General features: G+C 42.7%; 4 protein-coding genes and 1 long non-coding RNA gene across 17 annotated transcripts in view; all 5 read right to left on the bottom strand.

Annotated features, from left to right (window-relative positions):
* The window catches only part of LOC127945913 (uncharacterized), a 2039-nt gene extending 274 nt beyond the window's left edge, over nucleotides 1-1765 (bottom strand). The window contains exons 1-4 of one of the 4 annotated variants that reach the window (XR_008150978.1): nucleotides 1517-1765; nucleotides 1417-1466; nucleotides 1267-1366; nucleotides 1-1216 (exon numbers count right to left, since the gene is read on the bottom strand). The exon at nucleotides 1-1216 is cut by the window's left edge and continues 274 nt beyond it. This is a non-coding gene — a long non-coding RNA (uncharacterized LOC127945913). Of the gene's footprint in view, nucleotides 1217-1266 lie in introns of all 4 variants that reach the window. The other 3 variants (XR_008150975.1, XR_008150976.1, XR_008150977.1) reach the window with 3 other exon arrangements.
* Nucleotides 1766-9783: 8018 nt separating this feature from the next.
* LOC127946516 (uncharacterized) lies at nucleotides 9784-13003 on the bottom strand. The gene is made up of 8 exons (XM_052543137.1): nucleotides 12939-13003; nucleotides 11406-11703; nucleotides 10980-11313; nucleotides 10795-10883; nucleotides 10656-10720; nucleotides 10496-10570; nucleotides 10340-10414; nucleotides 9784-10236 (listed from the first exon to the last, which is right to left on the bottom strand). The coding sequence occupies exons 2-8, from the start codon at nucleotides 11452-11454 to the stop codon at nucleotides 10177-10179; spliced, it is 747 nt and encodes a 248-aa protein (XP_052399097.1). The 5' UTR covers nucleotides 11455-11703; nucleotides 12939-13003; the 3' UTR covers nucleotides 9784-10176.
* A 17019-nt stretch (nucleotides 13004-30022) lies between these two features.
* LOC127946140 (reversion-inducing cysteine-rich protein with Kazal motifs-like) lies at nucleotides 30023-62536 on the bottom strand. Its single transcript, XM_052542468.1, has 21 exons — nucleotides 62270-62536; nucleotides 50227-50288; nucleotides 46814-46888; nucleotides 45414-45450; nucleotides 45089-45174; nucleotides 44947-44994; nucleotides 43571-43604; nucleotides 43078-43275; nucleotides 41448-41712; nucleotides 41199-41372; nucleotides 39436-39648; nucleotides 37241-37377; nucleotides 37017-37157; nucleotides 35786-35974; nucleotides 35179-35301; nucleotides 34594-34765; nucleotides 33125-33320; nucleotides 32830-33040; nucleotides 32311-32384; nucleotides 31738-31893; nucleotides 30023-31370 (listed from the first exon to the last, which is right to left on the bottom strand). Exons 1-21 carry the CDS (start codon nucleotides 62337-62339, stop codon nucleotides 31155-31157), a joined length of 2877 nt encoding a protein of 958 aa, XP_052398428.1. The 5' UTR covers nucleotides 62340-62536; the 3' UTR covers nucleotides 30023-31154.
* A 3273-nt stretch (nucleotides 62537-65809) lies between these two features.
* LOC127946137 (collagen alpha-1(XV) chain) lies at nucleotides 65810-116574 on the bottom strand. Of its 5 annotated transcripts, none has more exons than XM_052542459.1 (42): nucleotides 116460-116574; nucleotides 116331-116380; nucleotides 99198-99745; nucleotides 93233-93307; nucleotides 92385-92477; nucleotides 90989-91118; nucleotides 90767-90804; nucleotides 90540-90689; nucleotides 88901-88927; nucleotides 87587-87649; nucleotides 86756-86824; nucleotides 86601-86663; nucleotides 86338-86469; nucleotides 84016-84069; nucleotides 83759-83794; nucleotides 83542-83649; nucleotides 83262-83327; nucleotides 83145-83180; nucleotides 82908-82949; nucleotides 82447-82509; nucleotides 82291-82326; nucleotides 82133-82207; nucleotides 81803-81868; nucleotides 80376-80438; nucleotides 80110-80175; nucleotides 79990-80025; nucleotides 79285-79338; nucleotides 78699-78755; nucleotides 77592-77651; nucleotides 77425-77466; nucleotides 76760-76781; nucleotides 75826-75897; nucleotides 75713-75738; nucleotides 75520-75600; nucleotides 73284-73431; nucleotides 72955-73022; nucleotides 70193-70321; nucleotides 70065-70112; nucleotides 69862-69924; nucleotides 68402-68599; nucleotides 68170-68279; nucleotides 65810-66541 (listed from the first exon to the last, which is right to left on the bottom strand). In XM_052542459.1, the coding sequence occupies exons 1-42, from the start codon at nucleotides 116489-116491 to the stop codon at nucleotides 66283-66285; spliced, it is 3654 nt and encodes a 1217-aa protein (XP_052398419.1). In that variant the 5' UTR covers nucleotides 116492-116574; the 3' UTR covers nucleotides 65810-66282. The 5 variants fall into 5 exon arrangements, with proteins under 5 accessions (XP_052398419.1, XP_052398417.1, XP_052398418.1 ...); XM_052542457.1 differs by having other exon boundaries at nucleotides 116331-116383; nucleotides 116460-116568; XM_052542458.1 differs by having other exon boundaries at nucleotides 73284-73428; nucleotides 116331-116383; nucleotides 116460-116568.
* Nucleotides 116575-134308: 17734 nt separating this feature from the next.
* Nucleotides 134309-144179, bottom strand: part of LOC127946136 (dnaJ homolog subfamily C member 13) — a 38452-nt gene continuing 28581 nt past the window's right edge. For 5 of the 6 annotated variants that reach the window (XM_052542450.1, XM_052542452.1, XM_052542453.1 and 2 more), the window contains 14 exons: nucleotides 141077-141193; nucleotides 140792-140969; nucleotides 140618-140709; nucleotides 140435-140534; nucleotides 139065-139139; nucleotides 138862-138974; nucleotides 138583-138752; nucleotides 138452-138494; nucleotides 137873-138046; nucleotides 137616-137795; nucleotides 137361-137501; nucleotides 136796-136939; nucleotides 136612-136711; nucleotides 134309-135194 (listed from right to left, as the gene is read on the bottom strand). In XM_052542450.1, the coding sequence (XP_052398410.1) occupies nucleotides 135100-135194; nucleotides 136612-136711; nucleotides 136796-136939; nucleotides 137361-137501; nucleotides 137616-137795; nucleotides 137873-138046; nucleotides 138452-138494; nucleotides 138583-138752; nucleotides 138862-138974; nucleotides 139065-139139; nucleotides 140435-140534; nucleotides 140618-140709; nucleotides 140792-140969; nucleotides 141077-141193 (1722 nt within the window). In that variant the 3' untranslated portion in view covers nucleotides 134309-135099. Of the gene's footprint in view, nucleotides 135195-135895; nucleotides 135997-136611; nucleotides 136712-136795; nucleotides 136940-137360; nucleotides 137502-137615; nucleotides 137796-137872; nucleotides 138047-138451; nucleotides 138495-138582; nucleotides 138753-138861; nucleotides 138975-139064; nucleotides 139140-140434; nucleotides 140535-140617; nucleotides 140710-140791; nucleotides 140970-141076; nucleotides 141194-144179 lie in introns of all 6 variants that reach the window. The other variant, XM_052542454.1, reaches the window with a different exon arrangement.

Below are 144179 nucleotides of genomic sequence, written 5' to 3'. Positions count from 1 at the left end.
CGATGACGATGCCACTTTTTAACCACGAAGCAAAGGCTTTTTGCAGAGTTGTCATCCACACCGAAATGTCTAAAGACATTACATTTGCTTTACTGTGCATGTTTAAACCTCACTGAGATGATACAGACATAAGTTTCATGCAATTATTCCGGCAGGATCAATTATTTAGGGACATATTTCACCATTTACTGGCATGATTATTCAGAATTTTTCACGCTACTGCCTCGTGTTTGGCTGCAGAACAACAAGTGTGAGTAAATTTTCTATCGTCTTTTTAGGACTGTTATATGAAAAGCATGCAAAGTAAATGTCTTTAGAAACGGCTTGAATTTGAATTACTGCAATTAACGTTACTGCTATAGACATGTCTATTGGTACAATGGTTTATAAAACTAAACATGCTACATCGTTTCAAAGCCTCTATTTTCACAGTCCATACTACAACAGGAAAACAGCATCCCAAATTTATCTGCTCCGGAGGCTGTTTAAAAGGGCCCGAAGGCCAAAACAAGAGGAAAAGATGCTTTTCCAACAGGACTGTATTAATTCAGACAAGGTTTGAGCAATTGTCAAATCAGCCAACAACTACAGCAGCCAAAGCAAGCATGAAGCTACTTTTACTTGCAACACGGGCCTGCACATCTCAGTATTTCCATCCTGTTACTTCTGCTAGCAGTGCAGGCTACACAGGTTCTTCAAGACATCACACACCCCAGCCCCTTCCCACGACCCACAGCTACAGCAGCTGAAGCAAACGTGAGGCCGCCTCCATTCGTAAACGCGCCCTCAACTCTTCCGCTCCCTCATGCTACTAACCATTTTTCTGTTCAGTGGCCTCCAGCTCCAGATTTGCCAGAAGGCAGAGGGTACCAAGACCTATTATTGGTCAGGCCGATTATTTTATTTATTTATATATCTATCTCGAACCCTCTTCAGCCAACCCCTCTAACGCCAGCTCATCCCCTTTCACTAAAACTCCTAATCTACCATAGCTAACTCTCCTAACATGCCCTATCTATCTGTAATGGTCAATCCTCACTTCAGCCATCCTTCCGCAGGAGCTTTCTCTGTATCTCCCCACCGCCGCAGCATTGTCCGCTCCCGCAGGAGCCTTCTCTATATCTCCCCACCGCCGCAGTATTGTCCGCTCCTGCAGGAGCCTTTTCTGTTTTTTCCTCACTGCCGCAGCAGTCTCCGCTTCCGCAGGAGCCTCTACCTATATTTCACCACTGCCGCAGCAGTGTCTGCTCCTGCAGGAGCCTCTACCTATATTTCACCACTGCCGCAGCAGTGTCTGCTCCCGCAGGAGCCTCTACCTATATTTCACCACTGCCGCAGCAGTGTCTGCTCCCGCAGGAGCCTCTACCTATATTTCACCACTGCCGCAGCAGTCTCCGCTTCCGCAGGAGCCTCTACCTATATTTCACCACTGCCGCAGCAGTGTCTGCTCCCGCAGGAGCCTCTACCTATATTTCACCACTGCCGCAGCAGTCTCCGCTTCCGCAGGAGCCTCTACCTATATTTCACCACTGCCGCAGCAGTGTCTGCTCCCGCAGGAGCCTCTACCTATATTTCACCACTGCCGCAGCAGTGTCTTCTCCCGCAGGAGCCTCTACCTATATTTCACCACTGCCGCAGCAGTGTCTGCTCCCGCAGGAGCCTCTACCTATATTTCACCACTGCCATAGCAGTGTCTGCTCCCGCAGGAGCCCTTTCCATCCTTCCCTACTGCCGCAATTCTCGCTGCCGCAAGAGCCTCAAAAAAAAAAAAAAATAAATAAATAAATAAATAAATAAATAAATAAATAAATAAATAAAAATATATATTTTATGTCCATTCTCCAATTCAACCTCATCAGGCTCGCTTTTGTCTAACTCCGGAACGCCCAATCTAAATTCACGATGGACCCTCCTTTCATCAACGACTCCGGTTTAAAAATATTAGTAATCAAGTATTCTTAAAAAAAAAAAAAAAAAAAAAAAAAAAAAAATCCATCGATTAATCGAGTAATAAAATAAAATGTGTTTTTGCTTAATTATACTGATGTGCGCATGCACAGTAAATCTGATGGGTAGGATAAAATGTCTGGAGATGTTGTTCAAGTCCTTATTTAGTGAGACCGCAGACGCAGAAATTACCGTGAGCGTAACGCGCGCTTCAGTGTGTGTGTGATAAAGGAAGTCGCGCTCCTGCTCCATTCATTAACAGAGACACACAGAACATGCAGGATTTACATTTAAATACTGTTCCGGCTTAATATTTAGAGATATTAATTCGTGAATTGGATGTAAGTGCAATTACCTATTTTGATTCATTCATTCAAAAAAAAAAAAAAAAAAAAAAAAAAAAATTAATAATAAAATAAATAATAATAATAATAATAATTGGCAAGTTCTTTGCCATTCCGCGTTCAACTGTAAATTCCGTTTTTGTGACTGGATTCCGCGATCCCCTCCACGTTTTCTGCATCGCGGAAATTGTAGGGCCCTAGTTGTGGTATGCTAGCTCTATCTTGCAATGGACACATGCCACAACGTTCTCTTTACGTCCTCAAATCAAAACACTGCTGACTCCTTGCAGTACGTGATTTTCGGACGCAGCGCTTGTCTCCTTCCGCCAACAACAAAAAAAAAAAAAAAAAAAAAAAAAAAAAAAAAAAAAAAATATTCCTCCTTAAATCATGTTGTGTACTTAAATAATAGAAGCCTCTCAGTTATCGTTTCTTCGGCCAAAGTAAGGGCCCTCCAGCCATCGTTACAATCTCCTTGCCTATTTCAGCATCGGACAGGGCTCTCCCTTCCGGTGCAGCTGGGCAGTGGCTCCCTTCGGTCGCAGTGTGAGCCTTTCATCTGTCATTGAGTTGCGCTGCGCGCTCAGCGGCAGATGGGGGTATCCCTCCCGGTGCAGCAGAGCCACAGGCCCCCTTCGGTCGTTGTGACAGCCCTCCATCCGATGCATCAAATTAAGCCGCTTATACAGTCGCAAGGGGGACTCTCCCTTCCGGTGCAGCAGAGCCGCAGCTCCCTTCGGACGCAGCGAGAGTCCCTCCATCAGTCGCGTTTTCTTGCCTACTCCGTATCGGACGGGGCTCCCCTACCGGTGCAGCAGACCCACGGCTCCCTTCGGTCGCAGGGTGAACCCCCCGTCTGAGTTATGTTGCATGCTCAAGGGCGGACCGGGATCTCCCTCCCGGGGGAACACAGCCGCTGGCTCCCTTCGGTCGCAGCAGGAGCCCTCCATCCGATGCATCAAACCGTTCCTCGAATCTTCTTGCCTATTCTGCATCTGATGGGGCTCTCCCTTCCGGTGCAGCAGACCCACGGCTCCCTTCAGTCGCAGGGTGAACCCCCCGTCTGAGTTATGTTGCATGCTCAAGGGCGGATAGGGTTCTCCCTCCCGGAGGAATAGAGCTGCTGGCTCCCTTCGGTCGCAGTGAGAGCCCTCCATCAGACGCATCAAGCCTTGCCTCGCATCGCAAGGGGGACTCGCCTTTCCGGTGCAGCAGAGCCGCAGCTCCCTTCGGACGCAGCAAAAGTCCCTCCAACAGTCGTATTCTAGTTAGCGTCAATCAGGGCTCTCCCCTCCGGGGCAGCACTCCTGCTGCAGAGTTGCGAACCCCCTACGGAGGCTGGGAGAACCCTCAGAGGCAAAAAACCGTGCCTCCATAAACCCGCAATGGGGGACTCCCCCTTCCGGTGCAGCAGAGCCGCAGCTCCCTTCGGAGGCAGCGGGAGTCCCTCCAACAGTCGCGTCTCTTTGCCTTCTCAGCATCGGACTAGGGCTCCTCTTCCGGTGCAGCAGACCCACAGCTCCCTTCGGTCGCAGTGTGAACCCCCCATCTGAGTTATGTTGCATGCTCCACGATGGCTAGGGATCTCCCTCCCGATGGGGTACAGCCGCTGGCTCCCTTCGGTTGCATTAGGAGCCCTTCATCCGACGCGCCAAACCGCGGCTCGAATCTCATTGCCTATTTAGCATCTGACGGGGCTCTCCCTTCTGGTGCAGCAGACCCACGTCTCCCTTCGGTCGCAGTGTGAACCCCCCGTCCGAGTTATGTTGCATACTCTATGGCGGCCAGGGATCTCCCTCCCGATGGGATACAGTCGCTGGCTCCCTTCAGTCGCAGTGAGAGCCCTCCATCAGATGCAACAAACCGCGCCTCGTACTCAGCCGCAAGAGGGACTCTCCCTTCCGGTGCAGCAGAGCCGCAGCTCCCTTCGGAGGCAGCAAGAGTCCCTCATTTCTTGATATCTGGCATCGTGCTCCTCCCATAAGCGGCACGGAGGGCTCGCTGGTAAGACGTTGCGAGCCGCAGCTCTCGTCGAACACTGCACGGGCTCTCCAGGTCGCTCTGCATTTTCTTCCCAACACGCATATTTTGGGGGGCAACTAAATTTTATCTCTCTGGCTGCTGTCCTATGGCTTTAAGCTTCTTTTGGGGAGTTATTTGGGTTCGGGCTATGCTCCGGGCCCGGACCCCTCCCCCAGGACAGCACGCCAAAATATGCCTACTATTTGCCTTCAGATTAGATGTAAGGGTGAACTCGTGAAATGTGGTTTTATTAACAAAGTTCGGGAGAAGCACGATCAGATAATCATCCAATTTGGTACAGGTGCATCTCGTTTAGCTAATCATAGCACGCACGCGTATATATATCCAGTCTTCCTACCTCCTGTCCCACGACAGTTTTTCGGCAACCCTCCTCCACCCCAACTCCTCACTTCTAATCTATTTATCCCAAATTGGGATAGGGGGAGTTATTTGGGTTCGGGCTATGCTCCGGGCCCGGACCCCTCCCCCAGGACAGCACGCCAAAATATGCCTACTATTTGCCTTCAGATTAGATGTAAGGGTGAACTCGTGAAGTGTGTTATCTCGGCGAGGGTTGTGTGTGGTGTTTTTGCTCTCGGTGTGTTCCGAGTGACGGTGTGTGTTATCTCGGCGAGGGTTGGTGGGGTGTTTTTCCTCTCTGTGTGTTCTGAGTGACGGTGTGTGTTATCTCTGTGAGGGTTGGTGGGGTGTTTTTCCTCTCGTGTGTTCTGAGTGACGGTGTGTGTTATCTCGGCGAGGGTTGTGTGTAGTGTTTTTCCTCTCCGTGTGTTCCGAGTGACGGTGTGTGTTATCTCGGCGAGGGTTGTGTGTAGTGTTTTTCCTCTCGATTTTTTCCGAGTGACGGTGTGTGTTATCTCGGCGAGGGTTGTGTGTGTTTTTTTTTCTCTCGGTGTGTTCCGAGTGACGGTGTGTGTTATCTCGGCGAGGGTTGTGTGTGGTGTTTTTGCTCTCTGTGTGTTCCGAGTGACGGTGTGTGTTATCTCAGTGAGGGTTGTGTGTAGTGTTTTTCTTCTCGGTGTGTTCCGAGTGACGGTGTGTGTTATCTCGGTGAAGGTTGTCTGTAGTGTTTTTCCTCTCTGTGTGTTCCGAGTAACGGCGTGTGTTATCTCAGTGAGGGTTGTGTGTAGTTTCTACTCTCAGTGTGTTCCGAGTGATGGTGTGTGTTATCTCGGTGAGGGTTGTGTGTAGTGTTTTTCTTCTCGGTGTGTTCCGAGTGACGGTGTGTGTTATCTCGGCGAGGGTTGTGTGTAGTGTTTTTGCTCTCGGTGTGTTCCGAGTGACGGTGTGTGTTATCTCAGTGAGGGTTGTGTGTAGTGTTTTTCCTCTCGATTTGTTCCGAGTGACAGTGTGTGTTATCTCGGCGAGGGTTGTGTGTAGTTTTTTTTCTTTCGGTGTGTTCCGAGTGATGGTGTGTGTTATCTCGGCGAGGGTTGTGTGTGGTGTTTCTCCTCTCGGTGTGTTCCGGGTGACGGTGTGTGTTATCTCGGCGAGGGTTGTGTGTGGTGTTTCTCCTCTCTGTGTGTTCCGAGTGACGGTGTGTGTTATCTCAATGAGGGTTGTGTGTAGTGTTTTTCCTTTCGATTTGTTCTAAGTGACAGTGTTTGTTATCTCGGCAAGGGTTGTGTGTGGTGTTTCTCCTCTCGGTGTGTTCCGGGTGACGGTGTGTGTTATCTCGGCGAGGGTTGTGTGTGGTGTTTTTCCTCTCTGTGTGTTCCGAGTGACGGTGTGTGTTATCTCGGCGAGGGTTGTGTGTGGTGTTTTTCCTCTCTGTGTGTTCCGAGTGACGGTGTGTTTTATTTCGGCGAGGGTTGTGTGTAGTGTTTCTCCTCTCTGTGTGTTCAGAGTGACGGTGTGTGTCTCGGTGAGGGTTGTGTGTAGTGTTTCTCCTCTCGGTGTGTTCCGAGTGACGGTGTGTGTTATCTCGGCGAGGGTTGTGTGTGGTGTTTCTCCTCTCGGTGTGTTCTGAGTGACGGTGTGTGTTATCTCGGCGAGGGTTGTGTGTAGTGTTTCTCCTCTCGGTGTGTTCCGAGTGACTGTGTGTGTTATCTCAGTGAGGGTTGTGTGTAGTGTTTCTCCTCTCGGTGTGTTCCGAGTGACGGTGTGTGTTATCTCGGCGAGGGTCTTGTGTGGTGTTTCTCCTCTCGGTGTGTTCTGAGTGACGGTGTGTGTTATCTCGGCGAGGGTTGTGTGTAGTGTTTCTCCTCTCTGTGTGTTCCGAGTGACGGTGTGTGTTATCTCGGTGAGGGTTGTGTGTAGTGTTTCTCCTCTCGGTGTGTTCCGAGTGACGGTGTGTGTTATCTCGGCGAGGGTTGTGTGTAGTGTTTCTCCTCTCGGTGTGTTCCGAGTGACGGTGTGTGTTATCTCAGTGAGGGTTGTGTGTAGTGTTTCTCCTCTCGGTGTGTTCTGAGTGACGGTGTGTGTTATCTCCGCGAGGGTTGTGTGTGGTGTTTTTCCTCTCGGTATGTTCCGAGTGACGGTGTGTGTTATCTCCGCGAGGGTTGTGTGTAGTGTTTTTGCTCTCTGTGTGTTCCGAATGACGGTGTGTGTTATCTCGGCGAGGGTTGTGTGTAGTTTTTTTTCTCTCAGTGTGTTCCGAGTGACGGTGTGTTTTATCTCGGCGAGGGTTGTGTGTAGTGTTTTTCCTCTCTGTGTGTTCCGAGTGACGGTGTGTGTTATCTCGGCGAGGGTTGTGTGTAGTGTTTTTCCTCTCGGTGTGTTCTGAGTGACGGTGTGTGTTATCTCTGTTAGGGTTGTGTGTGGTGTTTCTCCTCTCGGTGTGTTCCGAGTGACGGTGTGTGTTATTTCGGCGAGGGTTGTGTGTAGTGTTTCTCCTCTTGGTGTGTTCCGAGTGACGGTGTGTGTTATCTCTGTGAGGGTTGTGTGTGGTGTTTCTCCTCTCGTCTGTTCTGAGTGACAGTGTGTGTTATCTCTGTGAGGGTTGTGTGTGGTGTTTCTCCTCTCGTGTGTTCTGAGTGACGGTGTGTGTTATCTCAGTGAGGGTTGTGTGTGGTGTTTTTCCTCTCTGTGTGTTCCGAGTGATGGTGTGTTTTATCTCGGCGAGGGTTGTGTGTAGTGTTTTTCCTCTCTGTGTGTTCCGAGTGACGGTGTGTGTTATTTCGGCGAGGGTTGTGTGTAGTGTTTCTCCTCTTGGTGTGTTCCGAGTGACGGTGTGTGTTATCTCTGTGAGGGTTGTGTGTGGTGTTTCTCCTCTCGTCTGTTCTGAGTGACAGTGTGTTTTATCTCGGCGAGGGTTGTGTGTAGTGTTTTTCCTCTCTGTGTGTTCTGAGTGACGGTGTGTGTTATCTCGGCGAGGGTTGTGTGTAGTGTTTCTCCTCTTGGTGTGTTCCGAGTGACGGTGTGTGTTATCTCTGTGAGGGTTGTGTGTGGTGTTTCTCCTCTCGTGTGTTCTGAGTGACGGTGTGTGTTATCTCGGCGAGGGTTGTGTGTAGTGTTTCTCCTCTTGGTGTGTTCCGAGTGACGGTGTGTGTTATTTCGGCGAGGGTTGTGTGTAGTGTTTCTCCTCTTGGTGTGTTCCGAGTGACGGTGTGTGTTATTTCGGCGAGGGTTGTGTGTAGTGTTTCTCCTCTTGGTGTGTTCCGAGTGACGGTGTGTGTTATTTCGGCGAGGGTTGTGTGTGGTGTTTTTCCTCTCGGTGTGTTCTGAGTGACGGTGTGTGTTATCTCTTTGAGGGTTGTGTGTAGTGTTTCTCATCTCTGTTTGTTCCGAGTGACGGTGTGTTTTATTTCGGCGAGGGTTGTGTGTAGTGTTTCTCCTCTTGGTGTGTTCTGAGTGACGGTGTGTGTTATCTCGGTGAGGGTTGGTGGGGTGTTTTTCCTCTCGGTGTGTTCTGAGTGACGGTGTGTGTTATCTCTTTGAGGGTTGTGTGTAGTGTTTCTCCTCTCTGTGTGTTCCGGGTGACGGTGTGTGTTATCTCGGTGAGGGTTGTGTGTAGTGTTTCTCCTCTCGGTGTGTTCTGAGTGACGGTGTGTGTTATCTCGGCGAGGGTTGTGTGTAGTGTTTTTCTTCTCGGTGTGTTCCGAGTGATGGTGTGTGTTATCCTTTGCGAGGGTTGTGTGTAGTGTTTTTGCTCTTTGTGTGTTCCGAATTACGGTGTGTGTTATCTCGGTGAGGGTTGTGTGTAGTGTTTTTCCTCTCGATTTGTTCCGAGTGACAGTGTGTGTTATCTCGGCGAGGGTTGTGTGTGGTGTTTTTCCTCTCTGTGTGTTCCGAGTGACGGTGTGTGTTATCTCGGCGAGGGTTGTGTGTAGTGTTTTTGCTCTCGGTGTGTTCCGAGTGACGGTGTGTGTTATCTCAGTGAGGGTTGTGTGTAGTGTTTCTCCTCTCGGTGTGTTCCGAGTGACGGTGTGTGTTATCTCGGCAAGGTTTGTGTGTAGTGTTTTTCCTCTCGGTGTGTTCTGAGTGACGGTGTGTGTTATCTCGGCAAGGTTTGTGTGTAGTGTTTCTCCTCTCAGTGTGTTCTGAGTGACGGTGTGTGTTTATTTTAGTGACGGTTTTGTGTGGTGTTTCTCCTCTTGGTGTGTTTTGAGTGACGGTGTGTGTTCTCTCAGTGAGGGTTGTGTGTAGTGTTTGGCTGCACTGAGCCTGTTTTGAGCCATGTGTTAAGAGTTGTGTTGCTTGGAATGAGTTTTGCAGGTGATGTGAACTGTTTAGCTCAGGTGACTGTTGCTAGTGCAGACTGTGGTTAGAGTTTTGCACATGTAGCTCCAGTTGTGCTCACTGTCGTTTAGCAATTGAAAAAAACTGTAATAATAATAATAAATAGACGAGAAATAAGCACTATGTTTCCACCCACAGTTTTCCACTTGATGAAAGCAGAGCCTCAGAGCTTGAGACACACACAGATGGGGTTACACCTCAAAGACACGCTTCGCCTAAAAATAAACTTCTGTCACTATTTGTACAAGACTGTATGCATGCTATCTTTTTTTGTATGCAGAAACACAATACATTTCATGTTAAAGTTCCAGGTACAATAATTATTTTCCAGATCTGTCATTGGATTTGATTTAAAAAATAATAATAATAATTAAAGAAAAAAAATTCAGGTATAACATTAAACCTTTAACACAGCTTTTCAGATATTACAAAAAAGTTTTTTTAACACTGTATTTAACAACTTTTGTTTTCACAAAATATGACTATTATAAACATTTTTTTTTAATGCTTTTGTGTATGTGTATGTGTGTGTGAGAGAGAGAGAGAGTGAGTAAGTATTTGTGTCTCTGTGTGTGTGTGTGTGTGTGTGTGCGTGTGTGTTTTCCTGAAGCTGAAATAATGGAGCATGGCACTAGCAACGCCACACTTAAAAATAAATGTTCTTTACTGGCATCGAAGGGTCCATGAAGAAACTTTAACATCTACAGAATATTTCCGTTCCACAAAAAGTTCTGACTGAAGACTACTAAAAAATGGAATGAAATTAACATCAGAATCAGAATTAGCTTTATTTGCCAGGTGTTTTTTTTTTTACATGATTTATATCATAATACATAAACTCTGTACACACAGCTCGGATGTTGAACCTTTGTGGGCATGTTCATATCCCTAAATGAAAACAATTACACAACTTCAAGAAAAACATCCGAGGTTAACCAGTAGTTCCCACAACTCAAGAAAAAAAAAGTGTTGGGGGTTAAAATGACCTACAACATTATATTAGGGTTTAAAAAAAAGATCCTTCATATTAGTTATTTTTCTAATCACATATTCAAATTGAATAAAACTAATGCTATTGGTTTACATGAGTTACACACATCTGATTTGATTAAACTCTGATTATCACAAACAAATATTATAAGAACCATAAGCCTGTTTATCGAGTTCACTTTTTAACTTTTCTGACCATAGATGCATATATGTTTTTATTATCTATTGCAGTCAGCTACCACAAGAACATAAAAAACAAGACTAAACAAAAGAAAAATACAGTTAGACTGACATATCATATTAGCATAAAATCCCTATAAATGAAAAACTAAGAGTACCTGATTGTTTTGTTTAATTCCAGTCATGGTTTCATAGAGATTTTCACATGCAACCTCGTTGTTTTTCCTATTTCCCTATGAAAATACATGTTTAAATTAATAATAAAAAAAAGTTGTTTACAGTTTTGTGAATTCTATAAATGCAATAAAAAGTACCTGAGTGTTCTGTTTAATTCCAGTCATGATTTCATAGAGATTTTCACACGCAGCCTCGCTGTTTTTCCCAGTTTCCTATAAAAATACAGTTTATAATATTAATACTCACACTAGTGATGAATAGTGATTAAAAGCTGGCAGTATTGTGAATGTAACCTACTGTGGGCAGCTGTTGTTTGTCCATGCCTTCGTGTAGATTTGAGCTTACTGCAGATGCTGATTGTTCTGCGGATACACACACATGTAATACTGCACATACTTTGTCATTGCCTTATTAATCAAATGATGAACTCACTCACTTCTCGTGTTCCTCGCTCTGATCAGCATCACAGCTGCACAGACTGTAATCAGCAGCATCGCTCCCAGCAGCAGCAGCCACAGGAACTGCCTGAAGTCAAGGGTTGCAATGAGAACGAATGAAAGCTTAAACAGAGGTCAGTCCACCTCTGACGAGTGCTGTGATTAAACCAGCACGATCTCTTACCTGTCTGCACTGGGTGGAGTGCTGCTATAAGAGGGGTTAGTTGTACACTGTGTAATATTTAGGGCCTCCATCACAGTAAGATGAACAGGCATCTGTGAATCCTCATTAGCGCAGTAATACCATCCACTGTCCTCCTTCTGCAGCTGATACAGAGTCACTCTCAGAACAGAACCATCATCATCACGCACCGCAGTCCTCTCTAGAGATCCTCCATCTCTCCCCGCACAAGATCCTCTGATCCTACACCAGTGTGAAGCGCCGTGACAGAGGATCGTGACGTTACCTCCCTCATAACCTGACACAGTCTGACTGGAGACACGGAGCCCTGGTTGTGCTACACATGAGAGAGAAGAGATCAGAGTCATTTACACCTTCTGGAATATACAGTATGCTTTAGTTAATGATGCTGCACAGAAACAGTGATACCTTCAGTAACCTGCAGATACAGATATTTGTGAGGATCAGATCCAGACATGCTCACAGCACACCAGTACCAGCCGGAGTCACTCACTTCAGCTTCTCTGTGTCGCCTTAAACACTTTTACTGCTGGATCATCCTCAACAGACATCCTGCTGTGTGTCACAGAACGACTGAAGATCCACACACCTCCACAACTCATGTATTTTGGGTGATTAGCATATTTCTGATCATATAAACATGGCACTGTGATCGTTTGTTGTTTCTGAACACATATTTTACTGACTGTCTGGATATATTGAGTTCCTGAAAAATAAAAAAAATATATATATTAAAAACAGCAGTACAATTGTTTTACTGAAGATCTTATTAAAGCATACAATTGGGTGGATGTTGATGTGAGAGACAACAGGAGATGCACTTTTTCACTGGAGGAAGTGTTATTCTGGATTATAGACTCTATGTGTTTGAGTTAAAATCATCTTAATGCTGGATGTGTTTCATCTTGTGTCTTCTCCAGATGTTCACTGATGGACTGGAGTGCTGTGGATTATTGTGGTGTTTTTATCAGCTGTTTGGACTCTCATTCTGACGGCACCCATTCACATCCATGAGACACTGATACAATGCTACATTTCTACAAGCCTGATGAAGACACAAACTCAATCTAATCTCAGATGAACTGTGAACTAAACTGTCAGCAAATTTCCATTTTTGGACAAACTATTCCTTTAAAAACACGACAAATAAATGGAAACTCAAACACAATGACAGTTTAGACAGTGTTACAGACACACAGTGTTTACACTTTTCAGAGAAATTAATCTGCATGAAACATAAGCATCAATAAGAATTTCATTTTGAGATTAATTATTGTATTATCAAAAGCTCCCACAGAATTTCCTCTGAAACCTGACCTGATAATTCAGTTGATTATAGATCCTATGCTGTTCGTTCTGTTAAAAACATTCTGATACTGTTTTACTAAGAAACCACTCCAACTGATTCACCATGAATGAATTAAACTCTGATTCAGATGGCTTTGTGAACGCATTTGCCCAATTCACAGAACAGAACCGACTCAAGAGACAAACAAACAGAGACAGACTGTTGTTGCTTAAATGTTTCCAAAGAAATTCACGTCTGTGGTCTGTCAGGCTGCACACACCATTACACAGAATATATGTGCAGATGAATCATGATGAAATACCCATAAAACATCTCATTCTTGACCTCTTAGTTATGATGCATCAGTTTTAGCAGAAAACTCAGTCGTCTGGATAAAAAGAGATGTGGAAACGTGACCGTGAAAATATTACAACTGCTTGCTCTTGGCAAAGTTGATGGTGATGAACATGAAAAACATTTTAAAAAAAATGTATGTGCATTTAATCTAGGCAACAGTTACATTACAGGACAATTATGCTCAATATTTGAGTTACTATTGTACAAACACACATGCAACACACTAAACCAGTACTGACTTTAACACTAACATGTTACCAAAATTGACTCAAACAGCCCGATCGAGTGTGTCGTACCTGAAGCGTGTGTGAGGATGAACATCAGCAGCAGACGCTCCATCATCACTGTGCACAGCAAGACTGAGCTCATCTATGACTGTACACACATATAAATGTTTCACCACATTTGAGGGAACAGTATTTGTGTCACTGCATTTCATATCATGCACTTTACATCATCTCCATCATGCACATTTTAATATTAAATTGCACAGTTAATATTTTATTATGCAAGACTATATGCTTGTATTTGAGTCATATTTGTACGTGCTTCCTGCTGTATAACAGTAAGACGCCCTTGTGAAGATGCTGCTGATAAAAGCTGTGTCTGAGACCTTCTACAGACTTTTATCAGCAGCAAAGTTCACCTCACACAGTTTAGAGATCAAACAGATCTCTAGATTAAACTGCCTTTCAATGGGCTTGAAACAATTAGTTACAACACTAAAGGGAGAAATCTCTTTTTTAATACATAAATAAATATTTATATATGAACCAGTGATATAAAACGTATTGTGATGTATAGCCATAAACAGCAGTTTCCCGTCCCATCTTTGTTCCTCATGATACTCTGAATCCAGCATCAGGTCTGTTCAGACAGAAAACAGCTGCTCTTTCACACCATTCATCTGAACACTTGTCCTCATGTTTTCTTCTTTCAGAACTAACTCAGAATCTTCAGAACTGGCCCTCCACCTCGGGTGACTGGATGCCTGTCTCTGTTGTATTCTCTAGACTCAATTATCTTGGTTTCATCTCGAAGGCCCAGTGTTCAGACAGTAAATCTACTGGTTGCTCTATTGCTGTCTGTGGTGGAATTTTCTCGACAACTAACGTTTACTTCCTGTTTTTAACATTGCATCTTTCTAAAGTTAACCCACTTACAGCGTTTTCATGAAGCGAGCGTAGAATGATCTATAAAACACCTGTTCTTAGACCAGAGGTTAAACCCCCACTGAAAACAGCATACACACACACACACACATATATGATATACGGAGTAGAAATACATCTGAAGTGAGTCAAAGATGTACCTACACCCTGCAGTATAATAATACCAAAATAAGAGGGAACATATAAATGCACTGAGGAGGTCTGAGGAAATCAAACACAACTATTACTGAAGGTTCAGACGCTCGCTGATGCTGCAGAAGATAAAAATACACATTAAGAGCCGGGTGAAAACTGCTCGAATCTGAAGATCATTGTCAACTCAAAGAATTAACATCATTAACAATTAACATTTTCTTACCAGTTTATTACCAGTTTATTTATTTCATAGTATTTCAGTCCAGTGATGAGTCAGTCTAGAAAAGGAGAGACAACAGTATGTTGATATGATGGTGTGGTTCTTTAATCAGGGTTATATTTCGCTTAATGTGAAAAGGAGGTTGTGAGGGACCTGTAAGGTTCTTACCTGACTAGGTTTACTGATTACAATTTTAAATACTGAAGAGAACTGCATTTGACAGTCAATAAGATCCTAATCAACTCACTAGAGATGTTGAAGAGCATGTTAAAGGGTAAGTTCACCCAAAAAGATAAATAATGTTATTAATAACTCAATAATAATTAATCATAATAAATTAATAAATCTTCAGTTCTCTCTTCACAGCAGTTCAGTCAGTGTACTGTTTGAGTGCATGCATTACTCCGGGATATTGGTTTGTTTGAACTCAGAGGGAGTGTCAGCCACATTAAAAAAGTTAACAGCTTAAGTCATTTGTGTTTTAATGCGTATTGGATACGAGAAATTACTCAAATACTCATAAATAAAAATAACACATTAAACAAGAACTTTTGAACTAGAAAAAAATGAATATTTTCTTGAAATGCACTTCATTTTTTGTCTTATTTACAGGTCTCAAAAAAACTACTTTTCTTTCTTTTTACAGTAATGGACCAGGAAACCACAAAACCTTTCTTTTTTCTCTTTAAATTCACAAAACATTGTGAAACTGTTGAGTTCACAGTCAGACTGAACAACGCATTACTGAATTTGACTCTGTCTGGCACTCTAAGCTATAAACAACTTCAGAAGAATTATTGGAATATTATCAGGGAAATGTATGATATAATGTTATGGGTTCCTTTAATGTTCCAGTATGAACAGAAAAATAAACAGCAAACAGGTTTGGAACAAAAAGAGGGCATATATTGACAGAATTGTCCTTTTTGGAGACAGGTATTCATGGCACCTTGTTTTCATTAATAAATGTCGGGCGTTTCTGTCCCAATGTGCGTTGGTGTTCGCGATGCAACCGCGCCTTTACGCTACAGAGCGTTTGAAGATCACTTATGTCATCACACTGCTGACAGGAAAAGCTCGCGAGTGGGGAACGGCCGTTTGGGACGCGAGGGCCCATTTTTGCTCGAACTTTGAGGATTTTCGCTGTGAAATGATGAAGTTGTTTGATCGCTCTGTAAAGGGGGATGAGGCTGCTTCTAAATTTGCACGGCTCCGTCAAGGTGGACGTTCTGTTACTGAGTATTCCATTCAGTTTAAGACTCTAGCGGCCTCTTGTGATTGGCGACTGCATTTGTCTGCCCAGGAGAGACAACATAGACTGGTGAAGGGCCTCTGTTTGTATTGTGGAGGGTCAGGTCATTTTGTTCAGTCATGCCCATTAAAAGCCAGAGCCCACTAGTCAACCGGGGAGTCCTAGTGGGCGTTTCTCCTCTTATCTCCCCCCAGTCACGTACCCAGCTCTCTGCCACCATCAAGTACCAGGGCTCAGATCACTCCTGCAAGGCACTTATTGATTCTGGAGCTGAGGCCAGCTTCCTGGATTACTGCACGGCTAAGAATTGGGGCATTCCAGCCATTTCTCTTCCTTCTCCTGTCACGGTCTGGGGTCTTTCTGGTCAGCCGGTAGCCACCATCACCCACACCACTCCTCGTGTAAGTCTTGTTGTTTCGGACAATCACCATGAGTCAGTTGTGCTGTACCTTTTGAAGTCCCCTCATGCCAGACTTGTTCTGGGGCATCCTTGGTTGGCTCAGCACAGCCCTCACGTGGACTGATCCTGCAGTCGTATTGTTGCATGGAGTCAGTCGTGTCATGCATGTTGCCTTGGCCCTGCCTCTTCTCCTGTGTCTGTGTCTCCTGTGTTGCAGGTGGAGGCTGCTGACCTCACTGGGGTACTGGCAGAGTACTTCGATCTGCGACTGGTATTCAGCAAGTCCCGGGCCACCTCGCTGCCTCCTCACCGGCCATTTGATTGTGCCATCGATCTCCTCCCAGGCACTTCTCCGCCCCGGGGTCGCCTTTTTTCCCTGTCAGGTCCTGAATGAGAGGCCATGGATGCATACATTCAGGAATCCTTAAAGGCCGGACTCATCCGCCACTCATCTTCCCCAGCTGGTGCTGGGTTCTTCTTCGTTAAGAAGAAGGATGTCTCTCTGCGTCCTTGCATTGATTATCGAGGGTTAAATGACATAACTATAAAGAACATGTACCCCTTGCCATTAATGTCATCTGTCTTTGAACTTTTGCAGGGAGCCAAGGTCTTCACTAAATTAGACCTCCGCAACGCCTATCATCTCATCCGTTTTCTTGAGGGCGATGAGTGGAAGACCCTTCAATACCCCCACGGGACACTATGAATACCTGGTCCTTCCGTTTGGGCTAACTAATGCTCCGGCTGTCTTCCAGGGCATGGTCAATAGCGTGTTGGGAGACATGATTAATAGGTTTGTCTTTGTGTACCTTGATGATATTATCATCTTTTCTCCATCCCCTCAGGTACACACTCAGCATGTGCGCCAGGTTGTCCAACAGCTTCTGGAGAACTAGCTTTATGTCAAAGCGGAGAAATGTGCTTGCCAAGTCTGTTTCGTTCCTGGGGTTTATAGTCTCAGCAGGGGAGATCAAGCCTGATCAGGCCAAGGTCAAGGCTGTCGCCAAGTAGCCAGTCCCCAACTCCAGAAGGGCTCTGCAGCGTTTCTTGGGCTTTGCCAATTTTTATCGCCGATTCATCAGGAATTTTGGCCAGGTAGCTGCACCCCTAACGGTGCTCACCTCCATTAAGGTACCGTTCACCTGGAGTACTCAGGCTCAGGAGGCCTTTGATAATTTAAAGTCCCGGTTTATGTTTGCTCCTGTTCTCTCTGTTCTCTCTCTCAATTGATTGTCGAGGTGGATGCGTCGGAAGTTGGGGTAGGAGCGGTCTTGTCCCAGCGCTCCAGTAAGGATGGGAAGGTGCACCCTTGTGCATATTTTTCCCATCGCCTTAACCCAGCTGAACGAAGCTACGACATAGGTAATCGTGAGCTGCTGGCGGTGAGGTTGGCCTTGGGTGAGTGGCGCCACTGGTTGGAGGGGTCGGCGCTCCCCTTCTTGGTCTGGACGGATCATAAGAACTTGGAATATATCCGTTCTGCCAAGAGGCTGAGCCCGGGCCAGGCCCGCTGGGCACTCTTCTTTGCCCGTTTTAATTTCACTCTTTTGTACTGGCCTGGGGCTAAGAACGTCAAACATGGTACTCTATCCCGTCAGTTCGAGTGGCCAGGAGAGGAGGTGCCTACTGAGACTATACTCCCGGATGGAGTAGTGGTGGGGGTTCTTCCCGGGGACGACAAGCGGCGGGTGGAGGAGGCCGGACGAGGGGTGGAGGTACCAGTTGAATGTCCGGCGGGTCAGTTGTTCGTGCCGGCAGTGTTACGCTCTGAGGTCCTTCAGTGGGGTCATGAATCTAAGTTCACCTGCCATCCAGGAATCAGGAGATCTCTGGCTGCCATCCGTCAGCGAATTTGGTGGCCCTCAATGGGCCAGGATGTCAGGCAGTTTGTATTGGCTTGTTCTGTTTGTGCCCAGAACAAGGTCTCTAACCGTCCCTACATTGGCCAACCTCAACCCCTTGTCTAGTGGATGGTTCTCCTGTCTATTCTGTAAGGAGATTACTAGATGTTTGTCGTCCTGGCAGGGGTTTTCAATACCTGGTGGACTGGGAGGGTTATGGTCTGGAGGAGAGGAGTTGGGTCCCGGCTCGGGATATTCTGGATCGGTCGCTGATCGATGACTTCCGCCGTAAACATGGTAAGCCCCACCCTTAAGTCGCCTGGTGGCGTCCTTGGAGAAGGGGGTACTGCCATGATCTCAGTGGGGGCTGAGGCTTTTTCTGTCTTGGAGCACATGATTTGGGTTTTGCTGGCTCGCCAGGTGTTTCACTATCCCCGCTATGTTTTTCTCCTCCCCTCTCGTTATCCCTGTTAACTTTTTCTCTCACACCTGCACCCTGTCTAACGCTGATTATCTTCCCTTTATCATGCCCTTGTGTTTGCTGTCTTGTGTCAGTCTCTAAGCATTGTTGAAGTAGCTTTCTCGTTGCTAGCCATAGTCTGCTGACTCCGTTTTTGTATCTTTCTCTCTGTCTAGTCGATCAGCTGTTCCTGTTTTTTTTCTGCCTTGCCTCTCATTACTCAGTAGCCCACATCTACCAGGCGGCTGTCTCTACTAACCTGTGCATTGCCTCCGGACTCCGGTTACGGCTTTCGAGCGCTGATCCTCCACCTGTTCCCCGCTGCTGTGCGGTTGTCGCCGTAGGGATCACCAAGCTGGCCGTTCTTGGAGAGTGCTGACTGTCTCGTGCTCCAGCTGATTAAGTCCTCTGAGTTTTATCAATAAAACGTCTTATTCATTCAACCGCAGTTGGATCCTGTTCCTTTCCCTGACAGTATTAGTCACACTCCAAAGATTAAAAACACAACTTTTACTGTACCTGCAAAATGTGCTGCTGAAGAACTTGTTCAGTTCTTTTTCTTTTTTTTTAAGAACAAATGTTCTTAAATCAAGATACATTTACAAACCCAATTCCAATAAAGTTGGGACACTTTACAAATTGTGAGTAAAACAGAAAAGGAATGGAATAATTTACAAATCTCATAAACTACAACTAGAATGTAGATAAATATCAAATGTTGAAAGTGAGACATTTTGAAATGTCATGAAAAATGTTAAATGTGTGTTAAAAATAGTGGAGCAATATCAGAAAGGAGTTTCTCAGAGAAAAATTGCAAAGAGTTTGAAGTTATGATCATCTACAGTTCATAATATCATCCAAAGATTCAGAGAATCTGGAACAATCTCTGTGCGTAAGGGTCAAGGCCAGAAAACCATACTGGATGCGCATGATCTTCAGCCCTTAGACAGCACTGCATCACATACAGGAATGCTAATTATATTCCTTTTTAGAGAAAAATGGTATCTGTGAGGATTTCCAGTCAGGATTTAGAGCGTATCATAGTACTGAGACTGCTCTCCTTAGAGTTACAAATGACCTGCTCTTATCATCTGATCGTGGGTGTATCTCTCTATTAGTTTTATTAGTGCTGCATTTGACACAACTGACCACAACATTCTTTTGCAACACTAGAACACTTTGTTGGCATTAATGGAAATGCATTAGCATGGTTTAAATCATACTTATATGACCGCATCAATTCATAGCAGTGAATGAAGAGGTATCATATATCGATCACAAGTGCAGTATGGAGTACCTCAAGGAATGAGGTATGCATAGTCTATATAAAAAACTGGATGACAAGTAATTTCTTACTGCTAAATTCTGAAAAAGAGAGTTGTTATTTATAGGACATAAAAACTCTGCATGTAATAACCTAGAACACTGTCTAAGACTTGATGGTTGCTCTGTCAATTCTTCGTCATCAGTTAGGAACCTAGGTGTGCTATTTGATAGCAATCTTTCCTTAGAAAGCCACGTTTCTAGCATTTGTAAAACTGCATTTTCCATCTCAAAAATGTCAAAATTATGACCTATGCTCTCAATGCCAAATGCAGAAATGTTAATCCACGCATCTATGATCTCAAGGTTAGATTAGTGTAATGCTTTATTGGGTGGTTGTTCTGCACGCTTGGCAAACAAACTACAGCTAGTCCAAAATGCAGCAGCAAGAGTTCTTACTAGAACCAGGAAGTATGACCATATTTGCACTCTGGTTTGCATTTCGTGTAGCTCAGTTGGTAGATTATTGTGTTTTACCTTGATATGTAATCATGCTATCATGGGTTCAATCCCAGGGAACGGACATGCACGAAAATGTATATGCTCAATAAATCATAATTTAGCATGATTTCTGTGAGGGTTGGGTTTAGGGGTGGGGTTAGTTGTGGTCATTCGAACGAATAAGCAACCTAGTCAAATATGTAGGAAATACTGTGAGATCGGTGTAAAAAGCCCACACATTGCATTTAAATAAACGTAAGTTTTGATTGGTAATGACGTGATACGTCTGTCACGGTTTACGCTGCCGGAAGGAACACGGAGCCGAGGATAAACGAAATAAGGATTTTAATATATCCAACACAGGGGATATCCAACATGGAGCACAGAGGTAGACACACGTAAGTAGCAAGTGAGCACAAGTGAGAAGACCCGACAAAACAGAACTGTAGGACAAGGCTTATGTACAACAGATAATTGGGGAAACACAGGTGGATGGAATCATTAAATTAACAGGGACATGGAACACATGAGGAAGATAATAGACACCTGGGAACTAATCAAACTAAACACGGAAGACAGAAACTGGGTCACGGGCAAAAACAAGCTAAATGAGTCCAGGTGTGTGACAGTACTCCCCCCTCCCGGTAGGTGCGTCCTCGCACCGTAGAAACAACAGAGGGAGGCATGGGTGGGAACCTGGGAGGAGGTTCCGGTGGAGGACGGACTCCCAGGAGGGGGCCAGCAGACAGGGACCACAGAAGGAGGAGACGGAGGAAGGAGCCAGGGAGGAGACAGGAGCAGGAGGAGCCAGATGGTCCACCAGAGACCAGCCAGGACGGAGATCCAAGGTGGAGTCGACGGCGGGAGGAGCCATGGTGAAGGAAGGGTCGACGACACCAGGGGGCCGACAGGCGGAGACTGCACCGGTGGGTGAGGAGCCCAAGATGGAGCAGCACAGCCGCAGAGCCAGGGGGACGTCGAGGTTCCGGAGGGCCTAGGTGGAGCAGAAGGCTCAGGCGACCAAGGCGGAGGCAGGGTCCTGGCAGACCGCTGTGGAGCCGGAGCGACCGAGGATGGAGGTGGAACCGGAGGGAAGGAGGAGCCTGACAAAGCCGGAGGGATGGAGTGACGAGGTGGAACCAGAGGAGAGGAGTCCCGAGGCGGCGGATGGTCGACGACTGACCAAGGTGGAGCCGGAGGGACGAGGGAGCCCGGTGGAGCAGGTGGGATGACAGGCCACGGTGGAGACGAGGGAGCTAAGAGCCAAGGCGGAGCCGCTGGGTCGAAGGACCGAGGAGGAGTCCAGGGCTCGGAGGCTGGAGGCGGAGACAGGGCCTTAACCCGCCAAGGCGGAGCTGGAGACTGGCAGTCCAGCGGCGAACCACCGCGCCCCGATGGCGCGGTCTGAGGGTGAGCTGCGGGACTGGCTGGCACCAGCAGGGATGACGAGGAACTGGCTGGTCTAGGAGGAGGAGAGAGGAGAAGGATGGGAGGGAGGACAGGAGGATCAGGACTGGACGGAACCAGCGAAAGAGGAGTAGAGGGACCAGCAGGTTTGGGAGGAGGCGGGAGAGGGAGGCTGGGAGGGAATACAGGAGACACAGAAGATTCAGGGCTGGGTGGAACCAGCGGAGACACAGAAAATTCAGAGCTGGGCGGAACCAGCGGAGACACAGAAGATTCAGAGCTGGGCGGAACCAGCGGAGACACAGAAGATTCAGAGCTGGGTGGAACCAGCGGAGACACAGAAGATTCAGAGCTGGGCGGAACCAGCGGAGACACAGAAGATTCAGAGCTGGGTGGAACCAGCGGAGACACAGAAGATTCAGAGCTGGGCGGAACCAGCGGAGACACAGAAGATTCAGAGCTGGGCCGAACCAGCGGAGACACAGAAGATTCAGAGCTGGGCGGAACCAGCGGAGACACAGAAGATTCAGGGCTGGGTGGAACCAGTGGTGAAACAGAAAAATCATGGCTGGGCGGAACCAGTGGAGACACAGAAAATTCAGAGCTGGGCGGAACCAGCGGAGACACAGAAGATTTAGAGCTGGGCGGAACCAGCGGAGACACAGAAGATTCAGAGCTGGGCGGAACCAGCGGAGACACAGGAAACTCAGGGCTGGACGGAACCAGCGGAGAAACAGAAAACTCAGGGCTGGGCGGAACCAGCGGAGAAACAGGAAACTCAGGGCTGGGCGGAACCAGCGGAGACACAGGAAACTCAGGGCTGGGCGGAACCAGCGGAGAAACAGGAAACTCAGGGCTGGGCGGAACCAGCGGAAATGGAGCAGAGGAAATGACTGGAGGAGGTAGGAGTGGGAGACTGAGAGGGTATACAGGGGAATCAGGGCTGGACGGAACCAGCGGGGAAACAGGAATATTAGGGATTACCTCCGTAGACCAGTCCATCAGATCCAGAACTTGCTCCATATGACTTTCAGAGACTGCATATAGCTCACCCTCAGTCGCAGGAGTGTGGGCAGGGCTTTCCTCCACGCCCTCGATCTCCACGAGGACTCCCACGATGCACAGTGTTGCCGGCTCACACACCTGGTCAGTCGCGCTCTCGAGATCCGGCTCCCTGTCAGTGGATGGCTCGGACTCTGCGGCTGCGGTGGGCTCTGGCTCCGTGCGGCGTGATGGTGGCTGGCTGGCCTCTGGGTCGGGAGTGGGACTGGCGAGATCCTCTATGGGGCAGATGGTGAAAGATGAGCCATTTCTCGCCAGAGTCCACTCCACGAATGCGGCGAAATCCTCTCGAGGACCATCTTCGGACGACAACGCTCTGCATTTGGAGTTCAGGCTGGTGTTGTAGAAGGTGCAGAGCGCGCCGTCCGGGTAGCTGGTGGCATTAGCTAATAGGAAAAACTGTCTGGTATGGTCCTCGAGAGAACGTCCTTCCTGCTTCAGCAGGAGGATGAGGAATTCGGGACGATAGAGGGGATCCATAGAACACTACGAAAAAAAAGACTTTGAAAACACAAAAACAAAACGGAGGGAAAAAACACGCAGTTTTCTATTTTCTTTTTCTGGTCGGGTCTTCTGTCACGGTTTACGCTGCCGGAAGGAACACGGAGCCGAGGATAAACGAAATAAGGATTTTAATATATCCAACACAGGGGATATCCAACATGGAGCACAGAGGTAGACACACGTAAGTAGCAAGTGAGCACAAGTGAGAAGACCCGACAAAACAGAACTGAAGGACAAGGCTTATGTACAACAGATAATTGGGGAAACACAGGTGGATGGAATCATTAAATTAACAGGGACATGGAACACATGAGGAAGATAATAGACACCTGGGAACTAATCAAACTAAACACGGAAGACAGAAACTGGGTCACGGGCAAAAACAAGCTAAATGAGTCCAGGTGTGTGACAACGTCATTTCATGACGACGGACGCAACGCGATACTGTCATTATTTTTACGCCCGCTAGAGGGCGCTAAACTTTAAAACGAAAATATAGGTCATAATAAGGTGCTAGCACAAACGACCTATATGGTGGTTTTTTGTTGGAGGACAGGTTCCCATATTAGCCCGGTCCTGTCCACACTGCACTGGCTCCCTATCAAACATCGTATAGATGTTAAAATATTGCTTATTACTTATAAAGCCCTGAATGGTTTAGCACCTCAGTATTTGAATGAGCTCCTGTTACATTATACTCCTCTACGTCCGATACGTTCTCATAACTCAATTTGATAATACCTAGAATATCAAAATCAACTGCGGGCGGCAGATCCTTTTCCTATTTGGCGCCTAAACTCTGGAATAACCTACCTAACATTGTTCGGGAGGCAGACACACTCTTGCAGTTTAAATCTAGATTAAAGACCCATCTCTTTAACCTGGCATACACATAACATACTAATATGCTTTTAATATCCAAATCCGTTAAAGGATTTTTAGGCTGCATTAATTAGGTAAACCGGAACTGGAAACACTTCCCATAACACCCGATGTACTTGCTACATCATTAGAAGAATGGCATCTACGCCAATATTAGTCTGTTTCTCTCTTGTTCCGAGGTCACCGTGGCCACCAGATCCAGTCTGTGTCCAGATCAGAGGGTCACTGCAGTCACCCGGATCCAGTACGTATCCAGACCAGATGGTGGATCAGCACCTAGAAAGGACCTATACTGCCCTGAAAGACAGCGGAGACCAGGACAACTAGAGCCCCAGATACTAGGGGTGCTCCGATCACGATCTGTGTTACCACACAGAGCCGTTGTTAATAGAGAAGATGCGCAAATCCACTTCATTTTCAGCGTTTTTTGGTGCATCTTCTCAGTTAACAACGGCTCTGTGTAGTAGCAGCTGCTCTATGTAAAATCACGCACCTGATGGAATTAACCGCTGATTAGAGAACCGGCTTTACTGATGAGATTCGCATTAACGATCGGCCGATCGTGATCGGAGCACCCCTACCAGATACAGATCCCCTGTAAAGACCTTGTCTCAGAGGAGCACCAGGACAAGACCACAGGAAACAGATGATTCTTCCGCACAATCTGACTTTGCTGCAGTCTGGAATTGAACTACTGGTTTCGTCTGGTCAGAGGAGAACTGGCCCCCCAACTGAGCCTGGTTTCTCCCAAGGTTTTTTTCTCCATTCTGTCACCGATGGAGTTTCAGTTCCTTGCCGCTGTCGCCTCTGGCTTGCTTAGTTGGGGTCACTTCATCTACAGCGATATCATTGACTTGATTGCAAATAAATGCACAGACACTATTTAAACTGAACAGAGATGACATCACTGAATTCAATGATGAACTGCCTTTAACTATCATTTTGCATTATTGACACACTGTTTTCCTGATTAATGTTGTTCAGTTGCTTTGACGTAATTATTATTTTTTGTTTAAAGTGCTAATAAATACATAAAGGTGACTACTGTAATGGAAATCACAACATGGGCTCAGAAATACTTCCAGAAAACATTGTCGGTGAACACAATCCACCGTGCCATTCACCGTTGCCCGCTAAAACTATATAGGTCAAAAAAGAAGTCATATCTAAACATGATCCAGAAGCGCAGGTGTTTTCTCTGGACCAAGGCTCATTTAAAATGGACTGTAGCAAAGTGGAAAACTGTTTTGTGGTCAGATGAATCAAAATTTTAAATTCTTTTAGGAAAATACTTATAAGTTACTACTAAATATTGTAGAAACTTAATTTTCTGTAAAGTTGCTTTCTAATGATTTGTATTGTAAAAAGCGCTACACAAATAAACTTAATTTGAATTTAATTGAATGGTGAAAGGTATATGCAAGTTCTAGAACAACATATGCTCCCATCCAGACGTCGTCTCTTTCAGGGAAGACCTTGTATTTTCCAACATGACAATGCCACACCACATACTGCATCAATTACAACATCATGGCTGTGTAGAAGAAGGATCTGGGTCCTGAAATGACCAGCCTGCAGTCCAGATCTTTCACCCATAGAAAACATGTGGTGCATCATAAAGAGGAAGATGTGACAAAGAAGACCTAAGACAGTTGAGCAACTAGAAGCCTGTATTAGACAAGAATGGGACAACATTCCTATTCCTAAACTTGAGCAACTTGTCTCCTCAGTCCCCAGACGTTTGCAGACTGTTATAAAAAGAAGAGGGGATGACACACAGTGGTAAACATGGCCTTGTCCCAACTTTTTTAAGATGTGTTGATGCAATGAAATTAAATCAACTTTTTTTTTCTTTTTAAAAGATCATTTTTCTCAGTTTAAACATTTGATATGTCATCTATGTTGTATTCTGAATAAAATATAAAAATGTGAAACTTCCACATCATTGCATCTGTTTTTATCCACAATTTGTAGTGTCCCAACGTTTTTGGAATCAGGTTTGTACTTGAGAAGAAAAATAACAGAAGTCTTGTTTTGTGAGAAATTCAAAATGGACCTAAAAACTAAATAAATTAAAAGATAAAATGAGGTTTTGATTTCCTTCTGACAGATACTTATCTGTACGTAGATGTATCTTGATATAAGGACATTCAGATATTTGTTTTGGAAATAAAGACTGAGCAAAATATCAGCTATAAATTTAATGCTATGACTATGATTTAAGCCCTCTTTAGGCTTGAATGATGAAAGGTCTGTCTCAGTGTGAGTATCTGTCTCTGGGAAACTGGCTTTCTTCTGAAGAACTGACGTTCACACTTCCTGTTGTGGTCAGAGTGGCTCAAGCAAACTAGTGCCATGGTCGTGTCACTTACTGCAATCAGAGAAAACAGCAGGACTGTATAAAAATGTGTAGAAGTCAAGGCGGCAACAGAAGAGCAAAACAGTTTTATATCATCAAGATATGGATTCTGTCATCGTTCCTCGCCCTCGTGTCGTTCCAAACCACTATGACTTTTACTTCTGTGGAACATAACAGAAAATATGCTGAAGAACGTTTCACTAAAGATGTTCATTTTTTCTTTTGTAATATAACTGAAAGAAGTTTCATTTATGATGCTGATCTCCTGGAACTGTACAGAGAGAGAAAGAGAGAGGTCTGACAGATTGATCTGATCTCATTAAAGTCTGTGTGCAGTGTGGAATTATGGGTTCTCTAGTCTAGAAAACACAGGCTTCGATGAGTGATCACCGTGTTCTAGGTCAGCTAAAAGCGCTGGTCTCCTCGTTCTGTGCATCAGAACAATCTAAAGTGGGCAGCCACTGGGTTCAGACCCAATGAACTTATTCAGCTTCTGCACGACTTTCAGTGACTTCAGGAAAACAGAAACTTCATCGACATAAAGCTACCTAGAATTTCTCTGGTGTTTCTTAATTGATCTGTGCAATGCAGTTTAAACAGTATTAGATTGGATTACAATGAATTACCTATTGCTTTAGAAATATGCGAGTTAATGTAACGTAAATATCTCAAAACTTCCTCTCCGGACCTCAAATAGAGTTCACTGAAACATGCGGCAAAAGCAACTGTGAGGCACATTGGTTCTGTCCTGATTCTCTCGCTGCGGTCTCTGCGCTTGGCCACTTGTCTTCTGACGTGACGTATTTCCTGAACTTGGACCAGTGTTTCAAGTGGACGTGAAGACCGCAAGTGTGTATGAGTTTCAGTTATGCAATGCGGCACACTTGCAACATAGTGTTGTAAAAATCTAAGTAAGAGCTTTGTACATTTAATTAATTGCATTTTAAAATAAACTTCTAAACTTCTGTTCAGTTGTCTCTATCCATGACGCAATTTAATTGTGGTGCTTTTTAAACATTTCACAAAATTGCACATCATCTCAGTGCCAATAAAAAGCTCTAATTGATACAAATATCTAAATAAATTCCTTAACATCACTGGTGAAAAAGTTACAAAAATTATTTCATGATACGTATACTACAAATGCATTTACATATTTATGCACTTAATAAAAATCCCCTGCAATTGTACTTTTGGTTTACTTAGAATCTGCTCAATTATAACAACTGATTTTGTGCTATATGCACATTAATTGTGTGGAAGCAGTGCTGAAGCTAACTAAAGATACTGACGTATACTTGATTGTGTTAAAGTGGAACTATTGCTAGTACACTTCAGGTACACTTTACAGGTGCATCTAAAAAATTAGAATATTATGTAAAAAGTTTTTTTTTTGTGTAATTTAATGAAATTTCTTATATTCTAGTTTCACTGTACACAAACTGAAATATTTCAAGAGTTTTTTGTCTTAATAAATATTAATGATTCAAAAATATTAATGATTCCTTTTTGAGGTTGATTAGTTTTATTAATGCTGAGTATAAATACTGGGTACCTCCTGGGCTAGTTCAGAACATGCATCCACAATTATAGGAAAGACTACTGACTTAACAGTTGTCCAGAAGACCATCATCAACACCCTCCACAAGGAGGTTAAGACACAGAAGGTCATTGCTGAAAGAGCTGCTGTTCACAGAGTGCTGTATCAAAATATATTCATAGAACATTGACTGGAAGTAAAAAGTGTGGTAGGAAAAGGTGCGCAAGCAACAGGGATGACCACAGCCTTTGGAAGATTATCAGGAAAAGCAGATTCAAGAATTTGGGAGAGCTTCACAAGGATTGGACTGAAGCCAGAGTCAGCGCATCAAGAGTCTCCACACTCAGACATCTTCAGGAAAAGAGCTACAGTCACATTCCTACCAAGACACTCCTGAACCAGAAAAACATCAGAAGCATTTGACCTGGGGTAAGGAGAAGAAGAACTGAACTGTTGCTCAGTGGACCACAGTCCTCTTTTCAGATGAAAGTAAATTTAACATTTAATTTGGAAATCAAGGTCTGTAGTCTGGAGGAAGACTGGAGAGGCACAGAATCCAAAGTGTGAAGTTTCTGAAGTCAGAGATGATTTGGATGTCGTGCCGTCTGCTGGTGTTAGTCCCTTGTGTTTTATCAAGTTCAAAGTCAATCTGCAGCCATCTACCAGATAGCACCTGCCCTCAGTGACACAACCACTTCCAAGTGGTTTGATGACCATGATATCACTGTGCTTGATTGGCCAGCCAACTCACCTGACCTGAACCTCACAGAGGATGTATGGTGTATTGTGAAGAGGAAGATAAGTAACATCTGACAAACGATACAGAGGAGCTGAAGGCCGCTATCAAATCAACCTGGGCTTCAGTAACACCTCAGCAGTGCCACAGACTGATCACCTCCGGGCCAGGCCGCATTGAAACAGTAATTCATGCAAGAGGAGCCCTTAGCCAAGTATTGAGTGCATAACTAAACCTGCTTCGGAGATCTTGAACATTTCTGTTTTGTAGAGTTTTTTTTTTTGATTGATTCTTTGAGAAAATATTCTAATTTTGTGAGATCCTGAATTTAAAATTTCCCTAAGCTGTAAATCATAACCATTAGAATTAAAACAAAAAACCCTTGAAATATTTCAGTTTGAGTGCAATGTATCTAGAATATAAGAAAGTTAGCTTTTTTAAATTTACTTTTCCATGATATTCAAATTTTTTGAGATGCAACTGTAAATATCTTGCTGACCCATATTATCCAAAGATCATACAATTACCATCAACTATGAAATTTAAACACATTATAGGCTTAATATTGAGAAATGTGCATTCTGTACAAGCAGTAGCCTACTCCAAATAAAGTGTAATTATAATTTTGATATTAGTATGATAGGAGTGAGATGTCAATAAATAGATTAAAAGGTCTGAACTTAGGTTTGTTATATATTTAAAACACATTGCCTACTATGGCGGTGAGGTCCTGCAGGTGATGAATGAGGAATGATGGGATACTCTTAGACTCCAAGCAGATTAGAGAGTGTATGAAGCACACTGAGTTTGTCATGTTCAGTCTTGAGCTCTCACCCTCCTGGTTATTATCCCTTACTGAATTCAGCACGGATGAAACTTCACTTCAAACTTTCAGAACTGTTTCAGTGAGTTGTCGTCTACTGAAAGGGCTTTTCAGAAAGATGTTTGGTCAGCTGAACAGTATATTGTAAACTGAGCTTGACTTTTATTCATTCCCACCACTCACTAATGTCTGTAGAGTTACACAGAGGAGGAAGAAAAAGGTAATCTTCAGCCACCGAACACCAGATTGATTTACTATGCTAATTTAATATCGAGTAACTGATGTGCTGGACACAATATTCCAAGTTACTTTGTCTGGTTTGTCAATGAAAAGAGCTGCAAACGAAGTCCAGACAGCTGAAGCTCTCACTGTGGTGTTTAGTTTCTGAATGAACAGATGATTCGAACGAATCGGTTGAGTGAACGACTCAGTGACTCCATCGTAAAGACGGGCAGTTGTCGCCACCTACTGGTACCCAACCGAAAACACACACACACACACACACACACACACAATATGTATATATAGAGAAAGAAAACCTCCTGTGGTTTTCTAAATAAAAAGTCCCACAATGTTCACAACTTAAAACAAATAAACAAAAAATTACGTAATGGAAATGAAATTTCACAGAATAAGAATATGTGAATATACATTTATATTTATTTATATAGATTTCTATAAATTAATTCCCTTCTAATATGATGATTTACTGCTCGAGAAACATTTCTGATTATTATCAATGTTGAACACAGTTGTGCTGCTCGATATTTCTGTGGAAACTGTGATGCATTTTATTTTTCAGGATTCACAGATGAACAGAAAGTTCAGAAGAACAGATTTTATTTGAAATATAATTCTTTGGAACATTATACATGTCTTTACTGTCACTTTTGATCAATTTAAATCATGCTTGATGAATAAAAGTATTATTTTCTTTCAAAAATATCTTTGACCCAAAACCTTTGACTGAGAGTGTACGTGACTTTCTGATTATAGTCTCAGCCTCGATATCGACTAGAACATTCTGATGAAATCCTTCAGTAACATGATCACATTTATTATTATCATATAAAAATATACATGGAAGAGTTAGACACAGAAAGGCCGTCCCATCATGCTACACAGCTGCCAAAGCCAAATAATACTGTCTGGGACGGGCGGCCCGTAAACACACACACACACACACATACACTCACACATACACTCACACAGTTACTCACACACACTCACACACACACACACACACACACACATACACACACACACACACACACACACTCACACATACACTCACACATACACTCACACAGTTACTCACACACACTCACACACACACACACACACACACACACACATACACACACACACACACACACACTCACACATACACTCACACAGTCACTCACACAGTCACTCACGCACACTCACGCACACTCACGCACACACACACACACACACCCACACACACACACACACACACACACACTCACTCACTAACAGACAATCACACACGCACACACACACGCACGCACACATGCACGCACACCACACACACACACACACACACACTTAGTACAGAGCTGTCAATCATCTTCAAATGGCACCTGATCATCTCAAAATAGAACATTTTGCTCCTTTTATCAACATAAACGTTTGGTTTTGCAATACATCATAAAAAAAATCTATACACATATATATATATATATATTTATAAATTTATAAGCAAGGCATATTGTGTTTACCACTTTAAGGATAAGCAGTGTGATTGTCATATTTGTTTACATGGCTGGGCTCCTCTTTTGTGTTTTTTATAAAACTGATTGACATTACAGGAACAATAAAATATAATATATCTGTCTCTGGGTGAGACCCCAGCTCCGATTCCTTCAGGAAGTCCTTAACACTGAGAGACAGTCAGCAGCGGTGACCCCGGAGGTCAGAGGTCAAGCGGGCGGCTAGGAGCAGAGCAGGGTCGCTGCGACAGACAGCAGGAGCGAGGAGCTGAAGACACAGAGGGAGAGGGAGAGCGAGGGCCGTGCGGTCGAGCTGATGGTGGACAGCTGGAGCTCGGAGTGAAGGAAGGCCGCCAGAGGCACGTGTGAGCTCAGCGTTGGGCTGGCCGAGTTAATGAGAGAGTCGATCTTCTCTGCCTCTTTACTGCAGGCTTCGATCTGCACAGGAGAGAAACAACACACCAGACAGGCCTTTCACACACCGCCCATATTTATAGGTACACGTGAGGAACATCTGCAGTGTGTGATGCAAGCGCAGGAAAGAACGCAGAAGAGATGAGCCAGTGCTGCACGCTCTCACTACAGCTCTGTCATACACTTCTACTGTACACATCTATTTAGAACTTAAAGATTTATTACATTTACAGTTATTAAACATGTAATTGTTCATGCTTGCTTCCAGCTATTTTGTCAGCATCTAATATTCAGAGTAAACGCAGCAGGTCCAGATGGGCATCAGAGAGTATGCTAAATCTGCATTTGAGGTGTTTAACAGTATGTGTAATCAGTCTTAATGAACACACACCTGCAGCGGCGTGGGCTGCTGATCCACAGGCACGACGAGGACCACCAGCTCAGAGTCCATGCTCAGATAGCCGAAGATATCACACTGAGGGACAGAGATGTGCAGCCGCAAGATCTTCAGGATGTCATGGACCGTCACCGGCTGATTCCGGTTCAGCTGAACACACACACACACACACACACACACAGTGTGAATATGAATGCTGCCTCACACTATATGCATTCATCTCACAGCACATAAACACCTTTTCTTACCAAGCTGCATAATTTAAAGCATGGTTCATTCGTTCAAATCACTAACTCTGTTATTAGAATAGTAACAGTGGAGATTCATTAGCACAGCATTGGCAGTGTTATAGTGAATAACTGCTGCATTTATGCAACATCTGTGACATTAGATTAAATGTGATGTTTTTGGAGCGAGGCCAGACACAGATAATAGTTGCTAAAGCGCTGGACTAATGTGCTCAGGAGTGTGGAGCGGCTGATGTGAAGAATGCTCCAGTTACTGAATGATCCACACTGCCTCCTGCTGGCCGCCTGATCTCACGCAGAACCTGGAGATGAAGCTTACCTTGGCGAAGGTGTTCATCTGCGCTTCGTTCCAGAGGATCTGCAGCAGACCTGCACACACCGGACAGCACGCACCTGCACACATTTACAACACAGTTACACACATGACCTCACAAAGATACAGGTGTCTCTCAATAACACTTCAGTTCTCTTAATAGTTCATTCTCCAGCAAAAAGCATTTAAGATATTACTATTTTTTTTTCTCAATATCACTTATAATCACTTGTGAGCCAGTGCTTCTCCAGCAGCGGGCCCAGGGTGACAAAGTGTTTAAGATATTAATATTTATTTAAATAATAAAATCAAGATACATTACCCCCTAATATCAACACTGCTAATTTTTGTCAATAAAGACGTCTGAAAACAAGCATCTGTCATAATTACAACAGAACAGAGGCCATTTACTCAAACAGTTTGAAAACAATTGTGAAGAAACTGTCGTGATGTGTTTTCTTACTCTTCAGATTTTCTCCTCACACATGGAGGGATATAAAGAGAAAGGTTAGCGTGTTCTCTCACCGGGCGGCGTGACGGGGTTACAGACGCGGCTGGAGAGCGGAGGACAGGAAACAGCGCTGCAGCCCCAGTCTGACGTGAACTCTGACCCCACACCGACCGCATGACAGCGACCCTGATAGTCCACCGCCACGCGGTCCGAGAACGCTTCACACACCGTCCTGTAGGTCTCCCCGTTATGACCACACACCTCTCTAGGCCTCCTGCAGGCGTCCTGAACACACACACACACACACACGTCAGGAATCAGACTCATACACACATCACCCCATCACAAGTCAAGTGTGTGTTGTTGCACCTGACAGTGTCCCATGTAGGCCAGGCTCTTGCTCCGCTGGAACAGCAGACACAGATTGGCGTGTTCAGTGCTGTCTGTGTCACACACCGGATCCAGCTGGTTCTGATCACAGCCGGCCGGACGGGAAACACACTCGTACTGAGGACAGGGGTATTCTGACAGCTCTGTCAAACACACCTGACGCCTGGGGACACACCTGTCAACACACACACACACACACACACACACACATAAGGTAAATTAGTAAGTTAGTCTGAAATGAGAGTAAGGACCAATAACTGATCTCAGAGAGGTGTCTTTAGGGTTATTAATCTGCTCCTCTGCTGCACCACTGACTAATGAAGAGATGCTAGGACTGGAGACATGCTTCCTCTCCTGTCAGAAACCTCACAGATGCATTCTGGACCAGCTGTGAGCGATTCAGCGATGAATGATGGAGACCCATTTAAAGATCAGTGCTCATTCAAGTCTAAAAGTGATGAAGGCATGGGTAACTATCTCTAAATCCTTAAACGAGAGCATAGATTTTAATTTGGCTAGTTGAAAAAATCTGCTCTGCACCACAGCACTTATCTGTTTTTCAAAATTGAAATCAGTGTCAAAAATCACAACTTATGTTTTAGCAAAATAATGAATGTTTGATGACATAGAATCTAGATTAATAGTGATAGAGACAGCATATGGGGGTCCAAAGACACACATCTCAGTTCTGCTCTCATTCAGTCCAGCCCTTAATATCTTTAAATCAATTAAAAAGCTCAGAATAAGAGTGATCAAAGTTGTCAGCATAACAATGATATGAAAGATTATATTTCCTCATGATTGAACCTAAGGGGAGCATATACAAACAAAATAAGATAGGCCCCAGGATAGAGCCCTGAGGTACTCCATAAGTGAGCGTTGCTGAAGGAGAGGACGAGTGTCCAATCATCACCAGAGCTGATCTTTCGGAGAGATATGATGAGTGCCGTGCCCCTAATGCAGACTTCATCCCTTAGATGATTGAGAACGGTAGCATGATCAACTGAATCAGATGCAGAACTGAGATCAGTCAGCATTAAAACAGCAGATTTACCAGAGTCCAAAACAAGGAGTAGAACGTAAGAAATCTCTGCTCTGCTTCATAAACACACCTCAGACAGATGTTTGAGACTTTATCATCTTGTTTACAAAGGAACAAACATTTGCTTTGAAGCGCGGGCCAAGCAGATGTTACACAACACATACGACAGATGCGGAAAGGTGCAGCTCTCGTCATTGTGCTTCTGATTCACTGACAACTGAGCAAACACACCTCCACACAAACAGATCCTTCACACTCTGGAGTCTGATTGGAGGAGTGATAGCAGCTGTACAAGGTGAAGAAACACACAGCAGTGTCTCCGTAACCCAGCCCTCATTACTACAGGACCTCAGATGTGTTTGAGAGACAGAAGAGTGTGTGTGTGTGTGTGTGTGTGTGTGTGTACCTCTGGCTCCTCTGGCAGGGGTTCGGGGAGCAGGGGTCGATGCTCCTGCAGGAGCCGAACACAAACTGGTTGTCCCTGAAGCCGACGCAGCGGGCCACACAGGCGCTGGGATACGTGCGTCCGTTACGAGCACACACCGGCACGAAATGATCGGCACAGCCGCAGGGGAGCCCTGCGAGACAAGAGCACACTCAACCAAACACTCCTCACTACACACACTTAATCTGTGCAAGCCCGTTTCTGCCCAGGAATAAAAGTATAAATTATTAAATTATTATCTCTCAAGTCTTTTTTAAGAGTCAAAAAGAACTGCAAGATATAAACTCATAATTCTGACTATTTTCTTGCAATTCAGGGTTTATATCTCATAACATAATTTTTTTTTTTTTTTTTTTTTAAACAGGTTTTTCTGCCGGACTAAAAAAAAGTCTGAATTCTGTTATAAAAGTAGCGATTACCTATAAAGCCAGAACTGTGAGATATAAACTCAACTAAGAGAGAAAGTCACACTCAGACTGAAATGTTTAGTTGCGTGTGGTAATGGTCTTTGATGAAGATCAGTAGAGATGCTGGTGAAGCACAGACCTGTGAAGAGCCGTCTGTCCTGGTCGGAGCCGTCGGAGTGCACACACGGACGAGACGAGCAGATGCTTTCACCGGCGAAGCAGGAGCAGTGCTGACAGTACACCCGGAACGACACGCCGTGACCTGCACGGGATCACACACCAACACTGAAGTGAGCAAGAACACACAAGATGAGCGAGTGCAAACTCATTCAGGTTCAAAACGATATGAAAATGAGCTGTTTACAAAAAACACTAATAAAAGGTAGAACAAAAGAAACAAAAACAAACCTTTAGTAATTTTTCTTTTTGATAATTATTCTATAATTTGATATATTAACTGTTAGATTGTTTGTGTTGTTTAAAAGGTATTGGAGACAATTCTAAATATCTTATATAGAGAATTCAGATTTAATTTGTTATCAGTGCAACACTCCACCAATAGATGGCAGTGTCCTCATGAAAAACATCACATACCCATTGCCTTGATTGTTCTTATGCGAAGCTGGTAGATAATTAAATAAAAAAGTATCTGTAGTTATGCACCATTAATATGTGAAATACACCTCGTTCAAGCAGGAAGTGCTGAACATGTTCTGAGCTGTGTGTGAATAACAAGCACATCTCACTCTTGTGCTGTCCTGCTATGATGCAGGTCATGCTGGTGTCGAAGCAGGGCATTTCAGCGCAGTTCTCCAGTCGGCCGCTCTGACCGCAGGTGCACACCTCGTAACAGCCCACCTGACCGCTCCTGGTGGGCACCTGGATCCGGCTGTCCACTGGCACCAGGAACTCAGACGCCTCCCCCAGCTTACAGCCTTACAGACATGATGAGACAGAGTCTGAGAAGATATCTCATCACAACACTGTCCTAAAGCCCTGTGTGTCACTGTCCTGAACGCAGAGAACACAACACTGGGTATCCCACAATGCACTTCACTCGACTTCACCTTCAGTTTCTGGTGTGATTAATCTGTATCTCAGTATTTGAATGGACTTTCAAAAGTTAAGAAGATAAAAGAATTATAAATAAATATAAAAAAACTATTTCTAGAATATTTGATTGGAAACTATCAAAAGTTTTAAAACAAAATAACAAAAGATGTTTAAAAACCAAACCAAACATAAAAACAAACAAAAAAACAAAAAACCCAACAAAACAAAAACAAAAAAACAAAAAAATAAATAAACCGTAACAAAAAGAACAAAAATAAAAAAATAAAACAAAAACAAAAAAATAAATAAATAAAAAAATACAATATTTTATATATATATATATATATATATATATATATATATATATATATATATATATATATATATATATATATATATATATAATCTACTTGTTGATCATCAAACCAAAAAAATCAATTTCAGCTACACTGGACCATTCAATGTCAAAGTGAGGCCCAACTGGCTTGAATTTACCATACCTTAAGGAGTATTCAGTATGCAGTATGTAGTATGCAGAATGCATTATGTAGTATTTTGTACGTAGTATTCAGTATGCAGAATGAAGTATGTAATATGCAGTATTCAGTATGTAGTATGCAAAATGCAGTGTGCAGAATGCAGTATTCAGTATGTAGTATGCAGTATGAAGTATAAAGTATGCAGTATGAAGTATGCGGTATGTAGTATTCAGTATGCAGAATGAAGTATGCAGTATGCGGTATGTAGTATGCAGTATGTAGTATTCAGTATGCTGAATGAAACATGAAGTATGCAGTATGAAGTATGTTGTATGCTGTATGCAGTATGTAGTATTCAGTATGCAGTACTCTATTACTCCATTCTGAATAAAGGTGCATGTTTTATCACACTCTGGGCTGACGAGTGAAGCGTCGGAGTGTGTACCGGGGACACAGAAGAAGGGCAGGCAGTCGTGTCCGGGGGGGCAGCCCTTCCTGTTGACTTCACAGAGATGGTTGCTGGGACAGGGGCTGGGGTTGCAGGGGTGGATGACTTCTTCTATGATGTTCTGGAAGGGGCTGGGGGCTGTGAGGAGCGTAATGAGATGAGAGTATGTCCTCTGTGAGTACTGAGCACAGCGCTGAGCGCAGCGAGGAGCACACACTCACTCAGGTATCTGTGCAGAGGGATGCAGCGCTCCGGCTCGTCCGTGGCTGACAGCAGGTCACAGATGCGCTCGGGCGTCTGTCCCTCCAGGAAACGCTTGCCATCGCCACACTGGGTCAGGATATCCACACAGTCCGACCTGAGGAGACACATTCAGAAGGGCTTCAGTCGATCTCTCTTCATCAGTCATCACACTCCTCTGATTCTACTGGAATCTTCACCTGAAGGTGATGTAGTGTTCATTTATCTATTGTTGTGTCAATGGTAATAAACCGGGGCTTTTGTGTGCTTGCTGTGAAACTGTAACGCAAACCTGATGGTCATTTAGTGTTCATTTGAGGGTTATCTCAGAATTGTGAGAATGACCTTTTTTGTTACCATTCTTGTGATATACTGTATAAACTCAGAATGGCAAGATATGAAATCAGACTTACGAGAAAACAAGTAATCCAAATAATGCAAATTATGAGAAAACTGACAAATACTTTATAAATATTTTAAATCTTTTCATCCTGTGAGAGATACAGGCTTCCACAGTTATCTATTACTCTGACAGAGTTAATAAACATGTTAACGTGTGTTCACGAAATGTCTCAATTCTAAAACATCAAAACAAGTTTTAAACCATTCATGCATACCTTAAAATATCATATCAAATATCAAAATATATGACTTATTCAGTCTCTTGAGAGATAACATAAATGCTCTGCAATAACTGACCCAAAGCATCAATAATAAATGTGATGACATATTTAATTCATTTTTGTTTTATAAAATACATCTAACAAACCTCATGATGTGCATTTGATTCACTCGAAAGAGAGTCATTCGTTTGGAAATCAAAGTACACTCACTAGTAGAGTTTTGTTCACTAGCTGTAGATTCAGTAGTGCACAAATGAATAAATATATTGTATTTTAGTACAATATTCCCTCTCTATTGGTGGAAGAATGCATTTAGTTGTGTGATCTGTTTTTGATTCACTAAAAAGAATCCCGATCACTGCGTGAGGACGTGTAATCCCAGCAGACCAGCGTCACGTCTCGTCCCATTCAAACACTCAATGTGAACAAAGCAGTGCACAGTGGGAGATTTCTGACAATACCAGACTGTTGACTACAAGCTGCCAGGGTTTTGATCTGATCTGCTCTCTGAATGATCATTATATAAACACAGAACTGAATGCAACACTGAAAGACCCAACAGATACTTCGATTTCAAAAGATCAGTGTTAAAGCAACATCCTGTTTAGAACTCAAAGCCATCCCATGACACCCTGCAATTACCTGCGTTATAGAGATCACACACACATCACTCGACAGAACACCATCCACGGCCAACAGCTCGTCTGAGGATTATGAGACTATTATACTGTAAACCAACAAACTGTTTTGTGGTCTAGTGCATGAAAAAAAGATTTGGATGTGAAGAACAAGCCTGGGTATATTCCTATTCATAAGCAAAACAAAAACATTTAGCTTTATATAAAAAAATAAAAAAAAAATGTAAAAAAAAGGATTGAGTGTATAAATAATAAAGTACATTTCCCCCAAAATATCAAAATTATAACACAAAGAATGTCTTCTTATTTGCAACAGATAAATAATGCTGAATTAATAAAGCTAAGTTTATTTATATAGTTAGAATAAGAATAATGAGAATAATGTAAATCACTGGGGGATATATTATTAATTGCCTTAAAACATTAAAAATGAAAAAAAAAACTATAACTTTTTACAGGTATTTTAGATGAAATTATTTAGCTTTTGTTGTGTGATGTGGACATGATCCTGGACATGTTCTCACAAGTCATATCCCTCAATACAGCAGCTGATGAGGATGAGGATGACGATGACTTATGAGGAAGAGAATGAGGATGACGAAGAGGATGAGGATGAAGATGATTTATGAGGAAGAGAATGAGGATGATGAAGAGGATGAGGATGAAGATGAGGATGAGGAAGAGGAGGAGAGTGAGGATGAATATGAGGATGAGGAGGAGGAGAATGAAGATGAGGATGAGGAAGAGGAGGAGAATGAAGATGAAGATGAAGATGAGGAGGAGAATGAGGATGAAGATGAGGATGAGCATGAGGATGAAGATGAGGAGGAGAATGAGGATGAGCATGAGGAGGAGAATGAGGATAAAGATGAGGATGAGGTTGAGCATGAGCATGAGGATGAGGATGAGGCTGACCTGCAGATGACGCTTCCTCTGGTCTTGCTGTAGCAGGGTTTGATCTGCAGCGCACAGGCCACGGCCTTCCACATGTCCGGCTGACACCGTCTGATGTCCAGCACTGGGATGTTCATGAAGGGCATCTTGATGCTTCCGTTGGACCAGAGTCTGAAGTCGTTCAAGGCGCCCTGGTCTGACTGAACATTACAGCTGCGGAACAGCTCTGTCGGCCTGAGAACACACACACAGAGAGCTGAGACCATGAGGAAAGAGTCTGATTCACACTATATCAGACTCCCAGAGCTGCTAAACCACACACACACACACACACTCTATTATACTCCACAGAAGCAGCGAGTGGTGCTCCAAACACTGCTGCCTTTAAAAAAGACGTTTCTAATTTACAGACAATCCAAGTTGCTTCGTGAAACTGCCTTCTTATTGCATCCCAGAAGGCCATTGTTCACTAGCAACCGCGTCCTGACAAAGCTTTGGGAAGAGGGACTTCCTCAGGAAACAGCTTTTATTCCTTCTGACGATCGGCTCTTTTTCTCCAGCTCAGTGTGAGACGAGATGATGGTAAAGTGTGTGTGTGTGTGTGTGTTTTAGCAGCTCTCCTCTGGTTTGATCATGTTGAGTACATTAGCAAACTCTGTGCTATGACAGAGGGTCAGTGTGAGTTTAAGTGTCTCGGGTCAACCAAACTCTGTTTATTCAGTATTACACAATTCTGTTTCTCCACACTCATCTGTCAGAATCTCAGCCACCAGCTGTAACTGGATTCAGAAGTCATGGAGGTCTGCACATCCACCGTGAGCCATTTCATCATCTGACCAGGCTTGTTACGACACAGTCCCAGTCTCTCTTCAGTCAGATCTCTGAGGAACACATGCGTAGAGCTCCATGCCTGTTTGACCTCAAAACAATGCTGGACTACTTCTGTCATCATAAATCATGCTGTCTACATCTGTAACCCACAGAGAAACACACAGGCCAGAGAAACCCAACAATATGCCTGCTGGATATTCATTTTTCCATTAACACAGTCCTCGTGTTCAGTTACATAACAGCATCCAAACATATGAACCTAGTGAGCCCCTGTTTTTATATATATATATATATTTATATAAAGAGCATAACAATACTGCAGCTGGTAGTTGAGGATGTATGTCAATTAATGATATGCTTATTCTACACTTCAGTGCAATAGACTAAAGTTAATGTTGAGTAACATTCATTTCAGACACAATGTCAGTTCCTCCAGAATGAAGAGAGCAATGGAAATAAAACATCTCTTACACAGCGTAGTGCTGTAAATGATTCAATGAGTCACTTTAGTGTTGGTACGGTCAGCTGTAACTGTAACTAAAATGATTTAAAATAATTTTCATTTAACTAAAATAAAGTTGAAAAACTAAACTTCAATAACTTCAATAAATAAATGTTACCTTGTCAACTAACTGAAATAAAATACGTTTAAGTTGAGCTACTCAAAAATAAAACAAAAAAAGTACTTAAACTTAACAAAATTACAAAAACTTAAAACAAAAAAAATAAATAAAAGCTTATTCAAAATGGCAATAAATACTCCAATAGTACATAAACAATACTAGAGTAAGTGACTCCCTTGAATGAATCAGTTGAATGAATGACAGTCACTTTACAGTGTAATCTAACGCACAGACTGACAGAGTCCTGGTGCTGGCAGACTGTGTTTCAGCACTCGAGGATGGGATCCAGCGCTTGTATGAGCAGACTGACAGTAGGGAAGTGTTTGTAACCTGTTGTTGAAGTTGGTGCAGTAGCTGAGCTCTTTGCAGCCTAACTGACACGGCTCCCTGACGTCAGCCAAGCAGGTGATGAGGTCCATCTCAGCCGGGTTGTATTCACAGTGCTGGTCGAACTCCTGCCACGTCTGAGTGCCCCAGTTAGTGCTGATCTCCAAGCACATGTTCCTGTCAAACAGAGAGGACACGCACACATTCAGTGTCAGAGCCGCACCGCTAGGCTTCAGACGGAGCGCTGCTGACCTGCACAGGGAGGTGTTGGCCTTGAAGCAGCAGTGCAGTTTGGCGTAGTCCATCTTGGCGATGGGGGGTGACTCGGGGTCACTGATGGTGGGCGGGTGTGCGCTGCCCAAGAAGCACTGCCACAGCGGGTCCTGAGGGAGCGGCTGACTGCCACACTCACTGATCAGACCCTCCATGATCTCCTGCTCCGTGCTCATGGTGCGCAGGATACGCTTACAGGCCGTCTGACAGTGAGCCTCCTCCGCCCGCTCACAGCAGTACAGACCTGGAGACACACACACACACACACACACACACACACACACACACACACGCACGCACGCACGCACGCACGCACACACACACACACACACACACACACACACACACAGACACACACACACACACACACACACACACACACACACACACACACACACGCACGCACGCACGCACGCACACACACACACACACACACACACACAGACACACACACACACACACACGCACACACACACACGCACACGCACGCACACACACACAGACACACGCACACACACACACACACACACGCACACACGCACACACACACACACACACACACGCACGCACACACACACACACACACACGCACATGTTCATCTTTTAAAGTCTGTGGAAAGCATGATGGCGGGTCCGTACAGCTGCTTCTGAATCGTTGAGTGACTCACTCTAGGGCTGGTATTGGTGACTAAGAAGATTTTTCCTCAATTGAGATTGAAAGTTAACATAATGGAATAAAAATGAAAAATGAAAAATAAAAATAAAATCTCTATGTAGGTTGTCTGATTTCAGAGCAGATAGATATATTTGAAAAATATATTGAATTTTGTGGTAACTTTATATTGTGTGAATGTTTTTAAGCTAATTCTTCTCAGGCCTAACTCTCGTGTTCCTTAAATGATTCCTTACTTTAGGATATAACAGAATCATTTTAATCATTTTTATGTTTTTGCATATGCATATTTGAACTGACAGTAAACATGCCTCAGATGATCACATGATCTGTCCTTGTTTTTTCACATATGTAGTCGCACAATTACAAACTAGGTTAAAAACATGAATTATTCATGAGGTCTCATCAGCTTGAAACAGAAATCTTGTGTCACATTATAAAAAAAAAAGTCTTTACTGTCACTTTTGATCAATTTAATGCATCCCTGATGAATCAAAGTATTATTTTCTTTAAAAAAAAACAACAACAATAAAATAAAACCCTTCTGGCATATATTAGCACTGACCTCATCAAACACTTGTATTTTTGTTTATATCAGGGTGTTTCCTCCGAGGAGGCGAGAGAGGCAGTGCCTCCTCAAAAAATTGGATGAGAAAAAAAATGTGTATTACAAAAATAATGACTAGCACCCCTCCTCGATTCAGAACAGCACGCACTCCACTGAGTTATACGTACATGCTGCCAAAAGCTATAAGCATTACCTGAAAAGTAGTACTGCTTACTGTGACAGTCATATATTTAATAACTTCTACTGCACATTTTTATTCCCAAAACTTTCCTTGAAAAGACAATACTGTTTCAGTCTGTTTACTGGTTTAATTTGAGTTAGTAGTTAAAATATTTTTTTGTAGTGAGGAGTGAAGTGTGTGCACGTACTGTCGAGGGGGCTCCGGATGGGGAAGGATTTGGTGTAGTTGGCCACACAGCCGATGAGCTGAGGACTGATGCTCTGGCAGTACTCTTTGACCGCGGTGATCTGGGAGACGGTCGGAGACGAGTCTGTGCGGAAGATGGCCTGACAGTATTCACGGCAGTTTGTGTGTCTCCCTGCATAACTGCAGCACACTGAGCCCACTGGACACACACACACACACACACACACACGTGAGGCATCACTTCTCCATCTGTTTAATAAAGGCTGTCTGGGAGTTTGTCTGCTCTACTAATGCACACAAATAAGCGCCGCCTTCGTTCGTGACCTCAGCGAGCGCAGGCTAAAGGTCGTGACCTGGCCTCCCAGGCACGGAATCAACTCCATCTAATTTCCTGTCCATGCAGGTCAGAGATCATCCAACAGGAAGTCAGTCTCTGAGGACTGAATCACAGAAACGAGGTACAGACGGACTGATAACCAAAGAGCTTTGCTTACTTTCATTCCTGGTGATGCAGCTGTAGAGTGGTTTCTGCAAGAGAGGAAGAATATCAATGAGAATATCGCATGATAGCTGATGAAAAATCCCCCCAAATGTGTTTGTTCGTATCACAGAGACACAACAAATACACTTCATGAATTATTACTTTTAATTCTTATGATTCAAAGCTTTTTATGTATTTGATTTGATTATTTCTCAAACAAAGCTGCTGTATAGTGTGCACTGTCCCTTTAAGACGAGCCAGTTTAACTTTAGCTGCTCTATTCTACTGCTACGCAAAGCCTTGGATCGTATTCACTGCATTAGAGTCGAGCCGCGCTGAAGTATGTGGACTTCTCAGGAAACCAAGGGCACAAGATGAAAGAGCTGAAGTAGTTGTGAGAGGCATCCAAAGCAAACACTGAGCTGATGATCAAGAGCTGCACGGACTCTGAGCGATGGAGAACCATCAGATCTACAGCAGCTCTATCGGGAATCATTACTCTTTTATAACAGTTAGTCAGCAGAACAACAGATTTACTGGGCTGTAATGTGGCGACAGCATGTCCAGTTAGAGGGAAATGATATTTTCCCATTGCTCAACACTAACCAAACGACCTCATAAAGAGGTTTGGGGCTGTGCTAGAAACCAGGCTTTAAATGAACAAACACAAATAAAGCTGGAGTCTCCTTTCAGACGGCAGAGCTGCCAGACAAACAAACAGAGAAGTGTCCGGTCATACTGGGCTCTGATGAACACGAGACCTCCCAGAGTCTGCTTTCATCTCAACATCTCCCCGGAGAGAGAAACCAGACTCACACGGTCGTCAGGGAACTGTTTTGGGGTTGCTAAGGTGTTTGAAGTGTATTTTCCACACTGGCTCAGCACCAGCTCTATGATGTTCTGCTTTAAATCTGACTCAGATCATCTGTCTAATCCAGTCTCATTACTGACAAGTTCAACTGCTCAAACTGAAAAACTGCAGAGTGCAGATATGATATATTATCCCAAACCATGGACAAAAACAATGTTTTTCCACATTGTGAGGTGCGTAAGCTCAGATCAGTGAGGCCTACAATCACCCAGAGGTTATTCATGATGTACTAAAATGTATTATTGGAAAGAACTTAACTTAATAATGTGTCATTTCTGAAAGCCTGTTTCTACCTGGAAGAAGGAAAATAAAAGTATTTGTGACTGTCACGATCTCACATCTTTGTAATTGCGACAATCTCTCACAATCTGCATTTCTCACAGTTGTGACTGTCTATTTCACAGAAACAGAGTAACGTTTATTATTTCAGAACTTCTCATAATTACCACAATGTCCTATTTTGATTCTTAGGTGGAAACAGGCTTTCGACATCGGTCAAATAAAGGTAAAACTCCCACCTCGGTGTCTTTCTTGCATACTTTAGTGATGTCATTTCTAGACGATGCCTGAACAGAACAGATAAAAACAGAGATATAAGAGTCACAGGTCATCTTCCTTCTCTTAAGTCTGATTCAGATGTGTTCAGATGTGTTGAGGGACCTGTTTGCAGTCCCTGCGGCACTCGGAGGAGATGGCCAGCTCACAGCAGCCCAAACCCACCCATCCGTCAGACTTCTTCGATGCCCCTGGAGAAGTACAGAATCACAGTGAGCTTCAGCAGATCTGAAGCAGAAGCATAAGCATACATGTGAGCTCAGAGCTCTGGACGGGTTTAATGGCCATGTAAGGTGTAGCTGGACTGATGTGGAGTGTGATATCTGTGCATCTGGAGGGCATTAGGTCTTCAGAGACTCTAAATCCTCTCTTGTTCTTATGAGGTTGGTACAGGTGTGTTCTGCAGACGGCTCCATCTGTGTTCACCTACCCGGCAATGTGTTGTTGATGCAGACCCAAAGATCACTCTGTGAAACCAAAAGGAGAAGTTTAGCATGACAACAGCTCAACATCCATCATCTGCTCGCTCTCATGTGCTTCCAGACCCGAGGAATCTTCTTTGAAGACAGAATGAGTTATACAGCAGGTCATTATTAATCATAAATCTCACTTCAAGCAACACGAGGGAGTTGATGATAATAAAATGTTCACGTTCAGAAGAACAGATTTAAAATGTGAGTCTCCAAATGAAATAGAAACTAATATAGAAACTAATAATTATATTATTATTTAATAATAATATATGTTTATTATATTTATGCATTAAATACATTAGTTTTAAAGGCACACCACCATTCAAAATGTTGGGGGCAGTAAGATTTTTTTACGTTTCTGAAAGAAGTCTCATCAATGCTGCATTTATTTGATCAAAAACACCGTAAAAACAGTGAAATATTATTGTAATTTCAAACAGCTGTTTTCTGTGTGAATCTGTGTTAAAGTGTAATTTACTTCTGTGATGCACAGCTGTATTTTCAGCATCATTCTGGTGTAATAGTTTATATTCTGTGCAACATAAAACACACGATGCAATAATTGAAGCTTCTCAAATGTAATGTCATGGATGGCAAACTGAAAGACTAAACCACTCTAATATAAGCTGTTAAAGTACAGGAGCCGTATGAAAAGATGTTCATGAGAACTACGCTGGTATCAGTGAAGCTCTTATGTGCTCTACGGCTCCAGAGAGCCTCCTAATATGACTCAACTTTAATTAAAAGTAGATGCAGATGAGAGCCACAGAGAGCTTCACTGAGCGTCTGCGGTGGGACGCTGCTGGATCAGATTCACGGCCGCTCCTTATCCACACGGCCTGTGCTTTCACTAGATAATGAACCCAATAAACTGGACATCGTCTGAGATTCACTTTCGACGTCAATGCTCTCTGGCGTATGGAAAACAAGCCCGTCAAAACCATTCAGCATCATTTGTGAGGAGCACAAAATACAATGTGGTTTTGAGGCATCAGACTCAAAAAACAGGCTTGATTCGGACTCTGAAATGCTTCCAAAATCCATTTGCATCCATTTTCTGTGAATTAGCGCAGGACACATGTCCAATTGAAGCAGGCCTGAGGCTTCCACTATGGCTAATTAGAGGCTGAGTGTAATTGCATTTTGCATTCCAGCTTTGAAACTCTGGGAAAGAGGGTGGAGGGCGTCCATCAGCCTTCATCTCGGCTTCCTTTACTGCCAAGCAGGTAAAACCGCAGCACCAGACCATGAGGGAGGAACAGGAAGCAGCAGCGCTCTCTCTGTTTAAGACTTCCTGTGTAGCCGGGGCAACAGTATAATGTAAACACAGATCTGGAGGACTGAGGAAAAGCCTTACCAGAGACTCGGGGCAGTAACTGGGCAAACGCAGGAGAAGGTGCTTCAGATGCGATTCACTTCTGATGGTCGCGAGCTGCAGAGAGAAGCATTCAATAAATGCACAGACAAATGTTTTGCATGTTCTAGATCAACAGCATCATGTGACCTCCTGAAAGCAGGACATATGAAGCACTGCAGTGGCCTTTGTCTTGGAGTCATCTTTGATTGGGCGTAATTTATTGCAGTTAATTTGATAGTAGCATACCATGAATGAATTTAAAAATGTTTTTGTTAAAATCATTAGCATTGCAATTCCATCTGCTGTGTGCAAAAAAAATATACATAGAATATGTTGTAATAAAAGTAAATACAGCCTATTATTAATTAGGAATTAATAAAAAAAAACAATGTAGTTATCTATTTAACCTGTTAATTTAATGTGATTATACACTCACACATAAATACAGGAAGCCTTTATTAACCCCCGGATCTGTGTGGAGCACTTTTTATGATGGATGGATGCACTTTATTGGGCTTCAAAATCTGGACACCCATTCACTGCCTCACTGTGGCTCAGTGATAGAGCATTGCATATAACACATGTTAGTCTAAAAAATGTATAGCCTGAAGGCACTATAAGTCGCTTTGGATAAAAACGTCTGCTAAATGCATAAATGAAGAAAGTCATACACACCTAGGATGACTCAAGAGTGAGTAAACCATGGGGTTGAACTATGCCTTTAACAGATGAAAGGACAGTACGACACAGATATCGCTTTCCTCAACAGATATTCAGACTCATGTTTTATTGTGAATATGAGATTGAGCTGAAGAATGAAGCAGCTGTGCATTATTTTTTTATATTTCCATTAGTGCTTACATTTATATAACCTCATAATTATCCCCCTTGATGGAAACAAAAATTCCATAAAAATGAGTTTTCCAGTTCCTGGCACCTGTGAAGCACTCTGTGACTCTTGTGGTGTGAGAACGCCTTGTTGTGATTGTATTTCTCAACCTCAGCCCAAACGCTCTGGATCTGGATGTACGAGGCTCTGTGAATGGCATGACGGTCAGACCCTGGAGCCGACCTGTCATTCTGTCTGCCGTAAACAAATCAGCGGCTGGACTCTGTCTCTGGGAGCGCGATCAAGAACGATCTGTTCATTTATGCAGAGCGCCTGCCAGCGAGCAGTCTGGAGAACAGAAGCCAAACTCAGTTCCAGTGAATTATAGATCTTCATCATTTCACTCAACAGCAGCATCTGAACGAGGCTGTGATGGCTTTCAGGCGGCTTGGCCAGCGTTTCTAGAAAGATTCCCTCTGTGATTAAGGATAATTAGCGACAAATGGGGACAGAAAATGGGAAAATATGAATTTACTGGAAGATGTTTCAAATAATTACTTCCTACACAAAACACACACACATCTGACTCGTTATGAAGAAACTGAGAGAGCTCCAGTAAAATATGGTTTAGATTTTATGATTCTCATTTTCCCTATTTTTCAGTGATATTTGGAATATATCATATAATATGATATCATATATCACCATATCACCCTGGAGCCCAAGACCGGTCACTCACTGAAGCTAAGCAGGGCTGAGCTGGTCAGTGACTGGATGGGAGACTCCTGGGAACACTAGGTGCTGCTGGAAGAGGTGCTAGTGAGGCCAGCAGGGGGCGCTCACCCTGTGGTCTGTGTGGGTCCTAGCGCCCCAGTGTAGTGATGGGGACACTATACTGTCAACAAGCACCGTCCTTCGGATGAGACGTTAAACCGAGGTCCTGACTCTCTGTGGTCAGTAAAAAAAATCTAAATTCACCATTGGCCTCTGACCTTCATGGCCTCCTAACAATCCCCATATCCGCTGATTGGCTTCATCACTCTGTCTCCTCTCCACCAGTAAGCTGGGGAGCTAAACTCTGCAGGACACAGGCCCTCCAGGATCAACGTTCCCCACCCCTGCTTCAGACGAAGAAGTGAATGACGTGTTCTCCCGGTGCCGGTTTATAGTCGCGCCGGTAGTGACGTCAGAGGCTGTAGCCTGCCAACAAGCTGGTGTTTTTCAATGTATGCTTCAGACACGGGTGACGACGAGGTGTTCCCCATAGTGCCCTCTAGAGGACGCAGTGTCTCGTTCCCTACTCAGGGTACCATGGTTACATTCGTATCCTGAGACGTTTTCACTATTCACAAGACAATTACTATTGATAAAATTTAGATTATATAAACAGATTTAATGAATTGATAAATTCATTTGATTTTACTATATATTTGTATTTAATTACAAATAATGTTAAATAAATGTATAATTCAACTGACTGACTACAAATCTAACATTTATAAGAAAAATGAGCATAGCTGAATCAGTGTGAAAGGATCTGAATTAGGCTTCTGTCTATTATCTGAGACGAGTGAAGCACATGAAGTGCAGCAATATAAATAACACAAGATCAGCGATCAAAGGAAAGCTGTGACTCCGCCCACAGCACCACAGAAATAAAGCGTCCAGTCCGTTTGGAAAGTTCTCCTTGTTTCTTTCTTCAGTTTTTTGTTTGGCGGGTGCCGGTGAGATCGTTTAAAGAGCTGAAGGCCTCGTCTCTTCATTAGGATGAAAGGATTACGTGGTGACAGCACACACACCACTGCAGCGCCGCTAACAAGCTGCCATTATCCCTCCTGCTAATCTCCTGTTTATATAGATCTGTCTCCATCTGATGGGCTCTCGGTCGCTCTCGGACACTCACCCGTCTCTAATGCTGGTTTCTGTATCTCTGATCATTCTGCGACTGGCAGGTGCTTCACTCAGACGCTCACTGTACTGAATGGGACAGTGTTCCTGTGCGGGTCAGCGGGTTAACGCACCGCTACTCACTGACCCGTCTGAACTTCAGAAAGAGGCCATTCAGAGCGCTTTTCATGTGCTTGGAGTTCCAGAGCTCAAGAGACACATGTGATTCAGAGAAAGTGTCCTCGGCTCAATGGCGTTCACTAATGAAGGGACGCAGGCCTCCACCTGCTCCACATGAACAACATCACTCCGCTTCAGAACACGCTCCATCAGTCCAGAGCAGCTCAATGATTCACGCTGGCTTAAAAGAATTTTAGCTTTTATTTCCTAGTTTTCCTTAGTTCTACTAGTTCTTTCCTTGTTAACTGATCGTGTAGTTCTCATATATACACAGAAGGGACTAGAATAAGTACAACTCAGGAAAAGAGGGAAACACAAATTTCAAGTCTTTGGAAACAGACACTGAAACGAAAGAGTTTTGATGCAGTACTGGATTAAATGATGATCTTTTATTGATTGTCAGTCCTGCAATCATTCTAAGACAGTCAGAGACTCTAAGTGTATTCCTTGGAGAAGCCGCTCTGAGGATGGATGTGTTCTGTGTTGTGTGTGTGTGTGTGTGTGTGTGTGTTGTTACCTGGTCACAGGCTTCTCTACACTGAGGAAAGAGCTCTGCAGCATGATGGCAGCAGGACGGATCTAGAAAACACACAGAGAGAGAGAGTTCAGTCCGGATCCAGTCTACTCCCTCCAGATTTCACTCTAAGCCCCGCTGACGGAGAGTACGCTCGCCGGTGTGTTGTGTTCGGCCATAAATAGTCCGACTAAGCATCTTGAAATGGGCAGCTGGCAGTTCTTCATCATGTTTCTATACAAGGCCTCACTGAAGCTCTGGTGCATGTCAGGGTTACATTTGATAAAAAACACAAAGGGACTTTTAAACAACATCAACACTCCAAGAAAAGAGTAAAAACACACTACGATGTATCGTCTTAATATGATGAATTTTCCATGTTGATTTTACACACCCATATTGTGAATCAAAAATGGCATTGTTATACGTTTTCACAGGAAATGGATAATGTTCTGACAGAAATCACCAGGACCTCTGTGTTTTTCATGCTAGTCTCGCGGGGACTGATGGCAGAAGGTCTGGAGCTGTGCCTGCTCTGATTCGCCAAGACCCAGCCGAGAGCACGAGAGACTGACAGGTACAGCGACCAATCACGATTCGTTTTGTGCCGCGTCATGTTTAGGGGCATGGAAATGTCTCCACAATAACTGACGTATTTTTAAAAAGCCCTTGCTGCAAACTTTACACATTCCACATAATTCTGGAATTGCAGAGTTTAGTTGACCCTGACAAGCACTCGTGGTCACAGCTGTAAACACCACACGAGGGGTTTACAGGCCTGTTCCTTCATCAGAGCGCTGCGATCTGTTTCTTCTGCACCTCTTCTCCTCGTCTCAGTGCTCTTCTTCTTCTTTCTGTCTCAGAGCGTCTGGTTTTTAATTGAGCAGACGCTGCTGAAGAGACACACCAGTCTTTGCTCTCATAGTTTCTGGAGACGCCGCTGCTGGTTTAATGTGTTGATGTGCAGTAAATCTCACACTTGTGCTGTTGTTGTTGTTCTGAGGCTGAGGAATTGACCTTCATTGTCTCTGAAGTAAAGCCACTAAATGAAAGCAGTCGCCTCTTTGATGGCTTCCACGGCATTCGTGACAAAGTTTTAAAGTGTGAGTGAAGCAAGGCCTGCTAAAGCTAACCACAGCCGAACAGAGCTGTATGTGCTGCTAGAGAACCAAAGCTGTGCAAAGGGTCATTTAGAAGTGCTTGGAAGTCCAATAGACAGGAGCATTTATACTATATATATATATATTAATGCATTAGGACAAAAATAAAAGTGTGTCACATTATTGAGCATTTAGCGTCGCTCGTGTCCCTCTGCAGCGTCAGCAGGAAGCATGTGCTAGTGTTCTGAGCTCCGCTGCTACTGTTTCCTTGTTTTCCTGAGGAATAGTAATAATGCCACCCACAAGCCACATCAAAGGAATTCCCCTCTCTTCCGCCCCGTCTCCCTCCTTCCCAAACGCTCCTGAACATCCCATTCAGCCCGAGACGATGTGTTCTCCGCAGGCTCCCCGGGGAGTGAGGGAGAACGGGTACAGGGTGTTTGTGCAAGAGCACATCTGATGTCCAGAGACGCCGGGATCTCTGGAGGGAACTGAAGACCACTTGAAAGGGAGGCACTTTGACGAAGGTGATCAAACAGCAATGAGAAGCAGACGAGAGCACGAGGTGGGGGTTAGATTATGAGACCCCGGACCCCAGACCGTTCCTAATACAGCCATGAGGATCCCATCAGAGTTCAAAGCCTGGGTTAGAGCGCCTACAGACACAACTGGAACAGATCAACCCTACACTAACGGCTGCTAACCAGGAACACAAGCCTGGACTGAAGCACTTCTGCCCATCGACTGGGTCACCAATCCTCTTCTGCTCTGTTAGCACATACAGTCATGCTGCTGAAGTCCGCTGTGTGACTTATGGGTTTCACAGAAGAGAAAAACAGATGCACCTTTGAACTTTCTAGTACAGAAAAGGATTTTTTAAGGAACGCTGGTGCTGTAACTCATTACAAGCATATGCAGGATCAGGTTACTTTTTCAAGTAACTAGTAAATTAAGACATTACTTTTACATTTACGACAAAATATCTGAGAGAGTTTTTAAAAGAAGTAATGCGAGAAACTTTGTTTTTCCTTTTATTCACTGACATCTCTCGTGTCCCTGTGTTGAGAGATTGAGAGAAATCACATCTGGTGTGTGCCAAAAACATTACTTATGGGTGTTATTAAACAACAAATAAGACAGCCCAGCCCAGAAGACTAAGAAAACACCATTCTGGAAGCAGTCTCATTATTTCCCGAAACATTGGCTAACCAGAATAAGATTGGTTTTGCATTATATGCTGAAATTTTAGCAAATGGTCAAAGAATATCACACCGCTTCACCACATTATGACAGTAATATCTATTACAATAATACAGTCTTGTGTGGAAACAGATTTTCTGTTGTGTTGTTCCTAAAGTTAGTTTAGGTGACTCACTGGGTAATGCTGGTTTTTGTATGACTTTTTGGAGAGAGAAAAAATTAGCATTAAGAAAAAAATCTGTTTATTGACTCTTTTTAGTTTATTTTACCTTACTTCTTCAATATGCATGTACACATCTTCATCAATATTCTCAAAACTATCACTATTAATTAATATCTCATTCAGTTTTTGATGAGTTTCATCATTTGACATTAAAGTGTATATGACTCAGTGTTGAGACAGTATTTCTTGACCTCCTCTTGACCAGCTGTTCTCAGAAGAACATAAAGGGCAACCATTGTCCATATGGTGTTTAAAGAGAAGGGAAGCAGAGCAATCTGTGGAGAACCCCATCTCAGACATTCAGTGCTGGAGTGTGTGTGTCGAGGAGGAGAACTAGAGGACAGCAGGACACACACATCATGTCTGGTGCTCATGGAGCCGAGCAGGAGGAGCTCAGAGAGGGAATGTCAGCTGGATGTGATGCAGATGTAGGGCTGACCGGAGCTGGACAGTGGACAGCTGAGAGTGAAACATGGAGGATCCTGAGACTCATCTCTCCACAGGAACACTTCCTAAAGGGACTGAGGACAATCATACCACAGAGGAACCATTTCAGGCTCTTCACACCTTCACTTTGAAAGTTATTACACTATATTTATTTATTGAAATGAATTATAATAATGGCCTGTATTTGAGTAACTCTAGAGAGTATTGCTGGTTCTAAAGGGTCATGGAAAATTAGGCTAAATTATTATTATTTTTTTATGGTGCTAAAATGAATTATATTAAATATATATATATATAAATGTGTTATAAATGGATTTCAAAAAATAAATACAATTATTAAATAAGCCCTTTAAAATAAAAAAGTTTTGAGGTGAAAGGTCAAAGGGGCATTACGGTGCTTGTCTACAATAAGCATCAGTGGAAGCCCAGCATACACTCAATGACTTCTTCACTTCAGATGAATCACACACACACACACACACACACACACTCTCTCTCTCTCTCACACACACACACGTTTGTTTTTGTGTAAAGTGTGTTCATAATTGTTTTTATACTGTACAAACTGTATATTCTATGGCCCTACACCAACCCTACCCCCCCTAACCGGAAACTTTTACTTTCTCAAAAAAACTCATTCTGTATGATTTATAAGCGTTTGGAAAAATGGGGACATGGGTTACACACACACACACACACACACACAAGCCCAGATCTGCTTCACACGGACTGAAAGCAGGAGCAGAAGGTCTGCTGGAGGAGAGTCCTGGACAAACTGGAAAAACCAACAGTGAAGCGGAGCAACAAAAGGCTGAGTGACAGAGGCGGAGCGCGGCGGATGCTAATGCTGTCACGCTGTAAAGAAGCATGCGCCGTCACACAGAGACACACAATAGAGCAGCACACAGCTGAAACAAGCAGACTGACTCACTCGCTGAGATACACAACCTCCAGCAGAGCCGCTCACAAACACACCAGACTTCTTCTGTGTGTCAGACTCAAGCAGGGGTTACTGGGATCATCCCCTAAATCTACAGAAGTGTGTTTCAGCTGACCACCATCTCAGAGAAACACTGCTCTTCTGAACTTTCTGTTCATCTGTGAATCCTGGAAAATAAAATCTATCACAGTTTCCACAGAAATATTGAGCAGCACAACTGTGTTCAACATTGATAATAATCTTCATGTTTCTTGAGCAGTAAATCATCATATTATTCTGATTTCTGAAGATCATGTGACACTGAAGACTGGAGGAATGATGCTGAAAATACAGCGGAGCATCACAGAAATACAGTACACTTTAACACAGATTCACACAGAAAACAGATGATTCACACTGGAATAATAATAATACATTTTACTGTATTTTTGGTCAAATAAATAACATCTCTGTGTAACATTAAAACAAATATTTTTAATGATAGTGTAGAACTACCTACAATATGTAAATGTTCTACTAATTGCTTATTAGATATGTTTTATCCAGTGCCACTGATATTATCCTGGAGGAAGTTGATCCAGATTGTATGAGTTGTGAATCAGTTCTGAAGTGAATCAGGAGAGTTGCTCGTGCTCAGGATCATGTGTTGAGACAGCATCTGTCCACGCTTCACATCTTCTGTAGTGACACCTGCAGCTCCACGAGGAACACAGGCTCTGCTGCAGATGGCCATTCATGATGAAGACGGCACACGTCAGGAGGACCTGATTGATAACCGCTCGCCATGTGGGCATCACAGCATGTGTGGTGTAGGGCTGACGGATCACACAGGGAGAGAGTGTGTGTGTGTGTTTGTGTGTGTGTGCACGTGGTGGGTGGCATCCGAAATCGCTGACTTCAGAAAAAGGAAGAATCTTTGTGGATATTTTCATTTTTGGCTCTGTCAGAAGAGTACCCAGGAAGATAAAAACATCTACAGCACATGTGCCAACAATCGGCTGTTTGTCATTTAAGTTAGTTTCATGCGGTTTTACAAAACTTTTTATATTTAATGTAGTGTAGCTTTAAAAAAAAAAAAAAAAAAAAAAGTTTTTAACTTGGCTTTAAAAAAGTAAAAGTAAAAAATTAATTGGGATAATAAAATATTATTCTAATGTAAATGATCTGTTTTCTGTGTGAATCTGTGTTAAAGTGTAATGTATTTCTGTGATGCTCCGCTGTATTTTCAGCATCATTCCTCCAGTCTTCAGTGTCACATGATCTTCAGAAATCAGAATAATATGATGATTTACTGCTCAAGAAACATTTCTGATTATTATCAATGTTGAGTATTAGTAGTGTTAGTTGGTTAAGTGCAGGCGAAAAAGATGAGTCTTTAGATGTTTCTTGAAAATGAGTAAAGACTCAGCTGTACGAATTGAGATTGGGAGGTCATTCCACCAGCTGGGCACAGTCCAGGAGAAGGTCCGTGAGAGTGATTTTGAACTTCTTTGGGATGGCACCACAAGGAGTCGTTCAGTTGCAGAGCGCAAACTTCTGGAGGGCACATAAGATTTAACCAGTGAGTTTAGGTATACTGGTGCCGTGACAGTGGTCCTCTTATAGGCTAGCATCAGTACCTTGAATTAGATGCGAGCAGCTACTGGTAGCCAGTGTAACCTGATGAGGAGAGGAGTAACATGAGCTTTTTTTTGGCTCATTGAAGACAACCCTCGCTGCTGCATTCTGGATCATTTGCAGAGGCTTGACAGTACACGCAGGAAGAGCCAGGAGAGCATTACAATAGTCCAGTCTGGAGAGAACAAGAGCTTGGACAAGAAGTTGGGTTGCTTGCTCTGACAGGAAGGGTCTAATCTTCCTAATGTTGTTTAAGGCAAACCTGCAGGACCGGGTTGTTGGATCACCAGCTTAACTGATGATCCATCACAACTCCTAGGTTTCTGGCTGTCCTCGAAGGAGTAATGGTTGATGAACCCAGCTGTATAGAGAAGTTGTTATGAAGCAATGGGTTAGCTGGAATCACCAGGAGTTCTGTCTTTGTAGGGTTAAGCTGAAGGTGATGGTCATTCATCCAGCTAGAAATGTCACTCAGACAGGCTGAAATGCGAGCAGCTACCGTCGGGTCATCAGGCTGGAATGAGAAGTAGAGTTGGGTGTCATCAGCGTAGCAGTGATAAGAAAAGCCATGCTTCTGAATGACAGATCCTAATGATGTCATGTAGATGGAGAAGAGAAGTGGTCCAAGTACTGAGCCTTGAGGAACCCCAGAAGCAAGGTGTTGTGACTTTGAAACATCACCCCTCCAAGACACACTGAAGGATCTGTCAGAGAGGTAGGACTTAACCCACAGGAGAGCAGTTCCAGAGATGCCCATCTTTCTGAGGGTGGACAGGAGAATCTGGTGATTAACAGTGTCAACAGCAGCAGACAGGTCCAGTAAGATGAGTACAGAGGATTTTGAAGCTGCTCTTGTCAGTCGCAGGGCTTCAGATTGGTTGCTGTCCAGGAGGTTGTTCTGTACAAGGAACATAGAGAACTGGTTGTACACAGCTCGCTCAAGTGTCTTTGCAATGAATGGAAGAAGGGATACAGGTCTGTAGTTTTCTAGAAGTGCTGGATATAAAGATGGTTTCTTAAGCAGTGGGCTTACCCGAGCCTGCTTGAATGCTGAGGGAAATGTTCCAGAGTGAAGAGAGGTGATGATAATGTGAGTAAGTGAAGGTATGACTGAAGAAGAGATTGCTTGAAGGAGGTGAGTGGGGATCAGATCAAGTGGACAAGTAGTCGGATGATTGGACAGGAGAAGTTTGGAAACGTCCATCTCTGAGAGTGGAGAGGAGGAGGAGAGAGAGTGTGCGTCGGTCATTGTGAAGTTGTCCTCAGTCTGCGGTGTGGAGAATTGGTCACTGATGGTTCTTCGATGTAGGAGGTGGAGGCGGATAAGGAAGAAAAGAGAAAGTCTTGAAGAGTGTCCGAGCTTCACAACAGCTGTTTATTTTGTTGTGGTAGTAGGATGTTTTAGTCGTGAAGACATTTGCAGAGAAGGAAGAGAGGAGAGATTGATACACACTGAGGTCCGTAGAGTTTCTTGATATCTGCCATTTCCTCTCTGCAGCCCTGAGTTTAGAGCGATGTTCACGGAGAACCTCGGACAGCCAGGGGGCAGATGGGGCGGTGCGTGCTGGTCTAGACAACAGTGGGCAAAAGTTGTCCAAGCAAGATGTTAAAGTGGAGCAAAGAGTGTCTGTAGCACTGTTCGTGTCCAGAGCAGAAAACTGAGAAAGTGAAGGAAGTGAGGATGAAACCACAGAAGATAGGCGAGGTTAGCAGTAATGAGGAAGTGGTCTGAGGTGTGTAGTGGAGCACCTGAAGAGGTGTCACAGAGGTACAGCGCGTGTAGATGAGGTCCAGTTGGTTGCCTGATTTGGGAGTCGCTGTAGTAGACACTCGCTTGAGATCAAATGTTGAAGTCATCAAGCAGTACCAGAGGATTACCATCTTCAGGAAAGTTTGATAGCAGCACATCCAACTCCTCCAAGAAGTTTCCCAATTGACCTGGGGGACGATAAATGACCACAAAGTGGATTTTAACAGGGTGGGTTACAGTAATGGCATGTGATTCAAATGAACCAGTACCTGTAGGTGATGGCTGAAGATCAAATTTTCCATTCTTTTGATATAAGGAGACCCGTTCCTCCACCCCTACCAGACAGACGAGGAGTGTGGGAACAAGTGAAATTAGTGGAGAGGGCTGCAGGGGTGGCAGTATCTTCAGGTTTGATCCAAGTCTCTGTCAGTGCCATGAGGTTGAGACCCGAATGAGCAGCAATAGAAGAAATGAAGTCTGCTTTATTAACTGCAGACTGGCAGCTCCAGAGACCAACTGGAACAGAGAGCATAGTAGTAGAGGTCAGAAGGACATGGCGTAGATTATTCTTCAGTGATAGTAGAGATCTGAAAGCACATAGTGACTACAAGTGTAAGAAATAAGTATTTGAGAACAAGCTATACAAAAAGTAAAGAAAGAGGAGAAAAGCAATACTCAAGTGGCCTGTCTGTGTCCTTGCTCGGTGGAGTAACGCAGGTAGAGTCGATTGTCTTTACACTCGTCTGTCTAAACACAAGGAGGATTCACACGAGGGCTGCTGCGACCGCTGCCGCGGTGAAACCTTGCGGTTTTGTATTTGCCCGATTACCTGTGATTGAAGTCAGCAGGCCACGCCTCACTATTTAGCAGATCGAAACTGGGCAGTCCCGCGATAGGCAAACGCAAAACCAAGTGCCACTTTCAGCACGTATTTACCAGGGTAAGACACACACAATTTAAACCAAAAGTTATGTTGCCTTCCATTTGTTACTATTGTTAATAACAGCATCAAAAAAAGTATATGTAAAGGCCAGAATACTGCATCCCTCTGTACAGATAACTGTAATGAAATAAAGTCCTTCACTGAAGCTTTTTAAGTAAAGAATTAAAATGATTCTTGTTGAAAATCTGTAATGTATGTGGTTGAGTGTGAATGATGAATTTCTCTTCCATCACTGAAGCGCTGGTGAACAGAGCCTCCCTTCACTCGTATAAACGGCACATTAGTGATGCCACGCGTGATGATGTTCAAGCACCATTAAAATCCCACTGGACAAATGTTATGAGCTTATATTAAATTATGTAACCACAAGGTTTGGGCTTCCATTGCATTCAACAGCTGATTTCTGACAGAAGCCTGATCAGATTCACAGGGACAGCACGAGAGGGCTCGTAAAGGATCATATGATGTGATTTCAACTCTCTTTGGCGTGTTACAAGCTGTTTGTGCAGAGATAAGATCCCTAGAGATATTCTTTATCAAAGTAAAGACTCTGTAACGCTCCTCTAAATGCCCCACATCTCTTAATGTTTGTCAATGCTTCATCACCGAACCGTAAATGAAAAGGACTCGGTCAGCTGCAGTTCTCCTCCTTGTGCAGCTCTTCTGTCCAGAAGAAGTGAAGAAGAAATGTGAAGGAGAGAGACAGCACTCTTCTCTTCCTGTGTCACTCTCGACTCGAGCTGAACAGAGGATGATTCTGCTGTGTTTCCTGCCAGCTCCTGCATTCCTGCGTGTCATAATGCCCTCGGGTCAAAGGTCACTTCCTGTGCAATTTGACATCAACAAGAACAGACTGACCGAGGGGGAAAACAGGAGGATGAATTGTGAAATATTCAACACTTTCATCATTTTGGCTGATACAAAGCCAGAGTTGGACAGCTTTTTGAGCAAGTATTTGTCAGGCGTGTGAGTTTCTCTCAGAACGCTACGCCAGCTGTGATTCGTCTGTCCAAGAACGTTCAGGATCACTCCCAGAAACCACTGCATTGTATACTGCACAAAACAACGCCAAGATGATCACGAGTTTGACAAGAAGGACGTTGGATGATGATTGAGCAGCTTGCAAATGTCCAGTTTGTGGTAAGTGTTGTTTACTGCATGCAATCGGTTCCAAAACTGGAGACAAGAAAAAATATATAACAATTCAAAAGAGCTCTGGAAGAGAAACCAAGCAAATACCAATTACTCATTTAACAAAAATTAATTGGAGTTCTTTCAAGATGCATTAAAAAAAAAACTCAAAAACAACGGCAGTAAAGATGATTTACTAAGCAGCACACTTCCAAAAACCTCCCCAATGTGTGAAAGTGATGATTTTAAACTCCGTTCTTCAAATGCTCAGATGTTGTTCGACTGAAGCAGAAGATGCTGTTTGGATCATCTCGCGTCACGCTGAAGAACATGATCGTCAGGTTTCATACAGACCAATACTCGGACATTCATGTTCAGTTTTGAGTTCCACTTCAACTCAAACTGTTCGGCTATTAACATCATTTGTAATAAAAACACTTGCATTCAGTTCAAAAAGAAAGAGAAAGAGAGAGAGAGAGAGAGAAAAGATTTTAGATGTAGCCAAACATCTGAAAAAAAGTTGTTTAAAGGGCAACAAATGTGCAAAATATTTTCCTCTGTTGAAATTGCATTTACAAATGAAAGGCCTCAAATCAAAGAGCTCTTGTTATAAATAAAGGTTTTTGATTCAAAGTTTAGTAGAGATCTCAAAAGGCTCGTTTTAAAACACCTGATAAGAAGAAACAGGCTTCATGAAGACATGTGGAAGCCATCAGCCACACCACGAACAGATGGATCTACTATAGCATGAAGATGTTTACTACGGACTATTTCAATCGTTCTCCATTAAGATGATGACATGAAAGTGCCAGATGAACGGCGTGTGGTCATAGCATGAGTCCAGCTGTACACGCGTGTCTGCAGTCAGAAGAACACACGGAAACACACCTTTTTATCATTTGAGTCACTTTAAAGAAGTTTCTAAAAGTTGCCTGAAAAACCTTTTAAAAACAGCTAAATTTGTTGCGAGGTGCTTTTTAAAAATAGAGAAGTTTCTATGGAAGTCTGAAAAGTTGCTAATTCTTGCAACAAAATTGCTAAGTAGGCAACAGTGTTTTAGTCTCAGCAGATCACGTAAAACTGTCCTGAAACACAAACCACAGCCTGCAATCACAAGATTCAGAGAAACTGAGTTAAAATGGTGTGTAGAAATGTGTGTGAACGAAAGAACAAGAAGCAAACTTCTGTAAATGCTCAAACACTGCAGACTGAACACATCCCTTATTTCATACTGTATGAGGCTGATCTTAAGCATGACTTTGATTTCCTGCGATGTCTGCCACCTCTGTTTTTCCGTTCTTGTCCTGAGCCACATTTGAAGGAGTCTAACTGGTTGCAGATGTTTGCGTAGAGAAAAAAAAATAAATGCTTCAAATAGTTACAACGTGAGCGGCTGCTTGATCTGCTGGACGTGATTCACTCAAGCAGCGTCTGGAGGAAACGGCTTCAGAACAGAGCTGTGAGAGAAGAACTGGACACTTCAGCACGCTCACCTTATACACACACATCTGTGTGTGTCAGAGGAACACCACTGCTGCGCACTGGAGAAGATCCGGAGTTCACACACACACAGTCACACATGTGCTACACACACACACACCACTACACATCACAAACACTCACACAAAACAAATAAATACTCACACAAACACACACCTGCCACACATACACTACGTCACACACGTGCTAGCACACACTCTTCGGCATCCAGATGTAAGCTCGGCTTTGTTTGACACAGATTATAACATGAAAGACTTTTATTTTCTTTCGCTGTAAAACACTGTGGAACAAGATTTGTTGTTTCTGACACCTACAACAAACGACAGCTGTGATCCGAATCCTGTTTCCAGCACACTTCATCATGATCTGACCTCATCTGAAGACTCTCAGTAACCTCTAATAATTACACAGCGGCTGAAGCACTTCAGTTCCCAGAATGCAGTGTGCTATAAAAAAAAAATTCTGCACTGCATGTATTCACTATTTGCTGGATTATTTATGAAAGTGTGTTATAATTCAACATCATAAAGTACAATATTGCAATTATAAGTTATGATCAGAATTAAGAATCAGTCAATGCAAAACTTTTTCTCATAAGTGCAAAATTAAATACAATGAAGTAAACGTAATCACCAAAACTGAGCCCTCAAACGAAACAGATATTTGAACTATTGTCCCTCAGTACACTCGCTGCTGCATAGGATTTTGTTCTTCTGAAATTACTCTTAGATGTAGTAATATCATGGTATTGTACACAGTGGCCCGTGCGCGTTCATGTGTTGCTCTGATCGCGCGCCTGACAGGATGTGACTCCATCAGGAGACGGCTATTAAACTATATTCAGCTCGTATTTACTGTTGTATTATATGAGATCTGAAGCTGCTCGTATGGCATGGATTCATAAACTACCCAACGAAGAACTACAGTCGAGCATATACAAATTTCACTACTCTATAGATTACCAATCATAACACAAATCAATTCAATAATTCTGAAGCAGCATGAGAATAACGGTGCAGAATCAACAAGTCCAAACTTGCGCTCGCGTTTTAATATGACGCAAAGTCATTTTTAATATCATCTCAGCTTTAACTGAGTCTCATCGGTGAGAGATGAGATTTAATCGGTTAAAAGTAGCCGATTATTGACGTTAAAACAACTAGAAACAGAAGCAGAGAAGTGAAAGCGGACTTACCCTGTGTGTAGACGAGCGCGCAGAAGTTGCAGGAGAGAAGCAAAAGGATTATCTCAAAACACACGTACATCTTATTAAAATCCTAAAGTGCATGGTGGAGACAAACGCAAACGAGACTCGAGCTCCATGAGATGATCTGTGCTGGCGGGAGCGCAGGAGAGCACAGGCCGCTCAGGAGACGCGCAGCGCGGCGTGGAGCTCTGAGCATGTGCGGGGATCCTGGAGGAGGAGCGGGGCTGGAACTAACGGAGACATCAGACACCGGAGCAGCGCTCTTATACCGTTATGTGTGTGTGTGTGTGTGTGTGTGTGTGTGTGTGTGTGTGTGCGCGCGCACGCCTACAGCACTTCAACAAAAGATCAGACTCAGCCATAACACAACAACAGTTAGATAGAAAACCCAAAACATCAGCTCAGACAGATGAAAATATAAATTAGAAATAAACGAGAGAGAGAGAGAGAGAGGTCAGTGAAGTAGTTGTGGTGTCCCCCTCACCTCACACTGAAGCCCGGTCTACCCCAGACACAGAGCATCATCTCAAACCTTCTACCTCAGACACAGACCACAACTGCAGTCCATCAAACTTCTTTTGGGAATTATGGAATAATTCAGATAAAACCAAAGACAAACACATTCCCATCCATGACTTAAACATCTAGACTGAACATTTTTTTAAAACTATTTCCAACCCTTACCCAAAAACACCTGACCTCCCAATTATATAACCTTGAATTCTCTACAAAAGAGCAGCTAAACCATTTCGACAAGTCCAGAGCATTAAATTAATTAACAGACTAGATGAAATGCCTAAAATATAAAAACTCCTGCGGCTCGGATGAAGTATCTAATGAGATGCTGAAACACAGCAGCCACAAACTAAAGACGCTATAATGAATTTATTTAATCTCATTAGAACCAGAACATTTTACTGAAACCTGGGGGGGTGGGTGGTCTTGTCCTGACCCTCGAGGGCAGAGGAACCGGACGCCTCCTGTGTGCTGACCATCTTCTGCTGTGGTCACTCTCCTCTCCATTCTGGAAAAGAACAGTAATAATTGGGCCTTACAGATACACATGGAGAAGTCAAAAATCATCTTGATGACAAAAAAAAAAAAAAGTAATTTTTTTTTAAAAACTCACTTTACAACTGGGGGAATGATTCTCAATTATGTCACCTGTTACAATTATCTGGGTCTGTTATACTATTCCTGGATCAACATTACTGTCCAAAAATATAGACCCAATCCCTACCCATAATTTATTCCTAAAATCAGTGGGAAATGATAGCTGGCTAACAAGAGTGTAGAAGCACCCAACTTGTTGTATTTGGTGAAATCAGTGTGTCCACATATGAGGGACAACTTTATGAGGTCATGTATTGTGTCAACATTGTGATATTTCACACAGCTCATTTAAAATAAATAGAGAGAGAGAGAGATCTCCACTGGAGCAAATATAAAGAGGTGAGAAATACTTCAAACTCTCAAACCTCATGTCACAGAGGACCGTTACCTGTCGAATATACACCCACAGAAACCAGCTACTGTCTTCACTGATATAATCATCTTCATACTGTACAGTATTTTGTTTTTATTCACTAGTTAGCAATTTCTTTACTGTTACAATATGTCACTTGTTTCATATGTAATGCTTTGGCATCGACAGATAGATAGATATGAAGATAGATATGCAAGGAAAGTGGATATGTGTGGAGGCGTCTGCAGCAGGGTTAGATGAAGCGGTCAGTTCAGCTGGACACACACTGAGGTCTTGTGTTTCTGGTGTGTGTGCTGAGAGTGTAACAGCTGTTTGTTCTGAGGGCAGGACACAGTACATTCAAATCAGTGTTTAGAAAGGAAATGACAGCCTATGAGGCCAGACATAACCGATATAACTTCAGATAATTACAGTAGGTGTTCCAAGCTAAGCTAAAACTGGAGACTGTAATAGCTTTTTCTGTCATGAAGAGCGTATTTAATGAGCTACTGCATGAGTTGAGGGCCGGAAGTGCCGCGCGCTGCTTCCGTCACGTCCGGCGTGACGCTGTAATTAATACTCACAATCGAAATGTTCGTCTCTGTTGTGGCATTGAGAGTGCAACCGATGAGAGAGCCTCAGGAAAGCGACCGCACATCAAACACACCGCCACCGTCATCACCCTAACGAGCCTAAACCAGCCAATCACAGAGCCGCGTCCGCACATCAAACACACCGCCACCGTCATCACCCTAACGAGCCTAAACCAGCCAATCACAGAGCAGCAACCGCACATCAAACACACCGCCACCGTCATCACCCTAACGAGCCTAAACCAGCCAATCACAGAGCAGCAACCGCACATCAAACACACCGCCACCGTCCTAAACCAGCCAATCACAGCGCAGGATTGATTGTTACATTCTACAGAACGATCATAGACGGACACTGCTACAGTGACACTGAAGTCCTCCAGACCCTGATGATAACTGATGATGCAGTCAGTGTGTGTGAGTGTGAGTGTGAGTGTGAGTGTGTGTGATGTATGAAAGTAGAGCCAGTTTAGATGCGGACTGATACACAGTGTTAAGTGTGTTGTTATTAATGACGGCTAATATTGGGAATGTCCACAGCTCTATATCTCATCTGACCACTTGGTTTGTTAAAGTTGCTCCAAATTTTGTGGCATTCAAAAATGATGTCAACTGCTGCTTGTGGCTGTATAAAAATATAATATATATGTCTGTTTGTTACTTGAAGAGCTTTAATAAAGTAATAATAATAATTTTAAAGGCATACAGTAGTTCATCCAAAAATGACCCCATGATTTACTCACCCTCGAGTCATCCTAGGTGTGTATGACACTCTTCTTTCAGATGAATAGAATCAGAGTTATATTAAAAATATCCTGGTTCTTCCAAGCTTTATAATGGCAGTGAATGGGTGTTGAGGTTTGAAGCCCAATAAAGTGTGTCCTTCCATCATTAAAAGTGCTCCACTTGGCTGCGGGGGTTAATTAAGGCCTTCTGAAGCAAATCAATGTGTTTGTGTAAGACAAATATCCATATTTACAACTTTATAAACAGTAATCTCTATCTTCTGCTGACTGTCGTTCACGAGAGAGAGAGAGAGAGAGAGATGTGCAGCAGATGTGAGCTCATTTAAAGTAGTAACTACAAGAACTATTTTAACAGGAAATCTTTCTAAAGTTAGAGCAATATGAGTGTAATAAAACTAAACCAAACTAAACTAAAATAATACAAAATAAAAACATAGAATACTGAGAGTTCGACTTTTGTTACAGTGAATTATGAGAAATGTACATTTTAAATTGAAAATCTAAAAAGACCCATGACAAACTAAAGTGAGCCTGGATATGTGCAATAAATTCATCTTTAAAGCGGTGACCTCTTAAAGTCAGTTTAGATGATTTTCCCCACAGTATGCCATTGTGAATAATGTGTGTTAAACAGGTGAAACTACTCTCACATTCAGGTTCACCGCAGGGCAGGCTTTATCAATAACAGAGCAATATGAAAATCATAGGCACTTTAAGATCAAGATTGGAAAAAAATGTTTTATTCAACAGACAAACACTGCTTCAATTTATGTGCTTTAAAAAATCAATGAAAAGGTGATTTGATGGTGATCTGATCTCTTCGTCAGATTGATTATATCAGTAAAACGGATGCAGTATCCAGAAACAACAAAAAAATACATATTTATCCATACTCATTTTTGAATGATGTCCGGTCGCTGTATAAATAAAACATTGAAATTAAAATAAATACAAAGAGTAAGAAACAAATAAATGACGTGATCAAAAAAAAAGACTTTTCTTTGGAAAATCGACACCAAAAATACAATATGAAAAGTACAGTGCATAGAAATGACGGCCATGTCCCAGTCCATCACTGGGAGTCAGCCAAAACACTTTACATTCTGGAGCCATGGCTTTGATTGTGTTAAAGTTCATGTGGCCAGAGCCTGAGCTCGATGGGTCACGGCTTCTCCTCCATCCGTGCGAGCGAACGCTTCAGTATCCGTGGAACCATCTCCTGTGGCGGTCCCGTGCCGTGTGGAGCTCCTCCATGGTCCTGTGGTCGTGGCTGGTCTCGATGCACAGGACGATGAAGCGGTTGGAGCAGCTGCGTGTCTGCTGGTTCAGTAACCCGCTGTAGAGGAACGACGCCTGACCGGTGATGGCCATGTCACTCGCTCTCCACGACTCACAGTTCAGAGAGGACAGACGCTCGCCTCTCTCTGAAGAACCGTGCCACAGCGCCTTCTGGGGCCTGAACACACACACACAGAGAGAGAGAGAGAGAGAGAGAGAGACACACACACACACAGAGAGAGAGAGAGAGAGAGAGAGAGAGACACACACACACACAGAGAGAGAGAGAGAGACACACACACACAGAGAGAGAGAGAGAGAGAGACACACACACACACAGAGAGAGAGAGAGAGACACACACACACACAGAGAGAGAGAGAGAGACACACACACACACAGAGAGAGAGAGAGAGAGAGAGAGAGAGACACACACACACACAGAGAGAGAGAGAGAGACACACACACACAGAGAGAGAGAGAGAGAGAGACACACACACACAGAGAGAGAGAGAGAGAGAGACACACACACACACAGAGAGAGAGAGAGAGACACACACAGAGAGAGAGAGAGACACACACGTTAAACAAGTAAATACTAAAATATTGAGCAGCACAACTGTGTTCAACATTGATAATAATCAGAAATGTTTCTTGAGCAGTAAATCATCATATCATTCTGATTTCTGAAGATCATGTGACACTGAAGACTGGAGGAATGATGCTGAAAATACAGCGGAGAATCACAGAAATACATTACACTTTAACAGAAGACAGATGATTTTAGAATAATACATTAGAATAATATTTCACTGTTTTTACTGTAGTTTTGAACAAATAAAAGCAGCTTTGGTGAGCAGAAGAGAAAATGCTAAATAAAAATGTATCCAATATTAAAATGTATAGAAAGACTGTAAATTCTGAGTGTGCACACTTTTTGTCTAATAAAATGCTCTTGAACACTGATTCTCAACCTTTTTGGCTTCTCTTGTCCAATAAATGATTCAAAGACTCCTGAAATAACAGACTGAAGCATTCCCTCGGATAACCCTGATATAATCTTACAACGATCAGAAATCTCAGTCAACCAAACGTTAAATAAACTCAAATAATTAATCATCATTCCAGATGTTTTCAATTTAAGCAACAGGGAATTTAATTTGCTCAGGGAACAAATTAAAGTTGGAAAGATGGCAACATGATTTTTAGCAGTTTTTAGCTATTTATAAAAAAAAAATTATCAAAAAAAAAAAAAGTCAAATAATAATTCACTCAAAGTATATAAGTGTAGTTTGCAAGAGTGAGAATTTTTCTTCTCCTAAAATCATCAGCTTCTAGAAACAGCAAAATGTTTTTCACTTTTCATAGCGTGACATAAACCGAAGTTAACTGGTTACTTAAAAACAAGCATAAAACACTGATAATAAATGAGACGAGCTGATGATCTGTAACTGGGACATGTGTCAGTGGGACTGTTCCAGCTGCTCCTGCTCTTCTGTTCATACACACACTCTCCTGAAACACCACAAACATCCACAGCCCACACAAACAAGCCCAAAACAGCTACTAGCTGACCACAATTACTGCTCCTCTGTCACGCTCCCATCCCAGGATATATTTACCGGCCTGGAGTATAAATACACATACACACAGAACCAGAAATAAAGCCAGGGCTGGAGAACTGTGAGCCGCTTCAGACACCGAATCATCTCCAGAGTCTGAGTCACTAATGAGCTGCAGTCACACAATGCTTAACACCTGTGTGAGTGGACCAGAAGCTGTGGAGGTGTTCCTGATGTAGTACTGACCAGAAGGGGTCGCTCAGCACGTCTCGCCCGTCGAAGGAGTACAGCGGGACGCCGGGGGGGAGCAGGTGATCGGAGAAGATGCTGTCCCAGTTCTTGAACAGGAGCTCACCCTACAGACACAGAGCACACATCAGACACACACTTCTCTCATCACAACATCCATACACACCACAGACCACTGAAAACACATCGAGCAGTGTCCACTGGAGTTAAAGCTTCACAGCGTCTTTACCCTCAGGTTGACGATCGGCATGTTTGTTCGGTACATGGGCTGCACGGTGTCAATCAGGTCCTGTAGGTGGTGTGAGAGGAAGGCCTTGTAGTCGTCTCTGATGCCCATGGCTTGAGCTTGAGTCCGGCACAGTTTATTGACCGAGTGGATGGAGCCCAGGTTTCCGGTCAGCGGTGTGTTGAGAGCCACCAACCTGAGCTGAGACACACACACACACACACACACACACACACACACACACGCGTGAGACAACACTCCTCCAGCGCACATCACTCATGCTAAACTCCCAGTCGTCTGGATTCCTGCTGAAATGACTGGCCAAACAACAGTACATGTGATTGATACTAAACATGACAATTCGCAAAAATGATAGAAAAGTGTAGTATATAGAAAAGAAGGACCGGTATATTGGACAATAATTGTAATCATCCAATGAAAGCAGTGATAGTCCGGCCATCATCCTGTCAATCAAAAGGGGGCGTGTCAAACTGAGCGTGTCATTCACACAAGGGTTGCCAGATCTGCAGTCGCTCCATTATTTCTAGTGCATCTGGCATCCAAAAACTGCAAAGAGTCTTGAGCTTTGTTCCTTCTGAAAAGAAGTCTCAGCTCTCAAATCATGTCCATCTGACCACAAAATGCCAACATTAAATGCTCCTGAGTGTGTCTCTTCCGCTTTGATAGTCACAGCACAAAACAGTTCAGCTTACAGAAGTCTCGGGGAAGTGTTTCAAGCCAAAGAAAGATGTCAGATATAACAGAGTGCGATTAATGTGTGACTTTATGTTGCATTTACCTCAGGAAAGTTATCTCTGCTCACAGCTGGAGCTTATTCAGGTATGTTTGAATAAATCTGTCATGAAAACTAGCTGGTGTGCATCTCAGTGTGATTATTAGATCTGAATATGAACCTCTAATACTGAGAGGCTTCCTGAATAGTTTGCAGCATTCGACCAGGCTATCATCCTGGACAGATGTTATTCTGAGTAATCTATCTGTGGAGGAACGAGTATAAGTGAAACACACTGAGCACAGACGGACTCGGACGCAGAGATCTAGTGTGTTTTGAGTGTGTGTTTCTGTCATCTCTTCAGAGACTCCGAGCGGCTGGATGATCTCCACCAACAGCAGATGGACAGCACCATCATTTGGTCTAAAACAGGAGCTCCAGACGCCGCAGGGACGCTTTAGAGGCCTGATGATCTTCAGAACCAAACCATGACTAATCTCACATCCGTCTCTGTGGACGACAGCCTGGGAATGTTTGTGAGGTGAGAGAGTGTTCAGCGCACTGCATCATGGGACAGAGACGCTGTGATGTGCAGGATGTGAGACGAGTGTTTAACCAGCAGCAGAGGCCACACACACACACACACACACACACACACACACACACATACACAAACACAGACACACACACACACACACACCTACACACAGACACGCGCACACACACTTACTGCATTCCCGGAGTGTGTTATGGGTGTGTTTCTGATGTGTGGGGTCAGAATCAGGGGTCCAGCCTGTAGAGGACACACACACACACACACACACAGTCACACTGTTAATGAGGGACACAAGACTTAAAACACTTTTCCAGATTAAAACAGGTTTCTTTGTCTAATAAACAGTGTTCAGTGAGAAGCAATACTGCGGTCCTTACATCATCCTGCGAGAGGACGGGGGAATGCGTCTCTATCAGTCCGCCGAGCTGTGGGAGAAACACGTGAACACTGACTTCTTCTGTCTGAGAGAAGCTGTGGAATATGAAGAGTATGATGAGCGTCTGACCTGCACCTCTCTCCAGCCTCCGGGAACCTTTATAAAGAGTTTACTAGAGTCCAGAACCAGAGCCAGCGTCCCGTCCTCCACCGCAGACGACTGCTGTCTCAGCGCCTGAAGACTCACACACGTCCTGACCTGCAGGAAACACACTTCATTACAGTCCAGTAAACACAAAACCAGATCGTTCACATATTCAAGTGTTGCTGATGCTCTTTCAGTGTGTGATCCACAGACAAGTGTGTTTGGTGATGGTCAAATGTTCATGGCTGGTGGAGATCGAGGGTAATGTGTTTGACACACAGGGGTCACACTGTGATAGATCTTTCTGCTTCTCTAAACACCGAACCCTAACCCAGCTGAACCTGTGTGAGGAAACCTTTCATCCTCATGACAATATCTGACTGGATTCATACAGTTGTTTTCCAGTTCAAAAAAATAAAAAAGTCATATCCCAGTCAATGTTCGCTCTAAGATGCATGCTGCTGCGCAGGATAAATAATGAGTTGGGGAAGCCACATGATTGTATTCTAGTAAAAACTAAAGAATTGCAATGCTCGGGTAAACCACTATAAAGAGTTAGAACCGGTGAAAGTGGTTTACAGGTTTCACAGGAAGAGAAAGATGTGCACCAAAGGAGTTCCTGTAGAGAACGAATACTACAACAACTCTAATCGAGAGTCAACGCAAACACAGTGATGTGTGACATAAAACCTCCTCCTGTTTTAAAGGGGGGGTGAAATGCTATTTGATGCATACTGAGTTTTTTACACTCTTAAAGAGTTGGATTCCCATGCTAAACATGGACAAAGTTTCACAAATTAAGTTGTACGTTTGAAGGAGTATTTCTGTTCCCAAAATACTACTTCCGGTTTGTCACAAGTTTGGGAAAGTTTTTTTCGAGTATGGCTCTGTGTGACGTTAGATGGAGCGGAATTTCCTTATATGTGTCCTGAGGCACTTCTGCCGGAAGAGCGCGCTCCCGTATAGCAGAGCACTGAGAGCACAACAGACTTCACTGATCAGAGCAAGAGCGTCACCAAATGTCACAAAAGAAGTGTGTTTTTGGTTGCCAGGGCAAGACAACCCTGCACAGATTACCAAAAGAGAAACAGCATTAAGGGACCAGTGGATGGAGTTTATTTTTACAGAGCATCAACGGAGTTGTGCAAGTGTTTGTGTTTGTTCCCCTGTATTTCGGATTTGCACATCGTTTATTTCTTAAGGATGATGCAATCCCAAGGAAAAAGAAGTTGGAACCGCAGGCGGTGAGTAAAACTGCTTCAAATATCTCTGTGTTGTTAACTTAGCTATCGGCGCGTAAGCACATCAAGTAAACAACATGCGATGTTGTCATCAAACTGCACTTTCCACATGTACAGCTTAAAAAAAAAAAAGACGACAAAGTGGAACTTAGTCATTTTCCAAAACCGCTAAGCAAATATATACAGTTTCAGTACATACCACATAGAGACTGATTGCTGATGCTGCTCTTGTTCAATTTCAGCCTCTGGATCTGATTCTGGATCATACGTTGAATCTGACTGTTAGCCATGGTTTGTTTTGGTTGGTTTTTTCCTCACGGTGTCACAGCTTCCAGACGCGCTCAACGCAAAAGCCTACTCGCGCTCGTGATTCTTTAGCTCCACCCACACGTCACACCTCCAGCCGCTCGTGTTTTTCCGAGAAAAATCGGTACAGACTATCTTTCTCTTATGAATATAATAAAAATAAAGACTTTTTGGAGTTATGAAGGATGCAGTACTACTCTATAGGTACTCCAGATTAACAGGATATTGAGTGAAAACCAGCATTTCACCCCCTCTTTAAAGAAGAGTGGCTTGATTAAAGGAACACTCCACTTTTAAAAAAAAATAGGCTCATTTTCCATCTCCCCTAGAGTTAAACAGTTGAGTTTGACTGTTTTCTAATCCATTCAGCCGAAGTGTGTAGTTGCAGCAGTAGCAATGGACCTAAGAAACTTCTTTAAAAAAATGTACTGATCCCAAACCTTTGAATGGCAAAAATGCAAAAATGTTTTCTCGGCCGAGTAACCTAAAATGTACATTATTTAGTTACATAAGAGGGAACAGTGATCCCTGGTCCACTGGGACCTGAACAATCACTATTTTATTTAATATTATCTTAATATTTTTATAAAATAAAAGCAAATGTTAAATAACTAACACCATCCAGTCATACCTGAATAGCAACGTTCCTATTAAAGAGCGAATGTGAAAAAGTTACTGCATTCATCACTTTGACATTAATAAAAAAAAAACTGAGAAATTATTTGAAATTTCAAAATATCATCAGTTGAAATGTATAGTAATATATATTATATATAATTAAGTAATCTGAGAATTACTAGTATTTACCATTGTAACGAATGCAATTTAATTACATTTAAAAACCTCATGACTGCTAAAAAACTGTCCAGATTTATAAAACCTAAACCTAAGGGTCTTCTGCAACGTTTCATGTTTAGAAACGATCTATCTATGCATGAAGAGAGTGAAGCTGGGCTACGTTTCCAAGCAGAGCATCTCTGTGAACGACAGTGAGCATGTTTGATAAAGCAGCACAGGTCAGGCTGGTCTCAGAGGCCAAAATCAACGCTGAGCGTCTTGAGATATCTGAAAACTGAGCTGATTCACCGCTGTGAACATCTCAGGTCGTGTTTGCGTAAGGACACTCGAGCAGAGTCACATTAAAGCGAAGGAGTGCTGCATTGACAGGTTTGATCAGACTGTGTGCTGTGTTTGACTCACGGCGCTGGAGGCGTCAGCGGCTCGTCCCGGGGGTCCGGGGGGTCCAGGAGGGCCAGGGATCATCACGCCTGAAACAACATCAACTCTGAGCATCTATGCATATCAAAGTGTGATAAGAGCAGAAGTGTCACGGTGAGATGGAGAGCTGTGGGGATCTCAGCAGGGAGGAGCGTCTCAGGACCCCTCGCTCTCTCATAACAACACATCTACTGCTGCGTCACAGCAGGACATCACACAAACACACCATCCTCCGGAGCGGCTGCTGGACTGGGCGCAAGAGAACCCTGGAGCTGGAAAATGAGAAAAAAATACTTCAGGGTTTTTGGTACCAGATGTGTGTTGTCCAGGAGGTCCGGGAGGTCCTGGCGGTCCAGGAGGTCCAGCCACACCGATTCTCCCCAAACCTGGTGCACCGGGGGGTCCTCGTGGTCCTGGATGACCAGGGGGTCCGATGATAGATTCTCCTTTAGCCCCCTGCTGACAAACCAACATTAGTGTTCCTGTACATGTGAAAACCATCCATCTGGACTCAGAAACACCAGACTTGGTCAAACTGAAGGAATAATTCATCCAGTAAAAAAACAACAAAAAAACAATTATTCAACATGTATTTTAAATAATAACAGCTTGTGGATGTAAATTAGCGAGCAAAAAATGTATAATTATAAATTACTTGTATAATATTATTATCATTGAGATGCTTCAATATTTTTATCAATATTTCTTTTTATTTTATATATTTTACATTTTATCTTTACTTTAATCTAAAGATTTAGTGTTTTTTATGTTTGTAATTTTTAGAAAACTCTGAAATAGTTGGAAAAAAGTTTATTTATTTATCACGTGTTACGTTCCAATTGGGATCTACAGTAGGTATAAATAATAATTTTCTTTTAAAATAATCACATTTTGCAGCCTGAAATTAACAGACACACTTTTTTAAATCCAACTGTTTAGTTATTTACTCAGCGAGACCAAGAGAAAGATGAGATGAGAAGTGAGAGAGTGAGAAGTGTGAGTAAATGGAGACAGGAATGAGAATGAGAGAGCGACAGCCGGAAAATAAGAACTCACAGCTGGATACGTGAAGAAACAATCATCAAAAACAGGATTTTTGGAAATGGAACAGTTTACAGAGCTATAAACATCTTTACACATTTAGGTCATAATAATCATGTCTGATCCTTCAGTCTTCTGTGGCTCATATAGTCAGATAGAGTGAGAATATGGAGAGAGACAAACATCTCAAACTGAGAGAGATATGCAACTTGGAGCAGATGCTGATATTTATATGATGAAATCAGTGAGATCGGTCTAACAGGACAGCAGATTCACTAGTGTTTCTGTGGCGCAGCGGTAGAGCGATGGGAGAGCAGCTCGAAAGGTTGTGGGTTTGAATCCCAGGGAACACACGTTAGGTAAAAAATGAAGAAGTTGCTTTGGATAACAGCGTCTGCTAAATGCATTAATTTAATTTAATTTGGAGTAAAAATTATCTAAAATATCAGTCGTCGCTCTATATCTCCAGTAATCCGTCTCATTAAAATGATCCAAAGCTGAAGAAATGAAGGCTCCTCAGAAGATGTGAGATGTTCTGGAGGCTTGTGAAGATCATTCCTCCGCTGAGGAACAGTGAAAGTAAAGCTCCAGATTTGAGACTCTAAAACATGATTGATGGAGAATCCAGTAAAGCTGAGCTTCTTCGGTCCAGGAAGAGTTCATCTGGAAATATTACTGACCTTATTCTGACCTTTACTTGATCACAATCAGACAAGATCTGAGTCGAGGAGCAGCAGCTGAAGCTGGACGTTTCTATTATTAGAGCTTCTACTTGATAATAAAGTCTTGGTTACGCATGTTAACCCTCGTTCTGAGGGGAGACTCAGATTGGGAAACACAATGGGCTAAAGGAGGAATCCTGTGAAGCAGCAGATGTGTCTCTGTGGGACCGACTCATTCCTCTCCTCTGAATCTGCTGTGTGACGGAGGTCTCCCCGAATGTGAGTGTTCAGCTGGCGTCAGCAGGAGAGGATGGTGTCTTGTGCCGAATGACAGAAGGGAGTACTATCTTGATGGCTCCTTGCATCAGTTTGATGGTTCCCTGTGGTTCTCACGACTGGGGGAGTGTGTACAACACCTACAGTACATGTTACTGGTCTTTTCCTGGCACGACGCGACCAAGGATGCCATACCCCAGGAGAGAGGTGAATCTCCAAAATAGACGCCACATTGGCTCCGAAGAACAGAACAAGTGAGAATTTCATTGGGCTTTCTCAATGATGTCAGAGGTGTCTGGGCTCCATAGTGTCTGAACATGGACACAACTCTGAAGTGACCGACTGAAGGGAAACTGAACTCTATTAATCAGTCGACAGAAGGCATGGAGTAGATTGCCTTCAGGGTTTGATCATGTTGATCATTTAGAGCCTTAGAAATTCCTGATCAAATATGATACAGTAGCTTTATAGGGTTGATATAAATGGAGACCTGACAGAATCAGTGGTCATGTGATGCTCTCAGCTGCAGTGATATGTGTGTGTGTGTAGATATATGTGAGTCACTCACTGCTGAACCGGATCTCCCCGGCAGCCCTGGCATCCCAGCTTCTCCTTTCTCTCCTCCGAAACCCTGGTCACCCTTTTCAGCCTGACACAGTCATGCATTCAACAACAACAGCTCAATCTCTGTGGAGTCAGTGTCTAAACGCTCTCAGGATCTGTGAGAGGATGTCTGATGAAGAATGTGTAGATAAACTCACCGTGACTCTGGTTCCCAGTGTGTTTCCTACGAGAGAACACGCATGAGATCAGAACCACGTCAAAGTCAAGCTGTTCGAGGACAGAAGGAGTGATGTGATTGTGAGGTACACACCGGAGGAGGACGACGAGGATGATGAAGATGAAGATGATGAGGATGATGATGGCAGGTCTCTGCTGGCGCCCTCTACAGGTCAGGACCACACAATCAACACAAACCCTCACAACACCACCAGCAAACACACAATACTCACAAAAACTATTCCAGATATGTAACATTACAATCTAACATATTAAAAATGAAATAGTTTGTTTTTTAATTACAGATTGTAGAAAGCACAGGAATAGTCATTAAGTAGACAAAACCATCATCAGATTCATTCTAAGTAAATTATAATTTTAATAATAATATATACAAAATAATGTGTTCTGATTCTAATGTGAATTTGCTTTAACACGAAAAGTGAGACAACAAGTGAATATTATTCTGTTCTGCTAAAAACACTATCATCCAGTAGTTTGAGGTTCATAGATTCAGTCTCTTCTGCTGAAGGCTGCATTTATTTGATCAAAACTACAGTAAAACAGTGTAATATTACTCCAGTGTGAATCCTCTGTTTTCTGTGTGAATCTGTGTTAAAGTGTAATGTATTTCTGTGATGCTCCGCTGTATTTTCAGCATCATTCCTCCAGTCTTCAGTGTCACATGATCTTCAGAAATCAGAATAATATGATGATTTACTGCTCAAGAAACATTTCTGATTATCATCAATGTTGAACACAGTTGTGCTGCTCAATATTTCTGTGGAAACTGTGATGCATTTTATTTTTCAGGATTCACAGATGAGCAGAAAGTTCAGAAGAACAGCTTTTATCTGAAATAGAAATCTACTGTAACATTATAACTGTCTTTACTGACACTTTTGATCAGTTTAATGCAGCACTAATGAATCAATCTATTCATTTCTTTTTTTTTTTTTTGAATCATACTGTCCTCAAACTTTTGATCAGTAGTGTATGATAATCAGAAAACATCTCTTGAAACTCACCTTGTGTAGAATCACTGTTAACCTTACCAAAAGAAAAGAAAGACAGATAAGTGTTAATATAACTGGTGTGACAGGGTTAATTCAGCACATCACCAGAGAAACCATCCGCATGAGAAAACAATAAGATGTGACAAGTAAAACTGTTCCATTCAGGAATAAGATAGTGGACTGTAAACATAGATCATGCCAGAGATAAAGGAAACATGCTCATATAAAGAAAGATAATGATGTATGAAATCACATATGTCCTCCTCTGACATCCAGTAAGTTCATATAAAATGCATTTAATGAATGTCTTATTATCAGAGATGGTTTAAATGAGCATTACGCTTGAGATGGGTCAAGTGTGCCTTTGTCAAGTTAAAAGGCTCACATCTTCTCACATCAAGTTTGATATCCAGAGTGAACTGACACATTACTAAATCTAGTAACTAACTAAATGAATAAAAACAAATCTACATAATATTAAACTATTATCAAAATAGTAAATAATAACAACATTATTTTATGCAGTTCAGTTTGGTGCAGAAATGACACGAAATGTGTAGGAAGAATAATAATTGAGCAGCGTAGAGTGAGAGTTAGAGAGATTTTAAAGAGAATGATGATGAGGATGAGGATGATGAGGATGAGGATGATGATGATATTGAGCGGTAGACACTTACGGGCATTTTGCAGCCGGGTCGAGGAGGGACTGGAAACACGGTCTACAGAAACATGAGGTAAAGAGACACTGAGCACGTGTGTGTGTGTGTGTGTGTGTGTGTGTGAGTGTGTGTGTGTGTGTGTGTGTGTGTGTGTGTGTATGAGAGCGAGACAGAGACACACTCACTCCTCTAGGACAGCTGAAGATTCCCGGTCGTCCTGGAGGCCCAGGCGGTCCCGGCGGACCCTTCACACACACACACACACAACACACACCATTACTCCATCACAAACACCATCGAGCGGAGATCTCCAGCACACACACATCTTACTAATGGAAGGAAAAGTGATGAGCACAACAGTCTGCTTCTGAATGCTTTCAGACACATCCTGGATCTTTAGATGAAACTGCTCAATTCTTCCTTGTACAGTATCTAGAGGTAGACCATGAAGCCCACTTTAAAGAATAGATCACAAAGAAAATAATATTTGCTCTAAATGTATTCATCCACAGACCATGTGTGTGTGTCTTCATCAGGTTTGTAGAAATGTAGCACTGCATCAGTGTCTCATCAATGGATGCTCTGCAGTGAATGGGTGCCGTCAGAATGAGAGTCTGATAAAAACATCCCAATAATCCACAAGTAATCTTGAGTAGTCTTAATGCTGGATGTGTTTCAGGTTTTGTCTTCTCCAGATGTTCACTGATGGACTGGAGTGCTGTGGATTATTGGGATGTTTTTATCAGACTCTCATTCTGACGGCACCCATTCACTGCAAAGCATCCATTGATGAGACACTGATGCAGTGCTACATTTCTACAAACCTGATGAAGAAACACTCCTCCTGATCTCAGATGAACTGAGGGTTTTTTTAACTGTTCCTTTAAATATACTTTAATTCCTTTTTTTTTTAAGAATATCAAGACTGGAATTTTGGTTCTTGTACATTTTTGAGAAAAAACAAAGTGACAATGACAAAGTTTGAAAAACAGAGAGCTCAACAATCTAAGTTTGTTACTGAAGTGCCATTTAAAATATTTATAACCATTTATACATTTTTAAAACATTTATGTATTAAAACTAAAAAGACAGACAGCCTGCGCTTCAAGGCTGCTAAACGATGACATATATACTGTAGAAATCAGAGCTATTAAAAGTGTGAAAAATATGTTTCAGAAATATGAAAGATGATTGTGGAGAATACGTCCAGAATCTGAAAATGCTAAAAGTAAGAATGCTACCTTTATCCTGAAACAAAGTAATAACAGATAGTTTTGGGACACATTACTCACAGGTAAAGCGACAGAATCTCCTTTTTCACCCTTACGTCCGTTAACCCCTGGACGACCCTGAAGAAACACAGCATCACATCCAGAACACAGACACGACATCCTGTATATACATGTGCTCAGACAGAAATTAACACTCTGATTCATCAGGGACGCATTAAACTGATCAGAAGTGTCAGTAAAGACAGTTATAATGTTACAGTAGATTTCTATTTCAGATAAAAGCTGTTCTTCTGAACTTTCTGTTCATCTGTGAATCCTGAAAAATAAAATGCATCACAGTTTCCACAGAAATATTGAGCAGCACAACTGTGTTCAACACTGATAATAATCAGAAATGTTTCTTGAGCAGTAAATGATCATATTATTCTGATTTCTGAAGATCATGTGACACTGAAGACTGGAGGAATGATGCTAATATTTCACTGTTTTTACTGTTTTTTGATCAAATAAATGCAGCCCTGATGAACAGAAGAGACTTCTTTCAGAAATATTAAGTACTCTTATGGACCAGTATTGAGCATTACTGTTAATCTTGTTAAGCGTTATATAATGCTGTAATGTCCACTGATGCAGTTGTATAACTCACCGGACGTCCTGGGAATCCAAACTCTCCCTTAGGTCCAGCGGGTCCGATGGGGCCCTGCATGTGATGAAATAAGACAGAAATCAGACTGTACACAAACAGTAAAGCCTCGGAAACAGAGGAACACATATGAACTGAGTAAAGGAGTCTGACTGCCTGTGGTGTAACGGGGAGACAGTGCTGAGGACAACTATTAAGAATGAACAGGTCTGGCTCGTTGAGAGTATGAGATAATAATGATAAAAATCTCTCTCTCTCTCTTTCTATAAAGTCGATGCTAACATGGAAGCAGATTAAACGTCTGTTGTAAGAATTGCAGGAAAGCATCAGAACAGCTGATTTGCCTTGTGTAGTGTAGTGTAGCCCACAGGGATCTCTCATTGGTGCATTTCACATAGCTGTATATTAAATGTCAAGCGTGCACTGATTGGCTGTTTGACGTATTTTTGTTTTAAATGTGGACAGAAAAAAGAATGATTCTGGAAACTGTGAGAAATTCACCTAAAGCTTTAAGTTATAGAAAACTAATTTCTACAAGGAAATTGGGGAACACCAGAGAAATAGCTGGAGAATGATGTAAATAACTATATTTTTCTGATAATTGATGGGATTAATTTAAAACGCTTCCTCTAAACTTTTATTTGGAACATTCCTGATGAACAATAAGAGTCAAAGTTGAGTACGAGAGTCTGAACATCTTCCTCTCACCGTTTGCCCCGGAGGTCCAGGAACGCCTCGATCTCCCTGAGAAGCACACAAACACAGAAGGGCATCACATAAACACTGTAGAAGTGTGAGAGATCAGGAGCTGAGAGACGCATGAGTGACCTTCAGTCCTGTGGGTCCCTGCGGCGCATGAACTCCAGACACTGTCCCCGGCTCGCCTTTCTGACCCTACACACACACACACCAGTGACACACACACAGCTGAGTTAAAAACACACTCTCTCCATGTTCAGCAACGACAAGAACTTCCGATTATAATCTATGAAACACACACAAACCTCTGCAGCTACACACACAGTGTGTGTGTGTGTGTGTGTGTGTGTGTACACACATACACACCTGCTGTACTGACACATCTCCAAACTTACCTTTAATCCTGGAGGCCCCTGAAACCCCGGGGCCCCGGTATCACCCTTCGGACCCCTCGGTCCCTGGTGGGATAAAACATAATAATATAGTCAGTGCTGCTGTAAGATAATTAACTCTTGAAGTAAATGTAAGCATTTTCTGAAGTGCAGAAACCACACACATATTCCTGCTCCTCAAACCGAGGCTTCAGCTCTAATTACTCACATTAACTTCTAAACATCCTTCATTTCAGTAACTGTTCTACTTGAATGTTCCACTGAGACCATCACAAAGAGTGTTTTAATGCGTCTGGGATATAATCTCAAACACACACACGTTTGGAAGCTATAATGGATTTGTGTGATGTATCATAAAATCTAAAGAAGTGTAAGCTCTGCTCCGAGGAATCTTTCACATGCTGCGCAGATCTCAGTTTATTTCACTTCACTTCTGCTCGTCAGTGCCTGTAAATTACACAATAAAGCAAAGCTAATGTGTCATAATGTGTTTTAAACACAGGCGACTCAATGACTTGTTGTAAATAATGCAATTAAAGCGCGGTGTGTTTACATTGCTGTGTGTTCTGTGCAGCGAGTGTGTGGTTTGAGCAGCTGTTGTACCGTATCTACACTGTCTATCTTCAGCGTTTCTGTTTGTGTTTTTGCAATAGAATGAAAGCAGTTAGGAATTAAGAGAAGCGAGAAATATACTGAACAATAATAGTTGGAATACTATGGGCAAAACTACAAGTATAAGATGACAGCCATATTTCAAGACAACTGATATTTCATGCTTGTTGATCTTCTGCCGAATTTATATTCCACCACTATATTTTTGTTAAATGTGAGTTTTAAATTTAATTGCATTTCCATCTGGAGTTCATTCATTGACTTTAAAAGATAATCTTCATTATAATTAACTTCATAATGACTTTATACATGTAAGGAATTATTATTATTATTATTAATAATAAAGCAAGATGACATCCAGAATGGCTGAAGAATGTCAGACAGCGATCATGTTCAGCGATAGGTCCAACACTCATATTAAGTGTGTTACACTGTATCTGTCCGGTCAGCAGGCTTGATATACCCTAAATACACCTTTATAATTTGCTGGTGTGTTTCCTTATTCATTGTTATGCTTCCTGATTCATTGCTGTCTTGACAATTAACTGTTCTGGTTCACCATCATATTTTCTGATTCATTGTTGTTTTTTTCTGAATTACTTAATCTGTTTTTAGATTTGCTTTGTCGTTTCCAGTTTGCAGTTGTCTTTTCTGACCTTTTGTGTTTTGAGATTTGCCGTTTTCATTTCTGGTTTGTGAATTAACTTTGCACTTCAGGATTACTGTATACACATGAACAAAAAGATGCCCCTGGTTTGGTGTGGATAAAGCTTAATGATGAACATACAGACGAGAAGGTTTAGGGAGTGGATTCTTACCAATGGTCCTTGTGCTTCAAAAATCTGTGAGAGGTTAAAGATTCCTTCAGTGTCATTCAGCATCAACTGAGGATGGAAATACAGGGCAGAGTTAACTAAAAATGAAATTAGCATCTACAGTACATCTCCAAAATCAACCCAGTGTGACATTGTAAACTAATTCTGGAGTAAGTGTTCCTGTGGCTCAGTGGTAGAACATTGTGTGTACAGCCCAAAAGGTAGTGGGTTCAATTCCCAGGGAACACACACACTGATGAAATAATGTATAGCCTGAGCACTGTAAGTCACTTTGGATGAAAGAGTCTGCTAAATGCATAAATGTTAAAGGACCTCATGTAGGTTGATGAGCGGTCCAGGGGGCCCCGGGGGTCCAGGTAAACCGATTCCATCCTGACCTCTCTCTCCCTGAAACACCAAACACATTAACTCCCGGCACACACGCTGATGCTCAGAGAGAGACGCGTCACTAATATGATTTGGATACAAACCTTCTGACCCATATCACCTTTCTCTCCCCTTTCCCCCTGAAAAGGTTTACAAAACAGAAAATGAATTCCTGAATTGTATAAGCAGAAAGGATCTATAAATTGTTGGAAATACAATGACTATAATTTTATTCAGCCTATTTAGTTTGATATATTTACTTGTGGCCCAGTAGGTCCAGATGAGCCAGGCTGTCCATCGCCTCCTCTAGCGCCCGGCTCCCCCTGGTGGAGACATGATTACACACTATTATAACATTAAACACTACATCTGATGCTACATGAATGTCTGTGTTGCACAAACAAGTATCATACGTTTTATCATAGTTATATAGCATATAATAAATCATGTACAAAATAGTTATCCTGTGCAGAATTTCTATGAGTTTGTGAAGCTTTATTAATCAGATAGTATGTTTGCCACTAAACATGGGACCAATTTTACTTCTGTTATATTAAGTGGGATCAGATTTACTTTGAATTACATTTTGAAGGAGTTCAAAGCCTGAGATGCTTTCACTGACCCTTACAGATGTGCTGAAGATAGGAGAACTGGGGCTAATGGGGAACAGGTGTGTGTGTGTGTGTGTGTGTGTGTGTGTGTGTGTGTGAGGAGCACAGACCTTCACTGAAACACCCGGAGGACCGACGGCTCCTTCTTTACCCTGAAAGTGTAGAGTTGGGTTCATTTCAGTTCAATCTAAAGCATCTCTAACACTAATAAAGGTTTAGACAAACATGCATGGTCTAAATATTGATTCCCAGGTAATGCCAGGTAAAAATCACTTAACAGACACCCTATCATGTTATATACAGTACTGAGAGATCACGCCAGATTTCTCTGTGTGCTGTGCATGTACCTGTGGTCCTGGAGGTCCTGGGAGCCCGGGCAGACCCTGAGGATGAGAATATAAGGAGAATGAGCAGCGGTTCAGCTGTAAGAGCCAGAGAAGCTCAGTGAATGTGAATGTACGTACAGGTGGTCCTCTGGGCAGAACCGGTCTGAAACCACTGCTTCCATCCAGACCCGAGCCCTCCAGATCCTGCCACAGAACAGACAGAGGCTAAGACCACCGGAGACACAAGCGTCAGACTCACTGTCAAGAGCTCTCAGTTCTCCAGACGAAAGGAGAACATGTGAAATACAAACCTGTACTCCTTTAATGAAACAGCCAGCGCTCACGTGGAAATAAACAAATGGTTAAAACAGAAAAGCAAACAAAGAAATAAACCCCTCTGGAGGTCTGTGGAACACACCATCATGTCGAAGCTGAAGCCCTGTCCTGGAGGCCCTGGAGGACCCGGCTGACCCCTGGGGCCCTCGGATCCCGTCTGTCCTGGGAGCCCCGGCTGACCGGCATCACCCTGACACACACAGATCACTTACAATCATCCACAGCCTTCAAACTAAAACATCTCATCATTTGAAGACATTAATCTAGAAGACAAGGAGCTGATCTGAAACAGACTTCACCTTGGGTCCCATGAGTCCAGGTAAACCTGCTTCACCCTGCCAAAAAACATGAGAGGTGTCAAAATCACAGTTTGATTCTGCAGCGAGACGAGGCTGAAGATCAGGACATTATGAGCTTGGAAAAGACATGTGGAAGGTAAACGTGTAATAATCATGCATCTGAACGCTCAAACACAGCAAGAGAGGAACACGGGACAAATATAAACTCAAGAGAATATCCCCCTGGGAAAAGCCATGTTTATATTCAGAGATCTTACTTTCTGTCCTTTCTCTCCGTCTTTGCCTGTTTGACCGTCTCGCCCATTCTCACCCTAAAACGAGAGAAATCAGCACATAAGGACCTCCTGCATATATCAGATATTAATAATAAATACAACACAAATGGCGAGAGATGATAACTGTCGTATGGTATCATCTCATTTCTTGACTCAAGTGTTATTAGTCTTATATTGATCAGTCTTTCAGGAGAAGCGTGAGCTGTTTCAGCAGGAAACAGGAAGTTAGCTGTAGTTTTGTATATATATTGACTCAGATATAGAATTATTAAACTTTTTTTTTTTTATATTACATTTTAATTAAAAAATGAGTCTATTCCACTTGCAGAAAAGAAAAACAGATTTGTGAGAATCAGAACTTACAAAATAGATATAAACTCAGAATTGGCAGATGTTAAGTCTCAATTCTGACTTTATTTTGCTATTCTGCCATTGTTTTACTGCAAGAAGAAAAGTCAGATTTGTAAAATAAAGACACAGTTGATTTTGTATTTTTATCCCATGTTGGGAACACGCTTCTACAGTAGAGTGAAGTATGGGGCTTTGCTAAAAACTACTGCATGTATTTTATCAAACTGCTGACAAGAAGTGTGTCATGTTTTGACATGAGCCAGTCACACAAACACTTGAGTCTGACGGGGTTCAGGAGGATGAGTGATGAAAGCAGAAGCGCTCGGTCAGAATGAGGTGCCTTTGGTCTGTGGTTTGAGTTTAACATCAGGAGAGGATCCAGCCCCACTAAACCAGTCCTCAATCACCCTCAACACAGACCTGGGTCTAGTCCATCAGGACCATCAACACCTGCTCTGCCAAAATAAAAGTCCTGTGTTCACTGACTGTCCCTCGCGTTCTTACACACACAACCTCATCAACACTGAACCTCCCACACCATCTTCAGAAATCAGAATAATATGATGATTTACTGCTCAAGAAACATTTCTGATTATTATCAATGTTGAACACAGTTGTGCTGCACAATATTTCTGTGGAAACTGTGATGCATTTTATTTTTCAGGATTCACAGATGAACAGAAAGTTCAGAAGAACAGCTTTTATTAGAAATAGAAATCTACTGTAACATTATAAATGTCTTTACTGTCACTTTTGATTCAGTTATGAATAAATATATTAAAAAGGGGTCATGAAATGAGAAACCAAATTTGCCTTGATCTTTTGGAATATAAGAGGTCTTTGTACCATTAAAACGTCCTGCAAGTTTCATAGCTTAAGACGTCCTCCCCATTATAAACGAGCCATTTATTTAATCAAGCTCTAAATACAGCTCGTTCTGGATCCATGGTAAGAAGTGACGTCACGGTGCGAAGTGACGTTCCAACCATTTGCATATGACCGCCTCCAGCACAAGACAACTACGCTCATTTCGGATCATTGTCGCGCTGCGCGCCTCACAAGTGTTCAGTCGACGGACAGCGAGTGGGTCTGTGTACAGGAAAATTACAATGCCACGCAGATGTGCTGTTCCTGGCTGTGGACAAACAACATCTTTGAATACGCTGCCGAAAGATCCTGACGTCAGGGAAAAATGGATGCAGTTTATTTGTATAAGAGAATCTTGAAAATATGTCGCCTTTCTAGTAGGCCTACATGTAATAGAAGATTAAAAATGTTGCCTTATCAATGCTGCATCTTCAAATATGGCCTGTGCATGCATTTTTGTCCGCAGTACACCCTATCATTTCATTGAAATTAGGTAAATAATGTTGAACTGTTAGCATATTAAACTATAGAATAATTATGCAACAATAAACCGTTTTCAAGTGTCTCGGGTTACAATTTTTTTATTAATTCAAAATAGTTTCACTTTCCATGTGGACACGGGCTGATCCAGTCTTCGTTGTTGTGGTGATGGTTCATTTTCCTCTGATTCCTCATCTGATTCCGGCTCAAACATATAAGGTTTTATCATTGCAAGAGCCATCGCTTCGAATGCATCACTCGCTACTAAACAGTTACGCTCAATCCGCAAATGTTCCGTCAAATGTCGTTAGCCAATCATAACAGTGGGCGTTAACACTGAACTCTTAAAGGGGAAACAACCCAAAACAGACTGTTTGAATCAAAGGATGAGAAACAGGGTGGGAAAATGTCATAATTCACTACATTTTAAAAGTTTTTTTTTTTTTTAACTATAGTAATACTATAATTGCACCTAGGGGACCATAATAATAAAATAAAAAAACCCATGTCATGACCCCTTTAAATATTAGTATAAAAAATGGTAGTGTATATTTGTATGATATTAAATTGAAGTATTGTATGGCTTGATTTCTGATCCTCACTCACCGGGAGTCCAGGCTTCCCCGTCTCCCCGTCTCTTCCAGGAGCTCCAGGAGGACCGGTCGGCCCCGGCTGAGCTCCCACAGAAGGGCCCGGGGGTCCTGGACGGCCCTGTGGCCCCGGTGGCCCTGGAGGACCCTGGTGCGAGTCAAAAACACAAACTATTAATCTGAGTACCAAACTCCATCCATCTTACACAGAAGAATACCACGTGTCTACTTTTGTCCAGAATTAAAGAGTTAAATGATGAAGTGAGTGTAATAACTGACCCGTATCAGCTCTGTCTCACTGTCCTCATCCACAAAGCCTGACCCGGAGCCGTCGATGCCGCCCTGATCATGCAAACATCACTTCACAGTCAGCACATCTGCTATGATGTGTACACAATTATATCAATATGAACGTAACCTATCATGGTACACACCGGATACTTGAATGTCCCTGGCGGTCCGGGAGGTCCAGGCGGTCCCGGGATGCCCACACCAGGATCGCCCTATCAAAGCATTAGCCAGGAAACAGTGAATCGTTTGCTCTGATTGGCCCATATTCATCCAGTCAGTAGTGCATGGGTGCCGCCCACAGCTTCACTGGTGCAAGACTTATCTCATTCACTTTTAACACGGGGATTTTAAAAAGTCTTTACTAAAGCGTTACAATCCACGAAGCAAACCAACCAGTTAGGAGGAGAATCACAACATTAGGCAAAAAAACACAAGACTGTGACATTAATGGTTGATTGAAGGAAGAACTACAATCCCATGAAGCATCGGGAATGATATGAATCAAATGAAAAACAATGGAGAAAAATGTAACTATACTGATAAGATGTTGATTATATTCTGCAAAAACCGATATATTTTAAGTCTGTTGCAAAATGTGTATTCATATGTACAAATATTTCAGTATTTTGAGAGCGTAGTTAGACTCGATTGGCCATGAATTATGGCAGTGGGCGGAGCTACTTTGCTCGCCGCAGCTCTCTGCACAGCATCATGGGTAATGTAGTTTTCACTGCAAATTCCTAAAATGAAACTTGATTATTTAAAATAAGTAAAAATAATGATCTAATGGCTTCAACTAAAGCATATGCCATCAATTAACAAACTTGGAGCTCATAACGAGTCTGTTGTAGTAAAATAACAGTTTCCCTATGAAGAAAATGAATGGAGAGTTCACTTCTGAAACCTGACGGACAGAGTCTATAGGTCTGTTAGGCATGATATTATAAAATATAATCAGCCAGTGTGTGTCATACCTTGTCACCTTTGGGACCCGGATCTCCAGGAAGGCCCGGGAATCCCGGAGGTCCAGTCTCTCCCTGTACGTGATAGAAAGAGAGTAAAACAAAGCAAATGCTCACAGCCGTTCATGTTAGTTTTGTCTAGAATAAGGCAGAATCTCTCACACAGATGTGTGTCGGTGGTTTAATCAGGTCCTCACGTTCTCAGATGACCACCGACACCGAGCAACAATTCACTGGCCGAGAATCACTAATAATGAGGCATTGATTCCAGTTAGTAAAGCATTAGTGTGTATTTCTGTGAGGGAAGCGTCCAGCGGAGACCACTGCTGCAGCAAACACAGGCTCGATGCTGAGCTTGAGTTCAGAGTAGTCTGGCCACAGCCAGTTCATGGACATAAAGCATTTCCATCTCTATTTCCACATCCCAAGGCTGCTAGAAATAAATCTGTAGCTGTTTCACTTCACATCCAAAAGCAAAGCTTTCACAAAGGCTATATAGCAAGGATAACTTTACAAAAACAAAACAAAAAAGTCAATACTTACTAAAGTTTTAAAAATGTTTCTGAAAAAAGTATCTTCTGTTCAGTGCTGCATTTATTTGATCAAAATACAGTAAAAACAGCGACCAGAAGAACAGCTTTTATCTGAAATAGAAATCTACTGTAACATTATAACTGTCTTTACTGTCAATTTTGAGCAATTTAATGCAGCACTAATGAATAAAAATAGATTTTTTTCTTAACAAATGCTTCTTATTCCTTTTTTATTTTTTTGATGTTTAGATTTATTTATTAATTTATTATTTTTTTTCTTTAAATAGGATGTAACACTTTAAATTTGTGATTTAAACTTTATATGAAAGTGAAAGTGAAGTAACATTCAGCCAAGTATGGTGACCCATGCTCTGCATTTAACCCATCCGAAATGCACACACACAGAGCAGTGAACACACACACACACACACACACACACACTGTGAGCACACACCCGGAGCAGTGTTCATCATTTATGCTGCGGCGCCCGGGGAGCAGTTGGGGGTTCGATGCCTTGCTAAGGTAATGCCTTACCTAAGTCGTGGTATTGAAGGTGGAGAGAGAACTGTTCATGCACTAACCCCACCCACAATTCCTGCCGGCCCGAGACTAGAACTCACAACCCTTCGATTGGGAGTCCAACCCTCTAACCATTAGGCCATGACTTCCCCTTATGTGTATAACAGGGCCAATATGTGGTAAATATGTTTGTTTTTTTTCCTGGTCAAATGTTCAGCAGTTGAAGACTCCATCAGACACACAGTCTCCACACAGAAACAGGGAAGTCACTCACCGGAGCTCCGTCTTTGGCAGGAACACCCTGTAAGAGAACAGAACCAACATCAGTGCAGCTCAATATCTGACCATGTCTCCATTTCCTGTGCTCTGAGACATGATCAGAAGAGGTTCAGCTCATTAAGTGTGTGAACATGTGACAGACTCTAGAACATGTGTGTGAGAGAATGAGTTACAGCTGCAAAGCATATCTCTTTAATGGTCTTCTCAGAATACCTTCACCAGGTTCTACAAGCTGGACGTTCAGTCCTTAGCCTCTCGAGTGCTGTCGTTGAGTGACTTATTTATACCTCTAATCATGTGTGTTGCAGCCTAGCACAGAAATTACTCTGCGCAGCCCTATGTTATTGTTGTTGTCTGCCCTGTACTTAGCGCAGCCTTTGTTAGTACTGGCCAGATATGCAAAATCTGTATACCTGGGTTTTAGATGCTCATTGGCTTATCTCCACCTATCTCCATCATGTCTCGTTCTCACTCTCAGGGAACCTAGGTTACGATAGCAACCCGGAGCATTTTGCAGATTTTCATAGCCAAATCTTCAAATCTTACCGATATTCGACTGATAGTCAAATCATATGTTTGGGGGTGGGGCAAAATACATTGAGTCAAGTCATTGGACAGCCATAATTACTGACATTAACACACAGGAAAATGAGTCACGAATGCCTCGCAGATACGAATTGATGTTGTTTGTTTTGATTAAAGATAGTTAACACTAAACGTCAGCAAAACCCTAACAATTCACTGTTTTTACAACAATGCTCTCATTATAAAGTTAGCCTATATGACAGTAGTTATTAATGTTCTGCATTTCTGTTTTGAAAATCCAGTCTCTGCCTGTGTCAGTTTGAGTCTTGGAGAAGTTTAAATCCCTGCCAAGATGCTCCTCTGTCGCTCACAGATCACGGAGAGTAAAACTGTCACAGTGTCTGGTTTGTGTTCCCTGGGTAACCACTAGATGTCCTCCTTCCCCATGGTGTCTGTCACTTCCTGAACCACATTCCCCACATTCTCTGTCTTCGCATTGCACTCAGCAGTCACTAATCATTAATCATTGCACTCAGTCAATTCCCCATTAGCATTGTCATCTCCCTGTGTATTTATACCCTATCTGTCTTAGTATGTGGCACAGAGTCCTTGTTTGATATTTCACGTCCGTTCAAGTCTTGTTTTCGCCTTGTGTCCTTGTCAAGTTTATGTTATCTGGATTGCTCTTTGGTTTTGACCCCTGCATGGACTGTTTACTCTCTGGATTACCCCCCAATAAGTGACATACCCGCACTTGGATCTCTCTCTGTGTCTTCCTGTATCCCGGTCGTGACAGAAACATAAAGCTATAGAGGTGGCTGGATTTATTCACGTCCTTTAAAATATTTATTTGAAGATGTTTTCTTTTCAGATTTTTATTTATAGCTTTATCACAATAGGCTGTATATTAACTCTAAGTGAAATCAAACATTGAGCTACCTCCTGAAGCATCGAATCATTGACTATATGGGGTCACCCCTATATTATATTATATATCTTTTTTATACTTAAATATTTTTATTAAAAAGAAAATATGGAAAAAACAAAAAGAGAACACACAGTGATGGTTGAAGATGTGGTGTGCTTCACTCTGGTTCTGGTGTACTTACAGGCTGGCCGTCTTGTCCTGGTTCTCCAGGCGGTCCTGCTGGCCCCTGAGGGCCCCGGGGCCCTGGTTCTCCTGGTGTGTGTGGAGCTGCAGGTCCTGGAGGGCCTTGGGGACCTCGCTCTCCTTTCTCTCCTTTCTGCATGGTGATGACCTGAGAAAACACAAGGGAGTCAGCTGCGGAGAAGACCTGACAGAGCAAAACTGAATCTGTGAGAGAGATGGACTCACATTTCTGTCCTGCAAAGCTCCTTCTGATCTGATCGGCTCTGGAGTCATAGAAAAACAGATATCAGATATCATGATGAAAGCTAATAAATGCATTTGAACAATCTCCAGAAATCAGATGATATCAGCATCCATAAAAGCTTGTCATGTAAACTCTGTGTCCAGGAAATTATGACAAACGGCTGCTGAAAAGACAGACAGGGACTGATCTGAAGATGTGTTCACCTTTTGGACCGCTGCTGATGATGATGTCCTCTCCAGAGCCTTCCTCCAGGTCCTCATCATCCGTCTCAGTGATGGACGAGGGAGACTCAGTAGGTGGCGCTCTCATCGGACCACTCTCTATATCCTCAGGCTAAAAATCAAACAGCAAATGAATATACAGTAATATCATATCATATATCGTATCGTATCGTATCATATATAATATAGTATCGTATAGTATCAAATCATATTGTATAGTATCATATTGTATCATATATATCATATATCTTATTATATCATATATCATATCATATTGTATCGTATTGTATCATATAGTATCATATCATATATCTTATCATATCATATATCATATCATATTGTATCGTATTGTATCATATAGTATCATATCATATCATATATCTTATCATATCATATATCATATCATATCATATCATATAGTATCGTGAACTGATCCTCCACACATTTAGAGACCCTGCCATTGCTACTTAGGCCTTTTATTTAGATAAATAGTAGCATTTATATTATTATAAAATAATTACCATCAAAAATATGAAAAAATGGACCAATATTTAAAGTTCCTTCAAGGTCTGTTACCATATACAACAATAATAAGCCATGATTTAATAAGGAAATTAAAATATTATGCAGGGAGAAGCCCAAGGCATTTAAGAGTGGGGATAAAGAGCTTCATAAAGTCATCAAAAGCTATTAAAAAGACAAAAGGAAGTTACAAGTGTATATTAAAACGAGTCATGGTGTCAGGAGACGTCTGGAGCCTGATGAAGTTGATGCGGTCTACAGTGGATCTGAGTATCAGTATGATGGAGGGTCTTCCTTCAGATCAGAGGAATACAAGCCGGCTCAGACTCCAGCTGGAAAGTGGAGAGCAGACCTCCTAGCCCCAGTATTCACTCAGATATTAAACCGCTCATTAACATGATGCAGAGCTTAAAAGCAGCTGGTATTATTCCAGCGCCAAAAAAAGCTGAATATTATTCGCTTCGATGATTACAGACCAGTGGCCCTGACTGCAGCGGTGATGAAATCTGTGAGCGATTAGAACTCAGGAATTTAATTTCTGCAGTCTGTCTGGATTCCTACCAATCCCTTTTTGTGAACTACAAATCTGCATTAATACAGTCATTCCAGGAAAACTCTTGAGAAGCTGAAGCCATTGCTCTTTGGATTTTCTGCAGAATGGATCACAAGTAGATAAAATGACTCTGCGTACACTGATGATTTCATTTTTAGGGTTGCAGATGATACCCCTGATTGGTTTAGTAACAGGTCATAATGAGCTGACATTGAATGGAGATGTACTCATAATCTGAAGTTGAATGTCTTAAAGACAAAGGAAATGGTTTGTGATTTCTGATGGAGGAAAAGTGTCCCTCACCATGGTATATTCTCTCTCTTCAATCACTTTCTTGACCTCGTTTGGTGTCTCCGTGTCATCGTAGATGTCGTCACCGCTGCCGAATCCAGACGCCTGAAATGATGCAGTCAGAGGTTATCTCCTGCTCATTAGGTGTCTGGAGACACATGATGAATATTAACTCACTTTCATTTATATACCACATTGAAAACTACAAGAATGGACCAAAAAAAACTAGTAAACTAAAACAATTCCACAAGCAGCAATGATGAAAAAAACATACAAATAAAACACATTTCACAACATGTCCAAGGTAAAGCATCTGAAACCAAATCCTTGAATAAAACCAGAGCTTTGCAGGAAATGTGTTGCTTTGCACTGCAGCTGTGATGTGCTTCTGTGACCACTAGAGGTCTCTCTTACACCAGCTGTGCTAGTGCTAGTGCTAGTAATAATGCTAGTGCTAGTGATAATGCTAGTGCTAGTGAGCTGCTGACTGACTACACACACTCATGTTCTGAAGCAGGAGTGTCACTAACTGCTCTGTCATATGAACACAGCTGGATTAAACTCATGTCAGTATATATATGTATTTATAATTTTAAAACATTTTAAAAAATACGCAAAAATGGACAAAAAATATAATTTTAACCTTATTTTTATATTTTGAAAGGAAAGGAGATCTCATCATTAATGCGTATATTTAACATGACCTTCTGTGGCTGATGATCAGAATTTCTTGTTTTAATTCTTCTTATTATTATTTTTTTGGGGAGCTTCTGATTCTGTGTCATATTATATTATATTTGACCTATTGATGTATGTTTTATGTATGTATATGCTGTTGATATGGATGTGCTGACACTCACGTAAGGATCGTCCTCCTCACACTGTTCGTTCGGAGCGCTGGGATCCGCCGACAACAGCAGCTGCTGGATCGAGCCCTGCACACACACACACACACACAGAGAGAGAGAGATTTCGGTAAATGTTTACTCTTCAGTCCTTAATAGCCTGAAACTGATTATCAGATGAACACACACACACACACACACACACACACACAGAATTAGGAGAGCGACACACATCAGTCTGTGCTCCACATGCTCTTATCTGACATGAATGGTCAACCTCAGCTCTTGACCTTTGACCTCTGTGCATGTTAAAGCTGAGGTCAGTGTTTTCTCAGTGTCTTTGATAGACACCAACAAGCCCAATCATAATCAATCAAATTAAAACCTATAGCCTTTATGTTACATTAATATTCAGGCTTATGTATTTATTATTCTTTTTTTATTACATATTTTTTCTTCATGCTTAATATTTTATAGTCATGATTTATTTGATTGTAATGATTCCTAATGCATTGACACAATGTACTGTCAAATAATACAAATTTTCATCTGGTCTACCTACAGAATGGTGTAATTTAAAATATTTCATACAATTTCCAATTAAAAAACCCAGAACAGAGCAATGTTAAAGCCCAAAGAAGTGAAGGAATCTGCAGCAGCTGAAATCCCTCGGTGTTTTCCACGGCCTCCAGCATCTGTGTTTCAATTAGTCATGTTGATTAGCCTGTGCTTCCTGCCAGACTGACTCAGCTAGCAGCTATGCTAACCGCTAGTCACGCTTCTGAACATCTGACCACCGCTGTCTGTCTGTCTGCATCTGTGTGAATCAGAAGTCACCTTCAGCCTCCCGTGAAGCAGGATCATGATCGTGTGCCTCCAGCGATACGAACAAACTCCATCAATATTCAGCAAAACTTCTGAGTCACTGATGTTTCATCCTGTTCCAATCCAGCATCTGAGTCACGAACACTTACAACACACACAAGATTGAGGGGATTTCATCCAAAACCTGTGGGAGAACTCAAAGCAGCGCCTCTCAAACTCTGCAACCTGATGTATTCTTCCAAAGAGGGAATTTAACTCAGATTTGTGTTTAAAATATCCTTTCTATTCACATTAAAATGATGCATCACATTACTGCAGCAACATCTCATGGGTGTGCAGTCGACAGAAGAGCAGCGCTGTATGAAGCACATCACACTGAAGACTGTTTTCTGTCGGTCAGTATGTTGAGATTGTGTTGGGAAATCTTTCACCCTCACAAAAAATGTGCTATTGTGAGGATCCTGCTCCAGATTAAACCCTGTTGCAAAATCCTGTGCCATGACCTTCTGTCTTGACCTTTGAGCAAGCAGAACCTGATTTTACCAAGTGAGACATGTTCCTGGGACAACATCGTGATTAACCAATCAGATTTGAAGAACCAGTTTATAGATTATGTGAAGTTTATGCTTAAAATCAGTGTTTGGTGCTTGTACATCAGTGTCATTCATCTATCATTTCCTCTGATTTTAGGGATTACTCATGGTTAAGGTTAGGTTTAGGTGTAGGGATATGGTTAAGAATATTTTTTTGGAGTAAAATGTTGTTCCAGGGTCAACAAAATATGTTGACCTAGGAACACATCGGACTTGGCAAAATCAGGACGTGCTTTGAGCAACAAGTGATATGAACGATCTCTTCTGTTTCAGTCTGAATCAGTCATGTAAAGAGAAACTCTGTCCACATCGAAACCTTACTGGGCTAAAATAATCCAGATAAGTGCATATAAAACATCAGACCTTATTGGAAACAGGAAAATGCAAGTTATAAAACTCTCAGAAACTACAGAACACAGCTGGTCAAAAATAATAATAATATCTGTTTAGCTGCTCCTGATGTGAGCGCTATTATCTCATGAGCTAGAAGTATCATTTTTGAACATAAAAACAAACATATGGGTTGATTTTTATTTATATTTCTTCTGATAAAACGAATGCGGATAAAGAACATTCTAGAGCGGATGAAGCACACAAACATGAGGCACGAGACGAGAACCATCGACTGATCAGAGCAATGAGACCAGCGCTGAGTTTCAAACATGACGTGTGTCATCTACTAACACCCATCATCTAACAGCAATATTACAGTCATAATAATCACTTTGATGGTTCTTTTCTGCCGCTAGTGTATGCTTACTCTGTATGGAGAACAGCAGCGTGGACATTGTGCTAAACAGCTCCTGTTGTGTTTTACAGAAGACAGAAAGTCATGCAGGTTTGAAATGACATGATCAGAGAAAATGAAGAAGTTTTATGTTAAATGAAATATAAGTATAATGTTTTTCTTCCTGTTTAAGGGGAAAACAGAAGGGGAATGGTAAACTGTTGCACTCAAGGGTCTGAGAAGGGAAAGACATTAAGACACACGTCTCTTTGGTGTAGGACTGCCACGCTGTCTGTCTCGTGGAGCGGCTGATGTTGTCTAATGTTGTTCAGATCGTGAATGAGCCACAGATCAATGTGATCTGTGGCGTCTGTGTGACGACGTATGTTCAGCTGCTCATCGCTTCAGAGACCGTACACAACATGCCATTCGCTGTTTTCTGTACGGAGCATGCACAACCATGCTTATCAAACAAATAATCATTTAATACACTGAAAAAGAATTGTAATAAACTGTGATTAATGTGTTGTCATGTGGTTTATGGCATTGCTGTCTAATTGAATCCTGAGGATGAGTTTAAAGAGAATCCCTCCTGACTCTAAAACAGCTAAAACAGCATCTCATGAAGAAGCTCCATCAGAACCAAAGAACCGAACACTCAATCCAACGACAGATCCACAGACGACAGATCCACAGACGACAGATCCACACACGCCAGATCCACACACGCCAGATCCACACACGCCAGATCCACACACGCCAGATCCACAGACGCCAGATCCACACACGCCAGATCCACAGACGCCAGATCCACAGACGCCAGATCCACACACGCCAGATCCACACACGCCAGATCCACACACGCCAGATCCACAGACGCCAGATCCACACACGCCAGATCCACACACGCCAGATCCACAGACGCCAGATCCACACACGCCAGATCCACACACGCCAGATCCACACACGACAGATCCACACACGCCAGATCCACACACGCCAGATCCACACACGCCAGATCCACACACGCCAGATCCACAGACGCCAGATCCACACACGACAGATCCACACACGACAGATCCACACACGCCAGATCCACACACGCCAGATCCACAGACGCCAGATCCACACACGCCAGATCCACACACGCCAGATCCACACACGACAGATCCACAGACGCCAGATCCACATACGCCAGATCCACACACGCCAGATCCACACACGCCAGATCCACACACGACAGATCCACACACGACAGATCCACAGACGCCAGATCCACACACGACAGATCCACACACGACAGATCCACACACGACAGATCCACACACGACAGATCCACACACGCCAGATCCACAGACGCCAGATCCACACACGCCAGATCCACACACGCCAGATCCACACACGACAGATCCACAGACGCCAGATCCACACACGCCAGATCCACACACGCCAGATCCACACACGACAGATCCACACACGCCAGATCCACACACGCCAGATCCACACACGCCAGATCCACACACGCCAGATCCACAGACGCCAGATCCACACACGCCAGATCCACACACGCCAGATCCACAGACGCCAGATCCACACACGACAGATCCACACACGACAGATCCACACACGACAGATCCACACACGCCAGATCCACACACGCCAGATCCACACACGCCAGATCCACAGACGCCAGATCCACACACGCCAGATCCACACACGCCAGATCCACACACGCCAGATCCACAGACGCCAGATCCACACGCGCCAGATCCACACGCGCCAGATCCACACGCGCCAGATCCACAGACGCCAGATCCACACGCGCCAGATCCACACACGCCAGATCCACACACGCCAGATCCACACACGCCAGATCCACACACGCCAGATCCACACACGCCAGATCCACAGACGCCAGATCCACACACGACAGATCCACACACGACAGATCCACACACGACAGATCCACAGACGCCAGATCCACACACGCCAGATCCACACACGCCAGATCCACACACGCCAGATCCACAGACGCCAGATCCACACACGCCAGATCCACACACGCCAGATCCACACACGCCAGATCCACACACGACAGATCCACACACGCCAGATCCACACACGCCAGATCCACACACGCCAGATCCACACACGACAGATCCACAGACGCCAGATCCACATACGCCAGATCCACACACACCAGATCCACAGACGACAGATCCACACACGACAGATCCACACACGCCAGATCCACAGACGCCAGATCCACAGACGCCAGATCCACACACGCCAGATCCACACACGCCAGATCCACAGACGCCAGATCCACACACGACAGATCCACACACGACAGATCCACACACGTCAGATCCACACACGCCAGATCCACACACGTCAGATCCACACACGCCAGATCCACACACGCCAGATCCACACACGCCTGATCCACACACGCCAGATCCACACACGCCAGATCCACACACGCCAGATCCACACACGACAGATCCACACACGCCAGATCCACACACGTCAGATCCACACACGACAGATCCACACACGTCAGATCCACACACGCCAGATCCACACACGACAGATCCACACACGACAGAACCACACACGCCAGATCCACACACGCCAGATCCACACACGACAGATCCACACACGACAGATCCACACACGACAGATCCACATACGACAGATCCACACACGTCAGATCCACACACGCCAGATCCACACACGTCAGATCCACACACGACAGATCCACACACGCCAGATCCACACACGCCTGATCCACACACGACAGATCCACACACGACAGATCCACACACGACAGATCCACACACGCCAGATCCACACACGACAGATCCACACACGTCAGATCCACACACGCCAGATCCACACACGTCAGATCCACACACGCCAGATCCACACACGCCAGATCCACACACGCCAGATCCACACACGCCAGATCCACACACGACAGATCCACACACGCCAGATCCACACACGCCTGATCCACACACGACAGATCCACACACGACAGATCCACACACGCCAGATCCACACACGCCTGATCCACACACGACAGATCCACACACGCCAGATCCACACACGCCAGATCCACACACGACAGATCCACACACGCCTCACAGAGATCACAGAGATCACAGAGCAGTCTGACCACTGAACAGCATTACATCATTCAGCCAAACCACAGGAAGCTGATTATGATCAGCTCCAAATATAGATCAAATTAGCCTAATTATTAGCTAAAGGAAACATTCCCTGTGCCATTTCAAGAAAATTTAGACTTTAATTAAAAATATAAATAAAAATTCTGTCAAGACTCTCCGAGGGATTGGTATGGTAATGAGATTTGCTACTGCCAATCCATCCACAACATGCTGCTGTTAGCATGTAAGAAATATTGCACCTGCAAATATAACATTCATGAAATAACCTCCTTTTACATACATACAATACATGAATCCCCAGGTGGAGCTGGGGAAGGTGGGGGGCTTCTGAAGCAAGCTGCACTGCTATGGTAATCTCTAGTCATATATTTGAATGCTGAGCAGCGAGCTCATTGGCTACTGATACAGGAGAGAACCAATCAGCTGTTCCATGTGATAATGATGTCATTAGGTCAGATTGAGTTAGACCTATCGGACTGCGCCATCTAGAGTTGCATGCCAGAACTCTGTATATATACAGTATACACACACACAAAAATAATATTGAAATAATATTATTAATAAGAAAGCTAAAATTTATAATAGTATTAATAAAAACATGAATGATACATATAATTAAGATATCACTATAATTATCTCACCACAAAGCGCTCCAGCCTGGTTCCTCCGGCGTTCCCTATGAAGATGCCGGAGCTGGGCTGGAAGGTGAGTCCGTCTGGACTCCTGCGGAAGGCGACGCGGTGGTGCTCCTCACAGTCCATGTACAGCCGCACCTCCTCTCCCTGTACCGCCAGTGTGAAGCGCGCCCAGCGGCCCGTCAGATCGCCCATCTTGAAGGACGCCGCCTCCTGTGTGCGAGCGGCCCCGGGCTCGGTGTAGTACAGAACCACGCGCTGGGACCCGTCCTCCACCGGAGCCAGAGACACTCCCAGATGGACGATCTTCTGCAGTGCATCTGTGATGGCGAACAGCACTCCTCCGCGCCGCGTGCTGGGTCTGGCCGTCACGATGATGGAGAAGTCACGGTAGAACGGGTCGGGGATGAAGGAGCGCGTCAGACGACCCACGTTAGCGTCCGGACCGAAGCTGTACGCCGGGAAGCCCTCGAAGCCCGTGATGAAGGCCACAGACGGAGGCAGAGGAACACCGATGAGCTCGGTGAGGTCCAGCTGCGCGCTCGAGACCCGCTCTGCACACACACAGAATATATAGAGAGATAAACAAAAACAGATACATGTATGTACATTTATGTGTATGCATGTACTGTATAGTATACATTAAACAATATTTGTATATATTTATTTATCACCAAAACTGCATTTAAAACTACAGTAAAAAGTGAAATATTACTCCAGTGTGAATCCTCTGTTTTCTGTGTGAATCTGTGTTAAAGTGTAATGTATTTCTGTGATGCTCCGCTGTATTTTCAGCATCATTCCTCCAGTCTTCAGTGTCACATGATCTTTTTATCAATGTTGAAAACACTTGTTTGAGCAATCAGAGTTCAACTCATCCACATATGCTTTACAAAACAAAAGATTTCATGAGTGCCTACGTAAAAAGCATCTTTCCATCTCTAGTATTTCTTTACAGTCTCAGTCCTGCTTATAACTCATGGCAATATAAGTCTTCATAGTCACACAATGCATTCTCCTGTTTATGAGCTGAGATCCGGCCAGCAGTGCTGCAGTTTTATTAGCACACATTTCTCCAGACATCCCTGCAGCTCCTGCATCTTCACGTCAACCCCTTCTGTTTTCAGAAAGATCTCATTGTTTCCCTCACAGATGAGAAAGCAAAACAGCGGCGTCTGCCAGAACTCCTGTACCACAGCGGATCACGCTTCAGCAGCATTTACATTTCACCAAACAAGCCGAGCACACGCAGCGGAGCTGGTATCAGCACACACATGCTCTCCATTAGAGAGGAGAAGCACTAACAATCAGCCGCTCTGTTACCGGCCCATCATCTGGAAGAGATTAGTGTGGCTAATGGATGTGCTGCGAGGAACGTGCTGGAGTTTAACAGCACTCTACAGCAAGACATGTCGTCTCAGCATTCACACAACAACACAGCTTCTGCTCGTACACCACTGATGATTCACCTGGGTGAGCGACACACATCCAGTTCACTAACCTCAGAAGTCAGAAATCATCTCCGTGCAGTCATAGCCAGAACACATTACTGTGAAACTGAGTTTTCAGACCTACAGCTATAAAAGTGAACGCTGAAGACTGGAATGGAGGCAGATCTGAATGCAGTTTGAACGAAGACAGTCAAAACAAATGAATAAATACACGGAGAAGTCGTTCAGAACCAGTAGCATGCAGTAACAAGACCTTTTTATCTTTCATAAACAGTAAATATTAGGCTTAATGATGTGCATTTGAAAGTTTTGCTAACACCTCAAAGCCTTCATTAAAAATGTACATTATAATGCATTATATCTACGTATTCTTAATTATTTTTAACCAAAGTTAAAATGTGTTCAAATATTTTGAAGATTCCTTTATAGCGCTGAAATCTGTTGTTCTTCAGGTTTTAATGCATTCTCAGTGAACAGATAATTATTACAACTATGGTTACAATAACTCATGAAAATTATTTTATAATGCATTACATGTAAAGTTTTCAAGTAGAGTGCTACCAAAGTCTATTTATCTCTTCGTATGCATGAAAACACACATATCTTTGTATGTGTCACAGTGGATATATCCACATCTCACAGCGATTATGACGAATAACCTCATGTCATCAGGAGAGGTTTGTAATGCATCAGAACACACTCAGTGATCACACCAATATCTGTGTGGCATTTATATCTCTGCACATTTGGCAGAGCGTGAATTCTCCATAGATGTTTCCAATCATCAGACTCCACCAGCCGGTTGTGTAACTAGTGGAAACACTTAGCCAGTATGAAGACATTTGGGAACAGTTTTTATGAAATGAAGCTGAGAGGTGAAGTTCGGAGGATCAAAGGCTCCAGGATAAGAGCTGAAGGTCTGATTGGCTCTCGCTGGGTTGAGGTCAGCATGAGGAACAAGGAGGACTTTATATTGCATTTCTCTCCTGTGGAATGGACCAAAGGTTGAAGAGCTGTCTGTGGGCAGAGGAGGTCATCACGAGCCGTACGGAGTTAGGAATTTCAACAGAGACCCAGTCCTTCAGGAATCATGTTTGAGGATGAGAGGCTTCTCCATCATTAGTTTAAAACTCCATCATTAGGTTCAAACATCTCCACACTGCTGACGATGGACGTTTACAGTAATACACTCAATGTAAGCGATGAAGTGAACATGATGAGGAAACTCAGATTCAGAAGAGGTTTGAGATTCTGAGGCAATAGCAAAGACTGTAAACCTAGTACTACATCACATGTGTGAGCTCATGGACGGAGGAAAGCAGCAAACACAGCAGAATCTCAGTCGTCCGAAATGAGGTCCTGTATTTGGCAGATCATCCGGCCCAGGGAGGAGTGTTAAACTCAATCTATAGACGCTCCCATGAGCCTCAGAGGAGGTAAGGCCTGAGCTCATCCATGAGAACAACACTGGAGCAAATCTGGAGGATCTCGCCTAATGAACACCAAATGCTTAAAGAATACATAAATGAGCAGAATCTATGCAATGAAGAAAAGTCCACTGAGCACAAGGACATTTGTATTTGGTGAAATTTGGTCTAAAAGCTTTAGCAGCGCTGACCTATGCTTCAGGACACAGTCTTATCTCCCAACAATCCCCAGCTCCTGCCTCTCCCTCCAGACACACACACACACACACTGACCACTTCCTGCCAGAGTCTTTGATGTCAGAGCACCACACACACATCAGTTCTTCAGCAGTGCTATCAACACTAGTCAATAAACACTGTACACACACACAGAGTCAGTGAATGGAGATTCTGACTGAAGTCTCTTCTGTTCATCAAAGCTGCATTTATTTGATCAAAACTACAGTAAAACAGTGTAATATTACTCCAGTGTAAAACAGCTGTTTTCTGTGTGAATCTGTGTTAAAGTGTAATGTATTTCTGTGATGCTCCGCTGTATTTTCAGCATCATTCCTCCAGTCTTCAGTGTCACATGATCTTCAGAAATCAGAATAATATGATGATTTACTGCTCAAGAAACATTTCTGATTATTATCAATGTTGAACACAGTTGTGCTGCTCAATATTTCTGTGGAAACTGTGATGCATTTTATTTTTCAGGATTCACAGATAAACAGAAAGTTCAGAAGAACAGCTTTTATCTGAAATAAAAATCTACTGTAACATTATAAATGTCTTTACTGACACTTTTGATCAATAGAAGTATTAATATTTTGCCCCAACAAACAAGTTTCATTCTATACTTGACTCAACTTGATGTAACTAAAGAATAACTTACTTCAGCTTTACTTTGCTGTGCTTTCATTAGTCAGTACTAAACCAGTATCACACACTAAATCTAAAGCACACACTGCGCTGCAGATTTCAGCATCAAGCTGAGCACACACACACACACATACACACACACTCACACACACACACACACACACACACACACACTCACACACACACACACACACTCACACACACACACACACACACACACACACACGCAGCACATTAACAAGCAGAGCAGCATGTCTGTGGTTTGATATTTTCCAGCGAGGAGCTCAGTGAAGCTCTGTTCTCAGTGAACTTTCATCTCAATAATTCGTCTCACCTCCTCCGTTCACCTCAGCTTCATCACGACCAGAGAGTTAGCACCAGAACACCAACAGCACACGCAATACAGCATGAAAACCTGCTCAATGATCCAGCCGTAGATCTGAATATCTGAATACTAGCCATGAAGATTGAGTTTCTCAGAAGATGAGAAGTAAACAGTAAGAGTGTGTGTTCTGTGTGTGTGCAGCGGTGTTACAGACACAAACACTCGAAGAGAAACTCCCTGTCCTTCACATCTATCTGAAGAGGAGCATCATGGGAGATCGAGGTCTCTTCTCAAACACTCCTGCCTGCTTCTCTCGATGAGTCTCTAACACAATTTACAATCTAAATATTTAAGCAGTGCTAACAGAAGCGCTTGGTTCTAGAAACCACACATATTTAGCTTTTGTTTGATCGTTTAATAAAAAACTTCAAAACTGACTTCAATTCAAATCATTTGGGTAATTTTATTTTAACTGTAATTTTATGCAATACTGCAACAATTTATTACGGGTCAAAACAAAACTTATGTTCACAATATGTATATAATATGTATTACTTTTTAACTGTTTGTCATTGTTTGGTGTAGTATTTGATGTCACGCGTTCTTACAATTCTGACTTTGTTCTTATTTTTTAGTCATTTAAATCTCACAGTTCTGTTTTTTAACATTACATCTTGCAATCTAACTCAAAACTGTGAGGGAAAAAGAAAGAAGAAAAGCAATTTTAAGCAGAATTTGTAGATTCAGTGTTTATGATTGTTATTTTCCCCAGAGCTCTATAGTCCTGCTGGTGGGGCATGTTGACCACACTGACCACACACAACCTCTTTACACAGAGATGATGTCACTTTCATCACAGATGCAGATCTAAGGGTTAAACCACATAAATGTTTCATGTTTCATGCAAACTTCAAAGTTAATCCATTCTGTATGCATTATTACAGTGAATGAATCAAATGAGCGTTACAGATTCTACGTGTGTTCATTATGGTGATGATGACTGATTATATTTGGCAGAAGATGCTCTTTTTAAGCAACACTACAGCTGTTCTGACTCTTTGCTAAAACTACGAAGCATCTCTTGGGTCCAGTCGAGTTTCCTCCCAGTTTCTGATGAACTGAGCGCTGGCTGCTTAGAGACGAAGCAGAAACACAGAGACACCGAGCCGATATCAGCCGCTGAGGAACACAAACACCACACACACTGGAGCTGAAGGAGTGTGTTGATGATGGCACACTGACGGAGACACATCTGTTCCTCTCTTCATGTCTCGACTCACTTCAGCTCCACTGAGAAATCACTTCATCAGGATCTGCTCCAACCTGAGCCAGCCTTACTGAACCATCTTCAGCTTCTCTCGAGCTCTTCTGCACGTCACCACTACACTTCTCTGACCACAAATCTGATAAAAACAGTATAATACAGCTGTTTTCTAAATAATATAAGATGCATCACAGTTTCCACAGAAATATTGAGCAGCACAACTGTGTTCAACATTGATAATAATCAGAAATGTTTCTTGAGCAGTAAATCATCATATTATTCTGATTTCTGAAGATCATGTGACACTGAAGACTGGAGGAATGATGCTGAAAATACAGCGGAGCATCACAGAAATACATTACACTTTAACACAGATTCAGATTTCACAGAATAAATCATTTGAAAGCAGGTGAGATTAGGGAAAGGTCAAGCTCAGATAAAGGAGAAAATGGCACGCTCAATGATAATATCAGTAAATTAAGCTGCCTTTATTAAATAAATACAGCATTAGTTAGGAATGAAAGCTTTCGGGGAAGTTCTCGTCTCTCGTGAAAATTAATTCCAGAACATGCTTGTCAGAGATTTAACAGAGGAATATAAGGTGATGCTGCGCCTCAACTGGATCCTAATGAACACAACTCAAGCGGACGCTTTATATTCCTTCGAAGAGGTCTGAGGATCTGCCTGCTGTCCTCACACACACACACACACACACACACACCTGTGTCTCGTGATCAAACTCATCCTCCAAACACACATCTGAAGGGATGCTACTGTACTGATTAAATATGAAATAATAATCCCATGGCTCTATAATAACTGCAGTGGAAATTAAGGTTTCATAAAATGTCAGTGAGTATTACAAAATGTAAAAAATACTTTTAAATATTACATAACTATTCAAGGAAACCGTTTTCAAGGAAACGAATGCCTCAGTTTTTAACCCTCTAATGTCCACTACAGTGGGCCGATCTAAGAGCTTGTTCAGGCTGTGATGTTCTGCTACAGGACAGAGACGTCTCTCAAACTACATCATTCTGGGAGAACAAGACTTTTTCATTTTAACGATATTAAAAGATTCAGAAGGATACAGAACTGCTAATGTGCATGTTTTTGGCTAACGCGACAGTGGAACACACACACTCTCTCTCTCTTTCTCTCTCTTTCACACACACACACACACACACACACTGGTACAAGCATATTAAGACACATGAAGGGTCCCTGAGGAGCAGTGAGTTATAGCGCTGGTCTGGATTGAGTGTGTGTGTGTGTGTGTGCTGGGAGAGCTTCTCAATCACACACAGCCTTCGTGAGGCTCTTCTTCCAGATCACTGAACCTGCGATCATCGGCTCCAAACATTCACAAGAGCAGAGTGAACTACTAATATATATCAGATATACACTGAATCAAATTATTGATGAATTCATGAACAGCTGCTGGTCTAGTTCCACACGTGGAGCTAGCGTTTAGCTGCTAGCGGCTCACAGATCTGTATGTTCAGTGTTTAATGAGGAAACTGCTGATGCTGTTTGATTTCAGCTTCAGCTTGTGTCTGAGCTCCACGTGTGCATCCACACACAAATCTCAAACCCAGCCACATACAGCTAAACCTGAGGCTCTACAAATGATCTGGAAAGCTTTCTGACAGGTTTGTGGCAGTCAGACGACTTTCTGTGCTTATGAATGACTTATGAGGCTTTACAGCACAAGCATTTCTCATTGGCTTTTCACAGGGGAAAGTGTCTGGTTTAGCACCCTGAGATTTATCAGTAAAAACACTGGATCTGCACAGTTTGAGTGTCTTGAAATGTAAAATAACTTAGTTTGCAACTCTCCGCTGGTTAAATCTGGAGCTGATCTGTTTTAGCTGGTTTCTCAGCTTCCAAAACCCCCAAACAAGCATCTAAAACCCTGTGAAAGCATCAAATTAGCCAGGCTGTTTCATTTTAGGAGTGAGAGATTTGCTGCAGGATCTCAGCACTCATAGTGAAAGTTCAGCAGAGTCCAGCTGCTCAGAGAATCTGCACAAAACCAGCCCAACTCAAACTCAAAGCTCCCATTATACTCTCGGTCCCTCGCAATCCCATGAATCCTCCTCTATCTGCTGATGACTCCTGCACTGCTACCTTCGTTTCCTCTAATACTCTTTATACTGCTCAAAAAGCAACACTAAACTTTGAGTTTTGACGGACAAATTCACTAACAAACGAATGAGGATTATTGCATTCAAGCTCCTAAAAGAACACAAAAGCACCATATAAATATCATAAAATGGGCTCATGTGACTTAATCATTATTCACTGATAATGTCCTGTCGTGTGAGCAGCTGCAACCGAATCAGTGAATCAGTGAATCAATGAATCAGTAAATCAGTGAATCTGTAAATCAGTGAATCTGTGAATCAGTAAATCAGTGAATCTGTAAATCAGTGAATCTGTGAATCAGTAAATCTGTGAATCAGTAAATCAATGAATATGTGAATCAGTAAATCAGTGATTCAGTGAATGAATTAATCAGTGAATCAGTACATCAGCGAATCAGTAAATCAGTGATTCAGTGAATCAATAAATCAGTGAATCAGTAAATCAATGAGTTGAACTGGGGAATGAGATCAGTCTGATTCATGATCAAATCATCCAGAACTGAATCAACAGACATCATCTCAAAGTCACTGCTTCTCCAACAGAATCTCATAAATACATCTATATTGTCAGAAAATAACAGCCTGTTTTTATAGTGATCCTCACATAAAACAGCATATGATTACAGTAGACATGCAATATTCTACAGAACTTCTTCAAGGTGCTTTTGGAGATTTTGGAGCTTCTGTATTTAATTTTAACGATATTAAAAGATTCAGAAGGACACAGAACTGCTAATGTGCATGTTTTTGGCTAACGCCACAGTGGAACACTTGATCACCCCTGCAAACCACTCAATAATCAAAGCACTGAAATCTCCTGAGCTGCCATCACAAACACGAGCCTCACGCGGGCGGACGAGGACGCTTGATTAATGAAGCTTCTTCTGCCGTGCCGTCAGCCAAATGCTTTACAGTAAACACTGCTGCTTTCCAGGAGCGCTCGTCTGTGCTTACTTCAACTAAAAATAAATCCCTGCATTTAATATGCTGTTTCACATGAAGCCATTCAAGCCCAATAAATTCTGCATATTAGCTTACTAAAGAAATCACATTTAGGAAAGGAAACCGCCTTGATATGAGCATAAATCAACACCGCTGGAGGTTATTTCAGATTATTACATACTGCACATTCAAACAGCTTTAACAATCAAAGAACACATCTCAAGTGCTTTCTTTATTGCTCTTTCTCTCAGTCAGGATCCTCCAGCAGAAGCCTGGGAGCTGAAGATGCCTCTAGCCTCGACTTCTGGAGGCCAAACGTGCTCCTAATGAAAGACCTAGTGTCTCTTTAACTTATATTGGGCCACAACAGCATGTCGGATCTGAATCAGCAAATTTTCCCTGCGGATGAAACTGCACAGATGAGCCAGGAACGACTTGAAAAGGAGGAGGCCATATGTTTAGACACCGTACCATCTGGGATTGTGTTTGAGACAAGGCTTGAGACGACCAATCTGGACCACCCACTACACCTCATAGCTATAAACATTACAGTAATGATATTTCACTGTGGTTACTGTACATTAGGTCAAATAAATGCAGCCATAATGAGCAGAACGGACCCCACACTTCTGAACACCATGTTAATGTCCAACTCATCAGTTCTCAGTCAGAACAGCAGAACAAGTCATGTCCATGTCGTCAGCTCAATAAAATGTGTTTCTTCCCCAGGGGTAAAAGCAGATTGGGTCTCACAGGACACAATAAAGCTTTATAAACAATCTCATTAACATTGCAGGGTGATGCGGTGTTCCACACACATGAAATCCTGGACAGTTATAAGTGATAGGCGTTTCCTGTAAGAGTGTTGGACTCAGAGGAAGCTCGAAACACCAGAGCTGCCCATCATCATCATCATCTCAGGATTGAGGAGAGCCTGGACTTGGATTTGGTGATCTGTTGAGCACATGTCGCCCGTAACTCCCAGCAGAACCGCGTGAACGAATCCCCGCAGCGCAGAGTTTATGACACTGGCTGGAAAACACTGTGCCTCATGAATGAAGGATGTGATAATGAGATTCTTCAGCTGCTCTTGCAGGACTTTCCTCTGTGTGCGTGTATATTAGAGCCGAATAAGCCGTGTGTGTTTTGTGACAGTCTGTTCCACACACTGAAACGCACTTCATCTAAAATGCCAAAGGAAGCTCTTAACAGCCTAATGAAGATCGTGATTAGCAGCTCAAATGATGTTTGCGTTTGGAGGTTTCTGCTAGAACTGGGTGAGAAACATTAGCAGGCCGCTGATGTCCTGCAGTGATCTGAACCTCATCTGAGTGTTCAACAGTCGGTCTCTTTATAAGACAAACAGCTGACCTCTTCTTGTCCAGTTAAACAGGCCTTCACCACAACATGAGCTTATGCTGATTACAAAACACTATAAAGTAGATATTATATTTGAAAATAAGAAGGCAAATAAAACTGAAATGAAGCAGAACTAAGTCATTTTGTGAAAGTAATCCAGCAAAGGGAACACTAATGATTAAATCTGAACGTTCTGGAGGAAATTTACTAAGAAAGAAATGTGTGCGCTGAAAACTGGAAACGGTTTTAATTATTCAGTAAAGAAATCAGCTAATAGCCCAAACACATGTCAAATGAACACAAACATTTCTAAAGAACAGACTTTTGTGAATAATCTGTGATCAGGCTACTTTATTCATGCTAACTGCATTTAAATATGTAGTAGATAGTTCCTGGTTAAATCAGATGGGTGCTGCTTCGTGAATCCAGTTTAGTTTGAGAGCATCTCACAGGAAAACCTGGCTGTTTATGAGCTGATGATTTCATGCGATGGGAATCGGACAAAAACATACAATTTTTAAAAAATAAGAATGAAAGTCCACCACTAAACCTAATTGCCCCTGGGGTGTATGCAGATCATTCACGTGAATCATACAAGCCACTAAAATATGTGTAAAATAGTAATGAATTGTCATGAGACTGTGTTTGTGTTCAACTGCATTCACTGCATGAAGGCCTGTGTCAGCAATCAGTGATCCTAAAAACATTTAAACAGCAAATTAAAGTAATAAGCACTCAGTGACGCATCTGTTCACACAGTCATTAAACATTCCCTGTGATTCATTTCACTTCCTTCATGTGACAAACAGCTTTAGAAATATCAGCTTTTATTGTGTTTTCATCTGCGTGGTCTGAAGGCTATGGCTATACATCTGAAGGCAGGAAGGTCATATCCTGTCTCTGCTGGAAATGTTAGAAACTTTTACACCCAATGCTAGTCCTCCTATTGTCCAGAGCTGACAACAACTTTCCACTTACTCATTTAAAAAAGCACAAAAACAGTCATGAATCCCATATGTGTGAGTGTTTAAATCCATCACTGCTAGTCAACAGCTACTTCACTGATAACACATCATTCACAGTGAGCTAAACACATCCTGCAACTCCAAAGACACATGTATATATACTTCACTGCAGCTTCCGGCTGAAATAAGCACTAGCGACAGTAAAACACCAAGAATTGTATTCTATGCACACAAACTACAATAACAGAACCAGATTATTGGTTAAAGACTTATTTTAATGCAGTCTCTCAAATAATACTATGTTGTGAGCTCAAAAGACTTTTATTGCATGATTTGTAAACGAATACATTTTGATGTTTACATCACATATCCTGCTCCATATGTCTGTCTCTTCTGATAGTAAACTTGCTCATTAGCGCACCCGGTGCACAACTGAAGTGCATGGCAGTATAAGTCCTCTTCCAATACAGTGTTTGTGTAATGTCTCTCATTAAAAACTCATAAGAAAAGCACAAAACATGTTTTCATCTATATTTTCCAAAGGTCAAAGATCAGCAGGGCCGCTCCATTGACTCAATGGCTGTATGTCAAAAGCAAACATTTAGCTTGAGTGCAATGGGAATGTGTTTTTCTATGAAGGCCGTGGAACATCCAGTCATGCTTTCCTGTTTTGGTTTGTGTCTCATGGACGTTTCATTTATCCATTTATTCCTGTCAGACTTCCCTGCCCAGATGGCAAAAATAATCCGCTGTTTTTCTGTTTGAACATTCCTGTTGTGATGACATAATAGGAACAGGATGGGTACGTATGAGTGCAAACACTCTCCATCAGCCTCTAACTGCTATTTTAACCTTTTCATGCTCTTTGGAAATATAGGAGCATAGTAGATTGAGCCGGGAGGATGGAACTGTATATGATATATATTTGTGTTATGAAGTGCTCTTGCTATATCCTGACTGTGATGTATAACGCAGGAAGAGCTGTGAGCAGACGTTTGACCCAGGAGTGGGTTAGAGAGGCGTAACAGCAGCTCTCGGCTCGTGTATGTTGACACTAAAGCATACTGGAGATGGCACAGGCCTCTTAAGACGGATCGTTTGGATCGCTCAGCTGTTATTCTCATTGCACAATGACAGAAAATGAACAGGCCTTATTTGACTCCTTGGCCTGTAGGACACAGTGGCCGAGCGCATAATGCAGCTAAATATGGTCATCCAATTCTGTTTGAGTGGATTTTAAATGTTAAGGAGAATTGGAGACCCCATTCTGCTACCAAAACACTCCTGAAACATTCAGGTAGTGACAACCACTATAAAGTAGTGCATGATTAATCAAAACAGAAATCATGATATGAGTGCGATTCTCAAAGAGCAAACGCTGTGATTTCATTCATCTCATGAGCTTCTCCGAGCGACTGGGTTCACAGTGAATGATCCACATGATCTCCAGCTGGATCTCTGCTTATGACATACCTTCAGCTGGTCACTAGTTATCATCACAAGGTCAACATACACTCACTGGCCACTTTATGAGGTACACCTTGCTAGTATCGGTTTGGACCCTCTTTTACCTTCAGAAATTGAGCATCGCGTTAGTTCAGTCAGGCCACGTAAGTTAACATAAGTTATATGTTAACATAATACTGGATCTGTTCAGTGAGGTGACTCAAACTGTAATAAAACACATCAAGTGTTGTTTTCATTGACTCTCACATTAGAATCAAACATCCGAAGCCATAAACATCAGAATGAGAAAAACTAACCTCTGCGGTTTCACCAGCTGAACAAGCCACTGTTTCCTCCGAAACAGAATTAGCATCTCTCACAATGAGCCTCCTGTTCTCCAGGCCAGCGAGGGAAAAGATGAGACGCCGTTTCACCATTCTTGTTTGGACACTCTTGCATATTTCCTTTGATGGAGTTTTATCCATCGCCTAATATTTTCCAGGAATTGGAGGCAGACGTGTCAGAGCGGAGGAAGAAAAATCTTCTCACACTGTCAATCCAAATGTTTTAATTTCACTGTGTTGCTGTAATGCCGGAGTATGTCATAATACATTCCTGTAGAGCAACGACTGCATTATGCAACACACACACACACACACACACACTGATCTCAAACAGAATCTGAGGTGTCCTGTCAATATTCATGCTATCCCTCACGCTGTATGTCTTGGTAAAGTCTGTTCTGTTTGTGAAAGTCAAAGTGAAGAGCAGACAGTAATCTTCAACCACTCAGATCATTGTTGGATTTAAGGCATAAGGTATTTAAGCCAAGAAGTACCTTAAACGTATTCAGATTTTGTGTATGTAATGCAAAGCCAAAGAATAGGAGGAAGTCCTTTTTAAGATATGCTAACAGATTAGCATGTGAATTACCTTCCCCTCCAGCTCTCGGAGATCCAATCAAAGCCTCGGAGGAGCCGAAACAAAGGAGACTCTATGACAGCTAGATTATAAACTAGAATATGAGCTCCATGGAACAAAACAAGAACATCCTTCCATCAGCTATTAGTATTAATAATGCTTAGTGAAAAGGTATAGCAACCACAGACATTACTGTACATAATACACTGTCATGAACAGCATTAGAGACTTTTCTGGATACCTCCACTAAACAGTTTACAGCTACTAGACTCTTAAAGTGCTTTACTGGCACCGATGCTTCCATGAAGAACCTTCAACATCCATGAAGCATTTCCACACAGCATTTACAGTGGGAAAAAAATTCTATAGGTTGTTAAAATGATTCAAGAATTGATCACTGGATGGTTCTTTGGGAAGCCACAAATGGTTCTGGCATTGTGGAGGAATCTCCCTTTAGAACCTTTCATGTTAAAAGGAGAAACTCTTTAACAACAACAGCGTGTCTTACATTATAGGACTAATTAAGAATGTCTTTATTAATCAGCTTACAAATGTATGACGTCTGAGAAGATGAAAATAAAGATTAAAGTTAATAAATGAGAATCAGCCTGTCCATCAGTGGAGAGGAGATCCTGTAGAGTCATGAAGCCCAGTGTACAACAATCATCAGGAGGACATGATGAATAACACATCTGATCTGGACACCGGTGTTAAACAACCTGGAATCACAATATAAAAGCCCTACAGTGGAGAGCTCAACTGAACACCTCGTCTAAAGGACGTTCCCCGTCCTCCTGGTGTCAGTCAGGTCCTGGACCAAGCTCTGTCCTGCTTATCTTCAGAGGCAGGAGTCACACTATCTCAGGCTTGTTTTGAGAGATGTGATGTGGGTCAGTGTTTCAAGAGTTTGAAGTCAATTCTTCAGCAGTAGGATACATTACAAAAGGAGGCTACAGGAGATAGACCTAAAACTCTGGTTTGTGTCTTCAGTGAAACAAAGTCCTCATCCGAGTGGAAGAAAAAGGTGTTTGACTCCAGGAAGATTTAAGATTGCCACTTCACACAGAAAAACTGAATCTGAAAAACATGAGCTGAAACTACGAGATAATCAGAAGAGCGATGCCAAACTGTGTGGACACAGCAAGTTTAAGTGTTTAGGATTGTGTTTCAAACGAACATCAGAATCTGAAAGCAGCTGCTCTCGTACAGTACACGCAGAAGCATGGTTTCTGTGGAAACGGCTCTATTTCCTTTGTGTTTACAGCTGGGGTGGAAATATTTGTCCCAAATCAGTCATCTGGCCAGCGCCGTGCTGGCCGAGCTCTTCACCATCATCTATCATCATATATTACAGGAGTTCTTGTGAAATCTGAATCACAAAAGCTCTAGAAGCGGTCACCTCAAACATCACACTCCCTCCTCAAGCTTAAAGGAACAGTTCACCTAATAACTAAACTCTGTTTACCCCCCTCACTTATGATTTATGTCCATGCAATGAAAGTCAGTGGTGTGCAAAACACCTGCATTTGATTTCCTCTTCAATGTGAGGGGGAGTAAATGCTTTAAATGTGCATTGGTGGGTGAAATACCCCTTTAAAAGCAGAATCTGAAGCGTTTCTCCTGTATCTGGAGCAATGTGTCCAGTGTCAGCTGATTTCCGAGCAGAGCAGTGTTTTTGATGCCTCGTAATAACAGCCTAGACATATCTCAAACACATTAAGTTCATTATCAACATAAAACGAGGTCAAGAATGCAATCCTTTGGCACGCGTCCCGTTTGGAACGAGAATGAACAGCTCTGCGTTATTTTACAGATGGAGCACAATACAGCTTTTGTGGACATGATGTCATCCTTAGGGAAGATCACTCTCAACTGAACAGTTACTGTGCCAACTATCTGTCATTATGAGGGGAATTGGAGTAAAGACAAGGGGTTTAACCCTCGACGACCACCTTCTGTGACCTTGAACTATGAACCTCACCTGGATACACTGATGGAAACTTTCATAGCACCTCAAAACTACTGTGGAAAAACAATATCAAAACAGCTACAATGGACATACAAATTAATATAAATGCATCTGCATCTTAACAAATCATGTTCCAGCAACAGTTTCTAAAAGAGTTCTGTAGACTCAGTGTTCAGAGAAAACCACATCAGAGCCGGAGTGCCTCATCATCATCTCAGCTCATCGGATTCATTCATCATTCAGTCCCCAGCGGCTCCTGTGCTGCTCGTGTTCACCTGTAGCCTACAGTCAATCTAATTTCACCCTCAAACTATAAGTGTTGTTTTTAACAATAACAAAAATATCCCTTTATTGCACAGCTACTTACACAATACATGGACATCGAGGACGCCCCGTCCTGTTCCTGAGCAAGGCTCAGCTCAGCCCAGACCTAATTAAGATCATGAGAGCACAGCTGTGTTTGATCAGGGTGAGCTGGACTCTGCAGGGGTCACCCTGATGTGTGTGAAATATCTGCCTAATTTCAGAGAGGCTTTGGAGGCAGCGTAACGGTTTAATGAGCCACAACTACATAAACAAACAAATATTTGATTACTATAATACCGATTTCTCGCTAGAAATAACATCAAAAGTGCAACACATTTACACACAAACTGACTACCAAATGCAACTTTCAGACACCATCTTCAGCTCAACAGTCAAGCAATGGAATGCAGAGGATTGTGGGATATCAAAGATTGCCTTCAAAATTAGTTCAGAAGAACAGGAAGTCCAGAGACAGGAAGTAAAGCAGAATTTATAATTGGACATGTCTTGATGCCTTCCTGTCTTGGGATGCTGTCTCCGAAGGCAGTATTTTAGCGGGGGATAAGACATAATTGTTCTTCTCCTGTTAAAGCATGGCTCTGTCCCTTGAGTTCCAGTCCTGCAGAGTTCAGCTCCAGAGAGTGTGCAGTGATCCTGCAGACCTGGATGAGATTGTGAGGTGTGTTTGATTAGAGCTGGAGCTGGACTCTGAGAGAGGACCTGGAGGACCAGAGCTGAGAACCACAGCCTTAAAGGGACACAGTAATAACATCACTAATGCTTTTACATTCACTAGGGAATCTTTTGCATTCCCCAAAGAACCTTTGTGTTCATTTGCAAAACTGTTATGATGAAAATAATATGAGGTGAAAGGAAAAGCGCACAGCTTCTCAGGGAAATGCAATACTTTTTTTATTCAGAGAATAATTTTCACCATCATACAGATATGAGATAAATCTTAAATTTAGAGTAGAGTAAAGCTTACAAAAACGGGAACTGGTTAAAATAACTGAGTGGTCTGTGAAACAGATTAGCACAGGAATGGAACAGGTTCTTTTATAAGCGTTTGACTCGTTTATGCGAATCGACTCAGTGGAAGTTCATTTCAAATCGGTTAAAATATATATACATATATAATGTCATGGCGTAATTACGTCATCCCGTGACCATGACGAAGTTCACACGCTCTAAAACACCCAAATAAATCACATATCGGTTTTTCCCATTATGTTTTATTAGTATGTGTTTTGTAAATACGTGTTGCACCCATGATTAAAACAATCATTTAGAAACTAAACATTATCTTTTGCAATATGCTCCTAAAATTAATTTAAATCTCTCAACTACAAAAGAAAAAGAAAAGAAAAAAAGATTTTGCGAGTAATAAAATGCTGTTGTTTATTAAAATCAACTCCTTTTCGTTTATTAGACACACGTGTCATCATCTCCATTATGTTTCATGTGTAACATTTCTGTTGTCAATCGGTTATTAAAGTAACAGATTCTCAGTTCACTCCCAGTTCACACGACAGAAACAGCGTGTGACGCGCGCCAAAAGAGCCGATTCTCGGTTAAATGACTCTCTAGAACCGCTCGGAACGATTCAACAGCGAACCGATTCACTAAAAAAGATCTGACTTAAAAGAACGAGTCGTGCACCTACCTCTAACTACTTTCTGCAGCTTGTATGAATGTATAAAGCACATAAACACGTTAGCTGTGATTTCGCAAACATGTGAGTGATGTGTCATACCTGAGGCAGAAGAGCAGAGGCACACAGTGATGAAACTCCAGCACCACACTCTGCTGAGGAGAAATAAAGATGGAGATGATGCGAGATGTTTCTCAGAAGCAAATGAATGAAGTATAGAAGCTCAGTCACCTCAGCAGCGAAGCATCTCTCGCTCGCCCCATGATGCACAGTAGAGACAGACACAGACCCTTCTCCTGCAGCTCCACGTGAACAAAGACAGTCTCAGTTCGTCCAGAGTCCCTCACACACTGAAATACGACTCCGAGCTGAAGCAGAGCTCCCACCTCCTCCAGCCCCTCACCTCACACACACACACACACACACACACACACACCGGCTTCACCACAGACCTCTGCTGCGAGGTGATGAATACAATCTACATATGAAGTAGTGTGCAGCTACAGACAGAGATATAATGTACAGTAGTCCCAAAAAACACACAAAAGTGTATGGATGTCATTACATCTGTTACAATATTAAACCAATGCTGCGAGAGCTTTTCTCAGAACTCACTCTGAGATCTGATTTTCTTTTCTACTACATGTCGGTTCTTAAGTTCACTCAATACCTGAATAACACTGTGATGACTAAAATGTAAATGATTTCATTGAAATCCTAAGTCATCTCATGTCTTCTCAAGCAGATGTTCTCCATGAAACACAGCACAGTGTTTAAGAGAGAGTGTCTCTGTGATTACTGCAGCATCTCAGTGCTAATCATTCACAACAAACAGTTCTGTTCCAGACTGAAACCAGTGGTTAGGAGTGGATCTGATCCAGGATCTGATGAGGGAAAGGCCCAGCTTTGATAACGTCCACTGAGCTGGTTTGGTGATGTATTTTTCAATGTGTGCTGGACATGCATAGGAGGGATTGCATGCACTCTTTTACTGGACGCTATTCGTGTATTTAATGGCCATTAGCTGCAGCTAACACTTAAATCATCAGACATGTCTCACCTGATTCTAGAGGAGTTTCCAGACAGCTGACGGTGTATTGCTTCAATAGTGAATGTGGTAATTCTCAGAGGATCTGCATTATTTATTATTTATTAGTTTTTTTCAATTTTGAGAATGACAGGGACTTTCCTAAGATTGCTGGCATATTTTAAGGGTGCTACACCATCTACAGCAACAAATAGTAAACAGATTTTTTGCTTATGAATGTTCAAATTTGATGCATTAAAATTGGTAGATTAATATTTTATTTTATTATGGATGATGTCATTATGCAAATTATTTTTTTGTTTTTACTTTTCTGAGAAAAAATAAATAAATAAATATGTGTGGTGCTACAAGGCACTGGTTTTTGCTTCCCACATAAGTGAAACAGCTTCAATTAAATTTAATTAAATTCAGTTCAATTCAAGCTTTCAAATGGCATCAGAAGAACTGAAATGAAAAAACGTTTGATAGTCCATTAAAGAATATTTCAGCCAAAAATGTAAATGTGTTGATCTCAGATGAACTGAGGGTAAGGATATTTTCTGCTACTGTTCATGTTTGGCTGAACTATTCCTTTAGTAGTTTCATAGAAAAGAGCAGCATGAACATTCTTCAAAATATCGCACTGGAGATGTGTTCCACGGAGGAAAGAAAAGTCTGTCTTGCCTTGAAACAACATGTTGGTGAGTAACTGATGACAGTATTTTTATTTCTGGATGAACTCTCCCTAGTAGTCTGGCTAATGGAATCGAGTTGAGACCTAGTTTTTTATTGTCTAAACAAGACATTACTCAGTGTGAGGAGACCTTGTGCAAACCACTGACTCTGTGAGGAGGATTTCTTCACTTTGACTCACATTCCCTCAGCGGTCAGCACAATAAATGAGTTCATCTGTGCTGATGTTAGATGTCTAGGATCCCTGCAGCAGAAGCTCTGTCTCTGAGTCCTCATCCATCATCATCTGTGAGGTTCAGAAGATAAGAGGGAATGAATTCCTGATACAGCAGCGACACAGGTCCTGATAAACCTCACAACCCTCGTCCGACACAGACTCGAGAGCTGCTGTGTTCAGTGTTTTGTGTCAGAGATTCCTTCAACACACAGCATCAGGGACATACTGCAGTTATGGGCACAGTCTGAGGGGTTTGTGTCTCTAAGATGCTGTATGACATGATCAAGGCAGCTCCAGTGATTTTCTCATTAAAACAAACTGAAAGCATCACAACCTCGTCAGTTTCTGAACGATTCTGAAACATGTCCTTTCATCAGTGAGATATTTAGTTCATGTGGCAGGGACTCGCTCTGGGCTTCAGAAAGTAGGTTAACTTGCTCAAGGAAAGATCTCCATGGTAATACGGTGCTGTTGTATGAAAATAGAGTGTGTAAGGCTGAGATGTGAGCGTGTGTGTGTGGTGTGAAGCGGTGGAGCTGCAGCGTGACTCAGTGCTGATTCAGTCATGAGAACACCGCTGGAAACTCAGGCATTCTTTCATTTTCTCTGGAGGCTTGACAGATGTCTGCAGAGACACTCTAGAGGCCATTCAGTTCAGCTTCTGGAAAACATTTTCATTGATCAATGCAAAAGAAGCACATTTTAGCATACCTTTAACGAGTACTTATAACCACAAAAACATATTTTCATACTCTTAATGATTGCAAATAAATGAAGATGTAGTTTAAATTTACAGGTATGAAATGCAGTTAGCTGAATTTGTGTTTTTCTCCCACAAGCAGGACTTCAGCACATCGTTGTGTCATTTCATAATGACTTATCTTGTCTTTAAAATATGGTTCAAGTAAAACTTTGCATCTGCTTTAGTATGTTAATTTATGCATCGAAATAAGTGAACTCTAAAAGCATGACAAATTACTGTTCACAAAATTATTTTTATTTAATTTATATAAATGATCTGCAAGTAGTTTTTAATGAAGTACACTAAAAGTTCACGTTCAATACAATAAAGCAGACTTCTTTTTGATGAAGGTACAGATGAAACTATGATGTCTTTAGTGCACAAATGAAGAGCAGAACATGACAGCATCCCATAAATCTGAGTAATGCTAATAAAGGATGGTGTGACGTGTGTGTGTTGGAGTGACTCAGAACAGAGAGGTTTATTTTCAGCTCTGTAGACTCGTCTGGAGCACGAGGAGATCTTCAGTGATGTGCAGACGGACCCCACACAGCTTCTGTGTTATCAGCTGCTGCTGAGCTGAACTGAGCAGAAGATTCACATCCCTGTCTGACACGCTCCAAAACCACCAGCAACCGCAAACTTCATTCATTTAGGAGAACCCTTCATGGGTTTATTATTGGGTTTGTTTTTTGGTACACACATGTGTGTAAATATCCTTATGTACAACAACAGACGTAACATTTCCTCCAAATAATCATGCGTTCAGTAATTCCAGTGAGAGACTGGCCTGCTGTCACGGTGCTTTCATCAAGAGAACAAAGATGATCAGGATTCTTCCTGAAGAGGTCACACTGTAAACAGAGGAGCAGGAGGACTGTTGATGCACTCCACAGGAGACCAGACTTAACGCTTACACACCGCTTTTCACACACACACCACACACTCGCCACACACACACAAACACACACACACCACACACACACTCGCCACACACACACACACCACACACACACACAGACACACAAACACACACACACGCGCACACACACACACTTGCCACACACACACACTTGCCACACACACACACACACTTGCCACACACACGCACAGAGACACACACACACACGCGCACACACACACACACCACACACACACACACACACACACACACACACACACACACACCACACACACACACACACACCACACACACACTCGCCACACACACACAGACACACAAACACACACACACACACACACACACTCATTCACTTTAAATCTGCCTTTAGTAAGTTCGTCCACAGAGAAAAGTCCAGCATGTGCTGACCCATGAACAGAGCTGAAAATCAAACACTTCTCGTCAAACATGTGTTTAAACACGGCCAGCCATTCCCTGAGAGGTCAGAGGTCATACAGATACAGTGCTCAAATAGAGCTGAGATAAGCGGTCTGCGCATGGCCTTGAGAAACCTGACTGACCTCACTAACCCAAACTCAGTCTCACAGCTCTTCTCGTCACTGCCATTCGTCATCTCTGACACTTCTGATAAGACATATCCTAAAATCCTCCTCAGGCCAAACCTTTCTTTGTACTTGAGCAGTATGAGGTTATCCACGAGTGTTCAGAGTGTTTCTGAAGGAAGTCTCTTCTGCTCACCAAAGCTGCATTTATAGAGTAAAAACAGTGAAATATGTAGCACTGTAAATGAATGAAGAATGATTTCCTTCTATTCAGCATCACTGCACAGTCCTCGGTTTGACTTCTGCGGTCACATGGTCACAGTGTGTGGTCTCTGAACAGCAGGCTGTCATTTACTCTCAGAGATGATCAAGATAGATTTATCTGAAATAGAAATCTTTTCTAACATGTCTTTGCTGTCACTTTTGATCCGTTTCTTTCAATCAATCAATCAATAAATATATTTCTGACCCCAAATTTATAAATGTGTGCATATACATTGAGTACAAAATCATAAGTGAATAAGAACATTCAAATCTTTTTACCATCTGATGTCTTGTGTGTCATTTTAAGGTGCTGCTTCTTTAATTAAAACAGTAAATGCAGTGGATGAGACTGTGCTCAGTCCTTTAGTTGAACTCATTCTCTGTTGTGGATCCGCTTGTCATCTTGAGTTCTTCTGAAGGTTTCAGTCATGAGTCTGTGCACGTCACAGCAGCAGATCCTTTGATGGTTTAATAGTTCCAGATCCTCAGCTGGTCTCCCTAACCATGACTGCATCACACCAATAATGAAGCCTGTACCTACAGCGTGTGTGGGATTCTTCTAGAAGCTCTCAGACTTCAGCACAGCAGACTCACGGCTCACTGATGTCATGGAATCACACGCGTGTGGCTCTGTGGAAACATGTTGCTGGATGAGTTTAACCACAGCGAGAGGGAAATACCCAACAATAACTAAAGGAGCACTGTTTGCAGTTAAAGGTAACTCCCTCACGGCAAATCACTGGCAGACTAAACCAACCACATCCACAGCGATCTCATACATTCTCTGGAAAAAAGAAGGAAAAAAAGTAGAAAAGTTGTCACTGGCACAGAATCCTTTCAAAGACACACCTTTGGACCTTATTTACCCCTAAAGTGTTTTACTTGTGAAAGGAGAAGTGACAGTGTGTTTGTGCACTTTTTATTGTACAAACACACGCCTAACTGGACTATTCAGTAATTTCTTATTTAAAATTTTCATTTGTTTCCAAATTTCCAAAAAAAAAAAAGAAAAGTGCATTAATTAGCCACACGTTATGGAAGCCCGGTTCTCCCATGTTGTTAAAAAAAAGAAGAAGAAGAACAAAGTCAGAAATGTGTGATAGAAACCAAATATTGAGATGTAAATGTACAATTCTGAGAAGAGAACTCAGTGTTGCAAAGTATAAACAACTCAGAACAGGGTGTGACACAAAGAAAGAAAGAAAGAAAGAAAGAAAGAAAGAAAAAGAAAGAAAAAGAAAGAAAAAGAATGCAACATAAAAGTATCGCTTTTATTTTATTTTATTTTCTTCCATAGCATGCAAACCCTTCATGAATGCAAATGTTGTGGATTTTAACTATAGGATAAAAAGTTATAGCTGTTCAAAGAGCAGATTGACATTAATAATATTCCTGACTGAAGGCCGTCTGTGTATCATTATATAAACACTTCCCACAAACCATTTAAACAAAGCAAGACTGTGTTTGTGTCACACCCTGTTTCATTTCTCAAGTCTTTTCACTTATCTAAATGCATGCATTTTCCAAGCTTTGGAAATCATTTTAATATGTTTCATGCAATACTTTGTCATTTTGCATGTGAATTTAAAGGGATTTTTAGAAACTGGTTACAGTGAATGAGTTGCGCTTCCCATCACAGAGATGAAAATAACTGCAGAGAACAACTGCCTGAAGATCATGAGATCAACACCTATCAAGAGAACACGCTGGTGTTGAGTTCATGTGAATCTGTATGGCTTAACACACTCGTACAGTAGATGATGCCAGGAGTAACACAGTGAAGTAATTACTCCTGCATTGTGAAACTGATGTGATGCAGGAGACGTCAGCGTCAGAGGAACGCCATCATTAGATCCAGAGAGACCTTCAGGCTCTTTCACAATAATGTTTCTCATCTGAGATCTGAAACCTTCTGGCCTCGTTTCAACAGTTTCCACTCAAACATGAATGTGTTGTTATTGACTCTCTCCTCCAAAGACCGGCGGTCTCATTTACCAGTTAATAAAATGCCTATCGTGGCCAAAACAGATCTCTGATCCTGGAGAAAGCTATCCATCAAATAATAGTTTATAATATTAATTAAAATTAAATATTTAGGAATTTTATTTCAAATACAAATATGTATTAAATGTCTGTGGGATGAGTCACAGGTAATACTAGCAATAGTGATATTTACCACTGATAACTACTGTAAATACAGTATCAAATCATTCAGGAGCGCTAATCATGTCATTTCTGATTTTCAGATTTTACAAATGATTTTTGTTTTGTTTATTGATTGATTCATTTATTCACTCTCCTCTGAATGAGTATAATGTAAAGCTGTGATCACGTTTACAGATTTTTGTGAAATCCATTCATTTCTACAGGAATCCAGACGATCAGGGAATTTGATTGTGAGGGTGAATGATTTGTTAACAGGTTCAGATTCATCTCATCCTCCAGCACACAGTCGATCTGTCCGACGGGAGCTGTGCTTCACTCAATGTGCTTCTTCTCCATTTCTCTTTCTGCTCCTGTAAAGCTGCTTTGAGACCATGTGTATTGTGAAAGGAGCTATAAATACATTTGAACAGCACTACTGACCTCTCTGCCCGCGAAACTTCAGTGTGATTTAAGCTGAATATCAGAGGATGCTTTGGGACGGATGTGGAGAGGATTGACAAAGAGCAGCTGATACTGTAGATGTGTGAGACCCCCGCTTCACAGACAGACAGAACGGTCCACATTTACCACACACACACACACACACACACACACACACACACACACACACACACACAAACACAAGCCAACCTGCTGAGCTTCACACACTCTTTCAGTATTTGAGGATGTAAATGGGGGCCGGATACACATACACACACTCATACACACACACACTCTTAATCACCCCCCACACACACACACACTCACACGAACCTGCTGAGCTTCACACAGTCTTTCAGTGTTTGCTTGAGGATTACACACACATACACACACACACACACTAAAGACAAAGACTCGGGACGGGTTGAGAGCAGAGGAGCGACAACAAACCTGCTGAACACATGTGATTAACATTCACATTTATTCCTTTAGCAGGCACTTTTATCCTTAGCAACAAGTGAGGAGCACAGCAAGCGATTCATAATAATGAGGCAAATAAACAAAGGAAATGCTCGTAATACACATTTTATTAAGATGCAATTAATAGTTGACACTAGAGATGGTTTTTCATCTGTCTCTTGAACATCGTCAGGGATTTAGTATTCCGGATAAGGAAGGATGGGAAGATCATTCCACCAGCCAGGAACAGTGAGGGAGAGTGTTCTGGAAAGTGATTTTTCTGGACGGGATATAGATTCATAACAGTGAGTGGAAGTAGACAGGTGCTGAGCCTGTGGCTGTTCATTATGCAAGCATCAATGTCTTGAACTTAATGCGAGCCACAACCGTTAGCCAGTGCAAGGAGATAAAGAGAGGTGTAATATGGGCTCTTTTGGGTTCTCTGAAGACCAGTCGTGCCGCTGCATTTTTAAGGTTTGATTGTGCTTGATGAAGTCCAGCCAAAAGAGCATTGCAGTAATCCAGCCTAGAAAAGACAAGGGCCTTGTTGTGCAGCATGCTCTGTTAGAAAGGGCCTGATCTTTATGATGCTGAGCAATACAAACCTGCAAGATCGAGCAGTCTTTCCAATGTGGCCTATGAAGGTCAGCTGATCATCAAAGATTACACCAAGGTTTCTGTCCAAACTCGATGGGGTATAGCTGTTGATCCCAGCTGGATGGGGAAATGGTGGTGTTGTGGCTTAATGGTAAGAGAGTCAGACTTGTAGCCCAAAGGTCATGGGTTCAAGTAACAGTACAAGCAGGGATTGTTGGTGAGTGGGAGAATGACCAGTACTCTCTTCCACCTTCAACACAATGACTGAGGAGAGACCCCTGAGCAAGGAATCACACCCCCAACTGCTCCAGGTGTGTGTTCACAGTGTGTGTGTGCATTTGAATGGGTTAAAGGCGGAGCACAAATACTGAGTATGAGACACCACACGTCACACAACTGTGCTGTAGATCCACACTGGTACAGCGTTCAATCAGACCACAATTGCAGAATTAAAAACAGTTGCAATGGAAACTATTACACACTATCAGATGGAGCGACTGGGAAATGTCAAATAGTGGAATTCACTCGCTTCAATAGTCTTAGTTAAATGTATCTGTCTTGTATTTTGAGGCAATGTGTGTGTCATGTAAACACCATACTACTTTCAAAGTCTGCTGAAAGGCCTATTGGGTAAATAAAAGCTTCTCATCTGGGCTCAGTTCAACAGCACTGACCTGTAGAAGCTGACAGGAGGGTTACTTCAGGTTTGCTTCACTTCAGGTCATATGATATCCAGAATAACCAGATTAATTTACAGTAGTCCAGATTTAGGCTTCTTTTGTGATGAAGGATTTACCTGAAGCATCTGCGATCACTGGAAGTGTTGGAAAACTTTCTTCTTTAATAATAATGGACAGCAATTTGTAAAATATCTTCTAAAATCTTAAATGGACTAGAAAATTGTATTTAATTGTGACTTTATATGAAGTAGTGTGAGTATATATATATTGCAATTGCAATTTTGTTTCTCATAACTGCAACTGTAACTTTAACAAGTAATCTCATAATGTTACTGTTTATACTGAGGCAGGCTTCACAGATTCAGAGCTGTATTTACACTCATAGTTCCTTCATTCAGCGACTAACTTCATCTGAATCAGATCAAACCTCCTTTGCATTCATGTTCTGAATCAGTGTCCTTTCAGGAAGACCTACACTTCTCAAACTGTGTTGGCCAATGAGGAAAGGGTTTGTGTAATTTAATGTTAACAAGTCACAACTGGGAGTACAAACTCACAAATCACTTTGAGTGATTCAGTGTGGAGGAAATGAAAGTGAGTTGTTTGTTCCTGTTAGTTTTGTTGCGTTAGAAGATGGAGGCCATTAAGATGAAAGAGTCTGGGGATCTGCTGAGATGCTTGTAATGATAAAAGACACCGGCAGAGGCTGGGACGTGCTGACCGATGTGGACCACACAACACACACTCATATGCAGCACTGCATGTGTGTAAAGGCTCCAGAGCATTAGAAACACTACAACAACAAATATGTGCAAATCATAGCAGCAATCACAAACTTATTTGGCAAAAGCACCAGTTATATTTACAGAACTCCCATCTTCATGTACCCAAAGGGTTAAGTGAGCATGACCCCTAAAACTCTGACATGTGAATGTAAACAGCAGTTAAACAGAGCCAGCACTGCAGATGTGTTCTGTTTTTCAGAGTAAAACTCACATTCGGGTGTCAAACGTGTGTCCTGTAGCCGAGGTCAAAGCCATGTGTACAGACACATGATGACAGAAAACATGAACAGGTGCGCACTTCTCTGATCGTTTCTGACAGGCATATGCTCAAAACTCAGAGCCAGATTTCTGATGTTCTCCAACACAACTTTCTTATACATTTTATAAATTCATTATAAAGATGTAAATAAATCAGTAATATGTAGAGTTTATACAACTGTACATTTTAGATTAATGATTAAAGCATATACATATGAACTCAAAGATCCAAGACTTTTTCTATGTACACAAAAGGCCTATTTCTCTCCAATATTGTTCACAAATCTGTCTAAATCTATTTTTGTGAGCACTTCTCCTTTGCCGAAATAATCCATCCACCTCACAGGTGTGGCATATCAAGATGCTGATTAGACAGCATGATTATTGCACAGGTGTGCCTTAGGCTGGCCACAATAAAAGGACACTCTAGAATGTGCAGTTTTACTGTATTGGGGGGGGGTCCAAACCCCAGTCAGTATCTGGTGTGACCACATCTCCTTCACATAGAGTTGATCAGGTTGTTACATTTATATTTAATCATTTAGCAGATGCTTTTATCCAAAGCGATTTACAAATGAGAACAATAGAAGCAGTCAGATCAACAAGAGAACAACAACAGTATACAAGTGCCATGGCAAGTCTCAATTAGTCTAATATATATATATATATATATGTGTATCAGTGGCGCCCCCAGAAAATTTTAACAGGGGTGGCCGAATGAGGCCACAGTAAATTTTGGGGTGGCACATTAAAATTAAGAAAAAAAAAAAAGGGTTTGCAATATAGACAAAAAGTTATATCTCTGTGAGTTCTAGGATTTTATCGATAACGATAATTAGACTATTTTGTGTTATTTTTGCGAGTGTTATTGTGCTGATATCTTATTTTTAATTGTGCTGACACCTGATTTTTTTTTTTTTTTTTTTTTTTTACCTTTGCATCATTGTTTCTAAAAGTGTGCACCATCTTTTAGGTCAAATACTTGCATTTGGGCTGTTACCAAGCAAATGCAATCAGTATCAACACAATTGATCTTTGCAATGCAGATAAAACAGAAGCTGCATCTGAGGTGCCATTAAGATGTTTTTACACACTGTTTAATGCAGCTCCGTGGAACATGGAATACTTTAACCTGCAGTTACAAATGAATAAATAATGTTTTGATATTTTAAAGATAAAACATTGAAAACTGATTTTTGAAAATACAAAAAAAAATGAAAAGGTACCTAAAATGTGAAATTAAAACCGCCAATAGGTGGCAGCGAGTCACTGTTAATAAGTGAGTCATTGCGTTTGAACCGAATCATTTAAAGGTTGATTCATTCATGAACATTTTAATGTTGCTCAGAGATGCAAAACTGTGGGCTGCAGCAGGTGCTGCACTTTTTTTTCACTTCTTAAACTATTGTGAATTTACATTCTGCATTTAAATTAATTTACCCACTGCAAATAATCCTAGGGGTGGCCACAGGGGTGGCCAGAGTTTATACAGGGGTGGCCGTCGCCCCTTGGGGGCGCCCCTGATGTATGTGTGTGTGTGTGTGTGTGTGGAAGACAAGAAAAGTGCTAGTATTAGTTGGTTAAGTGCTGGCAAAAAAGATGAGTCTTAAGATGTTTCTTGAAAATGAGTAAAGAGATTGGGAGGTCATTCCAGCAGCTGGGCACAGTCCAGGAAAAGGTCCGTGAGAGTGATTTTGAACTTCTTTGGGATGTCACCACAAGGCGTCGTTCACTTGCAGAGCGCAAACTTCTGGAGGGCACATAGGATTTAACCAGAGAGTTTAGGTAAGTTGGTGCCGTGCCAGTGGTCGTCTTGTAGGCAAGCATCAGTACCTTGAATTTGATGCGAGCAGTTACTGGTAGCCAGTGTAACCTGATGAGGAGAAGAGTAACATGAGCTTTTTTTGGCTCATTGAAGACAACCCTCGCTGCTGCATTCTGGATCATTTGCAGAGGCTTGAGCACATGCAGGAAGAGCCAGGAGAGCATTACAATTCTACTCTCTTGCTCTCAACGGAGGCGGTCGCATTTCTTTCCTCTCCTCCCTGCCTTTTCTTGCTTCGCTTGTTTTCTCTTGTCTTGTCTACTTGAGAGACTCTCTCTGCACTGCTCTCCTAAACTGGAATATGGATTTGTTAAACTGGTCTCTCAACGCAATTGACACCATCTTCTCGACGAGAAGCCTGGGTTTGGGGGAACCTGACTGCCCTGCCGGAACGTTTGCAGCTGGCTACACGATGGACGCGTGGGCGAATTGGCGGGTCGTGTGTCTGGCGACTCTTTCCGTGGAGGACATTGAAGACATCTACCTATTCAGAACCATGATAACAGGTCTTCTGCTGATTGGATTAGGCTTTGCCCTGGGTTATCGGAAAATTAAGAAGACGGGAACAGCCGTCCAAAGCCTCACAAGGCTGCCCGTCATGATTGAAGTAGTGGGCAGAGCGGTCAGCATTGAGACTGAGACTATTAACCGCAATATGGATAACATCATGAAGAAGCTCACGGATTTGGAAAAGAAATTGGAGAATTTGGAGACCAATGGACAATGAAAAATCATAGTGACCGTGAAAATAAATGCGGCTACTAGACCAAACAACTGGTATCTTATCTTCTTTTGGCTTTCTTTACCAGCTTTGGCTGGATGACAAAAATCTCCCAGGCGAGCAGGGCAGCTTGACTTCTCTTGCATTCCTCCAGCCTCTCCCACAGACACCTGCTGATTGTTGACTCTGTCTAGGACCTGACCAAGGACGTCTCCATGGCAACTTGCTGTGACGCTGTAAAATCTGCGGACTGAGGAATCTAGAGAGAGTCTCAACTCTCCAGGCCTACACATACACAAACTCTTACACATATACAGACATGCATTCACCCTCCCAACCCCCATCCCCCGCCTTCTCCGCTTTGTTCCTCCAGTCTGGCAGGCGGGTCTGTGACCGGCGCTTTCAAGCTGCTGGGACCGGATGGCTGTTTGCCTGGGCTGGATTACCTCAACCACCCCAAGTTCCGTACCCAGCTGCAAAGTCGTGTGTCTATGGTGTATTGATTATGTGCTTTTTTGTGCTGAGGTGTTTTTCCTGTTCTCATACTGTGCTCCCATAAGGAGCATAGTCTGGGTGTTGGTTTTTTTCTCCTCACTTACCTAATGTTATGCTGTACTTATTTCTTCCTCAAATACCCTGTCTTCCTGTCCTGTCTAACCCACTGTCATATTGTATGTATGTATGTATGGACAGGTTGATGGCTAATTTCGCTGGTACTTGTGACTAGTGACAATAAAGGGCTACTACTCCTACTACTACAATAGTCCAGTCTGGAGAGAGCTTGGACAAGAAGCTGGGTGGCTTGCTCTGACAGGAAGGGTTGAATCTTCCTAATGTTGTATAAGGCAAACCTGCAGGACCGGGTCGTTGTAGCAATGTGGTCAGTGAAGCTTAACTGATGATCCATCACAACTCCTAGGTTTCTGGCTGTCCTCGAAGGAGTAATGGTTGATGAACCCAGCTGTATAGAGAAGTTGTGATGAAGCAATGGGTTAGCTGGAATCACCAGGAGTTCAGTCTTTGTAAGGTTAAGCTGAAGGTGATGGTCATTCATCCAGCTAGAAATGTCACTCAGACAGGCTGAAATGCGAGCAGCTACCGTCGGGTCATCTGGCTGGAATGAGAAGTAGAGTTGGGTGTCATCAGCGTAGCAGTGATAAGAAAAGCCATGCTTCTGAATGACAGATCCTAATGACGTCATGTAGATGGAGAAGAGAAGTGGTCCAAGTACTGAGCCTTGAGGAACCCCAGTAGCAAGATATTGTGACTTAGAAACATCACCCCTCCAAGACACACTGAAGGATCTGTCAGAGAGGTAGGACTTAACCCACAGGAGAGCAGTTCCAGAGATCCCCATCTTTCTGAGGGTGGACAGGAGAATCTGGTGATTAACAGTGTCAAAAGCAGCAGACAGGTCCAGTAAGATGAGTACCGAGGATTTTGAAGCTACTCTTGCTAGTCGCAGGGCTTCAGTAACTGAGAGCAGTCTCAGTTGAGTGGCCAATTTTGAAGCCAGATTGGTTGCTGTCCAGGAGGTTGTTCTGTACAAGGAACATAGAAAGCTGGTTGAACACAGCTCGCACAAGTGTCTTTGCAATGAATGGAAGAAGGGATACCGGTCTGTAGTTTTCTAGAAGCGCTGGATTTAGAGATGGTTTCTTGAGCAGTGGGATTACCCGAGCCTGCTTGAATGCTGAGGGAAATGTTCCAGATTGAAGAGAGGAGTTGATAATGTGAGTAAGCGAAGGTATGACTGAAGAAGAGATTGCTTGAAGGAGGTGAGTGGGGATCGGATCAAGTGGACAAGTAGTCGGATGATTGGACAGGAGAAGTTTGGAAATGTCCATCTCTGAGAGTGGAGAGAAGGATGAGAAAGAGTGTGCGTCGGTCATTGTGAAGTTGTCCTCAGTCTGCGGTGTGGAGAATTGGTCACTGATGGTTCTTGTCTTATTTGTGAAGAAAACTGCAAAGTCGTCCGCTGTAAGAGTCGATGTAGGAGGTGGACGCAGATTAAGAAGAGAAGAGAAAGTCTTGAAGAGTGTCCGAGCATCTCAACAGTTGTTAATTTTGTTGTGGTAGTAGGATGTTTTAGCCGTGAAGACATTTGCAGAGAAGGAAGCGAGGAGAGACTGAAACGCACTGAGGTCAGTAGAGTTTTTTTCATTTCTGCCATTTCCTCTCTGCAGCCCTGAGTTTAGAGCGATGTTCACGGAGAACCTCGGACAGCCAGGGGGCAGATGGGGCGGTGCGTGCTGGTCTAGACAACAGTGGGCAAAAGCTGTCCAAGCAAGATGTTAAAGTGGAGCAAATAGTGTCTGTGGCACTGTTCGTGTCCAGAGTTGAAAACTGAGAGAGTGAAGGAAGTGAGGATGAAACCACAGAAGATAGGCGAGGTTAGCAGTAATGAGGAAGTGGTCTGAGGTGTGTAGTGGAGCAACTGAAGAGGTGTCACAGAGCAACAGTGCGTGTAGATGAGGTCCAGTTGGTTGCCTGATTTGTGAGTCGCTGTAGTAGACACTCGCTTGAGATCAAATGTTGAAGTCACAAAGCAGTACCAGAGGATTACCATCTTCAGGAAAGTTTGATAGCAGCACATCCAACTCCTCCAAGAAGTTTTTGACCTGGGGGATGATAAATGACCCCAAAGTGGATTTTAACAGGGTGGGTTACAGCATTGGCTTGTGATTCAAATTAACTGTTACCTGTAGGTGATGGTTGATGATCAGGTTTCCATTCTTTAGACATAAGGAGACCAGTACCTCCACCCCTCCCAGTGGTACGAGGAGTGTGGGAACAAGTGAAATTAGTGGAGAGGGCTGCGGGAGTGGCAGTGTATTCAGGTTTGATCCAAGTCTCTGTCAGTGCCATGAGGTTGAGACTCGAATGGGTAGCAATAGAAGAAATGAAGTCTGCTTTGTTAACTGCAGACTGGCAGCTCCAGAGACCGACTGGAATAGAGAGCGTAGTAGTAGAGGTCAGAGGGACATGGCGTAGATTATTCTTCAGTGATAGTAGAGATCTTAAAGCACATAGTGACTACAAGTGTAAGAAATAAGTATTTGAGAACAAGGTATACAAAAAGTAAAGAAAGAGGAGAAAAGCAATACTCAAGTGCCTTGTCGGTATCCTTGCTCGGTGGAGTAACGCAGGTAGAGGTGATTGTCTTTACACTCATCAGTTTTCACTTCATCACGTATTTACCAGGGTTAGACACAAAGTAATTAAACCAAACTTTCGTAGCAACGATGATCACGCAGTAGACTAATGAGAAAACGAGACAAAACACTAACAAGCTGCTGTCCTACTCTGTTGCTCTACTGTTTTTTCGAGCAACAGATTGTGATTGTGGCCTGTGGGCCAGTGGCTGTGTGAAGTTGCTGGATCTTGGCAGGAACCAGAACACGCTGTCATATACGCCGACCCAGAGCATCCCGAATATGCTCGATGGGTGACATGTCCGGTGAGTATGCAGGAACTCGGATATTTTCAGCTTCCAGGAATTGTGTACAGATCCTTCCAACATGGGGCCGTGCATTATCATGCTGCAACACGAGAGGATGGTCGTGGATGAATGGCACAACACTGCCTCAGGATCTCATCACGTATCTATAAAATAAAAATGTTTACATTTAATTTCATTTAGCTGACGCTTTTATGCAAAGCGACTTACAATTGCTATATATGTCAGATGTTACACGCCTCTGGAGCAATTAGGGGTTAAGTGTCTTGCTCAGGGACACATTAGTGTCTCACAGTGGATTCGAACCCGGGTCTCTCACTCCAAAGGCATGTGTCTTATCCACTGCGCTAACTCCACTGCTAACACCACCCCAAATGTACCTGTATTCATGGCTCATAACATACGTCTGCCCATACCATAACCCCAATGCCACCATGGGCCACTTGATCCACAACGCTAACATCAGCAAACCTCTCACCCACACGACGCCCTACACACTGTCTGTCATCTGCCCTGCACAGTGTAAACTGGGATTCATCCGTGAAGAGAACACCTCTCCAAAGTGCCAGACACCTCCGAATGTGAGCATTTGCCCACTCAAGTCTGTTACGACAACGAACTGCAGTCAGGTTGAGACTTCTGTCAGCTATGAGTTTAAATACACCTCAGTCTGGAGTGGATCAGAAGACTGCAGGACAACACATGAGTTAATGACAAAGATTCAGACTGACTGCTGTAAAAACACTGGGCCGCTGGGAGCAATGGCAATATTTCTCTCATCTGTGTCTTTCATGCACAACTGGTATTAAATCAAGATGACACCTGAAGCTCATTTCATTATGACTGGGTCAGACATCAGGAGAAATCCTCACATGTGCACTGAATACTGGATGAAACAAGTGAAGCTGCAAAAGCAACAACTCCTCTTCAAAGAGTCAGTAATTATTCTGTTTTTCCACTTACTAAAGCAATTATGATTCAGAATCAACACAAACTGATGCTGCTGTCCATATGTGCACAAGCGTCACATAAAATAATAATAAACTAAACTAAATATACACTTCATGCTGAAGTCCAGGAGCAGAAGTTGCTGGCTTTTACTTGCTTCTTCAGAGAAAAAAATAAAATGGCTAATTCTGAGATAAAGTTTTGCAAGATATACAGAGTCACACTGTGAGATATAAATATTAGAATGTGAGCAGAAGAGAATTCTGTCAGGTACATTGGTCCAGGAATATAACTGATGTAAGTCAAGCGGGGCTGAGAGTGATGTTCCCAGCTGATGAGGATACACTGAGTCACGGTCCACGGTCAGCTGTTTCTGTGTCCATCTGCTCAGGATGGGAAACACTGAGTCTGTCAAACACACCAAACAACCAGTGCAGGCTTTTCCTTCCTGCAGGGAGACAATAGTGCTATCACGGGGAGAAACACCAGGTCTGTCATCAGGACACAAGGACACATGCAGTATATCTGAATAACCATATTCTCAAATATACAACACCAGCCAAGACAGAACACAGCACAAACAAAACATCCTGAGGTCTTTGAAGGCTTTGGGTTCCCCTGAACACGCAGAACATGATGGAGCTGAAGTCAGCAAGATCTGTGTGATAAACACATCCTCAATCACTGCATCTTCCTTCACGCTTTCCTTTCCTTCGTTTACTGATGCACAGAGGTCAAAAGCTCATCAGCACAAGTTTGATCTTTAAAATGCACTGATATTTAACCAAATTCAGGCAAAATTTCACAGGTGTAAAGGATTTGTGTTGTTCAGCGTGAAAATACAGTCCAAAGGAGTGAGAGAGAGACAGAGACACACGAGCTGAGACACTGAGACACACACTAAAGCATTATGCTGGTCAGTTTAGGTGCAGGACAGTAGATAGAAGTCAATCATAAGTATATATGTCGCCCTCGTGTGGACACGCAATATAATGCATGAACCCTGACCATCAGACTATGCACCTTATTTCTAATGTAAGAACAGATGTGTTTGAACTGAGTGTACTAGTCGGACAGTTATTTATATGTATAAATCAATCCGTTCTGTATTGTTATTGCATTATTTATTTCTGTAATCACAAACACTGGTTAAACAGGTTTGTGCAAAAAGGTTTGCGATATATATTTTTCCATCATATCAAATGAGCCGGACACAATATCTACACACCCACCCACACACACAACAGTATTAGAGAAGCAAACCTGTCCTGATCTTGTGTTTCTCAGTGGTCTGGGAAAACGAGATTCATTCTTCCTTAAAGTGCATCAGAAAGAAAAACAAAAACCCAACAGCTGTGGATTCCCTTTTATTCTTAAAATTTTATGTACAAGTGCAACTGATTTACTTTTTATTAATGTACATTCAATATAGAAAGTTTATGTACGCATATTACATTTAACATTTCACAATTGCACAAGTCTTTCACATACATTTGTAATCAGAGTCAGTACAATTTGTTCTTTCAGACGCTCGCTTTGAGTTGGTCTGTATTTATTCAGGTATAAATAGTCGAGTGCTTTCTGGGGAAGGAAGGTTTTTGTTGGTTACATCACGATGGGATGAGAGACACACCAGGACAGATTTCAAGCAGTGCGGCACATAATCAAATAATCACAGTTTGACAGGTTCCTTCTCAAGGCTCTCTTTCCTTCTGATAGCAAGCACTTACTCCAGGACTTCAGAATAAAAATAAGAACAGAGATGCATGAAGCATTTTAGAAAATGGAAAGTGTGTTGAGACAGGGACATATATGAGTCCAGACATGAGACGCAGGAAGACGAAGAGACTGAAAAGGACAACGAATCAGAGTCAACATGGCCACCACTCATCAACTCACCAAAATGAGACAAAATAAACGCATAAAAATATCTCAATACAAAAGTAAACTATTTTACTCTCCATGGAAAGAAACGATTTACGAGATGCAACTGGATATAAAATGAAAGAGGAATCAGTGAAGCGCTGTGCAGGAGGAGGATGGACGCTCTCTCTCTCTGTCATCTTCTCTGCTCAGGATCAGGATCAGGATCAGGATGGTGGTGCTATGGAGCCGGTCTGTCTGTGTCCAGGTTCGTCTGGTGTTTCATGAGTCTCCGGTGTCGTTGTCTACGGGCGGCGGGACACTCGGCATCACTGTAGAGCCACTGCCTGCTGTCAGATAACCTGCCACTCCTGGACCTGAACACCACACACCATCATCATCATCATCATCAGACAAATCAAGAAGATGTGGAACACACTGCAGAAACAGCTCTGAGCTCTTGTACCAGATTTGGGGAATTTATATATTTTTTTTATGATATCAATTTTTATTCTATTACAGATTTTTTTTTGCATTGGACAAAGTACAATTTTGTTTGTGTATGCTGTCACTTACAGTTCTTAGAAAGAAATTATGATGAGCAAATATTGTTATCGGAAGGTCACATTTACAAAAATCAGAAATGGCCAAGAAAATTGCAATTGGTGCATCTCTAATCAGAAGTGCTTCTCATTAAAAGCTTGTGACGATGTTTGGAGAGTTTCATTCCCATGTTAAAGCAACTTAAATCTCATCACAGATGCAGTGGACACTGAAGCGCTAAAGGCACTGGCAGGTCATGAGCTGCTCACGTGTAAATGAACACAGTGAAACACAGCGCAGATAACTAGTTTAACAGATTGCAGGCTTTGCCACAATTCATTTAACAATTTCAGTTTTATTTTGATTAATCATGTAGGTTTAGTAAATTACATCACAGATGAGGATGAAATGTTCTACTGAATGCGACCTTCAGTGTCAAACACTCATTACAGCGCTGCACTGAAGAGCGGAAACAGATGGAAATGAGCATGAAATGATGCAGAAAGAGAGATGAAGCCATCAGAGGAGAGTCTACCTGCTTTACAGTAATAAAGAGGAGGCTGGGAAAACAGGTGAGCTATTAAAGCCCACTGCGCAGCGGACTGCTGCCCGCCAGGAGAGACGGAGTGGACACACCTGAAGAGAGGGAGAGAGAGAGATAGAGGGGAAAAGAAGAAAGCAGAGAAAGAGAGGAAGCAAGCAGACATCAGGACCAGCAGATGCAGAAAGACCAGACAGTGAGCAGCTCATATCAGACCAGCTCTTGTCAGTACGGGTCAGTGCGAGTAAGTACAGGTCAGTACGGGTCAGTAGTCAGTACGGGTAGTTTTAACAGTAGATGGCACAGCATGCTTTAGAAACTGCTAGCTTTCAGTTCTTGAACTTAAAATAATCTTTCATAAAGTTCAAAAAGATTGATGCAAATTACAAGAGTGTTCACAGTTGGTTGTGTTTACATTAATCTTGTGTCATAAAAGCATAAAAGCAGAGATGCAAGTACATTTAACTACTCAGTTGAACGCAGGAGCGGTCTTTGTGATCATTTGAGTGAGCAGTTAAGAACTAGCCTAGAGCTGCGGTTAAAAACTAAATTCAGAATCGATTAAAGAGAGAACTGTGATGCAATAGGAAATCACAGAATCGATCCATTAATCGATTAATTGTTACACCCCTAGTGAGTAGTAAGAACAGGTATGTACGGGTCAGTATGGTACTGCTCTTCCCTCATACGAGGTGTTGTGTTGGACTCACCTGTCAGGTAACCTGCGGTCTGGGAGTCAGAGATGAAGAGGTCGTGTTTCTGGTCTTTGAAGGCACTCCACACAGTGGAACGAGAGAGGATCTCATTCACCTGAAACACAGCACACACACATCAGTTCACATCACTGGCTTCAGCTCCAGAGGGTTCTGCTGCGCTGCTGGACCAGGAACACACCTGTTCTCCAAACTGCAGGCTGCGGGTCATGGATTTGAGTGCTTTGACGATCTGAGCTTTGGTTGCTGATTGGTTTTCAAGAGTCTCCAACCCGACTCCCTCCAACAGCTTCAGCAGGTACGGCACCAGATCCACTCGAAGAGCCTGACTCCAGACAACATTCAGTCACAGAGTATATTAATAATAATAATAAAAATAACAAATGTTAAGAAATTAATATTGTATTCGGCAAAGATGCATCAAATTCATCAAAACATTCAGTGAAGACTGTTACACTACAAAAAAAAAATATATATATATATTTTTATTTCTAAAGGATCACGTCACACTGAAGACTGGAGTAATGATAAATAAAATATATAAAATTTAAATAATTAACATTCACATAAAACAGCTGTTTTAAACCGTAATAATATTTGACAATTTTACTGTTTTTACTGTACTTTTCAACAATTAAGTGCAGCCTTGGAGAAAAAAACCACAATCTTTTGAATACTAGTGTATAAATGAATCTAAAACAAATTTAAATGAATAAAAAAACCCTGCTCTAGTGTGTTTGCGTCACCTGTGCGACCAGTTCGGTCTGCTCTTGCTGGAACATGCGGTTCAGAGCCTCACAGGCCAGTGCTGCCATATCAGCCCTGAGCTTCATCCCCGTCATCAGCGGCCCGATGGTGTCCAGCGCAGCCATGGAGCGCACACACAGCTGCAGGACACACACACATCACACACAGTCACCTTCACCTGCTGTCTCTCTCTCTCTCTCTCTCACACACACACACACACCGTCACCACATCACAAGGTGTGTTTGAGCTGTACCTCGTTGTCTGAGAGCACGTGGATGAGGCGGATGGCACTCTTGGGCACGGCGTTGTTCTTGTGGCTGAGTGCGGTCAGGACGCGGGGCAGATGTCCGAGAGGAGGAACCTGATCGGCCAGCTGTGTCTGTGTGCTGAAGAGACACACGGCTGCGGTGGTCACCGTCTCCAGAGCCTCACCCTGAGCACAGGAGAACACACCACATCCATACAGACGCTCACTCGTATCAGTGCTGTCTGCTGCAGTCACACACTCACGTTCGGGTTGTTCTTCTCCAGCAGCGTGGTCAGCGTGTCCATCAGCGACACCAGGAACTCTCTGGGCTTGCGTAGGACCCAGCCGGGCTGAGCGATGTAGATCCTCAGGAACACCCCGCCGACCGCCAGCTCGCCCTGACCTGCTCCGTACGGCACAGAGAAATCCTCCGGCAGCTGAGGAACACACACAACAGAGAACAACGGATTTATATTTGAACTCTCTGTTCATCTGTGAATCCTGGAAAATAAAATGCATCACAGTTTCCACAGAAATATTGAGCAGCACAACTGTGTTCAACATTGATGATAATCAGAAATGTTTCTTGAGCAGTAAATCATCATATTATTCTGATTTCTGAAGATCATGTGACACTGAAGACTGGAGGAATGATGCTGAAAATACAGCGGAGCATCACAGAAATAAATGATGGCTGATTTAAACTGGAATAATATTTGATTGTTTTACCTTACTTAAGGTCAAATAAATGCAGAAATATTTTTAAAAATCTCACCGAACTCTTAATTTGAAACAGTACAACAGTAAATCTAAACTGAAGCCCTTAGTCAGCTCCATCTCACCTTCCAGCTGACGTCAGGATTGTCCTTCTGCTGCTTGAAGTGCCTGTGTGAACAGAAGCAGAGCGAGTGAGCAGGAGGAGGAGGAGAGCGGAGGGAAGCACTGATCTGAGGTCAGAGGTCACAGGACTCACTCCAGCATCATCTCTCTGACGCTGGTGGAGACGGTTTCTCTCGAGCTGTCGTTCCAGATCAGCTCAGGGTTCTCGTGGGTTCCCTCGAATATGTGCACCGCCGCCTCGGGGTTATCACGCATGGCGTCCATGAATACGCCCGGCAGGAAGCGCATCAGGGTCAGACGCACCTGAGAGAGAGCAGACACAGGTGAACGAGTGATGAAACATGCAGTGATGCTGGGAATGAGTTTAACTCAAAACAGCGCTCCGATGAGGGAGGAACTGAAGGAGTCTTACCTTGGGTCCCACCAGCTTGTCCGAAGTCATCTTGGAGAAGAGATCAGCCGTCTGCGTGCGCACCTGAGGATGAGTGGAGTTACAGAACAGATCCAGCAGGTAGATCAGCGCACCTGAGAGACACACAGAGGTCAGAGGAGACTGCTCCGAGATCAGCTACTGGAGACGTGTCCACACACACACACACACACACACACACACACCTCTGTTCATGGCCTCAGTGATGATCTTGGTGTTGGAGGTCAGAGCGTAAAGCGTCTCCAGCACCAGCTGACGACCTGCAGATGCACAGAGACACGAGCGTTAGACTAGAGCAGAGAGCAACACTGGAACCTTCAATGATATCAATAGTTGACATTTGCGTATGAGAAGTCAGGGCTTTTTGCAGGCATTATAAATAAAAATAATAACAAACTTTCTGTTGTAGATTTTATGCCCAACTGAACTATTAATGTCAGAACAAATTTATTTATATGGCACTTACAGCATTTCAAAGTGGATATTAAAATAAAATAGAAATAAAGAGACATAAAAGCAATGTAGTTACCTTAAAATAATAAGTGCATGTAAGTGTGCACGTGTGTGTGTGCGCGTGTGAGTGAGTATACGTGTGAGTGGGGGCATATGCATGTCCATATGCATATCCATAGGCATATGCAAGTGTGAGGGATATAGTATGCTTGTGTGTGTGAGTGTGAGTGAAAGTGTGTGCGTGAGTGTGTATGTGTGTGTGCACAATTGTGTGTGTATGATTGTGCATGTGAGTGTGCGTGTGTGTACGTGTGCGTAAGTGTGTACGAGTGTGCGTCTGTGTGTGAGTGCATGTGTGACTGTTTGTGCATGTGTGTTTGTGTAGGAGTGTGCGTGTGTGACTGTCAATGATGAACTGCCTTTAACTATCATTCTGCATTATTGACACACTGTTTCCCTAAGGAATGTTGTTCAGTTGCTTTGACGCAATGTATTTTGTTTAAAGCGCTATATAAATAAAGGTGACTTGACTTGTGTGTGCATGAGTGTGCGAGTATGCTTGTGTGCGAGTGAGCGTGTGTGTTTGCATGTGTGACTCTGTAAGTGTGCGCGAGTGAGTGATTATTCTTGAGTGTGTGATTGAATGTATATGCGTGCGTGAGTGAGTGTGAATGTGAGTGTGTGTGTGAGTGCATGCATGCGTGAGTGAGTGTTTGTGTATAAGTGTGCATGTGTGTGTTCACATGTTTATGTATGAATGTGCATGTAAGTGAGTGTGTTTGTGTACAAGTGAGTGTGTGTGTATGTGTGAAAATGCGCGTGCAAGTAAAAGTGTGTGAGAGTGCATTTGAGTGTGATTAATATGTTTCACTACTGGTGTGTTCCGTTGTTCAGAAAAAATGCCAAATATTTAGATGGTGAGGTGACCTATAGCTGTATTTATTACTAGAAAAAAAAAACTATTATAATGGTTATATTTTATATTAAATATTCAGATTTAGTTTAACTTCAACAAAATTAAAATGAAAAAAAAAATGCCTTGACAACTAACTAAAAAAAGGTTTATATATATATTAGTTCTGTCATGTTTCATTAGTCTTACTGGAGGGTAAGGAGTGCAGCAGGACCAGCAGATTGGGCAGAACCAGAGACTCAGCAATGTTGACCACACAGTCCTGGTTTACTGTGACAGTATTCACCACCTACAGCAAACACACAGTGTTAACAGTGATGATGTTCCGATGTCAGTAAAGTATGAAACACAGACTTGTGGTTTACAGTGTACCTCTAAAGCCAGCTGCTGGACTCTTCCAGCGCCGTGGACCCTCAGCAGAGAGAAGAGCAGCTTGAAGTGACCGATGCACTCCGTCTCAGTGCCTGCGACACACACAAACACACACATCACAAACCAGCCTCTACACAGACACACACATGCATCAGTGTGCTGTGTTTCAGGCACCTGGGTTGTTCTTGATGACGTTGCGGAGAGCTTCCAGCGCCATTTCAGCCCAGCGCAGTCTCTGAGCGTGCTGCTGCGACTCCAGCTTATTAGTCTGCGTCATCGCCATCAGTGTGTGCAGATACTGAGCCTGAGAGCCCACATAGTCCAAGAGACTCGACGCGAACGCTTTCGGATACTGACAAACACACAGATCAGAGTTCAGAGTTTTTGCTGTATTTTTAACAGATAAATGCAGAAGAGATGTTTTGGGATGTTCAGTACAGTAGTTTAGGTGTCTCTCACCTCCAGAGGAAACAGGGGCTGCTCGTTATAAACCCTAACGAAGATCTCTCCCACGATCAGCTCCTTCCTGTGTTCACTGAACAGGAACTCTGAGCCGAAGCTCTTGTCGCACTCTCCCTGCAAACACACAGAGTGAGTGTGATGTGAATCTGACGAGTGTAAACACAGAGTGAGTGTGATGTGAATCAGACGAGTGCAAACACACAGAGTGAGTGTGATGAGAATCAGAGGAGTGTAAACACAGAGTGTGATGTGAATCTGACGAGTGTAAACACACAAGAGTGAGTGTGATGTGAATCAGACGAGTGCAAACACACAGAGTGAGTGTGATGAGAATCAGAGGAGTGTAAACAGAGTGTGATGTGAATCAGAGGAGTGCAAACACACGAGTTTGATGTGAATCTGACGAGTGTAAACACAGACTGAGTGTGATGTGAATCAGACGAGTGCAAACACACAGAGTGAGTGTGATGTGAATCTGACGAGTGTAAACACACAAGAGTGAGTGTGATGTGAATCAGACGAGTGCAAACACACAGAGTGAGTGTGATGAGAATCAGAGGAGTGTAAACACAGAGTGTGATGTGAATGTGACGAGTGTAAACACACAAGAGTGAGTGTGATGTGAATCAGACGAGTGCAAACACACAGAGTGAGTGTGATGAGAATCAGAGGAGTGTAAACACAGAGTGTGATGTGAATCAGAGGAGTGCAAACACACGAGTTTGATGTGAATCTGACGAGTGTAAACACAGACTGAGTGTGATGTGAATCAGACGAGTGCAAACACACAGAGTGAGTGTGATGTGAATCTGACGAGTGTAAACACACAAGAGTGAGTGTGATGTGAATCTGACGAGTGCAAACACACAGAGTGAGTGTCATGTGAATCAGAGGAGTGCAAACACACAAGAGTGAGTGTGATGTGAATCAGAGGAGTGCAAACACAGAGTGAGTGTGATGTGAATCTGACGAGTGCAAACACACAGAGTGAGTGTCATGTGAATCAGAGGAGTGCAAACACAGAGTGAGTGTGATGTGAATCAGACGAGTGCAAACACAGAGTGAGTGTGATGTGAATCAGACGAGTGCAAACACACAAGAGTGAGTGTGATGTGAATCAGACGAGTGCAAACACAGAGTGAGTGTGATGTGAATCAGACGAGTGCAAACACACAGAGTGAGTGTGATGTGAATCAGACGAGTGCAAACACACAGAGTGAGTGTGATGTGAATCAGATGAGTGCAAACACACAAGAGTGAGTGTGATGTGAATCAGACGAGTGCAAACACACAAGAGTGAGTGTGATGTGAATCAGACGAGTGCAAACACACAAGAGTGAGTGTGATGTGAATCAGACGAGTGTAAACAGAGTGAGTGTGATGTGAATCAGACGAGTGTAAACACAGAGTGAGTGTGATGTGAATCAGACGAGTGCAAACACACAGAGTGAGTGTGATTTGAATCAGATGAGTGTAAACACACAAGAGTGTGATGTGAATCAGACGAGTGTAAACACAGAGTGAGTGTGATGTGAATCAGAGGAGTGCAAACACACAAGAGTGAGTGTGATGTGAATCAGAGGAGTGCAAACACACAAGAGTGAGTGTGATGTGAATCAGAGGAGTGCAAACACACAAGACTGAGTGTGATGTGAATCTGACGAGTGCAAACACACAAGAGTGAGTGTGATGTGAATCAGACGAGTGCAAACACAGAGTGAGTGTGATGTGAATCAGACGGGTGTAAACACACAGAGTGAGTGTGATATGAATCAGAGGAGTGCAAACACACAAGAGTGAGTGTGATGTGAATCAGAGGAGTGCAAACACACAAGACTGAGTGTGATGTGAATCAGACGAGTGCAAACACACAAGAGTGAGTGTGATGTGAATCAGACGAGTGCAAACACACAGAGTGAGTGTGATGTGAATCAGATGAGTGCAAACACACAAGAGTGAGTGTGATGTGAATCAGACGAGTGCAAACACAGAGTGAGTGTGATGTGAATCAGACGAGTGCAAACACACAAGAGTGAGTGTGATGTGAATCAGACGAGTGCAAACACACAAGAGTGAGTGTGATGTGAATCAGACGAGTGCAAACACAGAGTGAGTGTGATGTGAATCAGACGAGTGCAAACACACAGAGTGAGTGTGATGTGAATCAGACGAGTGTAAACACAGAGTGAGTGTGATGTGAATCAGAGGAGTGCAAACACACAAGAGTGAGTGTGATGTGAATCAGACGAGTGTAAACACACAGAGTGAGTGTGATATGAATCAGAGGAGTGCAAACACACAGAGTGAGTGTGATGTGAATCAGAGGAGTGCAAACACACAAGAGTGAGTGTGATGTGAATCAGACGAGTGCAAACACACAGAGTGAGTGTGATGTGAATCAGATGAGTGTAAACACACAAGAGTGTGATGTGAATCAGACGAGTGTAAACACAGAGTGAGTGTGATGTGAATCAGACGAGTGTAAACACACAGAGTGAGTGTGATGTGAATCAGACGAGTGTAAACACACAGAGTGAGTGTGATATGAATCAGAGGAGTGCAAACACACAGAGTGAGTGTGATGTGAATCAGACGAGTGTAAACACACAGAGTGAGTGTGATATGAATCAGAGGAGTGCAAACACACAGAGTGAGTGTGATATGAATCAGAGGAGTGCAAACACACAGAGTGAGTGTGATATGAATCAGAGGAGTGCAAACACACAGAGTGAGTGTGATGTGAATCAGACGAGTGTAAACACACAGAGTGAGTGTGATGTGAATCAGACGAGTGCAAACACACAGAGTGAGTGTGATGTGAATCAGACGAGTGCAAACACACAGAGTGAGTGTGATGTGAATCAGATGAGTGTAAACACACAGAGTGAGTGTGATGTGAATCAGATGAGTGTAAACACACAAGAGTGTGATGTGAATCAGACGAGTGTAAACACAGAGTGAGTGTGATGTGAATCAGACGAGTGTAAACACAGAGTGAGTGTGATGTGAATCAGACGAGTGTAAACACACAGAGTGAGTGTGATGTGAATCAGACGAGTGTAAACACACAGAGTGAGTGTGATATGAATCAGAGGAGTGC

The sequence above is a fragment of the Carassius gibelio genome, chromosome A24 (assembly GCF_023724105.1).
Source record: "Carassius gibelio isolate Cgi1373 ecotype wild population from Czech Republic chromosome A24, carGib1.2-hapl.c, whole genome shotgun sequence".
NCBI classification, from domain to species: domain Eukaryota; kingdom Metazoa; phylum Chordata; class Actinopteri; order Cypriniformes; family Cyprinidae; genus Carassius; species Carassius gibelio.
Note: the sequence above shows the minus strand (reverse complement) of the source record. Positions and strands in the feature narration are given on the sequence as shown.

Excerpts from the sequence above, each read along its gene's own strand:
- LOC127946140 (XM_052542468.1), bottom strand. The coding sequence starts at position 62,339 with ATGTACGTGTGTTTTGAGATAATCCTTTTGCTTCTCTCCTGCAACTTC. Across the intron at positions 43,605-44,946 it reads TATGCAAGAAAGACACCGAG|AAACCACTCTACAGCTGCAT; the intron begins GTGGGAGTTTTA and ends CCTCTCTTGCAG. Across the intron at positions 41,713-43,077 it reads CATCCGGAGCCCCCTCGACA|GTCTGTACTGCTGTGAGCGG; the intron begins GTACGTGCACAC and ends GTGTGTCTCCAG.
- LOC127946516 (XM_052543137.1), bottom strand. The coding sequence starts at position 11,454 with ATGTCTGGATCTGATCCTCACAAATATCTGTATCTGCAGGTTACTGAA. Across the intron at positions 11,314-11,405 it reads GTATCTGCAGGTTACTGAAG|CACAACCAGGGCTCCGTGTC; the intron begins GTATCACTGTTT and ends TCTCATGTGTAG. Across the intron at positions 10,237-10,339 it reads GAATTAAACAAAACAATCAG|CTGACTGCAATAGATAATAA; the intron begins GTACTCTTAGTT and ends TTCTTGTGGTAG.
- LOC127946137 (XM_052542457.1), bottom strand. The coding sequence starts at position 116,491 with ATGGGGCGAGCGAGAGATGCTTCGCTGCTGAG. Across the intron at positions 79,339-79,989 it reads CTGGACCTCCGGGGCAAACG|GGCCCCATCGGACCCGCTGG; the intron begins GTGAGAGGAAGA and ends CATCACATGCAG. Across the intron at positions 73,023-73,283 it reads TCCTGGACAACACACATCTG|GCGTGATGATCCCTGGCCCT; the intron begins GTACCAAAAACC and ends ATGTTGTTTCAG.